This window comes from Caloenas nicobarica, chromosome 34 (assembly GCF_036013445.1).
Source record: "Caloenas nicobarica isolate bCalNic1 chromosome 34, bCalNic1.hap1, whole genome shotgun sequence".
Classification (NCBI taxonomy): domain Eukaryota; kingdom Metazoa; phylum Chordata; class Aves; order Columbiformes; family Columbidae; genus Caloenas; species Caloenas nicobarica.
In genome coordinates this window covers 1009701-1151652 of record NC_088278.1, presented here as the reverse complement: position 1 = coordinate 1151652, position 141952 = coordinate 1009701, and the positions used below count along the sequence as shown (strand labels likewise).

The 141952-nt window shown below is 52.0% G+C and overlaps 4 protein-coding genes across 4 annotated transcripts; 1 reads left to right on the top strand and 3 right to left on the bottom strand.

The window, feature by feature from the left end:
• Positions 1-2116: 2116 nt before the first annotated feature.
• Positions 2117-3013, bottom strand: LOC136000715 (olfactory receptor 14A16-like; the record flags this gene model as incomplete). The annotated part of the gene is made up of 1 exon (XM_065654659.1): positions 2117-3013. A coding segment is annotated over one exon (897 nt), but the record flags the coding sequence as incomplete, so codon positions are not given.
• A 20856-nt stretch (positions 3014-23869) lies between these two features.
• Positions 23870-67793, bottom strand: LOC136000668 (olfactory receptor 14A16-like; the record flags this gene model as incomplete). Its single annotated transcript, XM_065654599.1, has 2 exons — positions 23870-24259; positions 67152-67793. Coding segments are annotated over 2 exons (1032 nt in total), but the record flags the coding sequence as incomplete, so codon positions are not given.
• A 14060-nt stretch (positions 67794-81853) lies between these two features.
• LOC136000667 (olfactory receptor 14J1-like) lies at positions 81854-84440 on the top strand. Its single transcript, XM_065654598.1, has 2 exons — positions 81854-82354; positions 84318-84440. Exons 1-2 carry the CDS (start codon positions 81854-81856, stop codon positions 84438-84440), a joined length of 624 nt encoding a protein of 207 aa, XP_065510670.1.
• Positions 84441-120860: 36420 nt separating this feature from the next.
• Positions 120861-121793, bottom strand: LOC136000666 (olfactory receptor 14J1-like). Its single transcript, XM_065654597.1, has one exon. The coding sequence runs from the start codon at positions 121791-121793 to the stop codon at positions 120861-120863; it is 933 nt and encodes a 310-aa protein (XP_065510669.1).
• Between the last annotated feature and the right edge of the window lie 20159 nt (positions 121794-141952).

Here is a 141952-nt window from a genome sequence, read left to right as displayed (position 1 = left end):
TAAGGAAACATGAACTAATTCCTGCAAACAAGCTGTAACAATCAGGTGCAAACTTCCGTGCAGAATCTGATGTAAAGAAATGTGATGTAAATCCCAGGGGGCCAATGAGCAAAACAGGAAGTTTGGGGAGCTGATTAGAGATTTCCTGCTAACAATTTGAGTAGAGAAACAGTCTTCACAGGAACTGCTTTGTTTCTGTTGACACCTTTTAGGTCTCCTCCTCTGCCTCTTTTTTCCTTTTTTTTTGTCTTGTTCCTCCACCTATTCTGTCTTCCAAAACCTTTCCAAGGGGAAGATTCCCTGAATCACAGAGTAACTCAGGTTTGAACATCCTCTTGTCTCACTCTCCTGCTCAGGGCAGGGTGAACCAGGTGAGGTTGTCCAAGGCCTCTGCCCAGCTTTGCACCATCCACAAAGGAGCTGAAGGTTCACTCCGTCACCTCATTCAGGGGGAGAATAAAGACATTCACCAGTGCTGGCCCAAGTGCTGGTCCCTGAGGGATTCCACTGGTAACTGACTGCAGGGGGGGCTTTGTACCACTGGTGACATTTGGGCTTCATCATCCAGCCAGCTTCCCACCCAGCATTCACTTCTTGAGCCCAGAGAGCACCAATCCCACTTTAAGGACACCATGGGAAACCATGTCTGACACCCTGTGAAATTCCATGTATAGAACATGCCTTTCTTTCCCTGCCCATTTGGGTTCAGCAATCCCTTTCTTGTTTTCCAAGTGCCTGGACATGGCTGCAGGAGGACTTGTCCCATTCCCTTCCCATGGAAGGACACAGGCTGACCAGCCGGTAATTCTCACAGTTCTCATTCCTGCCCTTCTTGAAGACAGGTTTGACAACTGCCTTTTCCAAGGACCTCAGAACCCCTCTGATTGCTCTGGCAGGTTTCAGACCACAATTCAGACTCACAGGTAAGGATGACATAGCAGACAGGAGCACGTGAGATTGATCTGCCTGGGCCAGTGGGGTTTGTTCCTGGAGTCACACACAGAAATGTCAGGTTCTGTCAGGTGTCCACATCTGAGGCGGCCTCGTGGGCTCCTTATGCACCCAGGGATGTTCAGAGACAGAGTCTGTCCCTTTTACACACAGAGGCAGGAGTCACAGTGGCTCTCAGGCCTCCTGTTGCCACTCCCGAGGGACGGGAGACACCTCAGCCCTGTGGTGTGTCACCCTGCTCTGCACTCATCTGAGATGTCCCACGTCATGAGGAATGGACACAGGGACCTCAGTCCAAGGAAGGAGATCCCAGTGGGTGGTTTCCCATGGGGTGTTCCTCCCAACATGAAGTGACCTCGAGACCTTGTCTGTGCCACAGGCCTTCATGGAACCCCCAGGAATAGCTTTTTGTGCTCACTCGGGTTCCTCTCAACTCATGTATGATGATGTGCGTGCTCACATCTCATCTGTACAATACAAACTCGGACTGCTGACCTACTCATTCAGTGTCCATCCATGGAGGGAAGAACAACCTCTGTGAGCTGGGGAGGGAGGCCTGGGCTGGAAATGGTGCTTTTAAGGGGCCAGTCCATGACGATGCCCTGGGGCAGCTTCCATGGGGTGTCCAGTGCACAGGGGCACAGCCCAGCCCCTGCTCTGCTGGTCCTGCAGGTCTCTGGCAGGAGGCCTGGCTGTGAGAGGACACTGCTGTGTGCCCAGCCCTGCACACACACACTGTGCAGCTGTACAGTGGTGCTTGCATCTGTGGCCATTTTCTTGGGCATGTTCTTGAGAGAAGGTTTGTAAAAAGACCTTAACCTTCAGGCCCTGCCCATAGGAGATGACCTTTCTTTCTGGAAAGGCTGTTGTGAGGCCAGCTCTGTCACAGCAGTGCCCATGGCCTGTCCCTGCCTGCGCTCACAGGACTGACACACAGCAGGACAGTGACCAAGCTGCCAGAGGACACAGATCATGGCTCCTCATTTACACAGACACTGGTTATAAAAGAAAAGCAGACAGTGATTTAGAAAGGGAATTAAAACATTATCACAATTAAAAAAAAGCCAGCAACCACAGAAAGTACAGATGAGAGACTGGACCTGCAACTAGTTACATTAAAATGGCTATGTAGAAGCAGATGGGGAGTTTATTGCTTCAGAAAACACTAATATATGAGTTTCGACAGGGCATCCTTGAGCTCCTGGTTCCTCATGCTGTAGATGAGGGGGTTCACTGCTGGAGGCACCACTGAGTACAGAACAGACACCACCAGGTCCAGGGATGGGGAGGAGATGGAGGGGGGCTTCAGGTAGGCAAACATGCCAGTGCTGACAAACAGGGAGACCACGGCCAGGTGAGGGAGGCACGTGGAAAAGGCTTTGTGCCGTCCCTGCTCAGAGGGGATCCTCAGCACGGCCCTCAAGATCTGCACATAGGACACCACAATGAACACAAAACACCCAAATCCTAAACAGACACTAACCACAAGGAGCCCAGCTTCCCTGAAGTAGGTGCCTGAGCAGGAGAGCTTGAGGATCTGGGGGATTTCACAGAAGAACTGGTCCAGGGCATTGCCCTTGCACAGTGGCAGTGAAAATGTATTGGCCGTGTGCAGCAGAGCATTGAGAAACCCAGTGGCCCAGGCAGCTGCTGCCATGTGGACACAAGCTCTGCTGCCCAGGAGGGTCCCGTAGTGCAGGGGTTTGCAGATGGCAACGTAGCGGTCGTAGGACATGACGGTGAGAAGAGAATGCTCTGCACCTAAGAAGAAATCTAAAAAGAAGACCTGGGCAGCACAACCTGCAAAGGAAATGACCCTGGTATCCCACAGAGAGTTGGCCATGGATTTGGGGACAGTGATAGAGATGGAGCCCAGGTCAAGGAGGGCGAGGTTGAGCAGGAAGAAGTACATGGGGGTGTGGAGGTGCTGGTCACAGGCTATGGTGGTGATGATGAGGCCGTTGCCCAGGAGGGCAGCCAGGTAGATGCCCAGGAAGAGCCAGAAGTGCAAGAGCTGCAGCTCCCGTGTGTCTGTGAATGCCAGGAGGAGGAACTGGGTGATGGAGCTGCTGTTGGACATTTGCTCTGCCTGTGGGCATGAGGACCTGTGCAAGGAGGAAAAGACAGTGACGGTTTAGATGAGACTTCTCTGAGCAAAACCAAAGTCATTTCCCACAGCCCCTCCCACAAAGAGACCCTTTTCTTTTTCCAGGAGAACGTTCTGGCTGGAGCCCTCGCCGGTGCTTGATGAGTGTGCAATGAAGAGCAGGGTCTCTGCCCAGGGGCTCTTGAGGAGTCAGCCTGAGCCTGTGTGATGGGGTGGGGCAGGGGCCAGTCCTGGGGTTCAGCTTTGTCAGATGGAACCGCTCCTGCTGCAGAAGGGACTCTCAGCATCTGTACCCGCAGGGCTGAGAAACTGTGTTTGAGAGGTTTGGCGTTTCTACAGCTCCTTCTCCCCTCACAGCCTGGGGAGTGTTCTTGGGTGTCAGAAACCCTCAGCATTTCTGCTGCACTCAGGGAGAACAGAGCGAGTCCTGCGAGACCAGAGGATGCCTGTGGGTCAGTGCAGAGTGAGGGTAGCTGGTCTGTCCCTCCGTCTTCCTCCATCTGCCCTGGGCTGGCACCTTTCTGAAATGGTGATCACACTGCCGTGTTACCCTGAAAAGCCACCAAGCACTGCTGAGAGCAGAGGGATCCACCTCAGACCATGACATGTTTAGCCCAGGACACACACGGATCATTTCACAAGCCCAACAGCATTTTCTTGGTCACAGCATCTCTATGCTTCTCCATGGAGCTTTCAGCTAACACACATATGCTGGGGGTCATAGGGAGTTTTCTCTGTTCTCCCTCCCGCAGCATTTCTGGTTTTGATTTCCTCTCTTTCCCAGATCACATCCCTGCTACCTGAAGATTTTCCTCCTGGGAGGTGTTTCCCTGTTCATGTCTTTTCTCTGTCATTGCTCACAGACCCCATCCCACCCTCTGTGCCCTCACCCTGGCCCTGCAGATCCTGCCTGTTTGCCTGGGATCATCTCTCTGTTTGCAGGCTGGAAAACAGGACAGGTCAGGTTAAGGCTGACGGGTTCAGCAAAGGTGATGCAGGTGCTGTCCACAGGAAGAGAGGTGGTGAAGGGATGTTATGAGGCTTCTGGCAGATGTACTGATCATTCAAACTTGCAGCTCAGGAGTCTCAGTGACTTGCTTAAGCATGAGAGCTCATTTTCCTTGTATCCTTTCCTGCACTCTCCAACCGTTGGGATAGGAAACAAAAAAGGCAGGCTCAGGAAAGCTCCTTATCTGTCTAGACAATCCTTGCATTAATCTTCTGCTTGAGGCATCCCCTTGGAAAAATCCTGGGGGTGATCTGGAGGTGTGAGCAGCCCTGACCCACACAGCATCCTCTCCACAGCAGAAGCACCTTTCCTGTCCTGATAGGGGTCGCTCCTTCCCCCCACAGCTTCCTCTCTCAATGTTGTTGGGATCTCCCCGGGCAGGCTGAGCGCTGACCCTGGCAGGCGGCAGAGTCCCTGCCCCGGCACAGCCCTGGGGTGCAGGGACCCTGCTCTGCAGGACAGCCCTGGGCACCCCTGGGTGCTCACCCAGCTTCACAGCTGTTCAAAATTGCCTGACAAGAGCCCCCTCCTTACAGATCCCACAAGCTGTGCCTGTGCTAACTTGAGGAGATGCCTCCAGGAACTGCAGCTGCATTGCCCTGCACCCAGAGACTTACCATGGCAAAGGCTGCAAAGATTTCTCCTCCAGTGAGCTCTCAGTCATCCTCCCCATCCTGACCACCTTTAATCTCTCTCTGCCTTGCTTGTCTCCCTGAGATCCCCAGGCAGAGCCCTCAGCCCTGCTGCGCTTTGCAGAGGAGCTGCTCCTGGGCAGAGCTGTCTCTCTGCAGCGCTGCCGCTTGCCATGAGCTCCCTCTGTCCCAGGAGCCCAGCCCAGCTCAGCAGCACAGGAGCAGCCCAAGGCACTTTAATGACCCCTCTGGTGGGTTTGGTGCTGAGGCTATGAACTTCAGAGCCTGGAGGAAGCTGAAGAAACCTCTCAAGAAGTCCAAGTCAGATTCAAACTGCAAAGTTTCTTGTAATGTTAATGGGTCCCACTGACGAACACTACTGAGGAACTGACCCCAGGGTCTGGTTAGAGAAGAAAACTGGAGGCAGAGATGGCAGGTCAGGACAAGCAATGTGAAGGTCTCTCTGATGATCAGTACACCTGGATGTGTTTCATTAACCAAAGGGCCAAGCCCTGACCCCCAGCCCTGGGAAGGCAGATCCTGTCCCTCCCACGTTGCCCAGGGCCCTTCCTGGGACAGTGTGATGTGGGGCTGTGCAAGGCCAAGGGCAGGACTATGGTCCCACACCTCCCAGGTTCCTGGCTGGGGACAAGGAGGCCATGAGGCCCCTGTGCTGTAAGGACAAGGTGTCTCCTCACAGGCATCAGAGCTGGAGACAACAGCCACAGCTAAGGCGAGAAGGAGCTCATATCTGTTGGGGGCTTTAAACCTCTTTACATCCCTTGATCCTCTCCACGACAGCCTGTCCTATGCTGTGGCATCCCCTGCACCTCTTGCCCTGCAGGCTGGACACATCCCCCCTGCTGCCCACCTTGCTCTTGTCTGAGCATCTTCCTTCCTTTGCTGATCTCTCTCCATCCTCCCCAGCTGTTCCTTGAAGCACAAAGCCTTGGGCTGCTGCAGACTCCCTCTGGGTGACCTGCTCCACCACAGCACTGCCCTTCCACTCACATTCCTTCCTGCTCATGTCCGGCCTGGACCTCCCCAGCTGCACTTTGTGCCATTATTTCTTTCTCATGCTCTTTCTCACTATGAAGAAAACCTCCACCATCTCTGAAACCACCCTTCCAGCACTCTCAGGCTACTCCTACACTGCTGCAGCCTCCCCAGCGCTGCTGGGCCAGAGCAGCCCAGGTCCCTCAGCATCCCACACCATGTGCACAAGGTCCTGAACCCTGCCTTGGCACAGCCCTACGCTCTCCAGTTCCTCCCTGCTTCTCTAAACTGGGAGCCGCACACTGGCACACACCCGTGTGTGTGGGGTCACACCAGTGCTGAACCGAATGGGATGAGAACTCCAGGTGTCTGGGTCCCCACGCTCCTCCTCATGCAGCCCCGTGTGCAGCTGCCTTGTTCATGGTGAGCGTGCAGCACGGGCTTGTGTGGCGGCCCTTGTAGTGCCCAGGCCCTTCCCCTCAGGGTCACTGCTCAGCGTGTCAGGTCCTTTTCTCTCCTGATGGATGGGGTTATTCTCCTGCCCCGGTACAGGACTGGCCGCTTCTCCTTTTGAAACTTAGGAGATTCCTGGTGGTGGAACCCCAAAGTTTCTCAAGTTCTGGACTCTCCCTGGACTGCTCCAGCCACGGTCCCTCCAATTCCAGCCAGGGCAGGGACCACTCGCCCGGGGAGCCCCCGGTGCCCCCTAAAGAAAAGGGGCCCTGCCCTCCAGGACTCTCCTGAGCCCAGGCAGAGGCCACTAAAATGGCAGCAGTAGCAGGGTTCCATCCAGAGTTTATTCAAGAAAAAGGAAATAATTTCCAATTTCCCTTGCACAGTCTTTTAGTGCTGCTCTTCTCCTCCTTATCCTGGTGCCTCTCCCTGACTGCTGTGCCCCATTTTCGGTGGCACCAGATTGTTGGGGGCATGGCCATGTGCCCCCACAGCCCCAGGGCTTTGTCATTGGTGCCCTCACTCACAAGGGAAAACCCATCTTGTCACTCCCCACATAAAGGAGCTCCATACATCCCAGCAACTTCTTCACTCTGAGGGAATCCCACTGCTGACCCTTCCAGCCCGTCTCTCCTGAAAAGCCTGTACCCAGCCATTGCAGCACCCCAAGCTGTGTGACTTGTCCCACCACGCCTGGCGGTGACTCCATGGGTGTCAAACAGCACAGGCTGCAGCTTGTCCTGGCTGTGCCCTTGGCTGAGGGCATCAGTGCACAGTTGGGCTGTGGCACCTCAGCTGTAGCACCCAGCCAAGCTCTGATAGTTCTCGGGAAATCTGGTTGGTCTCAAGAATCCAGGTCCCCATGTGTGCAAAGGTTTGACTTCAGAGCAGAGCAATGTCACAGGGAATGGCAGATGGAAAGTTAGGGCTGAAATTGGGCAACAGGAGAGTGAGCAAGCCCTGCTGTCCCCAAGGCCAGAGAGAAACAGGGCTGGCAATGACAGACCTGGAAGGAAACGTGTGTTTTGTCAGTGGCGTCTCTGCTGCCCCTGAGGTACTTGGGCAGACGTGTCACTGATCTCTAGGAATGACAAGGTGCTGCTGACAGGCCCAATGTGACAATGTTTGTCTGTTCCTCGTTTATGTTATCAAGGAGTTGAGAACAGGTTTGGTGAAAAGAAAAAAAGGAGATTTGGAAGTGTTGCTATACGCATGGACACCGCGGTGTGAAGCGCTTCCTATTCATGGGCTGCCCTACATCTCCTGGATAGAGAAGGGACAGATCTTGCGATGCTTCAGAGGTGGGAATGAGTTTCTTGCACAAAGGCACCGAATCTGTCTGCAGTGCTGTCTGGGGTGTCTGTCCCACACTCACTGTGGATGGGGATGGCTGCCCTGCACAGGACCATCGCTGTCCCTGCCCAATACATGTAGGGGTGTGCGAGAGCCTTGGCACCTCACGTAACACTGCAGGCCTGTAACTGGCACTATAAGGGAATAACTGCCCTGAATTTGATTTGTCAATTGATTTATAGAATAATTTCAGCTGGAAGAGACCCTCAGGATCATCGAGTCCAACCATAACCCAACTCTAGCACTAAACCATGTCCCTAAGAAACCCAATTAAATGTCTTCTAAACACCTCCAGGAATGGTGACTTCACCACTTCCCTGGGCAGCCTGTTCCACTGCTTCACAACTTTTTCCATGAAGAAATGCCTCCTAATATCCAATCTGAACTTTCCCTGGCACAACGTGAGAACCTTTCCTCTCCTCCTATCAGTTGCTGCTTGGGAGAAGAGACCAACACCCACCATGCTAAAACCTCCTGTCAGGTAGTTGTAGAGACCGATAAGGTCTCCCCTCAGTCTCTTTTTTTCCAGGCTAAATGGCCTCATGTCCCTCAGCTGCTCCTCATAAGACTTGTGATCCAGGCCTGTCACCATCCATTCGGTGATGGACTCGTGATGCTTCATTTACCTTGATCTTGAAGTGAAAAATTAAGGCAATCAAAAAGCCAAGAGGTTGTAATTCAATCATCAATATTTCTTTATTTATTTTGCCCCTAAAGCGGCACGTGATAGAGAGACTGGAGAAAAAGGAAAGAAAAGAAAGGGGGAAAAAAAGGGTTGGCTACCACTACGAGATCCAAAGGCATCCCTATGGCCTCGGGTGTCGTGAGAAGAGTCCTGCTGGTTCTCCGTTGTGATCCGTGACCCTTTGGTGGGGAGAGCTCAAAGATGTCCCGTCGGGAATCGTCTTTCATGCTTCTTCACCCCGCTTTGCTCCCATGGATTGAGGCCAATCTCTGCCTTTGTTTCGCAATTCAGGCTGAACTGCGCAGGCCCGAAGAGTCCCCGCTTCGCTTGCCAGAACCCGTCTGTGCCTGCATCACCTCGGTTCAGGGGTCTCTTACTGGTCCATTGGGTGACCTCAAGACCTTTGGAGAGCCTCTGCGCATGCTCTTCTTCATTGGCCTTAGTAGCAGGGAGGAGGTGGGGGCAAGTTTGGCTGAGGCAGCAGGTGAAAATCCATCTTCTGCACAGCAGCTATTGTCCCCAGGTCGGAGAGACCTGTAGAACACAATTCCTTTTAGGAGGTGGGGGCAAGTCTGGCTGCGGCAGCAGGTGGAATCCGTACAGCAGCTATAGTTACCTGTAGCCCCTGGGTCAGAGAGACCTGTATAACACAACTTTTTTCGTCAGGCCTCTCTCCAAGTCATTTTCCAATTCTTTCTATCAGGACTTCTGTTCTCCAAGTCCCTGATGGTGATGTTCAGGCAAATACTGTTCTTTGGACCGACTCCTACACCTTCCAATCCCTGATTTCTGTGATTCTGTGAGATGGAGGGGCCAGGAGAGGGAGATGTGAGGAGATGGATGGGTGAGGAGATAGAGACACCAAGAGAGGGAGAGTCGCGTGGGTAGTGGGTGAGGAGCTCGGGATGGACAGATGGACAGAGACACGAGGAGATGGAGACACCAGGAGATGGAGATGGAGGGACCAGGAGGTGGGTGAGAAGATGAGGATGGACAGATGGACAGATGAGGGTGGAGACACCCGGAGATGGAGAATGAGGGTCAGGTGGGTGGTGGGATGAGGAGATGGAGGGATGGCCATGTGGAGGGACAGATGGATGGACAGATGGATGATGGACAAGTAGACACCGTCCAACTAGATGCCCCCTGCTGGGCCCTCCGCTCACTCACACGTCTTGTTGGGTGACACCAACTTCCTGGTGGCCCCAAAATGGATCCAGATGAACTTCCCTGGGAGAGCAGCAGTGGCCACTGCCCCTGGCAGGCCCCACCCACAGACCCCACCCCACCCCACCCCCTCCACTCACCAATCAGGAGGAGTTGACGGGAGATGTTAGGGTCTTGTGTTTTCCATCCTCCAGATGAGGTTGGATGAAGTTGCGAAGATGTTTGGGGGTCTCAGTTGAGGTTCAACATCTTCCAGGTGGGTCAAAGTTGGGGAGATCTTGGAGTCTTGGAGTTCAACGTTGTCAGCGTGAGGTGGGACAACATTGGGGGAGATGGTTCATGTCTTGGGTTCTCCATCCTCCCGGGGGAAGAGGGATGAAGTTGGGGAGATGTTTGGGGGTCTCAGTTGGGGTTCAACATCCTCCGGGTGGGACAACACTGAGGGAGATGTTGGGGGTCTTGGAGTTCTCCACTGGCTAGATGAGGAGAGGTGAAGTTGGGGGAGATGGTTGGGTCTTGGGTACTCCATCCCTCAGGTGGGACAACACTGCGGGAGATGTTTTGGAGTCCTGGGTTCTCCACATTCCAGATGAGGTAGGACAAAATTAGCAAAGATGTTTGGGGTCTTGGTTGGGGTTCAACATCCTCCAGGTGAAGAAGGCATGAAGTTGGGGAGATGTTTGGGGTCTTGGGCTTCAATATCCTCCAGATGGGACAAAATTGAGTGAGATGTTGGGGTTCAACATCCTCTGGATGACGTGGGACAACACTGCGGGAGATGTTTGGTGTCTTGGGGTTCTCCACCCTCTAGATGAGGTGGGACAATGTTGGAGAGATGTTTGGAGTCTTGGTTGGGGTTCAACATCCTCCATATGAGGTGGGGTGAATTTGGGGAGATGGTTGGGGTCCTGGGATTCTCCACCCTCTCGATGAGGTGGGACGAAGTGTCCAGGAATAGGACATCCTGAGTCTTGATGGCTTCACAGGGTCCAGGGATGTGACATCTTGGCCTGGGTGGCCCAAAGTGTCCGGGGATGGGACATTCTAGGTCTCGTTGGCCTAAGGGGTCCAGGGATGGGACATCCTGCTCTGCGTAGCCCAGAGGGTACAGGGATGGGAAATTTTGGCTCTTGATGGCCCAAGGGGGCTGGAGATGGGACAATTTGAGTCCAGGGATGAGATATTCTGGGTCTGGGTGGTCCAGGTGGTCCAAGGATGGGACATCCTGATCTTGGTAGTCGAAGGGGTCCAGAGATGGGACGTCCTGGGTCTTGTGGCCTCACAGTGTCCAGGGATGGGACATCCTGGCCTGGGTGGTCCGTGGGTTGGTGCATTTAACATCTTGATGGCTCAAAATGGCTGCAAATGGGACATCTTGAGTCCAGAGAAGGGATGTCCTTGGTCTTATTGTCCCCAAAGTGTCCAAGGATGGGACACCCTGGGTATTGGTGGTCTAAGGGGTCCCGGTTCAGAACATTTTCAGTATTGATGGCCCAAAGTGTCCAGATATGGGACATTTTATGTCCTGGTGGCCTAAGGGTTTCAGGGATGGCACATCTTGCGCTGAGTGGCCCAAGGTATCCAGGGATGGGAAATTTTGGCTCTTGATGGCCCAAGGGCGCTGGAGGTGGGACATTTTGGGTCCAGAGATGGCACAACCTTGGTCTTGGTGGAGCAAGGGGGCTGGAGATTGGACATTCTGCATCTTGGTGGCCCAGAGTGTCCAGCGATGGGAGATCTTCGGTGCAAGGATAGGACATCTTGGCCCGGGAGCTCCAGGGGTCCAAGGGTTTGGACATCCTGGGTCTTGGTGGCCCAAAGAGTCCAGGAATGGGACATCTTCGCTCCAGGAATGGGACATCTTGGTCTCGGTGGCCCAAGGGGTCCAGTGATGTGACATCTTGGTCTTGGTGGACCAAGATGCCTGGAGATGGGACATTTTGGGTCTTGGTGGCTTAAAAGTTCCAGACGTGGGACATCCTGCATCTTGGTGGCCTAAAGTGTCCAGGGATGGGACATTTTGGGTCCAGAGATGGGACACCTTGGATCTAGGGATGGGACATCTTGGTCTCAGTGGCGCAAGGTTTCCAGTGATGGGGCATTGGAGCTCTGAGATGGGTGATTTTGGTTCACAGTGGTCCAAGGAGTCCAAAGATGGGACATCTTGGTCTTGGTTTCCCAAGATGGCTGGACATGGGACATTCTGGTCTTGGTAGCCGAAGGGGTCTGGAGATATGACATCCTGGGTCCTGGTGGCCTCACAGTGTCCAGGGATGGGACATCTAGGCCTGGGTGTCCCAAAGTGTCCAGGGATGGGACGTTTTAGGTCTTGGTGGCCAAATGTGTCCAGGGGTCTGGGATTGGACATTTTATATCTTGGTGGCCTAAGGGATCCAGAAAAGGGACATCCTGGGTCTTGGTGGTTCAAAGTGTCCAGGGAATTGGCATCTTGGCCTGGGTGGTCCATGGATTGGGGCATTTAGGTATTGGTGGCTCAAGGGGGCTGGAGATGGGACATATTGTGTCCAGAGATGGGACATCCTGGGTCTTGTTGGCCCAAAGTGTCCAGGGATGAGACATCTTGGTCTCTTTGGCCTAAGGGGTCCAGGGATGGGACCTCTTTGCTCTGGTTGGCCCAAATGTCCAGGGATGGGACATCCGGGGTCTGGGATGAGACACCCTTGCTCTCTGTGGCCCAAGGGGTCCAGGGATGGGACATTTTAGGTCTTGATCACCCAAAGTCTCCAGGGATGGTACATTCGGGGTCTACGATTGGACATTTTATGTCTTTGTGGCCAAAGTTGTCCAGAGATGGGAAATCTTGGCCTGGGTGGTCCAACGGGGGCTGGAGATGGGACATCTTAGGACTTGGTGTCCCCAAAGGGTCTAGGGATGAGACATCCTGGGTCTTGGTGTCCTCACAGTGTTCAGGGATGGAACACCTTGGCCTGGGTGCTCCAAGGGGTGCAAAGGTTGGGACATTTAAGGTCTTGGTGGCCCAAGATGGCTGCAGATGAGACATCTTGGGTCCTGAGATGGGACAACCTGGGTCTTGGTGGCCCAAAGTGTCCAGGGATGGGACATCTTGGCCTGGGTGTTCCAAGGATGGGACATTTTGGGTCTGATTGGCCCAAAGTGTCCAGAGATGGGACATCTGGAGCCTGGGATGGCACATCCTGGGTTTTGGTGGCTCAGTGGGTCCAGGAAAGGAACATTTTAGGTCTTTTGGTGGCCTAAGGGGTCCCGAGATGGGACATCTTGGCCTGGCTGGCTCAAGGGGGCTGGAGATGGGACATCTTAGGACTTGGTGTCCCCAAAGGGTGCAGGGATGAGACTTCTTGGGTCTTCATGGCCTCACAGTGTCCAGGGATGGGACATCTTGGCCTGGGTGGTCCAAGGGGTGCAAGGGTTGGGACATTTTAGGTCTTGGTGGCCCAAGATGGCAGCAAATGGGACATTTTTAGTCCAGGGATGAGATATCCTGGGTCTTGGTGGCCCAAAGTGTCCAGGGATGAGACATTTTAGGTCTTGCTAGCCCAAGGGGCCCAAGCATAGGATATTTTAGGTCTTGGTCACCAAATGTGTCCAGGCATGGGACATCCTCTGTCTTGGTGACCTCACAGTTTTCAGGGATGAGACATCTTGGTCTTGGTCACCTAAAGGATCCAAGGATGGGGCATTTTGGCACCTGATGGCCTCACAGAGTCCAGGCATGGGACATCTTGTTGGCCTAAGGGGTCCAGGGATTGGACATCAGGGGTCTGGTTGGCCCAAGAGGGCTGGAGATGGGACATCTTGGGTCCAGAGATGGGACATCTTGGGTCCAGAGATGGGACATCTTGGTCTTCGTGTTCCAAAGTGTCCAGAGATGAGGCATCTTCATCTTGGTGGCCCAAAGTGTCCAGGGATGGGACATTTTAGTTCTTCGTGGCCTAAGGGATCCAGAGATGGGACATCCTGGGTCTTGGTGGCCCAAAGTTTCCAGGGATGGGACATCTTGGCCTGGGTAGCCCAAGGGGGCTGGAGATGGGACATCTTGGGTCCCAGGATGGGACATCCTGCGTCTTGGTGGCCCAAAGTCTCCAGCCATGAGACATCTTGGATCCAGGGATGCGATATTTTAGGTCTTGGTGGCCCAAAGTGTCCAGGAATGGGACATCTTGATCTTGGTGGCCTAAGGTGGCTGGAGATGGGACATCTTAGGACTTGGTGTCCCCAGAGTTTCCAAGGATGGGTCATCCTGGGTCTTGGTGGCTTCATGGGGTCCAGAGATGGGATATCTGGGCCTGGGTGGCCTAAAGTGTCTAGAGACGGGACATCTTGGATCCAGGGATGGGACATTTTAGGTCTTGGTCCCAGAGTCTCCAGGGATGGGATATCCGGGTTCTGGCATGGGACATTCTGGCTCTCGGTGACCCAAGCGGTCCAGGGATGTGACATTTTAGGTCTTGGTGACCTAATGGGTCCAGGGACAGGAAATTTTACCCTGAGTGGCTCAAGGTGTGCAGGGATGGGAAATTTTGGCTCTTAGGGGCCTCACAGTTTCAGGGATGGGACACAGCGGCAGCGAGAGTGGCTCTGGTAGTGGCGCCAGCCACGACAGCATTTCCAGCTGCGGCGACATCTCCTCTTTCACCAGGATCGGGCCATGGTGGAGTGGCCACCTCCCTGCCCTGCCAGAGGATGCAGCTCTGCACCCCCAGCCCTGCTTTTAGAGGGGTGCCTGGGCAGGGCCCTTTGTGACATCACCAGTGACATCACAATGCCCCACTGTGGCAGTTGCACATCCCCCTGAGATCCAGAGCCTTCAATAGGGCAGTCGATGGCTCCTTCGCACCTTTTGTGCCCCACTGTGCCTGTCCCCACGTACACACCAGGGTGGTACCAAGGTGCTGACAGTCACATCCTCCCCTGCCCCGGGCAGGGTGACTTCACCTGCACCAGCTGGGGGGCAGGAGGGGTGGGACCCTCAGTCAGTTGACAGGGTCCTCAACAAAGGAGGTGCCCAGAGAAGCTGAGAAGCTTCTGGACTATGTTGTAATATCCACAGCCTGTCACGTCCCACCCTCAGGTATGAGTGCAGAATGGAGGGAATGGAGGTTCTAGTTTTCCTGTTCCTGGGAGAGTTTCATCCTCGGCGGAGGAAGGAGCTGAAGGTGTAACAGGTAGGACTTCTTTCATGCTCTGTGAATGTTCTTTTGGATTATGCCACCTTGATACCAGTTTACTCAGTTTATCAAGGGGTAAGTAAGCCTTCCATTATATTATTATATATTATATACTCCCTTTTTAATTCCCAAACCCCACCATTGTTGTCGGATCTTAGGTTGTTCCCCCTTTCCTCTTCTAATATGCGGATGCTGCTTTCTTGGAGCACTAGTAGCAGCAGCAGTACTGGTAGAAAGGGGCACATTCTTGACTTCAACATGACAGATTCCTCTCGACCTTTCTTCTAGGATTTTTACAGGGCCATATTTCCTATTATAATGTATCAATTCTTGTGCTGTTTCCCCCCACGTCCACACCTTTTTAGTATTTGGTTGGTTGGGGAAAGTCAGGGCAGGGGTGAACAGTGAATCAATGGCAGTGTCAGCTCCATCCCTCTAGCTCCTGCTTCTGGTACCCTGGCTCCTGATCAAACCTTCCAATCTTTCTACTGGGCTCATCAATGCGATTGTCCTTTGAAGGTTTAAGTGACTCTGGAAGTCCCCTTATCAAGGGAGTCATCATGTCAGGACTCACTGGCAGCATCATTGAGGATTCACATTTGGGAATCAAGTTTCTTTCATGTATCATTTGCAAGCAGGCTGCTTTGTGTGCACTTTCTAGCAATTGATCAGGTGTGCCAGTGATTGCCGGGGGCTCTCCTCTATCTAAAGGGTTTAGCCCTCCAGCCCAATAAGCAGCTCGCTGGGTTAGGGACCATGAGGCACGTCTGTCACCAGTTGTTAAGAAAACTCCATGCCCCCAGTAACCATTAGCTTCCTGTTCACTTAACTGAATTTGGTCTCCCCCAGTTAGGGATACGCGCCACACGTGCTCCGTTTCAGATTCTTTAGGGAGGCACCCATACTCTTTCTTTAGTTTGCCAGCTTGGTGGCAGTGTAAGGTGTTTGCTTAGTTGTAATGTGAGGGTCAGTATCCTCTTCATTTGCATAAAAATATTCTGTTTTCACTAAGGGTCTCATGTGTGGGTATTCCTCATCACGTTTTCTCATCTCCTCCAATTCTTTCTGAGGGTAAATTTGATTTATTTCTCAGATACTTTTCTCCTCTAGCTGCCGCTCCCTCAGCACTCTTGTGCTTTTTAAACATTCCTCCTTTAGAGTAGCTTTTAATGAGCGGTTTTCTTCCCTCTCTTTTTCGAATCGTTGTGAAGAATTTTCTAATTGTTCTAAATTGGAGATCATTTTTTGCGAAATCTGCACCAGATTTTCAAGGGATTCTATAATTTTTCTTTCATTACTACGTTGCCTGAGGTGATCTTCAATCGCTGCTACTAGGCTGGCCTAGGACAGCACAGACCATAGCTTTGTTCTTATCTGATCTAAACTTAGACTTAGTCTGTAGAGAAATCACTCGGTCCACTACATGTCGGAGTGGATCCTTAGGACGAGCCTCGTTGGACGGAAAGAGTCGGCCAGAATAACGACAGCATCCCAATGTGGGTTAAATCGTTCTCCTTTATTCAACATAACAACAAAGACTATATAGAACTTTTTCCCTGAGCACGCGCTAAAGAAACGGTAATGATTGGCTACAATGCGCTGATCACGCGTCCCATCCCCATTTGCTATTGGTGATCAGCCACTGTCCACGCGCCGTGACGTTCCATGTCTCTGCTGGCAGAGGATGGCAAGCGGCAGCCTAAACCTAAACCGCGGCCATGTGGAGCCCTGGATTGCTTACCACACATACATGTTGTGTCTCCTAACAAGTTATCCACAACTACACTCTGTAAATTAGCCCAATTATCACAAGCCCAGTCCTCTCTGGGTATGGAGGGTTGAGCCCCGTACTTTGCTAAAAGTGTGTAGAACGAGCCTCGATCTTTCCCTAACCAAAAATCTTGATTATCAACCTTTTCAGTCATTCTTACTATGAAGGGACCAAACCCACGTCGGGAAGGCACAAGTTAGTTATACAAACCCACAGCAACTGCTGTGTCACCCTTCTCTTTCCCGAGTGGTTGGAGGGGCCAAAAATCTGCTACGAGCAGGCTCAACTTAGTTACGCAAACACACAGGATTGCCCCTTCACTCTCTCTAGCAGACAATTCTCATCAACATGAGAACAACACCCATTTTTGCACTTTGAGATCCCAGAGACAGAGCCCTCAACTCAAGTTTGGAGCGCTCAACACCGAGGTGCGTGTGGTGTGTGGGAAATCTGAATCGCCCCCCTTGGTTTCTGGACACCTCTCACCTTATTAGTTAGGGCCAGGTGTGGCTGGAGCGAAACTTTCTTCTCCTATTACAGACCACACAGTACCTGCACTGCTCTGTTTTCTCAGAATCCTGTCCATGACACCGGTTTAATGTCACGGTCCATTCGATGATGTACTCGTGATGGTTCGTTTTCCTTGATCTTGAAGCGACCAAAATGCCAAGGGGTTATAATTCAATCAAACAGTGTTAACTTTATTATTTTGCCCATAAAGCGGCACGCGATAGAGAAAGTGGAGAAAAGGGGAAGAGAAAAAAAGGGGGAAAGGCGATTAGCTACCACCACGAGTTCCAAAGGTGTCCCTATGGTCTCAGGTCCCGTACGGGGACCGTCCTGCCGGTCCTCCGTCGTGATCCGCGATCCTTTGGTGGGGACATCTCAATGATGTTCAGTCACAAGCCACCTTTTATGCTTCTTCACCCCTCCTCTCTCCCACTGATTGAGGCCAATCTCTGCCTTCGTTTCGCGATCCAGGCTGAACTGTGCAGGCCCAAATAGTCCCTGCTTTGTTTGCCAGAACTTGTCTGTGCCTGCATCACCTCGGTTCAGGGGTCTCTTACTGATCCGCTGGGTGACCTCAAGACCCTCTGCAAGCCTCTGCGCATGCTCTTCATTGTTGGTCTTAGTAGCAGCTAAGAGGTGGGGGCAATTTTGGCTGAGGCAGCAGGTGAAAATCCATCTTCTGGACAGCAGCTATTGTTACCTGTAGCCCCAGGTCAGAGAGACCTGTACAACACAATTCTTTTCCTCAGGCCTCTCTCCAAGTCCTTGTACAGTTCTTTCTATCAGGGCATCTATTCTCCAAGTCCCTGATGGCAATGTTGAGGCAAATACTGTTGTTCGAACCGACTCTTACAGGAGGTCATGGAGAACACACAGCCAGGCTCTTCACCATGGTGTGTGGTAGAAGCACAGAAGAGAATGGGTGGAAGGTGAGAGAGCTTCAACCAGGACATAAGGAAAAGCTTTTTCCCCAGGAGCTCAGCCAAGTGCTGTCTCAGGTCACCCAGAGAGGCTGCACAGGCTCTGTCTTTGCAGGTTTTCAATCTCTGATTGAATCAAGGTTGAACACCTTGGTCTGACCCAGTTTGTGACAGGTTGGACTGCAGACTCCTGAGGTCCCTTCAACCTCAGTTCTCTGACGATCCCATTGTGATGATGGGCTCTTTCTAACTGGAGCAGAGCAGACGATTATGGGCCATGAATCCAGCTGTGCTGTAGGTGACCATCTAAACCATCATCTCAACCAGTGAACCAGTCAACACCTCAGTGTGACACTCTGGGCAAAGTGTGAGGAGTCCTGGGCAGGGAAGATTTAGAGGGCATGGGGTGCTATGCAAGACACAAAATAATCTTGGCTTAATACCTGTAGGCCCATCAGATGTCAGTTAATGTCAATGAAAATTAAAATAAGAAGAACTGAAGACAAAGATCCAAAGCAAAGGAAGGTGTCAACATACTTGTCTTTATTTTTCCTTTTTTCTTTGGGAGGGTTTCTTTTCTTTGAAAAGCAGAGAGTTTTCCAGAACTGGGAATGGATTTAGGACACAAATGTCTTCAGCTCCAGGGACACAAACACCTGGTGCCAGTGTAGATGCCCCGGGAACCCCTGCCCAGGCTCCACTGCATTGCAAGGTGCTCTGGTCTCCCCCAGGTCCTCTGTGATAGAGGCCAATCCCAGGCCAGCACCTCAGGTGCACTGGGGCCCCGAAAATGACACTGACTGTTTATGGTGAGACAACTGATGACTGATGTCTGCCTGGAAAGCTGCACTTCGTTGTTGTTGTTGTTGGTTTGGTTTGGTTAGGTTTGGTTTTTTTGGGGTTTTTTGGGTTTTGCTTGTTTGTTTTGTTTGTTTGTTTGTTTCTGGGGGTTTTTGTTTGGTTGGTTTTTAACATATTAAAACAAAAATTCCACAACAAACAAAAAAACACCCACCAGAAACACAAAAAAATGCTAAACAGTGAATTACCAGGAAGTGTACTAAGGGTACGAAAACAAATATTGGTCTTCTCCTGTACCTTTATTTCCAGCACTGTATTATTTCAACTCCCTCGTCATTCAGGAGTTTCCACCTCTCCTGATTAAATGTCCATGTCAAAGGACAACTTTCCAGCAGACTATCTGGACGTTTGCCCTTCCCAGTGCTCTCAGGTTTCCTCCTCCACTTGCTCTTTGGTCATTCAGTTGCCTCTCAACTGTCTGGTTTCTGATTTGAGTTTCAGGGAGTTACAAACTTGCCCCATTCTTCAGAAGTCTAATTAACATGGTAGTTAACGTGTTAATTGTGTTTATATATATCCTTTCCTATCTCTCTGTCTAAAACAGTTCTTGTGTGGATGTCCCGTGTGGATGGTGGACCTCATTAGATCCAGCTTACACACACAGTTGAGGAAACTGTTTTAGTGTTTATGAAACTGTGTAGTGTTTACACAGGAGAGCAGGTGGGAGCTGGTGTGCAGGAGCTGCAGCATCCACCTGCAGAGCTCAGTGCAGAAGTCTGATGTGAGGAAAAGTGATGCCAGTCCCAGGTGGCCAATGAGGGAACGGGCAGACTGGGGGTGGGCGGTGAGGAGCAAGGGTGTCCATACAGTGTCCAGCCTCAAGAGACCGTTCTCCTGCCTGTCCAGATGTCTTCAGGAGACCCTCTGGATCAATGTCCATTGCAGAATGCTGCTGTCACTTCTTCTACACACTGAAAAATGACAGAAAATACCCTTGAAAGAAAAACCCCTCCTTTATGAAATCTTCTTTGAAATCTTCATCAGTAAGTGTCCCATTGAAACCTCTCCAGTTACTTCTACAAGTCTTGAAGATTGGAAGAAAATTAGGAAAGAAACATTGCTCGTTAGGGCTTTCTGTGTTTTAATGAGCCCCATGGCGTATTTGGTGCTGAGTCCATGAACCTCAGATACCAAGGACAGACTGAAGAATCTCCTCAAGAAGTCCAAGTCAGAAGCAAAGCCCAAAGTACCTTGAAGCATTAATGGGCCCCACTGAGGGCTGTTACTGACAAAGCCTCCCCAGGGACTTGTTAGAGCAGATAATTGGAGGCAGTGATTGCATCAGGCAAAGGCAAAGTGCAGCAGCTCTGATGCTGAGAAAACCCTTGGTTTGTTTGATGAAGGATAATGGCCAAGCCTTGAGCCCCTGCCCCTAGGAAGGGAGATCCTGTCCCTCACGTGTGTCTCAGGGCTCTTCCCGGGGATGTGGGGATGATGCCCAGTGCAGGACAATGGTGTGACACTCCCTGGGGGGTGCAAGGAGGCAATGGGGTGCCATGGTCACGACAACCATGTGTCTCCTCTTACGCCTCGCTGTCAGGGACATCAGCCATTGCCAAGAGGACAAAGACATTTGTGACTTCCAGGGACATGCAGCCTTGCCAGCACCCTTGGCCATCTCCACCACGGTCCATCCTACACTGTCCCAGGCCTGTGGCTGTTTCCCCACAGGCTGCAGACACCCCATGCGCTTCCCCAGCTTGTTCTCACCCCGGTGTGTCCCCACCTGTGCTGCTGAACAGCTGATCCCAGCAAGAGAGAGCAAAAGGGCAACAGGCAGAAAGACCCAAAGGCCAACTGCAAAATGGCAGAACGGCAAAAGGCCGAACTAACATTGAACTCCTGACAGAATGAAACTTCTGAATGGAACTAGCCAAGCCAGCTGGAAAACCCAAAGTAACGGATGTAACAAGCCCTAAAAGCCAGCTCCAGCTTTAGACTGAACATGACGCTAATCATAGGGAATATTTCATTGATCAGCCTGCATGTCAACCCAGGTGCTGTCCTGTCTGTGTCCCCTCCTGCCGAGTTGCATCTGCAGCTGGATGGCCAAAGAAGCCCTTGGTTTCCCTGACAACAGCCAAGATATCAGTGAGTTCTGACATTCCTTTCATACCAAATGGCAAACACTGTAAAGCTGCTAAAAGAAAAAATTAAATCTATCCCAGGGAAGAAACAGTGTTATTATTCTCATAGCAAATCTAAACAAAAGACTGTATTAGCTATGAAGGAGAGAGATTCAAAATGCATGAAGAAAATTAACTCAATCTCAGTAAAAACAGCATGTTTCCTCGGTTTCCACTTCACCAGGCTAAAGAAGTTTGGGTCTCTCAGCATCTCCACACATGACCCAGACTTTCTCTGGCCACACGACAGCTCCTGCCCGTTCCTCCAGAATGGGGAACCTCCCACTGGGACACCCCGCTCCAGATGTGACCACACCAGTGCGGAGTCAAGATGGACAATAACTGCCCTTGGCTGGGTGGCCACGCTCCTCCCAGTGCAGCCCAATGTGCTCATGGGCATATTCCTGCTTAGCACCACTGAGAACTGACTGAACAGCCAGGCTCAGAGGGTTGTGACCAGCGGCACAAAGCCCAGCAGGAGGTACCATGAGGAGCACTGAAGGACACCTTGTCCCTACCCAACATCTCCTCCCCACAGGTGTCTCTTGGGTCCCTGGAACCACCTCAGTGACAAGGGGGAGAGCACTGCCTGTATGGGGTGGAGGAGATGGGGTCTGGAATGAGGGTCCTGGGGCAGTTTCTCCTGGTTGTTCATGCGGCAACAAGCTGTGCTGGATATCTGGAGAGAGGAACTCTTCCTAAGGGCCTCCAATGGGCTTGGGGATGGTCTACAGTTTCCTGCATGCTGCCTTTTCTGGTGGAGATCACAGAGGCTGCCGGCCCTTTAGAGGACCTAGGACAGGCCTTGTCCTTCCTCTGGTCACAGCTGGACCCCAGTTCTCCAGCTCGGCCCCAGCTCAGGAGCCTTGTCTAGGGGTGACTTTTGGGGTAAGGTTGACAAGAGGGGTGCATAAGTTTGTCTTAAGGACATGTGATGAGCACCAGGACTGAAGTTACCAGAGCAAAATGATGTGGCTTCTGGGTGAATACTTTCTTCAGTGCAAATCCTGAAACAGAGTCCCAGACTTGCTTTCCATGCCACCCTTCACGAGGGATGATGCACTAAGAGATGGCAAGTGAGGGACACCAATCCTTCTCCAGCTACTTCCAGGGCCTGGTGAAGCACCAGGACAGCAAGGACTTCTGGCCCTGCACCCTGAACTCTGGGTATTATCTTGGGGCAGCTGAACACCAGCATTTTTCTCTCCAAGGCAATTTCCAGCCCCGGTCAGCTCCTGTCTGATCTCCCCCCATCCCTCCTCTGATCTGGTCTGGTGCTCCTGGCCCCTTCCCTGTGCTCCCCACAGGGCACCAACCTGGCACTGATGCTCTACAGAGCAGGTTGGCTGCAGGACCATGGGGTGACTCAACACTGGTTGTGCTGCTCGGTGAGGGACACAGATGCAACTGGATGGGCTGCACGGTCACTGAGCTCTTTCCCGGGGGTCTAAAGCTCTGGAATGGGTTCAGAGCATTTCTTGGGACTCATTGGGTTTTCTGCTCATTTTGGTTCAGCAATCCCTTCCTTGTCCTTCAGGTGCCTGGAGATTGGTGCAGGAAGATGTGGCCTATCCTGTTCCCAGGGACGGAGGTTGGTTGACCAGCCTGTAATTATTCAAATTCTCCTTCTTGTCCTTCTTGAGGATGGGTTTGACGTCTTCCTTTCCCAAGGACCTCAGAACTCCTCTGTTTCTGCTGTCACTTTTGAAAGCACAATCCAGAATCATGGGCAAGGGTGATGTAGCAGACAGGAGCACTTGCAATGAGCCTGTCCAAGGGAGGTGAGATGAATCTCACTCGGCCACTGAGGTTTTATCCTGGAGTCACACACAGAAATGCCAGGGTTCCATCAGGCATCCACGTCTGAGCTGGTCTCAGGACTGCTTATGCACCCAGGGAGGCTCAGAGACAGAGTCTGTCCCTTTTACACACAGAGGTAGGAATCACAGTGGGTCTCTGGCCTCCTGCTGCCACTCCAGAGTGACGGGAGGCAACTCAGCCCTGTGGTGTGTCACCCTGCTCTGCACTCATCTGAGAAGTGCCATGTCATGAGGAATGGACACGGGGACCTCAGTCCAAGGAAGAAGATCGCAGTGCTGCATTCAGGTGATTTCCCATGGCGTGTTCCTCCCAACATCAAGTGACCTCAAGACCTTGTCTGTGCCACAGACCTTAATGGAAAAACAAGGAATAATTGATGGTGTTTGTGATCACTCGCGTGCGTGTCACCTCACGTACATGATGTGTGTGCCTACATCTCATCTGTACAAAGCCAACATGGACTGCTGAACAACTCATTCAGTGTCCCACCAAGGAGGGAAGAGCAACCTCTGTGAGCTGGGGTGAGAGGCCAGGGCTGGAAAGGAAGGTTGTGAGGGGCCAGTCCATGATGATTGTCCTGAGACTTCTTCTCAAGGGGTGTCCAGTGCACAGGGGCACAGCCCAGCCCCTGCTCTGCTGGTCCTGCAGGTCTCTGGCAGGAGGCCTGGCTGTGAGAGGACACTGCTGTGTGCCCAGCCCTGCACACACACACTGTGCAGCTGTACCCTGGTGTTTGCATCTGCATGTCGCTTCAGCATGTTCTACAGAGAAGCTTGGAAGAAGAGCTAAACCTTCAGGCCCTGACCGTAGGAGATCACCTTTCTTTCTGGAAAGGCTGCTCTGAGGCCAGCTCTGTCACAGCAGTGCCCATTGCCTGTCCCTGCCTGCGCTCACAGGACTGACACACAGCAGGACGGTGACCAGGCTGCCAGAGCACTCAGGCCTTGCACCAACACAAGGGATGAGAAGGAGAGTGTGGGAGTGGAACGAGAACAGCTCTGGAAGGCCAAGCGCTGGTGCTCCCTGGCAGTGCTGCCAGGCTGGACTCTTTTCCCCTCCTCCCATGCACACAGGAACTGTCCCTGCAGCTCCAAACAGGCCTTGCAGGAAGGATATAATGAAAAACAAGTCACTACAGAGCCATTTATTTTGTTTAAGGGCAAAGAGAGCATGGCTCCTGATTTACACTAGTGGTTATGAAAGAAAAGCAGACAGAGAATTAGAAAGGGGATGACAACATTATCACAATAAAAAACCAATCAATAACATATAATACAGATGACAGGTTGGATCTCTAATTAGTTACATTACAATTCCTATTCAGAAGCAGACGGGCAGTTTATTGTTTCAGAAAACAGTAAAATATGAGTTTCCACAGGGCATCCTTGAGCTCCTGGTTCCTCATTCTGTAGAGGAGGGGGTTCACTGCTGGAGGTACCAATGTGTATAGAACAGACACCACCAGGTCCAGGGATGGGGAGGAGATGGAGTGGGGTTTCAGGTAGGCAAACACGGCAGTGCTGACGAACAGGGAGACCACAGTCAGGTGAGGGAGGCACGTGGCAAAGGCTTTGTGCCATCCCTGCTCAGAGGGGATCCTCAGCACGGTCCTCAAGATCTGCACATAGGACACCACGATGAACACAAAACATACAAATGCTAAACAGACATTAAGCATGAGGAGCCCAGCTTCCCTGAAGTAGGTGACTGAGCAGGAGAGCTTGAGGATCTGGGGGATTTCACAGAAGAACTGGTCCAGGGCATTGCCCTTGCACAGTGGCAGTGAAAATGTATTGGCCGTGTGCAGCAGAGCACTGAGAAACCCAGTGGCCCAGGCAGCTGCTGCCATGTGGACACAAGCTCTGCTGCCCAGGAGGGTCCCGTAGTGCAGGGGTTTGCAGATGGCAACGTAGCGGTCGTAGGACATGATGGTGAGAAGAGAATACTCTGCACCAAACAAGAAACCTAAAAAGAAGACTTGGGCAGCACATCCTGCAAAGGAAATGACCCTGGTATCCCACAGACAGTTGGCCATGGATTTGGGGACAGTGATGGAGATGGAGCCCAGGTCGAGGAGGGAGAGGTTGAGCAGGAAGAAGTACATGGGGGTGTGGAGGTGCTGGTCACAGGCTATGGTGGTGATGATGAGGCCGTTGCCCAGGAGGGCAGCCAGGTAGATGCCCAGGAAGAGCCAGAAGTGCAAGAGCTGCAGCTCCCGTGTGTCTGTGAACGCCAGGAGGAGGAACTGGGTGATGGAGCTGCTGTTGGACATTTGCTGATGAGCATGGGGCACTGTCACAGGAGCAAAAGACAGTGACAAGTCAGGGGACACTTCTCTGAGCAAAATCAAAGCCATTTCTCACACACCCTCCCCTGCTCCACACCCCTTGTCCTTTTGCAGACCTTCCTTCGGGTCCGTGGCTGAGCCCTGGGTGGTGCTGGCTGGAGGTGCCGTGAGGAGCAGGGCCTGTGCCCGCTGGCTGCCCAGGAGTCAGCCCTGCTCTGCAGCAGGGGTCATGGGAACGAGGGGCAGGGGCCAGTCCTGGGGTTCAGCTTTGTCAGATGGAACCATGGCATGTCTCATCCTTTCCTAATGTCTCAGCACCCCATGTTTGCCCAGGATACACACGGCTCATTTCAAAAACCCAACAGCATTTTCTCTGTCACAGCATCTCTGAGCTTCTCCATGGGGCTTTCAGAGAACACAAAGAAGTTGTAGGACAGGTTTACATCCTGGAGGGAAGATCACAGATCGGAAGGACACCTGAAGGATATGTCCAAGTGCCCTAATGATGGCATCTGATTCAGGGAGACTCAGCTCTTTCCCCAGCCCCACACACTGCATTGCCCACAGCCCCAGAGGTCAGAGCAAAGCTGGGACACGTGTTCCCATGGACACAGCTGCAGGAAAGGACCCACAAGATCAGGCTGTGACTCTGCAGCTGAAACTCCCATCCCCAGAGAGCCTGACAGCAAGAACCAGATCACACCAGCAGTGACCCAGAGCAGTGGAGCAAGAAGGAAACTGCGGTGAGGGTGGGTGTGAGAGAGGCCAGGGCAGAGGCAGCCGGGCACTCAGACAGCGTCACCCTTCCCCAGCTGTGCAGCCACCTCCCACACACCAGCATTGCCGGGCAGCTGCTCTCAGCCCCTGTGCTCTGCAGAGGGAACTGGAGCTCTGGCTGCACAGGAGCTGCTTCATGCCTTGGAGCCCCCGGCCCTGAGGGCAGAGGCTTTGCTGGGTGGGAGAGGAGGCGAGGGGGCTGCTCACAGGAGGGATCTGCACTGCGGGGATCATACAAAGATTTCTGAATTTTCCCTCCCACAACATTTCTGGTTTTGGTTTCTTCTTCCCTTATCACATCTCTGCTGTCTGGAGATTTTCCTCCTGGGAGGTGTTTCCCTGTCCATGTCTCTTCCCTGTCAGTGCTCACAGATCATCCCATGCTCTGTGCCCTCAGGCTGGCCCTACAGATCCTGCCTGTTCACAGGGCACTGCCTGGGGGCATCTTCCTGTTTGCAGGTTGGGAAATAGGACAAGTCAGATAAAGGCTGAGGGGTGCAGCAAAGGTGATGCAAGTGCTGTCCATAGGGATGGTGAAGGGATGTTATCAGCCTTCTGGCAGACGTACTCATCACTCAAATTTGCAGTTCAGGAGTCTCAATGACTTTTTTAAGCATGAGGGCTCATTTTCATTTTATCCTTTACTGCACACCCCACCCCTTGGGATAAGAAACTGAAAGGCAGGCTCAGGAAAGCTCCTTATCTGTCTGCTAATCCTTGCATTGATCTTGTCCTTGGGGCATCCCCTTGGAAAACTCCTGTGGGTGATCTGGAGCTGTGAGGAGCCCTGAACCACACAGCAGCCTCTCCACAGCAGAAGCACCTTTCCTGCCCTGATAGGGGTCACAACTTCCCCCCACAGCTTCTCCCCACAGCACCGTGGGGATCTCCCCGGGCAGGCTGAGCGCTGACCCTGGCAGGCGGCAGAGTCTCTGCCCCGGCACAGCCCTGGGGTGCAGGGACCCTGCTCTGCAGATGCACATCTCTACAACCATCCCTGGGAGAAAGAAGCCATCATGTCCTTTCCCTCCGATGGTGCAGCAGGGAAGCCCTGCTCTGGGGAACATCCTCCTCAATGTTAGAGACACTGAGAGAGCCCTCCTGAAAAGTCTCATAAACTGTAAGAGGTACCAGCTTTAGATCTTTCCAGGAACTGCAACTGCATTGCCCTGGAGCCAGAAACTTACCATGCTAAGGGCTGTGAGGATTATTCTCCAAGTGAGCTCTCATCTGTCCTCCCACCCCAGACTGCGTTTCCCCTGTCACCCTGGCTCCTCTGCCCTCGGTGCTGCAGGCAGAGCCCTCAGCCCTGCTGCGCTTTGCAGAGGAGCTGCTCCTGGGCAGAGCTGTCTCTCTGCAGCGCTGCCGCTTGCCATGAGCTCCCTCTGTCCCAGGAGCCCAGCCCAGCTCAGCAGCACAGGAGCAGCCCATGATGTCCCTTCCTCTGTCCCCTCTGGGCTCCCTCCATGTGTCCCTGGGGCTCCAGGGGCACATCCTTTGAAACAACCTCAAGTAATCAGTGATGTCGATTCTCTCTCTTCAGCAGTGACACTTCTTGCCAGCATTGTGTTCTTTGTATTAAAAAATAAATTGTTATGGGAATCACCTTTTTTTGTCCCATTATTAGGCAGGACACCAGGAATGTTACAGCAAAGGATCTAATTTTTCCAAACTGGGGGAGGAATATGTTCCCCGGAATGAATTTAGGCATTATATTCTGGGTTTATACTCCTAGGTCTAGAGAGATATCCAGCAATCTTTTGGCCATGTCATGTCAGTGCTCTGAAGCAAAGCATTTGCACACATGGGCTCTTGGACACTTGGTACCAGGTTTCCATGGGGCGACTCAGAGGTTTCCTGGTGCCACAGCTGGGGTGGTTCAGCCCAGATGTGAGGCAATGGCCTCAGCCAGGGACCTGACTGGCTGAGCTGGAGCTGTCAGTGTTGCAGACAGAGCTGTGACACGGATGGAATAAAGTGCCAAGGCAGGGTGGCAGAAGTTAGTTCATCTGGTCTGCAAGGACAGCAGCCTCCAAGCACAGCAACAGTCCAGAGCAAAACTCAGTCTAGACCTGTAAGGCAATTCAAGGGCCTCATAATGAGCTGTTCCTAGTTCAGGAAAGGAGAAACAAAGACACCTTCTGGCCACTCATTGATTTAATAAGGGAAAGAAGTGTTATTCTCTGTGTCTCTGGTCCTCCATCTTCACCAGCAAGGTCTCCCAGGCCTCTATCACTGGAGGCAGAACAACCAGCAGTGGATGGGGATCGAGTCAGGGGTCACTGGAACTAACACAATCCTTTCCAGTCTATGGGACAGGAGGGGCAGCATCCCAGGAGCTGAGACAGCAGGACCATGTCACAGTGAGGCCACTCTCCACCTTCTTGGAAAGCTCATGGAGACTGGGGGGACTCCCTGACCACTGGCAGCTCTCACACATCGTGTGCACTTTTCAAAATGGCCAATGGTTGAGTGCTGTGGTTTGCTTGCGGGGTGAAAATAAAACCGTGGCAGATGTATTGTTAACTCCCTCTTCCACCCCTTCCCCCTTCAGCCCCTCCCTCTCCCCTCATCCCACTAAGGACAGGCAATTGGGAGGAGGAAGAAGGACAGAGACAAGAGGGTTGGAAAAATTAAAAATGTTTTACTAATGCTACTAATATGAAATAGAGAAAATAATACAAAATATACAAAACCAATCTTGAAAGTCCCGGCAACTGCTCCGGCAGATGTGGGGCCGGCACCCGAAGTCCTGGGCTGGACACTGCAGCCAACCGGAGCTGGATTCAGTCTGTCACTAGCCCTCAGTTTGCAGGGACAACTCGCAAGGTCCTCTCCCAATGCTGGCCATAAGGAAAACAGAGACGAGATCCTCGTGATCCCCCACTTTTATATGAAGTATGACGTTAATGGGATCAAATACTTTAGTTGGTCAATTTTCAGTTCACCTCCTGCTTGCACATCTCGCGAGATGCATCATTATCAATGACCTTGCATTCCATTGCTATGTCTACCAAAACATGTATCTAACTTTCAGGAAACCTGCAGTTAGTAAGAAGACTTTAGATGACAGGGAAATTCACTAAAAGAGTAACTTGTTTCTGATAAAACCAGGACAGTGAGCAGGGTAACTAAAGGCTGTGTCCCAGAGCATGTCCACCCTGACCCCATTTCTGGGTGTCTGAAAGAGAAGGTGACAGGGTTTACCCAGGGCAGGTTGTCCCTGTCCATTCTCTTTGCTTTCTGTGAGGAAAGGACCGTGTTGCTGGATGCGGGGAGAACATCGATGGTCTGTTACCTGAAGTCAGCAAGGCATTCAGCATCATCCCGTGCAGTATTCTTCTGTATAAGGTAGGATAAAACCCTGAGTAATCTGGTCTGACCCTGCTTTGAGCAGGAGGTTGGTCAAGACACCTCCTGAGCTCCCTTTGAGCCTGAATGATGCTGTCCTTCCTTCCTCCTCATATTTTCAATTTAGAGAAATCTCTCAGGTTCCGTCTGATCACAGAAATACATCACATGAGGTGCAGGGCTGCTTTAAAAGTACCCAAACAGGCCTGACAACAACTTCTGCACCCTTTTCATTTGCCCAAACCCAAGTTCTTCTTTTTTGCTATACTCATGCCCAACTTGTTAACCCTTTCAGAGCAGGTTTCTCAAGAGGTGTCAGCATCCATGTACAGAGCCTGTACATCAGACAGATATCAAAGCCACCATTACAGAAATGATGACGAAGCACTTGACAAGCTCCTTGAACCCAGGAATCAGCACGTCTTGTCTCCTGAGATGCCATTGAACACCTGAACTTTAAGTGAAGAGTATGTGAGGGTTTTTTTGTGCATCCTGGCTTGTCTCATGACCCATGTGGTGCTTCAGGCTGTGAAGAGAATCAAAACCAGCCATTTGACTGGGGTAGTTCCATTTTACATGGTGTCACGCAGGGCAGATGAAGGAGCTCAGAAGTCCAGAGTCTGCTGCACAGTTGGGACTTTTGAGAATGGAAATGCAGGTAAGTGTTGTGTCAGTGCACGCTACATAAAGATTCTGGCTTCCTTTGTGCCTTCTTGCTGACCTGGGATCTGTTCCTTGGCCTTCTTTGTCTCAAAAAGAAACTATTCTCCTATGCCACCTCCACCTCACACCAGGGAAAAAAAAAGGAGAAATGTTATGAAAGAAGCGTGATTTGGGGGTAATTCTGTCCAAGAGGTGTACTCTTTATACAATAGAAAAAAAAAAGAGAGAAAAAGCATTGTTTTAAGAACTTCTCTCAAGACAACTACTGAGGTGTAGTAGATGTTTTGAAAAGCAAGAATGACTGTTAGGAATGAAACTAAAGACTTTTAGTTAATCATCATCATCAGTGAGAATAAGGAGTTCCCTGTTACTGTTATTAGTGGTAGTACCACTGTTCTAAAACATCCTTCAGAGCATCTCGATTTTTCCTGGGCTCCAAAGCTCAGCCTGCTCAGATTTTGGAAGGATTGCTTCAAACCCCTGTGACCCAAATCTCTACAACAGTCTTTCCTCAACAGTCTTTTACCCCAGGAAGGGTAAAACTTCCAATGTAGGCACCAAACCAGTGCCCAACCTGCCTGGATAGCCAGGAGAGCTGTGCAAAGCAACAGCTGCACTCAAGGGGAGTTGGAGGTGATGGGAATTGAAATGGTTTCACCCCAAATCATAGAATCATGGCATCATAGAATCATTTAGGCTGGAAAAGACCCTTAAGAACATGGAGTCCAACCATAAATCAAACACTGCCAAGGCCACCACTAAACCATATCCCTAAGTGCCACATCTCCACATCTTTTAAATAATTCCAGGGACGGAAGCTCAAATCTTTAGCTGGCGGGACACCATTGGCTGCAGTTAGACATAAGATACTTGTCATGCTTGTGAGTTCAGACCTCGCTGGCAGAATGTCTCACAGCCCTCACTGAGGAGAGCAGGGTGCTGGGGGGATGGGAGCACGTTTCAGTTTCCCAGGTCCCAGGACAGAGCCCAAACCATCCTTCCCTTCAACTCTCCCATCCAGTTTCTTGAGATGCAAAGTTGGTGGGCCTTCTGCGGATAGTCATGTGTAAAAGGCGTGAATAATCCTTCAAGTGTTTGTGTACTTTGTCTAGGAATGTCAGTTTTTAAAGAAAAAAAAAAGTTTAACATGCTTACATTTAAATATCTGTAATATAGTACTCTGTGTCTGTGGTAGCCCCTCCAATGACAATTAAATAGGTATTTGCACTATAAGACCATACCTCATCCACAAGTACACATCTAAGTGGTTCAGATGAAGGCTGGTTTGGCAAAAGTCACCCTTTGTGTCCCCAGGTGCACGGACACTGCTCATGTGCCTCTGCAGAGAGTGGCAGAAGCTGGATCCCCTTCTCGGGACAGACTCCTTCCAGGAGAGACACAGGCGTAACTCATCAGGTCTTCATGGCAGTTCACTCAGCATCAGTTTTGACATATTGGGTGCTTCCTGTGACTACCCTTTCTGCACAAATGATCATAAAAAGACACCCATTTAGTAAGCCATGGTCATAAAGGGGCTCTTATGGACAAGAGAGCTCACCATGAACTCTGGGGAGAGCGAGGAAGTTTATAATAAGCACCAGGAAGAACCAAAGAGCTCAAGGCCTCTTCTGAAGAGCGGGAGGCCCTGAGCAGCAGAAACTGGCCATGTGTAGGTGTGGGAGAGGGACAGGGCATGTCAGGGAGAAGCAATGAGATGGCTGATGGTTTAGTGAACCCTTACAGCCATGGCTGAGCCCAGGAATGGAAAGCAGTTGTTGTCTGCAGGTGGAGGAGGAATAGGAGTAAGACTTTCCTGGGAATATGGAAGGAAGGAAGAAAGGCCTCTCTTGGGCTAATCATATATGGCAGTGACATTTCCATCTTGTGGGCATGGCTGTGCCTGGGAGATGGGGAATGGCTGCTGCTGGGGGGGCTGTGCTCAGGCATGGCCCATGAGCTGACCTTGCTCTGCTCCTCTCTTACACTGCCCAGTCCTGGATGGACCTCAGGAAATATCCATGAACCTGGTGGATGCATGAACATCCTGGAGTGATGGGATATGGATCCAAATAGAGGATTCAAGCAAGTTTGAGACTGGGACATTGAGGTGATTGGTGACCATTGCCAGGGGTATAAAAGAAGATTGATGAGTTGTGAAGAACTCACAGGCATTTCCAACTCCACAGAAAACGAGAGCCTTGCAGCTAAAGCAACAGCACTTGACATAAAACCCACCCCCAAAACACCAAACACTCACACTGACCACACGAAAAGCCTTGAAAAACATTTGAGAAAAATCTACCAGGTCCCAGGGGTCAAGTCTCAGCCATTCTGGTGATAAACAAGCATCAAGGGCTGACAGGGCATCAGAGCCACCTCCACATTGCCCTCACCACCTGTAACCAGTGTCTCCAAGTCTTTCCTTCACCAGCCTCCAGGGACAGGGACCTCGACTGGTTGTTTCCTTCACAGCTGTGTCAGTGCTGGCCCTTCATGGGGTCCCAAGCACCCTCAGAAACTTGAGTTCCACTTCTGCCTTTCACTTCATCAGAGGTTTGTTCATTCTTTCAGCAGCTGCAGTTCAGGATCACGGCAGCAGAGGGCTCATTAACATCCAAAATGCCCTTACAAGCCAAGGCTCTGTGCATCATTTTCCTAAAGGCTTCAAGTCTGGTCTTGATGATTAGGGAGATTTCAGGAATAGCCAAATAGAGAGCATTTCCATAATAAAGAAGAATAAATCAGTATTTCTTCTATTGTCTTTGCCCCTCTCCCTCCTCCCCGTTTCCCAAAGAGGTGGTATCTTATTGATCTGGAGCATTTTCTGATGAAGACAAAAAAATATGTGTAGGAAAGTGGGTGGCTGATGCACCACTTGAGTGAGGAGACATGCCAGGACAGCTCAAGAGGAATGACACTCCTCTGGAGCACAAGGCTGTCCTGCAAGGCTTCTCAGATTTCCTGAGCTCCTTCACCCTTCAGACAGACTTCCATGTCACCACCTGTATTGGCTGCTGTCCCTCAGTATGTCAAAGTCTTCTCCTCTGGAGCCCACCAGCCTGTGCTCTGCTGCTGGCCTTCCTCCCTCCCCTCTGATGCCTGGAATGCCACTGTTGCCTGGTCACCACAGTCAAGGTGGACACTGATGTGCACATCCCTCACCAGCTCTTCTTTGTTTCCCAGTTCCACATCCAGGTGAGCATCACCCTTGTTGTCCCACCAGGCAGCCACATTAAGCAGTCGGCCCAAGATCCTCTGGACTGTTGATACCCACTGCTTTGCCTGGCCAGTGAATGCCAGGGCAATTACAGTTCCCTATAGGAACCTGCTCATTGACTGGTGACTTCCTCAGGTTGCTGACAGAAGATCTTTTCCATTTCTTCTCCATGATCAAGTAGTTTGTAACATCCAAGACATTATTACGCTGTGTTGGGTTTACATGGCAAAGTCTTGGAACTGGGGGTGAGTGTGGGCGTGCTACAGTTGTCACCTCTCTGAGAAGACAACAGGAGTTTGATGTCAGACAGAGCTGATATGAGCTGGCTCCAAGATGGACCCACTCCTTGCCAAATCTGAGCCACTCAGGGATGCTGGCAGCACCTCTGTGATATTGTATTTGAGAAAGGGTAAAAAATGCTGCACAACAGCAGGTGGGAGAGAGCAGGGAGGAAATGTGAGAGAAAAATTGCTGCAGACACCAAGGTCATATCCCATAGGACCCAAGCAGGTCCCTCAGCTGGCCAAAGCCTGCTCTCCTGAAATCCTGCTCTTTGCCTTGTTATCATCTTCCAGGAGCCTCAACTCCACTTCCCCATCCCTGACTGTTCCATCCCTGACCAACCCTTTCTGGTTTGTAAGTGTGAAGTCCCACAGGGCACCTCACCTCACTGACTCCTCAGTCACCCGTGTCAGGAAGATGTTGTCCATGAGCTCCAAAACCCTCCTGGATGGCTGGTACCTTGCAGCTATTGGGATATCTTAGGTCTGCCATGAGGACACTGCCTGGAAACATGAGGCTTCTTTCATTTGTCTGAAGGAGGCCTCATCTAATTCCTCTTCCTCATCAGTGAATCAGTAGCTGATGTCCTCCCACCACAACATTGTCCATGTTGTTCTGCCCTCTCATGCTGACTCCTCAACTTTCAGCTGATATTCTCTGTCCCCAGGCAGAGCTCCACGCATTCCTGATGTTCTCCCACATGAAGGGAAACTTCCCCTCTAAGTCCAGACCTCTGGCATTACGAGCACTAGCCCCCCAAGACCGCAAAGTTTCTCCTGCAGGTGATATTCGTAGTGTCCTGTAACTGCTCATGATGTTATCTTGGGATAGACGCTCTCATCAGGATAAACCGTCTGCATGTAAACACTAACAGCTGGAGCTCCTTCTCCCCTTGGCTGTGGCTGTTGTCCCCAGCTCTGATGCCTGTGAGGAGACACCTTGTCCTTACAGCACAGGGGCCTCATGGCCTCCTTGTCCCCAGCCAGGAACCTGGGAGGTGTGGGACCATAGTCCTGCCCTTGGCCTTGCACAGCCCCACATCACACTGTCCCAGGAAGGGCCCTGGGCAACGTGGGAGGGACAGGATCTGCCTTCCCAGGGCTGGGGGTCAGGGCTTGGCCCTTTGGTTAATGAAACACATCCAGGTGTACTGATCATCAGAGAGACCTTCACATTGCTTGTCCTGACTTGTCATCTCTGCCTCCAGTTTTCTTCTCTAACCAGACCCTGGGGTCAGTTCCTCAGTAGTGTTCCTCAGGGGGACCCATTAACATTCCAAGAAACTTTGGAGTTTGAACCTGACTTTTGACTTCTTGAGAGGTTTCTTCAACTTCCTCCAGGGTCTGAGGTTCACGGACTCAGCACCAAACCCACCAGAGGGATCATTAAAGCGCCTTGGGCTGCTCCTGTGCTGCTGAGCTGGGCTGGGCTCCTGGGACAGAGGGAGCTCATGGCAAGCGGCAGCGCTGCAGAGAGACAGCTCTGCCCAGGAGCAGCTCCTCTGCAAAGCGCAGCAGGGCTGAGGGCTCTGCCTGGGGATCTCAGGGAGACAAGCAAGGCAGAGAGAGATGAAAGGTGGTCAGGATGGGGAGGATGGCTGAGAGCTCACTGGAGGAGAAATCTTTGCAGCCCTTGCCATGGTAAGTCTCTGGGTGCAGGGCAACGCAGCTCTAGCTCCTGGAGGCATCTCCTCAAGTTAGCACAGGCACAGCTTGAGAGATCTATAAGGAGGAGGCTCTTGTCAGACAATTTTGAACAGCTGTGAAGCTGGGTGAGCACCCAGGGGTGCCCAGGGCTGTCCTGCAGAGCAGGGTCCCTGCACCCCAGGGCTGTGCCGGGGCAGGGACTCTGCCGCCTGCCAGGGTCAGCGCTCAGCCTGCCCGGGGAGATCCCCACGGGGCTGTGGGGAGAAGCTGTGGGGGGAAGGAGCGACCCCTATCAAGGCAGGAAAGGTGCTTCTGCTGTTAAGGGGGTGCTGTGTGGATCAGAGCTGATCACAGCTCCAGATCACCCCCAGGATTTTTCCAAGTGGATGCCTCAAGCAGAAGATCAATGCAAGGATTACCAGACAGATAGGGAGCTTTCCTGAGCCTGCCTTTTCAGTTTCCTATCCGAAGCTGTGAGGGGTACAGGAAAAGAGAGAAGGAAAATGAGCCCTCCTGCTTAAAAAAGTCACTGAGACTCCTGAACTGCAACTTTAAGTGATCGGTATGTCTGCCAGAAGCCTCAGAACATCCCTTCAGCCGCTGCTCTGCCTGTGCACAGCACCAGCATCACATCTGCTGAACCCGTCAGCCTTAGTCTGACCTGTCCTGTTTTCCAACCTGCAAACAGGAAGATGCCCCCAGGCAGTGCCCTGTGAACAGGCAGGATCTGTAGGGCCAGGGTGAGGGCACAAAGGGTGGGATGGGGTCTGTGAGTGCTGACAGGGAAGAGACATGGACAGGGAAACACCTACCAGGGGGAGAATGTCCAGGCAGCAGGGAAATGATCAGAAATGACAGGAAACTAAACTCAGAATTGTTATGGAGGGAGAACAGAGAAAACTCCGTATGATCCCCTGCAGTGCAGATCCCTCCTGTGAGCAGCCCCCTCGCCTCCTCTCCCACCCAGCAAAGCCTCTGCCCTCAGGGCCGGGGGCTCCAAGGCATGAAGCAGCTCCTGTGCAGCCAGAGCTCCAGTTCCCTCTGCAGAGCACAGGGGCTGAGAGCAGCTGCCCGGCAATGCTGGTGTGTGGGAGGTGGCTGCACAGCTGGGGAAGGGTGACGCTGTCGGAGTGCCCGGCTGCCTCTGCCCTGGCCTCTCTCACACCCACCCTCACCGCAGTTTCCTTCTTGCTCCACTGCTCTGGGTCACTGCTGTTGTGATCTGGTTCTTGCTGTCAGGCTCTCTGGGGATGGGAGTTTCAGCTGCAGAGTCACAGCCTGATCTTGTGGGTCCTTTCCTGCAGCTGTGTCCATGGGAACACGTGTCCCAGCTTTGCTCTGCCCTGTGGGGCTGTGGGCAATGCAGTGTGTGGGGCTGGGGAATGAGCTGAGTCTCCCTGAATCAAATGCCATCATTAGGAGTCTTGGCTGTCTCCTTGAGTGTTTTTTTTCCAAGCTGTGAGCTTCCCTCCAGGATGCAAACCTGTCCTAGAGCACGTTAGCATTATCTGAATTACTCATGCAGAAGTGCAGAGATGCTATGATGGAAGAAATGCAGTTCGGTTTGTGAAATGAGCCGTGTGTGTCCTGGGATAGAAGTGGGGTGCCGAGACCTGACGAAAGCGTGAGACATGTCATGGTCTGAGGTGGATCCCTCTGCTCTCAGCAGTGCCTGTTGGCTTTTCATGGTAACATGGCAGTGTGATCACCCTCCATCTCAGCAAGGTGTCAGTCCAGGGCAGCTGAAGCAAGACAGAGGGACAGAGCAGCTGCCCTCACTCTGCACTGACCCACAGGCATCCTCTGGTCTCGCAGGACTCGCTCTGTTCTCCCTGAGTGCAGCAGAAATGCTGAGGGTTTCTGACACCCGAGAACACTCTCCAGGCTGTAAGAGGAGAAGGAGCTGTAGAAACGCCAAACCTCTCAAACTCAGTTTCTCAGCCCTGCGGGTACAGATGCTGACAGTCCCCTGTGCACCAGGAGCGGTTCCATCTGACAAAGCTGAACCCCAGGACTGGCCCCGGCCCCACCCCATCACACAGGCTCAGGCTGACTCCTCAAGAGCCCCTGGGCAGAGACCCTGCTCTTCATTGCACACTCATCAAGCACTGACAAGGGCTGCAGCCGGGACGTTCTCCTGGAAAAAGAAGAGTCTCTTTGTGGGAGGGTCTGTGGGAAATGGCTTTGGTTTTGCTCAGAGGAGTCTCATCTAAACCGTCACTGTCTTTTCCTCCTTGCACAGGTCCTCATGCCCACAGGCAGCAAATGTCCAACAGCAGCTCCATCACCCAGTTCTTCCTCCTGGCGTTCCCAGACACAAGGGAGCTGCAGCTCTTGCACTTCTGGCTCTTCCTGGGCATCTACCTGGCTGCCCTCCTGGGCAACGGCCTCATCATCACCACCATAGCCTGTGACCAGCACCTCCACACCCCCATGTACTTCTTCCTGCTCAACCTCTCCCTCCTCGACCTGGGCTCCATCTCCATCACTGTCCCCAAATCCATGGCAAACTCTCTGTGGGACACCAGGGTCATTTCCTTTGCAGGATGTGCTGCCCAGGTCTTCTTTGTATGTTTCTTGTTTGGTGCAGAGTATTTTCTTCTCACTGTCATGTCCTACGACCGCTTCGTTGCCATCTGCAAAACCCTGCGTTACGGGACCCTCCTGGGCAGCAGAGCTTGTGTCCACATGGCAGCAGCTGCCTGGGCCACTGGGTTTCTCAGTGCTCTGCTGCACACGGCCAATACATTTTCACTGCCACTGTGCAAGGGCAATGCCCTGGACCAGTTCTTCTGTGAAATCCCCCAGATCCTCAAGCTCTCCTGCTCAGATGCCTACCTCAGGGAAGTTTGGCTTTCTGTGGTTACTGTCTTAGTAGTATTTGGGTGTTTTGTGTTCATTGTGGTGTCCTATGTGCAGATCTTGAGGGCTGTGCTGAGGATCCCCTCTGAGCAGGGACGGCACAAAGCCTTTGCCACGTGCCTCCCTCACCTGGCCGTGGTCTTCCTGTTCCTCAGCACTGCCATATTTTCCTACCTGAAGCCCCCCTCCATCTCCTCTCCTACCCTGGACCTGGTGGTGTCTGTTCTGTACTCGGTGGTGCCTCCAGCAGTGAACCCCCTCATCTACAGCGTGAGGAACCAGCAGCTCAAGGATGCCCTGTGGAAACTCATATCTCTGTGTTTTCTGAAGCAATAAACTGCTTCTCTCCTTCTACATAGTAGTTTTAATGTAACTAGTTACAGGTCCAGCCTCTCACTTGTAATTTCTGTTTTTACTGAAGTTGGTTTTTATTGTGATAACATTGTCATTCCCTTTCTAAATCTCTGTCTGCTTTTCTTTTTTAAGCACTGGCTGTGTAAATGAGGAGCCGTGCTCTCCTTTTCTCTTAAACAAAATAAACATTCCTGTAGTAACTTGTTTTTCACTATGTCTTTCCTCCAAGGCCTTTTTGGAGGTTCAGGGAAAATTCCTGTGTGGGTGGGAGAAGGGGAAAAGAGTCCAGCCTGGCAGCACTGCCAGGGAGCACCAGCGCTTGGCCTTCCAGAGCTGTTCTCGTTCCACTCCCACACTCTCCTTCTCATCCCTTGTGTTGGTGCAAGGCCTGAGTGCTCTGGCAGCCTGGTCACCGTCCTGCTCTATGTGAGTCCTGTGAGCGCAGGCAGGGACAGGCCATGGGCACTGCTGTGACAGAGCTGGCCTCCGTAACACTACTTCTATAAAGGAGAGTGATGTTCATAGGGCAGTGCCTGAGGGCTTAGGTCTTCTTCAAGTTCGTCTTCAGGACATGCACAAGAAAGCAGCCTGCAGGTTGAAACAGCAGTGTAGAGATAAACAGTGTGTGCATGCAGGGCTGGGCACACAGCAGTGTCCTCTCACAGCCAGGCCTCCTGCCAGAGACCTGCAGGACCAGCAGAGCAGGGGCTGGGCTGTGCCCCTGTGCACAGGACACCCCGTGGAAGCTGCCCCGGGGCATCGTCATGGACTGGCCCCTCACAACCTCCCTTTCCAGCACTGGGCTGTCACACCAGATTGAGAATTTTTTCCTGAATGAGTAGGTCAGAAGTCCATGTTTGCATTGTTCAGATGAGATATGGGCATGCACGTCATGTACATGAGGTGAGATGAACACGAGTGAGCAGAAATGCCATCAGCTATTCCTGGGAGTGCCAGGAAGGCCTGTGGGACAAACATCGAGGTCACTCACATTGGGAGTAACAGCCCATGGGAAACAACCCACTGGGATCTTCTTCCTTGAACTGAGGTCCCCGTGTCCATTCCTCATGACGTGGGACATCTCAGATGAGTGCAGAGCAGGGTGACACACCACAGGGCTGAGGTGCCTCCTGTCCTTTGGGAGTGGCAACAGGAGGCCTGAGAGCCACTGTGACTACTGCCTCTGTGTATAAAAGGGACAGACTCTGTCTCTGAACATCCCTGGGTGCAGAGGGAGTTCAGAAGGCTGGCTCAGATGACAGAACCTGACAGAACCTGACATTTCTGTGTGTGACTCCAGGAACATACCCCACTGGATCAGTGAGATTCATCTCAGCTGCCTTGGACAGGCTCATTGCAAGTGCTCCAGTCTGCTATGTCACCCTTGGCCGTGATTCCATATTGTGCTCTCAAAAGTGCTGTAGAAACCAGAATGGATCTGGGGTCCTTAGAAAATGCAGATCTCAAACCCATCTTCAAGAAGAGCACAAACAGGAACTGAGAGAATAACAGGCTGGCCACCCTACCTCCCTCCCTGGGAAGGGGATGGGACATGTCCTCCTGCAGTCATTTCCAGGAACGTGAAGGACAAGGAAGGGATTGCTGAACCCCAATGGAGAGGGGCAAGAAAGGCATGTTGTGTGCAGGGCGTTCGCAAGGCCTCAGACATGGTCTCCTCTGGGCAGAGTGGTGCTGATGGGGCTCAAGAAGTGGATGCTGGGTGGGAAGTTGGCTGAACCATCAAGCCCAAATATCATCAGTGGTACAAAGTCCTCCGAGCAGACAGTTACCAGCGTCATCTCTCAGTGACCAGCACTTGGGCCAACACTGTTGAACATCTTTATTCTCCCCTTCTATGATGTAACAGAGTGCACTTTCAGTGCCTTTGTGGATGGTGCAAACTTGGGAGGAGGCCTTGAGCAACCTCCCCTGGTTCACCCTGCCCTGAGCAGGAGAGTGAGACAAGATGAGTGAGACAAGGGCTCTCTTCAAACCTTAGTTATTCTGTGATTTGAAATAATTTTTGACTTGGAGATGTTTCTGGAAAGAGAATAGGTAGAAGAATAGTAAAAAAAAAAAAGAAGTCAAAAGAGGAGATATAGAAGTGTTAACATAAATATAGCAGTTCCACTGAGGAGTGCTTTTCACTCACATTGTTAGTAGGAAATATATTTGACAAATTTGAAAAAATGTGAGGAAGCGAGATGGGTGTCTAGGGCCTGTGGGAAAGAAGGGCAGGTGTAGGACCATGTAGAACACACTTCAGTCTTGGTTGGGTCCTGGGTGCTAAGGAGGGGGATGGATGGGTGTGGTATTATGAGGTCAGTTGTGTCTCAGTAACTCCTAATCCAGTAAGCAGCGTGTGGCTGTGAAGGGGACTGTGGGGTCAGTTCTGTCTCTGGAGGTGACAGCCCAGCAGAACGAACGTGGCTGGGAAAGAACCCCTGCCAAAGTACCCACAGCCCCTACCCAGGAAGAGCAGGAACAGGGCTGGGAAAGGGACTGTGCGGTCACACATACGAGACGAGCAATCGGGCCCAATCAGCATGGCTTTATGAAAGGCAGGTCCTGCCTGACCAACCTGATCTCCTCCTATGACAAGGTGACCGGCTTAGCAGATGAGGGAAAGTCTGTCGTGGGGGAATTAATCTGCCACACAAGCTGTGGATGTTGTGTACTTAGACTTCAGTAAAGCCTTTGACACCGTATCCCACAGCATCTCCTGGAGAAGCTGCAGCTCATGGCCTGGATGGTGTATCTGCGATGGATAAAGAACCGGCTGGAGGGCCGGGCCCAAAGAGTTGTGGTGAACGGAAACAAACCCAGTTGGCGGCCGGTCATGAGTGGTGTTCCCAGGGCTCAGTATTGGGGCCAGTTCTGTTTAATCTCTTTATCAATGATCTGGACGAGGGGATCGAGTGCACCCTCAGTAAGCTTGCAGGTGACACCAAATTGGGTGGGAGTGTTGATCTGCTGGAGGGTGGGAAGGCCACACAGAGGGATCTGGACCGGAGGAAATGATGGACTGAGAACAATTGTATGAGGTTGCTGACCATGCTGCCATATGGTGTGGAATATCTCTTTGGTCAGTTGGGGTCAGCTGTCCTGGCTTGGTCCCCTCCCAGCCTTTAGCCACATCCAGCCCTCTTGTTTTTGGGGCAGACTGAGAAACACAGAAGGCCTTGAGGCTGTGCCAGCACTGCTCAGCAACAACAAAAATGTCAGCGTGTTCTCAAAGCTATTTTGGCCACCAAGTAAAGCACAGTACAGCAGGGAAGGAGTGTTGATCTGCTGGAGGATAGGAAGGTCATATAGAGCGATCTGGATGAGCTGGATTGATGGGCTGAGGCCAGTTGTCAGAGGTTCAACAAGGGCAAGTCCCGGGTCCTGCACTTCGGTCACAACAACCCCATGAAGGCTCCAGGCTCAGGGAAGAGCGGCTGGAAAGCTGCTCGGCAGAAAGGGATCTGCGGGTGTTGACTGACAGCAGCTGAACAGGAGCCAGCGTGTGCCCAGGTGGCCAAAAAGGCCACCAGCGTCCTGACGTCCACCAAGAATAGCACAGCCAGCAGCACCAGGGTAGTGACCTTCCCCTGTACTGGGCACTGGTGAGGCCCCACCTCGAATCCTCTGTTCAGCTCTGGCCCCCTCACAAAGGGAAAGACCATGAGGTGCCGGAGCAAGTTCAGAGAACGGCAAAAGAGCTGGTGAGGGTCTGAAGCACAAGTTTTATGAGGAGCGGCTGAAAGACGTGAGGCTGTTTAGCCTGGAAAAAAAGAGACAACCCTGTTCTCAACCCCTTGATAACACAATCAAGGAACAGACAAACTATTGTCACATTGGGCCTGTCAGCAGCACCTTGTCATTCCTAGAGATCAGTGACACGTCTGCCCAAGTACCTCAGGGGCAGCAGAGACGCCACTGACAAAACACACGTTTCTTTCCAGGTCTGTCATTCCCAGCCCTGTTTCTCTCTGGCCTTGGGGACAGCAGGGCTTGCTCACTCTCCTGTTGCCCAATTTCAGCCCTAACTTTCCATCTGCCCACCACTGTGACATTGCTCTGCTCTGAAGTCAAACCTTTGCACACATGGGGACCTGGATTCTTGATACCAACCAGATTTCCCTAAGACTCTCAGAGCTTGGCCGGGTGCTACAGCTGAGGTGCCACAGCCCAACTGTGCACTGATGCCCTGAGCCAAGGGCACAGCCAGGACAAGCTGCAGCCTGTGCTGTTTGACACCCATGGAGTCACCGCCAGGCGTGGTGGGACAAGTCACACAGCTTGGGGTGCTGCAATGGCTGGGTACAGGCTTTTCAGGAGAGACGGGCTGGAAGGGTCAGCAGTGGGATTCCCTCAGAGTGAAGAAGTTGCTTGGATGTATGGAGCTCCTTTATGTGGGGAGTGACAAGATGGGTTTTCCCTTGTGAGTGAGGGCACCAATGACAAAGCCCTGGGGCTGTGGGGGCACATGGCCATGGCCCCCAACAATCTGGTGCCACCGAAAGTGGGGCACAGCAGTCAGGGAGAGGCACCAGCATAAGGAGGAGAAAGCAGCACTGAAAGACTGTGCTAGGGAAATTGGAAATTATTTCTTTTTTCTTGAATAAACTCTGGATGGAACCCTGCTACTGCTGCCATTTTAGTGGCCACTTTCTGGGCTCAGGAGAGTCCTGGAGGCTGAGGCCCCTTTTCTTTAGGGGGCACCGGGGGCTCCCCGGGCGAGTGGTCCCTGCCCTGGCTGGAATTGGAGGGACCATGGCTGGAGCAGTCCAGGGAGAGTCCAGACCTGGAGAAACTTTGGGGTTCTACCATCACGAATCTCCTAAGTTTCAAAAGGAGAAGCGGCCAGTCCTGTATCGGGGCAGGAGAATAACTCCATCCATCAGGAGAGAAAAGGACCTGACACGCTGAGCAGGGACCCTGAGGAGAAGGGCCTGGGCACTACAAGGGCCGCCACACAAGCCCGTGCTGCACGCTCACCATGAACAAGGCAGCTGCACACGAGGCTGCATGAGGAGGAGCGTGGGGACCCAGACACCTGGAGTTCTCATCCCATTCGGTTCAGCACTGGTGTGACCCCACACACACGGGTGTGTGCCAGTGTGCGGCTCCCAGTTTGGAGAAGCAGGGAGGAACTGGAGAGTGCAGGGCTGTGCCAAGGCAGGGTTCAGGACCTTGTGCACATGGTGTGGGATGCTGAGGGACCTGGGCTGCTCTGGCCCAGCAGCGCTGGGGAGGCTGCAGCAGTGTAGGAGTAGCCTGAGAGTGCTGGAAGGGTGGTTTCAGAGATGGTGGAGGTTTTCTTCATAGTGGGAAAGAGCATGAGAAAGAAATAATGGCACGAAGTGCAGCTGGGGAGGTCCAGCCTGGACATGAGCAGCAAGGAATGTGAGTGGAAGGGCAGTGCTGTGGTGGAGCAGGTCACCCAGAGGCAGTCTGCATCAGCCCAAGGCTTTGTGCTTCAAGGAACAGCTGGGGAGGATGGAGAGAGAGCAGCAAAGGAAGGAAGATGCTCAGACAAGAGCAAGGTGGGGCAGCAGGGGGGATGTCTCCAGCCTGCAGGGAAAGAGGTGCAGGGGATGCCACAGCATAGGACAGGCTGTCGTGGAGAGGATCAAGGGATGTAAAGAGGTTTAAAGCCCCCAACAGACATGAGCCCCTTCTCCCCTTGGCTATGGCTGTTGTCTCCACCTCTGATACCTATGAGGAGACACCTTGTCCTTACAGCGCAGGGGCCTCATGGCCTCCTTGTCCCCAGCCAGGAACCTGGGAGGTGTGGGACCATAGTCCTGCCCTTGGCCTTGCACAGCCCCACATCACACTGTCCCAGGAAGGGCCCTGGGCAACGTGGGAGGGACAGGATCTGCCTTCCCAGGGCTGGGGGTCAGGGCTTGGCCCTTTGGTTAATGAAACACATCCAGGTGTACTGATCATCAGAGAGAACTTCACCTTGCTTGTCCTGACCTGCCATCTCTGCCTCCAGTTTTCTTCTCTAACCAGACCCTGGGGTCAGTTCCTCAGTAGTGTTCCTCAGTGGGACCCATTAACATTACAAGAAACTTTGGTGTTTGAATCTGACTTGGACTTCTTGAGAGGTTTCTTCAACTTCCTCCAGGGTCTGAAGTTCATAGCCTCAGCACCAAACCCACCAGAGGGGTCATTAAAGTGCCTTGGGCTGCTCCTGTGCTGCTGAGCTGGGCTGGGCTCCTGGGACAGAGGGAGCTCATGGCAAGCGGCAGCGCTGCAGAGAGACAGCTCTGCCCAGGAGCAGCTCCTCTGCAAAGCGCAGCAGGGCTGAGGGCTCGGCCTGGGGATCTCAGGGAGACGAGCAAGGCAGAGAGAGATGAAAGGTGGTCAGGATGGGGAGGATGACTGAGAGCTCACTGGAGGAGAAATCTTTGCAGCCCTTGCCATGGTAAGTCTCTGGGTGCAGGGCAATGCGGCTGCAGCTCCTGGAGGCATCTCCTCAAGTTAGCACAGGCACAGCTTGAGGGATCTGTAAGGAGGGGGCTCTTGTCAGGGAATTTTGAATAGCTGTGAAGCTGGGTGAGCACCCAGGGGTGCCCAGGGCTGTCCTGCAGAGCAGGGTCCCTGCACCCCAGGGCTGTGCCGGGGCAGGGACTCTGCCGCCTGCCAGGGTCAGCGCTCAGCCTGCCCGGGGAGATCCCAACAACACTGAGAGAGGAAACTGTGGGGGGAAGGAGCGACCCCTATCAGGGCAGGAGAGGTTCTTCTGCTGTGGAGAGGATGCTGTGTGGGTCAGTTCTGCTCACAGCTCCAGATCACTCCCAGGATTTTTCCAAGTGGATGCCTCAAGCAGAAGATCAATGCAAGGATTACCAGAGAGATAGGGAGCTTTCCTGAGGCTGTCTTTTCAGTTTCCTATCCCAAGGGTTGGGGGGTGCAGGAAAGGAGAAAAGGAAAATGAGCTCTCCTGCTTGAACAAGTCACTGAGACTCCTGAACTGCAACTTTAGGTGATCAGTATGTCTGCCAGAAGCCTTATACCATCCCTTCAGCCGCTGCTCTGCCTTTGCACAGCACCAGCATCACATCTGCTGAACCCGACAGCCTTAGTCTGACCTGTCCTGTTTTCCAACCTGCAAACAGGAAAATGCCCCCAGGCAGTGCCCTGTGAAAAGGCAGAGTCTGTAGGGCCAGGGTGAGTGCACAGAGGGTGGGATGGGGTCTGTGAGTGCTGACAGGGAAAAGACATGGACAGGAAAACACCTCCCAGGAGGAGAATCTCCACACAGCAGGGAAATAGTCCGAAATGAGGGGAAACTAAACCTGGAATTCTTATGGGAGAGAGAAGAGAGAACAGAGGACAGTGCAGATCCCTCCTGTGAGCAGCCCCCTCGCCTCCTCTCCCACCCAGCAAAGCCTCTGCCCTCAGGGCCGGGGGCTCCAAGGCATGAAGCAGCTCCTGTGCCGCCAGAGCTCCAGTTCCCTCTGCAGAGCACAGGGGCTGAGAGCAGCTGCCCGGCAATGCTGGTGTGTGGGAGGTGGCTGCACAGCTGGGGAAGGGTGACGCTGTCGGAGTGCCCGGCTGCCTCTGCCCTGGCCTCTCTCACACCCACCCTCACCGCAGTTTCCTTCTTGCTCCACTGCTCTGGGTCACTGTTGGTGTGATCTGGTTCTTGCTGTCAGGCTCTCTGGGGATGGGAGTTTCAGCTGCAGAGTCACAGCCTGATCTTGTGGGTCCTTTCCTGCAGGTGCGTCCATGGGAACACGTGTCCCAGCTTTGCTCTGAGCTGTGGGGCTGTGGGCAATGCAGTCTGTGGGGCAGGGGAATGAGCATTATCTGAATTCCCCACAGAGAAGTGCAGAGATGCTATGATGGAGGAAGTGCTACTGGGTTTGTGAAATGAGCCGTGTGTGTCTTGGGACAGAAGTGGGGTGCTGAGACCTTAGGAAAGGGTGGGACATGTCATGGTCTGAGATGGATCCCTCTGCTCTCAGCAGTGCCTGGTGGCTTTTCAGGGTAACATGGCAGTGTGATCACCATCTCAGAAAGGTGCCAGCCCAGGGCAGCTGGAGCAAGACAGAGGGACAGAGCAGCTGCCCTCACTCTGCACTGACCCACAGGCAGCCTGTGGTCTCGCAGGACTCGCTTTGTTCTCCCTGAGTGCAGCAGAAATGCTGAGGGATTCTGAAACCCAAGAACACTCCCCGGAGTGGGAGGGGAGAAGGACCTTTAGAAATGCCAAACCTCTCAAACTCAGTTTCTCAGCCCTGCGGGTACAGATGCTGACAGTCCCTTCTGCAGCAGGAGCGGTTCCATCTGACAAAGCTGAAACCCAGGACTGGCCCCGGCCCCACCCCATCACACAGGCTCAGGCTGACTCCTCATGAGCCCCTGGGCAGAGACCCTGCTCTTCATTGCACACTCATCAAGCACCGACAAGGGCTCCAGCCAGGATGTTCTCCTGGAAAAAGAAGAGAGTCTCTTTTTGTGATGGGGTGGAGGGTCTGTGGGAAATGACTTTGGTTTTTCCCAGACAAGTCTCATCTGAACCGTCACTGTCTTTTCCTCCTTGCACAGGTCCTCATGCCCACAGGCAGCAAATGTCCAACAGCAGCTCCATCAGCCAGTTCCTCCTCCTGGCGTTCACAGACACACGGGAGCTGCAGCTCTTGCACTTCTGGCTCTTCCTGGGCATCTACCTGGCTGCCCTCCTGGGCAACGGCCTCATCATCACCACCATAGCCTGGGACCAGCACCTCCACACCCCCATGTACTTCTTCCTGCTCAACCTCGCCCTCCTCGACATGGGCTGTATCTCCATCACTGTCCCCAAATCCATGGCCAGTTCCCTCTGGGACACCAGGGCTATCTCATATATAGGATGTGCTGCACAGATGCTTTTGTTTCTCTTTTTCATTTCAGCAGAATATTTTCTTCTCACCATCATGTCCTACGACCGCTACGTTGCCATCTGCAAACCCCTGCACTACGGGACCCTCCTGGGCAGCAGAGCTTGTGTCCACATGGCAGCAGCTGCCTGGGCCACTGGGTTTCTCAATGCTCTGCTGCACACGGCCAATACATTTTCACTGCCACTGTGCAAGGGCAATGCCCTGGACCAGTTCTTCTGTGATATCCCCCACATCCTCAAGCTCTCCTGCTCAAACTCCTACCTCAGGGAACTTGGGCTTCTTGTGATTAATCTCTTAGCAGTATTTGGGTGTTTTATTTTCATTCTTTTCTCCTACGTGCAGATCTTCAGGGCCGTGCTGAGGATCCCCTCTGAGCAGGGACGGCACAAAGCCTTTGCCACGTGCCTCCCTCACCTGGCCGTGGTCTCCCTGTTTGTCAGCACTGCCATGTTTGCCTATGTGAAACCCCCCTCCATCTTGTCCCCATCCATGGACCTGGTGGTGTCTGTTCTGTACTCAGTGGTGCCTCCAGCAGTGAACCCCCTCATCTACAGCATGAGGAACCAGGAGCTCAAGGATGCCCTGTGGAAACTGATGACTGGATTTCTTCCGAAGCTATAAACTGTCTCTGTCTTCTTCTACATACAAGTTATAGTCTAACACATTGCAAGTTCATCCTGTGTGCAGTATTTTTTGTCTCTAGTTGTGTTTTTCTCTTATGATAATACTGTAATTCCATTTTTAGTTCACTGCCTGCTTTTGTTTTCTCACTGAGTGTCTGTGTCCATGAGGAATCATGCTCCCTGTGTTTAAGCAAAATAAAGGGCTCTCCGGCAAACTGTTTTCTGCTGACATCCAAACTCCAAGACCTTTTTCAAGCTGCAGGGACAGTTCCTGTGTGCATGGGTGGAAGGGGAAAGAGCTCTCGCTTGGCAGCACTGCCAGGGAGCACCAGCGCTTGGCCTTCCAGAGCTGTTCTCGTTCCACTCCCACACTCTCCTTCTCATCCCTTGTGTTGGTGCAAGTCCTGAGTGCTCTGGCAGCCTGGTCACCGTCCTGCTGTGTGTCAGTCCTGTGAGCGCAGGCAGGGACAGGCCATGGGCACTGCTGTGACAGAGCTGGCCTCTGTAACAGTACTTCTATAAAGAAGAGTGATCTCCTCAGGGCAGTGCCGGAAGGCTTAGGTCTTCTTACAAACCTTCTCTCAAAAACTTGCCCACAAAAGTGGCCACAGATGCAAACACCAGGGTACAGCTGCACAGTGTGTGTGTGCAGGGCTGGGCACACAGCAGTGTCCTCTCACAGCCAGGCCTCCTGCCAGAGACCTGCAGGACCAGCAGAGCAGGGGCTGGGCTGTGCCCCTGTGCACTGGACACCCCACGGAAGCTGCCCCGGGGCATCGTCATGGACTGGCCCCTCACAACCTCCATTTCCAGCCCTGGCCTCCCTCCCCAGCTCACAGAGGTTGTTCTTCCCTCCATGGAGGGACACTGAATGAGTAGGTCAGCAGTCCAAGTTTGTATTGTACAGATGAGATGTGAGCACGCACATCGTGTATGTGAGGTGACATGAACGCGAGTGAGCATAAACACCATCAACTATTCCTTGGGGTTCCCTGAAGGCCTGTGGCACAGACAAGGTCTTGAGGTCACTTCATGTTGGGAGGAACATCCTGTGGGAAACCACCTGAATGCAGCACTGGGTTGTGCTTCCTTGAACTGAGGTCCCGTGTCCATTCCTCATGACGTGGGACATCTCAGATGAGTGCAGAGCAGGGTGACACACCACAGGGCTGAGGTGCCTCCTGTCCTTTGGGAGTGGCAACAGGAGGCCTGAGAGACACTGTGACTCCCGCCTCTGTGTGTAAAATGGAGAGACTCTGTCTCTGAACATCCCTGGGTGCAGAAGGAGCCCATGAGGCCAGCTCACATGTCAATGCTTGACGGAACCCTGGTATTTCTGTGTGTGACTCCAAGAACAAACCCCAGTGAGATTGATCTCAGCTGCCTTGGACAGGCTCATTGCAAGTGCTCCAGTCTGCTATGTCGCCCTTGCCCGTGATTCCAGATTGTGCTCTCAAAAGTGACATAGACACCAGAATGGTTCTGGGGTCCTTAGGAAACGCAGACCTCAAAGCCATCTTCAAGAAGAGCTGGACTAAGAACTGGGAGAATAACAGGCTGGCCACCCTACCTCCCTCCCTGGGAAGGGGATGGGACATGTCCTCCTGCAGCCATTTCCAGGAACGTGAAGGACAAGGAAGGGATTTCTGAACCCCAATGGAGAGTGGCAAGAAAGGCATGTTGTGTACAGGGCGTTTGCAAGGCCTCAGACATGGTGTGCTTCTGGGCAGAGTGGTGCTGATGGGGCTCCAGAAGTGGATGCCGGGTGGGAAGTTGGCTGAACCATCAAACCCAAATATCATGAGTGGTACAAAGTCCTCCGAGCAGACAGTTACCAGCGTCATCTCTCAGTGACCAGCATTTCGGCCAACACTGTTGAACATCTTTATTCTCCCCTTCTATGATGTAACAGAGTGTACTTTCAGCTCCTTTGTGGATGATGCAAACTTGGGTGGGCGCCGTGAGCAATCTCCCCTGGTTCACCCTGCCCTGAGCAGGAGAGTGAGACAAGATGAGTGAGACAAGATGAGCGAGACAAGATGAGCGAGACAAGGGCTCTCTTCAAACCTGAGTTATTCTGTGATTTGAAATAATAATTGCTTTGGAGAGGTTTCTGGAGAGAGAATAGGTAGAGGAATCATAAAAAAAAATAAAAAGGCAGAAGAGGAGATATAGAAGGTGTTAACATAAATACAGCAGTTCCAGTGAGGAGTGCTTTTCACTTCACATTGTTACTAAAAAAGATATTTGACAAATTTGAACAAGGAGAGGAAGCGAGATGCGTGTCTGCAGCCTGCAGGGGAAGAGGGGCCGGTGTAGGACCGTGTAGAACAGCCTGTGATGGGGATGGCAAAGGGCACTGGTGAGACTGGAAGGGACCAACAGAACCCAGGTCTCTGTCCCCTTGGCCATGGCAGTTGTCTCTGCCACTGAGGCCCAGGAGAAGACATGTTGTCCTCATGGCACTGGGGCCTTGTTGCCTCCTTGCAGCCCCATGGGGAAGCTGGAAGGTGCTGTACCAGTGTTGTCCTTCCCTCGGCCTTGCACACCCACATCCCACGGTCCCAGGAAGAGCCTTGAGCCATGTGTGAGGGACAGGATCCCCCTTCCCACTACCTGGGGCTCATGGCTTCTCCTTTCTGCTTCAGAGAGCAAACCAAGGGGTTTCTCAGCATCAGAGCTGAGGAAAACACTAAAAGGAGACCTCACGGTGGCTACAGCTTCCTCACAAGGGGAGAAGGAAGGGTAGGTACTGAGCTCTTCTCTGTGGTGACCAGTGACAGAACCCAAGGGAATGTAAGAAAGATGTGCCAGGGGAGGGTCAGTTGGACATGACGAAAAGGTTCTTCACCCAGAGGTGCTGGACACTGAACAGGTTGCCCAGGGAGGTGTCACGGTCCCAACCTGACAGTGTTCAAGAAGAGACTGGACAAAGCCCTCAGACACACGGTGTGAACTGTGTGGTTGTCCTGTGCAGAGACAGGAATTGGACTCCATGATTCTGGTGGGTCCCTTCCAACTCAGGACATTCTATGATTCCATGTTTTCATTGTACAGATGAGTTGTAAGCATACACATCATGTGCCTGTCCACTGTGTGCATGTGGTAAGATGAACCCAAGGGAGCACAAATGCTATCAGCTTTTCCTTGGAGTGCCATAAAGGTCAGTGAGACAGAGATGGTGTTCAGGGGTCTCTTCCAACCCGCCTTATTGTAGGATTCCATGAATCTTTTCCTTGGAGAGCTCTTTCATGTCAAATAGACAGAGGAAGAAGAAAGAAAAAGAGGCAGAAGCAGAGACATAAAATGCCCCAGTGTAAATACAGCAGCTCCTCTGAGGAACGTTTCTCCACTCAAACCCTTGATAGGAAATCTATTAGATACATTTGATGAAACCAGCTTAGTTTTACCTGCTCACACACTGGAGCACAAGGAGGGCGATGGCTGGGTACGATGTCATGTGCTCAGCTGTGTCTCAGGAACTCACAGTCCAGTAGGAAGCCAATGGCTGTGGAGGGGACTGTGAGTCACTTGTGCCCCTGCAGGGGACAGGCCAACAGCAGGAACAGGGCTGGGAAAGGACTGGGAGGTCACACATACGAGACAAGCAGTCGGGCCCAATCAGCATGGCTTTATGAAAGGCAGGTCCTGCTTGACCAACCTGATCTCCTTCTGTGACAAGGTGACTGGCTTAGCAGATGAGGGAAAGTCTGTCGTGGGGGAGTGAATCCACCACAGAGACTGTGGATGTTGTGCACTTAGACGTCAGTAAAGCCTTTGACACTGTATCCCACAGCATCTCCTGGAGCAGCTGCAGCTCATGGCCTGGATGGGTGTATCTGTGATGGATAAAGAATTGGCTGGAGGGCCGGGCCCAAAGAGTTGTGGTGAATGGAGCCAACCCCAGTTGGCGGTCGGTCACTAGTGGTGTTCCCAGGGCTCAGTATTGGGGCCAGTTCTGTTTAATCTCTTTGTCAATGATCTGGATGAGGGGATCGAGTGCACCCTTAGTAAGTTTGCAGATGACACGAAATTGGGTGGGAGTGTTGATCTGCTGGAGGGTGGGAAGGCCATACAGAGGGATCTTGCCTGACTGAGGTTGTTGTATTGTATGAGGTTCAACAAGGCCAAGTGCCCGGTCCTGCACTTGGGTCATAACAATCCCCTGCAACAATACAGGCTTGGGGAAGAGTGGCTGGAAAGCTGCCTGGCGGAAAAAGACCTGGAGGTGTTGATTGACAGGTGCTGAACATGAGCCAGCGTGTGCCCAGGTGGCCAAAAGGCCAATGGCCTCCTGGTGTGCATCAAGAATAGTGTAGTGGGCAGAACCGGGGCAGCGATCATCCCCTTGTACTTGGTGCTGGTGAGGACACAACTCGAATCCTCAGTTCGGTTTTGGGTTCCTCACTGTAGGAAAGACCTTGAGGTGCTGGAGTGAGTGCAGAGGAGGGGACAAGGCTGTTGAGGGTCTGGAGCACAAGTCTTCTGAGGAGCAGCTGAGGGACCCCGGGGTGTTTATCCTGGAGAAAAGGAGACGGAGGGGAGACCTTTTTGCTCTCTACAACTACCTGAAAGGAGGTTGCAGCATGGAGGGTGTTGGTCTTCTCCTGGGTAGCAAGTGATAGGATGAGAGGAAATGGCCTCAGCTTGTGCCAGAGAAGGTTCAGAATTGATATTGGGAAACATTTCTTCATGGAAAAGGTTGCGAAGCAGTGGAACAGGCTGTCCGGGGAACTGGTTGAGTCACCATTGCTGGAGGTGTCTAAAAGATGTATAGATGCGGTTCTTAGGGTTTAGTGAAAGAGTTGGGTTATGGTTGGACTCGATGATCTCCATGGACTCTTCCACCTGAAATGATTCTATGATCCTTTCTGGAATATTAATAGCTGATAGTTCAGCTCATGACTTGTTTCTGGGATGTGTGCTTTTAAGCTCACAACTTCCAGTGTCTCTGACAGGGCAGCGGAAGGCACCTAACTGGAACCCTAACTGTGAGATTCCCTCTGCTGAAGGACCTTTTTGGGTTTTGATTTCGCCACCTGGAAGCCCCTGGGAGCCCTTGCGAGAGTGGCTGACATGGCGTGGGCGTTACCACAGTGATGGCGATCACACTCCCACCCCTCACCTTGAAAAAGCCTCAGGGACAGCAGTTCCTGTGTGAAGAAAGGCTGAGGGAGCTGGGGCTCTTGAGCTTGGAGAAGAGGAGACTGAGGGGTGACCTCCTTCATGGGGATCAATATGTGAAGGGTGAGTGTCATGAAGATGGAGCCAGGCTCTTCTGGGTGACAACCAGTGATAGGACAAGGGGCAATGGGTGCAAACTGGAACACAGGAGGTTCCACTTAAAGATGAGAAGAAACTTCTTCTCAGTGATGGTAACAGAGCCTGGACCAGGCCGCCCAGGGAGGTTGTGGAGTCTCCTTCTCTGCAGACATTCCAACCCACCTGGACACTTTCCTGTGTAACCTCACCTGGGTGTTCCTGCTCTGGCGGGAGGATTGGACTGGATGAGCTTTCAAGGTCCCATCTGTCACAGTCCATCCGGTGATACGCTCGTGATGGTTCATTTACCCTGATCTCGAAGCGCAAAATTAAGGCAACCAAAATGCCAAGCGGTTATAATTCAATCAAACAGCGTTACTTTATTATTTTGATTGTAAAGCGGCACACGATAGAGAGAGTGGAGAAAAAGGAAAGGAAAGAAAGGGGGAAAAAAGGGTTGGCTACCACCACCAGTTCCAAAGGCGTCCCTATGGTCTCAGGTCCCGTACAGTGTCCTGCCGGTCCTCCGTTGTGATCCGTGATCCTTTGGTGGGGAGAGCTCAGCGATGTCCCGTTGGGAATCGTCTTTCATGCTTCTTCATCCCGCTTTGCTCCCATGGATTGAGGCCAATCTCTGCCTTTGTTTCGCAATCCAGGCTGAACTGCGCAGGCCCGAAGAGTCCCCGCTTCGCTTGCCAGAACCCGTCTGTGCCTGCATCGCCTCAGTTCAGGGGTCTCTTACTGGTCCATTGGGTGACCTCAAGACCTTTGGAGAGCCTCTGAGCATGCTCTTCTTTGTTGGCCTTAGTAGCAGGGAGGAGGTGGGGGCAAGTTTGGCTGAGGCAGCAGGTGAAAATCCATCTTCTGCACAGCAGCTATAGTCCCCAGGTGGGAGAGACCTGTAGAACACAATTCCTTTTAGGAGGTGGGGGCAAGTCTGGCTGCGGCAGCAGGTGGAATCCGTACAGCAGCCATTGTTACCTGTAGCCCCCGGGTTGGAGAGACCTGTACAACACAACTTTTTTCGTCAGGCCTCTCTCCAAGTCGTTGTCCAATTCTTTCTATCAGGACATCTGTTCTCCAAGTCCCTGATGGTGATGTTCAGGCAAGTACTGTTCTTCGGACCGACTCTTACACCTTCCAATCCCTGATTTCTGTGATTCTGTGAGATGGAGGGGCCAGGAAAGGGAGATGTGAGGAGATGGATGGGTGAGGAGATAGAGACACCAAGAGAGGGAGGGTCGGGTGGGTGGTGGGTGAGGAGCTCGGGATGGACAGATGGATGGAGACACGTGGAGATGGAGACACCAGGAGATGGAGATGGAGGGACCAGGAGGTGGGTGAGAAGATGAGGATGGACAGATGGACAGATGAGGGTGGAGACACCAGGAGATGGAGAATGAGGGTCAGGTGGGTGGTGGGATGAGGAGATGGAGGGATGGACAGATGGATGATGGACAAGTAGACACCGTCCAACTAGATGCCCCCTACTGGGCCCTCCGCTCACTCACACGTCTTGTTGGGTGACACCAACTTCCTGGTGGCCCCAAAATGGATCCAGATGAACTTCCCTGGGAGAGCAGCAGTGGCCACTGCCCCTGGCAGGCCCCGCCCACAGACCCCACCCACAGGCCCCACCCCCTCCACTCACCAATCAGGAGGAGTTGACGGGAGATGTTAGGGTCTTGTGTTTTCCATCCTCCAGATGAGGTTGGATGAAGTTGGGGAGATGTTTGGGGGTCTCAGTTGAGGTTCAACATCCTCCAGGTGGGACAAAGTTGGGGAGATCTTGGAGTCTTGGAGTTCAACGTTGTCAGCGTGAGGTGGGACAACATTGGGGGAGATGGTTCATGTCTTGGGTTCTCCATCCTCCCAGGGGAAGAGGGATGAAGTTGGGGAGATGTTTGCGGGTCTTGGTTGGGGTTCAACATCCTCCGGGTGGGACAACACTGAGGGAGATGTTGGGGGTCTTGGAGTTCTCCACCGGCTAGATGAGGAGAGGTGAAGTTGGGGGAGATGGTTGGGTCTTGGGTACTCCATCCCTCAGGTGGGACAACACTGCGGGAGATGTTTTGGAGTCCTGGGTTCTCCACATTCCAGATGAGGTAGGACAAAGTTGGCAAAGATGTTTGGAGTCTTGGTTGGGGTTCAACATCCTCCAGGTGAAGAAGGCATGAAGTTGGGGAGGTGTTTGGGGTCTTGGGGTTCAATATCCTCCAAATGGGACAAAATTGAGTGAGATGTTGGGGTTCAACATCCTCTGGATGACGTGGGACAACACTGCAGGAGATGTTTGGTGTCTTGGGGTTCTCCACCCTCTAGATGAGGTGGGACAATGTTGGAGAGATGTTTGGGGTCTTGGCTGGGGTTCAACATCCTCCATATGAGGTGGGGTGAATTTTGGGAGATGGTTGGGGTCTTGGGATTCTCCACCGGCTAGATGAGGTGGGACAAAGTTGGAGAGGTGTTTGGGGTCTTGGGTTCACTATTCCCCAGATGGGACAACATTGGAGGAGATGTTTGGTCTCAGCTGGAGTTCAACCTCCTCCATGTGAGGTGGGGTGAAGTTGGGGGAGATGTTTGGTCTGGCGGTCCAACATCCTCTCTCTAGATGAGGTGCGGTGAAGTTAGGGAGACGGTTGGGGTTGAACATCCCCAGGTGAGGAGGGGGTAAGTTTGGGGAGAAGTTTTGAGGTCTTGGAGTTCAACACTCTCCACATAAGGTGGGATGAAGCTGGGGGATATGTTGAAGTCTTGGTTCTGGTTGGCCCAAGGGGTCCAGGCATGGGACATCTGGGCCTGGGTGGCCCAGTGGAGCTGGAGATGGGACATCGTAGGACTTGGTGTCCCCAAAGTGTCCAGGGATGGGACATTTTAGGTCTTGGTCGCCCAAACTTTCCAGGGATGGGACATCCTGGCCTGGGTGGTCCATGGGTTGGGGCATTTTAGGTCTTGGTGGCTCAAGGGAGGTGGAGATGAGACATCTTGAGTCCAGAGAAGGGACATCCTTGGTCTTGGTGTCCCCAAACTGTCCAGGGATGGGACATCTTCGGTCTTGGTGGTCTAAGGGGTCCCAGGATAGAACATTTTAGGTATTGGTGGCCCAAAGTGTCCAGAGATAGAACATTTTATGTCCTGGTGGCCTAAGGGTTTCAAGGATGGGACATCTTGCGCTGAGTGGCCCAAGGTATCCAGGGATGAGAAATTTTGGCTCTTGATGGCCCAAGGGCACTGGAGATGCAACATTTTGGGTCCAGAGATGGCACAACCTTGGTCTTGGTGGACCAGGGGGCTGGAGATTGGACATTCTGCATCTTGGTGGCCCAACATGTCCAGCGATGGGAGATCTTCGGTGCAAGGATAGGACATCTTGGCCTGGGAGCTCCAGGGGTCCAAGGGTTGGGACATCCTCGGTCTTGGTGGCCCAAAGAGTCCAGGGCTGGGACATTTTGGGTCCAGAGATGGGACATCTTCGCTCCAGGAATGGGACATCTTGGTCTCGGTGGCCCAAAGTGTCCAGGGATGGGACATTCTGGGTCTTAGTGGCCCAAGGGGTCCAGTGATGGGACATCTTGGTCTTGGTGGCCCAAAATCTTCAGGAATGGGACATCTTGGCCTGGGTGGTCCAATGGGCCCAAGGGTTGGGACACTGTAGGTCTTGGTGGCCTAAGATGCCTGGAGATGGGACATTTTGGGTATTGGCTTAAAAGTTCCAGAGATGGGACATCTTGCATCTTGGTGGCCCAAAGTGTCCAGGGATGGGACATGTTGTGTCCAGAGATGGGACATCTTGGATCTAGAGATGGGACATTTTGGTCTCAGTGGCCCAGAGTTGCCAGTGATGGGGCATTGGAGGTCTGAGATGAGTCATTCTGGCTCACAGTGGTCCAAGGGATCCAAAGATGGGACATTATAGGTCTTGGTGGCCTATGGGGTCCAGGAATGGCACATCTTGGCCTGGGTGGTTCAATGGGTCCAAGGGTTGGGACATTTAATGTCTTGGTGGCCCAAGATGGCTGCAAATGGGACATCTTGGGTCTAGAGGAGGGACATTCTGGGTCTTGGTGTCCCCAGAGTGTCCAGGGATGGGACATTTTAGGTCTTGGTGGCCTAAGGGGTCCAGGGATGGGACACCTTGCCCTGAGTAGCCCAGGAAATACAGGGATGGGAAAGTCTGGCTCTTGATGGCCCAAGTGGGTGGTAGATGGGACATTTTGGGTCCAAGGATGAGATATCCTGGGTCTTGGTGGCCTCACGATGTCCAGAGATTAAACATCCTGGCTCTCAGTGGCCCAAGTGGTCCAGGAATAGGACATCTACGTTTTGGTGGCCCAAGGGGTCCAGAGATGGGACATCTTGGTCTTGGTGTCCCAAGATGGCTGGACATGGGACATCCTGGTCTTGGTAGGTGAAGGGGTCCAGAGATACAACATCCTGGGTCTTGGTGGCCTCACAGTGTCCAGGGACAGGACATCTTGTCCTGTGTGTCCCAAAGTGTCCAGGGATGGGACATTTTAGGTCTTGGTGGCCCAAAGTCTCCAGGGATGGGACGTCTTGGCCTGGGTGTCCCAAAGTCTCCAGGGATGGGACATTTTAGGTCTTGGTGGCCCAAAGTGTCCAGGGATGGGACAGCTGGAGTCTGGGATGGGACATCCAGGGTTTTGGTGGCTCAATGGGTCCAGGAAAGGGACATTTTAGGACTTTTGGTGGCCTAAGGAGTCCAAAGATGGGACATCTTGGCCTGGCTGGCTCAAGGGGGCTGGAGATGGGACATCTTAGGACTTGGTGTCCCCAAAGGGTGCAGGGATGGGACATCCCAGGTCTTCGTGACCTCACAGTGTCCAGGGATGGGACATTTTGGCCTGGCTGGTCCAAGGGGTACAAGGGTTGGGACATTTTAGGTCTTGGTGCCCCAAGAAGGCTGCAAATGAGACATTTTTAGTCCAGAGAGGAGATATCCTGAGTCTTGGTGGCCAAAAGTGTCCAGGGATGAGACATTTTAGGTCTCGGTAGCCCAAGGGGCCCAAGGATAGGATATTTTAGGTCTTGGTCACTAAATGTGTCCAGGCATGGGACATCCTCTGTCTTGGTGACCTCATAGTTTCCAGGGATGAGACATCTTGGTCTTGGTCGCCTAAAGGATCCAAGGATAGGGCATTTTGGCACCTGATGGCCTCACAGAGTCCAGGCATGGGACATCTTGTTGGCCTAAGGGGTCTAGGGATGGGATATCAGGGGTCTGGTTGGCCCAAGAGGGCTGGAGACGGGACATCTTGGGTCCAGAGATGGGACATCTTGGTCTTCGTGTTCCAAAGTGTCCAGAGATAAGGCATCTTCGTCTTGGTAGCCAAAAGTGTCCAGGGATGAGACATTCTAGTTCTTTGTGGCCTAAGGATCCAAAGACAAGACAGCCTGGCTCTTGGTGGCCCAGAGTTTCCAGGGATGGGACATCTTGGCCTGGGTAGCCCAAGGGGGCTGGAGATGGGACATCTTGGGTCCCAGGATGGGACATCCTGCGTCTTGGTGGCCCAAAGTCTCCAGGCATGAGACATCTTGGATCCAGGGATGGGACATTTTAGGTCTTGGTGGCCTAAAGTGTCCAGGGATGAGACATCTTGATCTTGGTGGCCCAAGGTGGCTGGAGATGGGACATCTTAGGACTTGGTGTCCCCAAAGTTTCCAAGGATGGGTCATCCTGGGTCTTGGTGGCTTCATGGGGTCCAGAGATGGGATATCTGGGCCTGGGTGGCCTAAAGTGTCTAGGGATGGGACATCTTGGATCCAGGGATGGGACATTTTAGGTCTTGGTCCAAAGTCTCTAGGCATGGGATATCCGGGGTCTGCATGGGACATTCTGGCTCTCGGTGGCCCAAGGGGTCCAGGGATGCAATGTTTTAAGTTTTTGGGCCCTAATGGGTCCAGGGACAGGAAATTTAACCCTGAGCAGCCGAAGGTGTCCAGGGATGGGAGATTTTGGCCCTTAGGGGCCTCACAGTTTCCAGGGATGGGACATAGCGGCAGCGAGAGCGACTCCGGTAGCAGTGCGGGCCATGGCAGCGTGTCTGGCTGCCACCACGTCTCCTCTTTCACCAGGACCAGGCCACAGTGGGGTGGCCACGTCCCTGTCCTGCCAGAGGATGCAGCTCTGCAATCCCAGCCCCGCTTTTAAAGGGGTGCCTGGGTGGGGCCCTTTGTGACATCACCAGTGACATCACAATGCCCCACTGTGGCAGTTGCACATCCCCCTGAGATCCAGAGCCTTCAATGGGGCAGCCGATGGCTCCTTCGCACCTTTTGTGCCCCACTGTGCCTGTCCCCACGTACGCACCAGGGTGGTACCAAGGTGCTGACAGTCACATCCTCCCCTGCCCCGGGCAGGGTGACTTCACCTGCACCAGCTGGGGGGCAGGAGGGGTGGGACCCTCAGTCAATTGACAGGGTCCTCAACAAAGGAGGTGCCCAGAGAGACCGAGAAGCTTCTGGACTATGTTGTAATGCCCACAGCCTGTCACGTCCTGCCCTCAGGTATGAGTGCGGAATGGAGGGAATGGAGGTTCTAGTTTTCCTGTTTCTGGGAGAGTTTCATCCTCGGTGGAGGAGGGAGCCGAAGGTATAATGGGTAGGACTTCTTTCATGCTCTGTGAATGTTCTTTTGGATTATGCCACCTTGATACCAGTTTACTCAGTTTATCAAGGGGTAAGTAAGCCTTCCATTATATCTCCGGGAACTCCCTTTTAAATTCCCAAAACCCACCATTGTTGTCGGATCTTAGGTTGTTCCCCCTTTCCTCTTCTAATATGCGGATGCTTCTTTCTTGGAGCACTGGTAGCAGCAGCAGTACTGGTAGAAAAAGGCACATACTTGACTTCAACATGACAGATTCCTCTCGACCTTTCTTCTAGGATTTTTACAGGGCCATATTTCCTATTATAATGTATAAATTCTTGTGCTACTTCCCCCCACGTCCACACCTTTTTAGTATCTGGTTGGTTGGGGAAAGTCAGGGCAGGGGTGAACAGTGAATCAATGGCAGTGTCAGGTCCATCCCTCTGGCTCCCGCTTCTGGTACCCTGGCTTCTCATCAAACCTTCCAATCTTTCTACTGGGCTCATCAATGCGATTGTCCTTTGAAGGTTTAAGTGACTCTGGAAGTCCCCTTATCAAGGGAGTCATCATGTCTGGATTCACTGGCAGCATCACTGAGGATTCACATTTGGGAATCAAGTTTCTTTCATGTATCATTTGCAAGCAGGCTGCTTTGTGTGCACTTTCTAGCAATTGATCAGGTGTGCCAGTGATTGCCAGGGGCTCTCCTCTATCTAAAGGGTTTAGCCCTCCAGCCCAATAAGCAGCTCGCTGGGTTAGGGACCACGGGGCACGTCTGTCACCAGTTGTTAAGAAAACTCCATGTCCCCAGTAACCATTAGCTTCCTGTTCACTTAACTGAATTTGGTCTCCCCCAGTTAGGGATATGTGCCACACGTGCTCCGTTTCAGATTCTTTAGGGAGGTGCCCATACTCTCTCTTTAGCTTGGCCAGCTCGGTGGCAGTGTAAGGTGTTTGCTTAGTTGTAATGTGAGGGTCAGTATCCTCCTCATTTGCATGAAAATATTCTGTTTTCACTAAGGGTGTCACGTGTGGGTTTTCCTCATCACGTTTTCTCATCTCCTCCAATTCTTTCTGAGGGTAAATCTGATTTATTTGTCTGATACCTCTCTCCTCTAGCTCCCGCTCCCTCAGCACTCCTGTGTTTTATAAACATTCCTCCTTTAGAGTAGCTTGTAATGAGCGGTTTTCTTCCATCGCTCTTTCTAGTTGTGGTGAACAATTTTCTAATTTTTGTTCTAAATTGGATGTTTTTTGCAAAATCTGCACCAGATTTTCAAGGGATTCTATAATTTTGTTTTCATTACTACATCGCCTGAGACGATGTTCAATCGCTGCAACTAGGATGGCTCCTACGACAGCACAGAACATAGCTTTGTTCTTATCTGATCTAAACTTAGTCTGTAGAGAAATTACTTGGTCCACTACACTCTGCAAATTAGTCCAGTTATTATGAGCCCAGTCTTCTCCGGATACAGAGGGTCGAGCCCCATACTTTGCTAAAAGTGTGTAGAACGAGCCTCGATCTTTCACTAGCCAAAACTCTTGACTATCAGCCTTTTCAGTCATTCTTATTATGAAGGGACCAAACCCACTTTGGGAAGGCACAACTTAGTTACACAAATCCACAGCAACTGCTGTGTCACCTTTCTCTTTCCCGAGTGGTTAGAGGGGCCAAATATCTGCTACAGGAAGGCTCAACTTAGTTACACAAACACTCAAAGTTGCCCCTTCACTCTCTCTAGCAGACAATTCTCATCAACATGAGAACAACACCCATTTTTGCACTTTGAGATCCCGGAGACAGAGCCCTCAACTCAAGTTTGGAGTGCTCAACACCAAGGTGTGTGTAGTGTGTGGGAAATCTGAATTGCCTCCCTCGCTTTCTGGACACCTCTCACCTTATTGGTTAGGGCAAGTTGAGGCTGGAGTGAAACGTTCTTCCCCTAATACTGACCACACAATACCTGCACTCCTCTGTTTTCTCAGAATCCTGTCCGTGACACCAATTTAATGTCACGGTCCATTTGATGATGGACTCGTGGTGGTTCGTTTTCCTTGATCTTGAAGCACAAAATTAAGGCAACCAAAATGCCAAGGGGTTATAATTCAATCAAACAGTGTTAACTCTCTAATTTTGCCTGTAAAGCGGCATGTGATAAAGTGGAGAAAAGGGGAAGAGGAAAAAAAGGGGGAAAGAGGATTAGCTACCAGTTTTCCAGAACTGGGAATGGATTTAGGACACAAATATCTTCAGCTCCAGGGACACAAACACCTGATGCCAGTGTAGATGCCCCGGGAACCCCTGCCCAGGCTCCCCCTGCATCGCAAGGTGCTCTGGTCTCCCCCAGGTCCCCTGTGATAGATGCCAATCCCAGGCCAGCACCTCAGGTGAACTGGGGCCCCTCAAATGGCCCTGGCTGTTTATGGTGAGACAACTGATGACTGATGCCTGCCTGGAAAGGTGCACTTATTCGTTGTCATTTTTTGGTTGGTTTTTTTTCTTGTTGTTGTTGTTGGTTGGTTGGGTTGGGTTTTTTTCTTTGGTGTTGTGGGGTTTTTTTGTTACTTTCGTTTGTTTGTTTGTTTGATGGGAGTTTTTTTGTTTGGTTGGTTTTTTAACATATAAAAATGAAAAAAAAAAAAAGCCAAAAAGTGAATTAGTGGGAAGTGTACTAAGGATAGGAAGAAAAATACTAGTCTTCCCCTGTACTTCCATTACCAACACTCTATTATTTCATCTCCCTTGTCATTCAGGAGTTTCCACCTCTCCTGATTAAATGTCCATGTCAAAGGACAACTTTCCAGCAGACTGTCTGGACGTTTGCCCTTCCCAGTGCTCTCAGGTTTCCTCCTCCACTTGCTCTTTGGTCATTCAGTTGCCTCTCAACTCTCTGGTTTCTGATTTGAGCGTCGGGGAGTTACAAACTTGCTCCATTCTTCAGAGGTCTAATTAACATGGTAGTTAATGTGTTGTGTTTATATATATCCTTTCCTATCTCTCTGTCTAAAACAGTTCTTGTGTGGATGTCCCTTGTGGATGGTGGACCTCATTAGATCCAGCTTACACACACAGTTGAGGAAAGTGTTTTAGTGTTTATGAAATTGTGTAGTGTTTACACAGGAGACCAGGTGGGAGCTGGTGTGCAGGAGCTGCAACATCCACCTGCAGAGCTCAGTGCAGAAGTCTGATGTGAGGAAAAGTGATGCAAGTCCCAGGTGGCCAATGAGGGAACGGGCAGACTGGGGGTGGGCGGTGAGGAGCAAGGGTGTCCATACAGTGTCCAGCCTCAAGAGACCGTTCTCCTGCCTGTCCAGGAGACCCTCTGGATCAATGTCCATTGCAGAATGCTGCTGTCACTTCTTCTACACACTGAAAAATGACAGAAAATACCCTTGAAAGAAAAACCCCTCCTTTATGAAATCTTCTTTGAAATCTTCATCAGTAAGTGTCCCATTGAAACCTCTCCAGTTACTTCTACAAGTCTTGAAGACTGGAAGAAAATTAGGAAAGAAACATCGCTCGTTAGGGCTTTCTGTGTTTTAATGAGCCCCATGGCGTATTTGGTGCTGAGTCCATGAACCTCAGATACCAAGGACAAACTGAAGAATCTCCTCAAGAAGTCCAAGTCAGAAGCAAAGCCCAAAGTACCTTGAAGCATTAATGGGCCCCACTGAGGGCTGTTACTGACAAAGCCTCCCCAGGGACTCGTTAGAGCAGATAATTGGAGGCAGTGATTGCATCAGGCAAAGGCAAAGTGCAGCAGCTCTGATGCTGAGAAAACCCTTGGTTTGTTTGATGAAGGACAATGGCCAAGCCTTGAGCCCCTGCCCCTAGGAAGGGAGATCCTGTCCCTCACGTGTGTCTCAGGGCTCTTCCCGGGGATGTGGGGATGATGCCCAGTGCAGGACAATGGTGTGACACTCCCTGGGGGGTGCAAGGAGGCAATGGGGCGCCATGGTCACGACAACCATGTGTCTCCTCTTCGGTCTCGCTGTCAGGGACATCAGCCATTGCCAAGAGGACAAAGACATTTGTGACTTCCAGGGACATGCAGCCTTGCCAGCACCCTTGGCCATCTCCACCACGGTCCATCCTACACTGTCCCAGGCCTGTGGCTGTTTCCCCACAGGCTGCAGACACCCCATGCGCTTCCCCAGCTTGTTCTCACCCCGGTGTGTCCCCACCTGTGCTGCTGAACAGCTGATCCCAGCAAGAGAGAGCAAAAGGGCAACAGGCAGAAAGACCCAAAGGCCAACTGCAAAATGGCAGAACGGCAAAAGGCCGAACTAACATTGAACTCCTGACAGAATGAAACTTCTGAATGGAACTAGCCAAGCCAGCTGGAAAACCCAAAGTAACGGATGTAACAAGCCCTAAAAGCCAGCTCCAGCTTCAGACTGAGCATGACGCTAATCATAGGGAATATTTCATTGATCAGCCTACATGTCAACCCAGGTGCTGTCCTGTCTGTGTCCCCTCCTGCCGAGTTGCATCTGCAGCTGGATGGCCAAAGAAGCCCTTGGTTTCCCTGACAACAGCCAAGATATCAGTGAGTTCTGACATTCCTTTCATACCAAATGGCAAACACTGTAAAGCTGCTAAAAGAAAAAATTAAATCTATCCCAGGGAAGAAACAGTGTTATTATTCTCATAGCAAATCTAAACAAAAGACTGTAGTAGCTATGAAGGAGAGAGATTCAAAATGCATGAAGAAAATTAACTCAATCTCAGTAAAAACAGCACGTTTCCTCAGTTTCCACTTCACCAGGCTAAAGAAGTTTGGGTCTCTCTACATCTCCACACATGACCCAGACTTTCTCTGGCCACACGACAGCTCCTGCCCGTTCCTCCAGAATGGGGAACCTCCCACTGGGACACCCCGCTCCAGATGTGACCACACCAGTGCGGAGTCAAGATGGACAATAACTGCCCTTGGCTGGGTGGCCACGCTCCTCCCAGTGCAGCCCAATGTGCTCATGGGCATATTCCTGTTTAGCACCACTGAGAACTGACTGAACAGCCAGGCTCAGAGGGTTGTGACCAGCGGCACAAAGCCCAGCAGGAGGTACCATGAGGAGCACTGAAGGACACCGTACTACCCAACATCTCCTCCTCACAGGTGTCTCTTGGGTCCCTGGAACCACCTCAGTGACAAGGAGGAGAGCACTGCCTGTATGGGTGGAGGAGATGGGGTCTGGAATGAGGGTCCTGGGGCAGTTTCTCCTGGTTGTTCATGAAGCAACAAGCTGGGCTGGATATTTGGAGAGAGGAACTCTTCCTAAGGGCCTCCAATGGGCTTGGGGATGGTCTACAGTTTCCTGCATGCTGCCTTTTCTGGTGGAGATCACAGAGGCTGCCGGCCCTTTAGAGGACCCAGGACAGGCCTTGTCCTTCCTCTGGTCACAGCTGGACCCCAGTTCTCCAGCTCGGCCCCAGCTCAGGAGCCTTGTCTAGGGGTGACTTTTGGGGTAAGGTTGACAAGAGGGGTGCATAAGTTTGTCTTAAGGACATGTGATGAGCACCAGGACTGAAGTACCAGAGCAAAATGATGTGGCTTCTGGGCGAATACTTTCTTCGGTGCAAGTCATGACACAGGGTCCCAGACTTGCTTTCCATGCCACCCTTCACGAGGGATGATGCACTAAGAGATGGCAAGTGGGGGACACCAATCCTTCTCCAGCTACTTCCAGGGCCTGGTGAAGCACCAGGACAGCAAGGACTCCTGGCCCTGCACCCTGAACTCTGGGTATAATCTTGGGGCAGCTGAACACCAGTATTTTTCTCTCCAAGGCAATTTCCAGCCCCGGTCAGCTCCTGTCTGATCTCCCCCCATCCCTCCTCTGATCTGGTCTGGTGCTCCTGGCCCCTTCCCTGTGCTCCCCACAGGGCCCCAACCTGGCACTGATGCTCTACAGAGCAGATTGGCTGCAGGACCATGGGGTGACTCCACACCGGTTTTGCTGCTCAGTGAGGGACACAGATGCAACTGCATGGGCTGCACGGTCACTGAGCTCTTTCCCGGGGGTCTAAAGCTCTGGAATGGGTTCAGAGCATTTCTTGGGACTCATTGGGTTTTCTGCTCATTTTGGTTCAGCAATCCCTTCCTTGTCCTTCAGGTGCCTGCAGATTGGTGCAGGAAGATGCGGCCTATTCCCTTCCCAGGGACGGAATTACAGCCTGTAATTCTTCAAATTCTCCTTCTTGTCCTTCCTGAAGATGGGTTTGACATCTTCCGTTCCCCAGGACCTCAGAACTCCCGTGTTTCTGCTGTCACTTTTGAAAGCACAATCCAGAATCATGGGCAAGGGTGATGTAGCAGACAGGAGCACTTGCAATGAGCCTGTCCAAGGGAGCTGAGATGAATCTCACTGGGCCAGTGGTGTTTGTTCCCGGAGTCACACACAGAAATGCCAGGGTTCTGTGAGGCATCCATGTCTGAGCTGGTCTCAGGACTCCTTATGCACCCAGAGATGTTCAGAGACAGAGTCTGTCCCTTTTACTCACAGAGGCAGGAGTCACAGTGTCTCTCTGGCCTCCTGTTGCCACTCAAAGGGATGTGAGACACCTCAGCGCTGTGATGTGTCACCCTGCTCTGCACTCATCTGAGATGTCTGACGTCATGAGGAATGAACACGGGGATCACAGTTCAAGGAAGAAGATCCCAGTGGGTGGTTTCCCATGAGCTGTTACTCCCAGTGTGAAGTGATCTTGGGACACTGTCTGTCCCACAGGCGTTCATGGAACTCCGAGGAATAGCTGATGGTGTTTGTGCTCACTCGGTTTCATCTCACCTCATGTACATGATGTGCATGCTCACATCTCATCTGTACAATGCAAACATGGACTTCTGACCTACCCATTCAGGAACAAATTCTCCAAGCTGGTGTGACAGCCCAGTACTGGAAATGTTGGTTGTGAGGGGCCAGTCCATGACGATGCCCTGGGGCAGCTGCCACGGGGTGTCCAGTGCACAGGGGCACAGCCCAGCCCCTGCTCTGCTGGTCCTGCAGGTCTCTGGCAGGAGGCCTGGCTGTGAGAGGACACTGCTGTGTGCCCAGCCCTGCACACACACACTGTGCAGCTGTACCCTGCTGTTTGCATCTGTGGCCACTTTTTTGGGCATGTTCTTGAGAGAATCTTTGTAAGAAGAGCTAAACCTTCAGGCCCTGCCCATAGGAGATCACCTTTCTTTCTGGAAAGGCCGTTCTGAGGCCAGCTCTGTCACAGCAGTGCCCATGGCCTGTCCCTGCCTGCGCTCACAGGACTCACACACAGCAGGACGGTGACCAGGCTGCCAGAGCACTCAGGCCTTGCACCAACACAAGGGATGAGAAGGAGAGTGTGGGAGTGGAACGAGAACAGCTCTGGAAGGCCAAGCGCTGCTGCTCCCTGGCAGGGCTGCCAGGCTGGACTCTTTTCCCCTCCTCCCATGCACACAGGAACTGTCCCTGCAGCTCCAAACAGGCCTTGCAGGAAGGATATATATTGAAAAACAAGTCACTACAGGACCCTTTATTTTGTTTAAATACACACAGATCATGGCTCCTCATTTACACAGCCAGTGGTTAAAAAAGAAAAGGAGACAGTGAATTAAAAAGGGGATGAAAATGTTATCACAATTTAAAAAAAGGCTAATAACAACAGAAAATACAGATGAGAGACTGGACCTGTAACTAGTTACATTAAAACTGCTATGTAGAAGCAGATGGACAGTTTATTGCTTCAGAAAACACTAAGATATGAATTTCCACAGGGCATCCTTGAGCTCCTGGTTCCTCATGCTGTAGATGAGGGGGTTCACTGCTGGAGGCACCACTGAGTACAGAACAGACACCACCAGGTCCAGGGATGGGGAGGAGATGGAGGGGGGCTTCAGGTGGGCAAACATGGCAGTGCTGACAAACAGGGAGACCACGGCCAGGTGAGGGAGGCACGTGGAAAAGGCTTTGTGCCGTCCCTGCTCAGAGGGGATCCTCAGCACAGCCCTCAAGATCTGCACATAGGATACCACAATGAACACAAAACACCCAAATCCTAAACAGACACTAACCACAAGGAGCCCAGCTTCCCTGGAGTAGGACTGTGAGCAGGAGAGCTTGAGGAACTGTGGGATTTCACAGAAGAACTGGTCCAGGGCATTGCCCTTGCACAGCGGCAGTGAAAATGTATTGGCCGTGTGCAGCAGAGCATTGAGAAACCCAGTGGCCCAGGCAGCTGCTGCCATGTGGACACAAGCTCTGCTGCCCAGGAGGGTCCCGTAGTGCAGGGGTTTGCAGATGGCAACGTAGCGGTCGTAGGACATGACGGTGAGAAGAAAATATTCTGCTGTAGCACAGAAAAAGAAAAAAAAGAGTTGGGCAGCACATCCCGAGTATGAGATGGCCCTGGTGTCCCAGAGGGAATTGGCCATGGATTTGGGGACAGTTGTGGAGATGGAGCCCAGGTCGAGGAGGGCGAGGTTGAGCAGGAAGAAGTACATGGGGGTGTGGAGGTGCTGGTCACAGGCTATGGTGGTGATGATGAGGCCGTTGCCCAGGAGGGCAGCCAGGTAGATGCCCAGGAAGAGCCAGAAGTGCAAGAGCTGCAGCTCCCGTGTGTCTGTGAATGCCAGGAGGAGGAACTGGGTGATGGAGCTGCTGTTGCACATTTGCTGATGAGCATGGGGCACTGTCACAGGAGCAAAAGATAGTGATAAGTTAGGGGAGACTTCTCTGAGGAAAATCAAAGCCATTTCTCACACACCCTCCCCTGCTCCACACCCCTTGTCCTTTTCCAGACCTTCCTTCAGGTCCGTGGCTTAGCCCTGGGTGCTGCTGGCTGGAGGTGCCGTGAGGAGCAGGGCCTGTGCCCGCTGGCTGCCCAGGAGTCAGCCCTGCTCTGCAGCAGGGGTCATGGAACGGGGGGCAGGGGACGGACCTGGGGTTCAAAGTTGTCATCTGAAACTGCTGCTGGTGCAGAAGGGCCTGTCAGAATCTGCACTGTCACAGAGAATGGAACAGGATGGTAAAATGAAGTTTGAAATGATTGGGGTTTTGACAGCTTTGCAGAATCACAGAATATTAGGGATTGGACCTCGAAAGATCATGTAGTCCAATCATTCAACTCCCCTGGAGAGTGTTGTTGGGTGTCAGAAACCCTCAGCATTTCTGCTGCACTCAGAGAGAACAGAGCGAGTCCTGCGAGACCAGAGGATGCCTGTGGGTCAGTGCAGAGTGAGGGCAGCTGCTCTGTCCCTCTGTCTTGCTCCAGCTGCCCTGGGCTGGCACCTTTCTGAGATGGTGATCACACTCACATGTTACCCTGAAAAGCCACCAGGCACTGCTGAGAACAGAGGGATCCACCGCGGACCATGACATGTCTCACCCTTTCGTCAGGTCTCAGCACCCCACTTCTGTCCCAGGACACACACGGCTCATTTCACAAACCAAACAGCATTTCTTCCATCATAGCATCTCTGCACTTCTGCATGAGTAATTCAGATAATGCTAACGTGCTATAGGACAGGTTTGCATCCTGGAGGGAAGCTCGCAGCTTGGAAGAAAAACATTCAATGAGACAGCCAAGGGTCCTAATGATGCCATTTGATTCAGGGAGACTCAGCTCATTCCCCAGCCCCACACATTGCATTGCCCACAGCCCCACAGCTCAGAGCAAAGCTGGGACACGTGTTCCCATGGACGCACCTGCAGGAAAGGACCCACAAGATCAGGCTGTGACTCTGCAGCTGAAACTCCCATCCCCAGAGAGCCTGACAGCAAGAACCAGATCACACCAACAGTGACCCAGAGCAGTGGAGCAAGAAGGAAACTGCGGTGAGGGTGGGTGTGAGAGAGGCCAGGGCAGAGGCAGCCGGGCACTCAGACAGCGTCACCCTTCCCCAGCTGTGCAGCCACCTCCCACACACCAGCATTGCCGGGCAGCTGCTCTCAGCCCCTGTGCTCTGCAGAGGGAACTGGAGCTCTGGCTGCACAGGAGCTGCTTCATGCCTTGGAGCCCCCGGCCCTGAGGGCAGAGGCTTTGCTGGGTGGGAGAGGAGGCGAGGCGGCTGCTCGCAGGAGGGATCTGCACTGCAGAGGATCAAAGGGAGTTTTCTGTGTTCCCCCTCCCATAACAATGCCAGTTTTATTTTCCTGTCATTTCTGATCATTTCCCTGCTGCCTGGAGATTCTCCCCCTGGGAGGTGTTTCCCTGTCCATGTATCTTCCCTGTCAGCACTCACAGACCCCATCCCACCCTCTATGCCCTCACCCTGGCCCTACAGATCCTGCCTGTTCACAGGGCACTGCCTGGGGGCATCTTCCTGTTTGCAGACTGGGGAAAAGGACAGGTCAGAGTAAGACTGACGGGTATAGCCAATGTGATGCTGGTGCTGTGCACAGGCAGAGCAGCAGCTGGAGGGATGTTATGAGGCTTCTGGCAGATGTGATGATTAATCGGAGTTGCAGTTCAGGAGTCACAGTGACTTGTTTCAGCATGAGAGCTCACTTTCATTTTATACTTTCCTGCACCCCCCACCCCTTGGAATAAGCAACTGAAAAGACAGGCTCAGGAAAGCTCTTTATCTGTCTGGTAATCCTTGCATTGGTCTTCTCCTTGAGGCATCCACTTGCAAAAAATCCTGGGGGTGATCTGGAGCTGTGAGCAGCCCTGACCCACACAGCAGCCTCTCCACAGCACAAGCACCTTTCCTGCCCTGATAGGGGTCACTCCTTCCCCCTACAGCTTCTCCCCACAGCACCGTGGGGATCTCCCTGGGCGGTGCTGACCCTGGCAGGCGGCAGAGTCCCTGCCCCAGCACAGCCCTGGGGTGCAGGGACCCTGCTCTGCAGGACAGCCCTGGGCACCCCTGGGTGCTCACCCAGCTTCACAGCTGTTCAACATTGCCTGCCAAGAGCCTCCTCCTCACACATCCCTCAAGCTGTGCCTGTGCTAACTTGAGGAGATGCCTCCAGGAGCTACAGCTGCATTGCCCTGCACCCAGAGACTTACCGTGTCAAGGGCTGCAAAGATTTCTCCTCCAGTGAGCTCTCAGTCATCCTCCCCATCCTGACCACCTTTCATCTCTCTCTGCCTTGCTTGTCTCCCTGAGATCCCGAGGCAGAGCCCTCAGCCCTGCTGCGCTTTGCAGAGGAGCTGCTCCTGGGCAGAGCTGTCTCTCTGCAGCGCTGCCGCTTGCCATGAGCTCCCTCTGTCCCAGGAGCCCAGCCCAGCTCAGCAGCACAGGAGCAGCCCATGATGTCCCTTCCTCTGTCCCCTCTGGTCTCCCTCCCTCTGTCCCTGGGGCTCCAGGGGCACATCCTTTGAAACAACCTGAAGTAATCAGTGATGTTGATTCTCTCTCCTCTGCACAGACACTTCTTACCAGCATTGTATTCTTTCTATTAGAAAATAAATTGGTATGAGAATCATCTTTTCTTGTCCCATCATTAGACAGGACACCAGGAATATTATAGCAAAGGATCTAAATTCTCCAAGCTAGGGGAGGAATCTCTTCATCTGAATGAATTTAGGCATTATATTCTGCTTTTATACACTCAGGTCTAGAGAGATGTTCATCAATCTTTTGACCATGTCATGTCTGTGCTCTGAAGCAAAGCCTTTGCACCCATGGGCTCTTGGACACTTGGTACCAGGTTTCCATGGGGCGACTCAGAGGTTTCCTGGTGCCACAGCTGGGGTGGTTCAGCCCAGATGTGAGGCAATGTCCTCAGCCAGGGACCTGACTGGGTGAGCTGGAGCTGTCAGTGTTGCAGACAGAGCTGTGACACGGATGGAATAAACTGCCAAGGCAGGGTGGCAGAAGTTAGTTCATCTGGTCTGCAAGGACAGCAGCCTCCAAGCACAGCAACGGTCCAGAGCAAAACTCAGTCTAGACCTGTAAGGCAATTCAAGGGCCCCATAATGAGCTGTTCCTACTGCAGGAACAGTTAAAGGAGAAACAAAGACACCTTGTGGCCACTCATTGATTTAATAATGGAAAGAAGTGATATTCTCGGTGTCTCTGGTCCTCCATCTTCACCAGCAAGCTCTCCCAGGCCTCTGTGACTGAAGGCAGAACAACCAGCAGTGGATGGGGATCAAGTCAGGGGTCCCTGGAACCAACACAATCCTTTCCAGTCTATGGGACAGGAGGGGCAGCATCCCAGGAGCTGAGACAGCAGGACCATGTCACAGTGAGGCCACTCTCCAGCACCTTGGAAAGCTCATGGAGACTGGGGGGGACTCCCTGACTACTGGCAACTCTCACACATTGTGTGCACTTTTCAAAAATGGCCAATGGGTGAGCAGGGGAACTAAGGGCTGTGCCCCAGAACATGTCCACTGGGACCCCATTTCTGGGTGTCTGAAAGAGAAGGTGACGGAGTTTACCCAGGGCAGGTTGTGCCTGTCCATCCTCTTTGCTTTCTGTGAGGAAAGGACAGGGTTGCTGGACGTGGGGAGAGCAGTGGTGGACTGTTACCTGGAAGTCAGCAAGGCATTCAGCATCATCCCCCACAATATTCTTGTGTCCAAGGTAGGATATTATGGTTTGTGTCAGTGTGTAAGTAGATGGGTAAAAACCAATCTGGATGGTCAGGCCTGGAAAGCTGCTATAGAAAGGGAGAAACTTTCCAATCCTGAGGACAGTCAAGCACTGGAAGCTGTTTCCCAGGGGTGCTCATCCACTCTGTCCCAGAAAGTGACCAAGATGTGTTTGGATAGAGCCCTGAGTAATCTGGTCTGACCCTGCTTTGAGCAGGAGGTTGGTCAAGACACGTCCCGAGGTCCCATCCAGCCTGAATGATGCTGTCCATTCATTCCCTTCATGTTTTCAATTTAGGGACAGCTTTCAAGTTCTCCCTGTCCACAGGAATAATTCACATGAGGTGCAGGGCTGCTTTACAAGTGCCCCCAAACAGCCCTGACGACATCTTGTGCATCCTTTTTCATTTGCCCCCATCCAAGTTCTTCTTTTTTGCTGTCCTCATGCCCACCTTGTTGATCCTTTCAGAGCAGGTTGCTCAACAGGTGTCAGCAAGGGCAGATGAAGGGAGCTCAGAACTCCAGTCTCTGCTGCACCATTGGAACTTCAGAGACTGGAAATGCAGGTGACGGTGTGTGTCAGGGCACACCACATAAACATTCTGGCTTCCTTTCTGCCTTTGCACTGACCTGAGATCTGTTCCTTGGCCTTCTTTGGCTAAAAAAGAAATAAAACTGCCCTATGTCACCTCCCCTCACACCAGAAAAAAGGGGGAAAAATTATGGAAGAGGGGTGATTTAAGAGCAATTCTGTCCTAGGAAGTACTTTTAAAATTATAAATCTGGTAGAAGTGAGAGAAAAAGCTCTTAAAAAGAACTCCATGCAAGAGGTTAGCTACTGAGATGTAGCAGCTCTTTTGAGAAGCAAGAATGACTGATAGGAATGAAATTAAAAAACTTTAGTTCATCATCATCATCATCAAGAATAAGGAACTCCCTGTTATTCTTATTAGTGATTGTACCACTTTTCAAAAACATCCTTGAGATTGTCTCTATTTTTCGCTGGCTCCAAAACTGAGCCTGCTCAGATTTTGAAAGGACTGCTTGAAATCTCTGCAACCCAAATCTCTACAACTGTCTCTCATCGAAGATCTTTTACCCCAGAAAGGGGAAAACTCCCAATGCAGGCACCAAACCAGTGCCCAACCTGCCTGGAGAGCCAGGTGAGTGGTGCCACACAACAGCCGACCTTGGGGGAAGCTGGAGGTGATGGGAATTGAAATGGTTTTGACTCAAATCATAATTTAGGTTGGAAAAGACCCTTAAGGTCATAAAGTCCAATCGTAAATACGACACTGCCAAGTCCACCCATTACACCATATCCCTAAGCGCCATGTCTACACATCTTTTCAATACCTTCAGGGATGGAAGCTCCAATCCTGAGCTGGCAGGACAACACTGTCTGCAGTTACACATAAGATACCTGTCATGGCTGTGACTTCAGAGTTTCTCACACCCTTCACTGAGCAGGGCAGGTGTTGGGAGATGGGCACACACTTCAGTTTCCAGATGCCAGGACAGAGCCCAAGCCATCCTGCCCTTGCCCTCTGGCATCCCATTTCTTGAGATGCAAAGCTGCTGGGCCTTCTGTGGATAATCATGTTAAAATGCATCAATAATCATTCAAGTCTTTGTGTAATTTCTCTAAGAGTGTCAGTATTAAAAATAATAATAATTAAAAAAATAGAAAAGGATTCATCTGCCTACATATAAACACCTGCAACACAGCAGTCTACATCCGTGGTAGCCCCACTGGCAGTGCCAATCCAATAGGTATTTGCAGTATAAGGCATGACACCCCATCCATAAGTACACATCTAAGTGGTTCAGATGAAGGGTGTTCTGGCAAAAATCACCCTGTTCCTCCCCAGGTGCACGGACACTGCTCATGTGCCTCTCCAGGGAGTGGCAGAAGCTGGATGCCCTTCTTGGGACAGACTCCTTCCAGGAAAGACACAGCAATGGGAGTAACTCCTCAGGTCTACATGGCATTTAACTTGGCATCAGTTTTTATATATTTGTTTTTTTCCTGAGACTACTCTTTCTGCACAAATGCTCACAAAAAGACACCCACTTAGTAAAACGTGGTCATAAAGGTGCTGTGATGGACAAGAAACCTCACCATGAGGTCTGGAGGGAGGGAGGCAGATGATAATAAGCACCAGGAAGAAGCAAGGAGCTCAAGACCTCTTCTGAAGAGTGAGAGGCCCTGAGCAGCAGTGAGCGGCCATGTGTGGTGTGGGAGGGTCAGGGGATGTGAGGTAGAGAAGGGTGGTGGCTGATGAATTCAGCAAATCCTTACGATCATGTTTAACCCCGCAAGTGGGATGTGGTTGATGTTTGTGGGTGGAGGAGGAATAGGAGGAAGTTTTTTGGGAGTTTATGGAAAGAAGGCAGCCTTCTCTTGGGCTAATCATACATGGCAGTGACATTTGCATGCTGTGGGCATGGCTGTGCCTGGGAGATGGGGAATGGCTGCTGCTGGGGGGGCTGTGCTCAGGCATGGCCCATGAGCTGACCTTGCTCTGCTCCTCTCTTACACTCTCCATGCTTGGATGGTCCTCAGGAATCATCCATGAGCTTGAAGGAAGCACCAACCTCCTGGAGTGTTGCCCCATTACTGGAGGACAAGAGTGAAAGGTCTGAGAGTCACATGGGAGTGCAGGAAGAGACGGGTCTATGCATAGCAGTAAGTGTGTTAAAGGCAAGAGGAAGACCTGAAGAGCATGAGCTGGTCATGCTAATGTGGAATAGATTGATTTTTCTTTTTTATTTTAGGGCAGCAGAAGAAGGAACGTGTGCATTTCAGTGCTGGGACATGGATCCAAATTGAGGATTCAACCAAGTTTGGGACTAGGAGAGCTCAGGTGATTGGTGACCATTGCAGGTCTATGAAAGAAGCTGCATGGGTTTGGGAGACCTCACAGGCATTGCCAAACCCTCAGAAAACTAGAGCCTTGTGGATAAAGCAACAGCACTTGGCACCAAAGCCACACCCAAACCACAAATACCCTCCCAGTGACCACAGGCAGAGCCTTGAGAAACATTTGACTGAAAGGGTCTCCTTTGCCAGGCCCTGGGGGTCAGGGCTTGGCCATTCTGATGCTAAACAACCATGAAGGGCTGACAGGGCACCAGAGCCACCTCCACATCGCCTTTACCACCTCTGACCATTGTCTCCAGGCTTTTCCTTCAGCAGCCTCCAGGGACAGGGACTGCTTGTGTCAGCGATGGCCGCTCATGGGATCCCAAACAGCCTCAGAAACTGGGGTTTGCTTCTGCCTTTCACTTCATTAGAGGTTTGTTCATTCTTTCAGTAGCTGCAGTTCAGGACCATGGCAGCAGAGGGCTCATTAACAGCCAAAATGAGCTTATAAGCCGAGGCTCTCTGCAGCACTTGCCTAAAGGCGTCAAGTCTGGTGTGGATTAGAGACATTTCAGAAATGTAGCCAAACAGTGAGCATTTCCATAACAAATACTAATTAAGCCAAATTTCTTCTATTTCCGTCCCCCTCCCAATGCCCTCATTTCCAGAATAGCTGGTATCAACAATCTCCAATAAATATTGATCTAGAGAATTTCCTGATAAAGATTGAATGTGTCAGAAAGTTGGGTGCCTGACGCACCACTTGAGCGAGGAGACAGGACAGGACACCTCAAGAGGGGTCACACAACTCTGGACCAAGAGGTGGGTGTTCCTGGGAATCTCAGGTGCCACAGCACAGCGATACTTGTGTTCAGGGAGCTGGTCAAGTGACCCATCTCCTTTTCTGTAATGGTGTCTGAGTTTGCTCAGGTAACCCCTGACTTGAGCCGTATCCACTCCTGGCTGTTCTCCAAACTCCTGCCTTCAGGAACAAAGTCCCAGGAGACCTTGCTGGTGAAGATGGAGGCAAAGAAGCCATGAAGTACATTGGTCCTGTCTGATTCTACTCTTATGAAGTTCAGCAGCAGGCCCACGTTCGCCCTGTCTATTCTTCTACTGTAAGGAAGCAATGTCAGCTCATCTTGCTGCCCTCAGCCTCCCCTGCAGGTATCAAGTCCAGGGCAGCTTTGGCATCATCCCCACATCCATGGACAAGGATTCTAAATTCCTCCTTTACAGCTTGACCTGCTTCCACCTCCCATGTGCTGCCTTTTTGCCCTGGAGCTCTGTCAGTTCAGACAAGCAGCCTCATGACATAAAGTCTTCTTTTCATAGGTACTTGGAGAGATCATTCTTGTCCTTGGAGCAGGCTGTCCTGTAAGTCTTCTCGGATTTCCTGAGCTCCTTCACCCTTCAGACCTACTTCCATGTCACCACCTTTATTGGCCACCATCCCCCAGTATGTCCGTGTCTTCTCCTCTGGAGCCCACCAGCCTGTGCTCTGCTGCTGGCCTTCCTGCCTCCCCTCTGGTGCCTGGAATCCCACTGTTGCCTGGTCATGACAGCCAAGGTGGACACTGATGTTCACATCCCTCACCAGCTCTTCTTTGTTTCCCAGTTCCAGATCCAGGTGAGCATCACCCTTGTTGTCCCACCAGGCAGCCACGTTAAGAAGTTGGCCCAAGATCCTCTGGACTGTTGGCACCTGCTGCTCTGCTGGCCAGTGAATGTCAGGGCAATGACAGTTCCCCATAGGAACCTACTCTTTGACTTGTGACTTCCTCAGGTTACTAACAGAAGATCTTTTCCATTTCTTCCCCATGATCAAGTAGTTTGTAACACCCAACACATTATCACCCTGTGTTGGGTTTACATGGCAAAGTCTTGGAACTGGAGTGAGTGTGGCTGTGCTACAGTTGTCACCTCTCTGAGAAGACAACAGGAGTTTGATGTCAGACAGAGCCGATATGAGCTGGCTCCAAGATGGACCCACTCCTTGCCAAATCTGAGCCACTCAGGGATGTTGGCAGCAGCTCTGTGATATTGTATTTGAGAAAGGGTAAAAAATGCTGCACAACAGCAGGTGGGAGAGAGGAGGGAGGAAATGTGAGAGAAAAAACACTGCAAACACCAAGGTCATATCCCATAGGACCCAAGTAGGTCCCTCAGCAGGCCAAAGCCTGCTCTCCTGAAATCCTGCTCTTTGCCTTGTTATCATCTTCCAGGAGCCTCAACTCCACTTCCCCATCCCTGACTGTTCCATCCCTGACCAACCCTTTCTGGTTTGTAAGTGTGAAGTCCCACAGGGCACCTCACCTCACTGACTCCTCAGTCACCCGTGTCAGGAAGATGTTGTCAATGAGCTCCAAAACCCTCCTGCATGGCTGATACCTTGCAGATACTGGGACATCTTAGGTCTGCCATGAGGACACAGCCCTGGAAACATGAGGCTTCTTTCATTTGTCTGAAGGAGGCCTCATCTAATTCCTCTTCCTCATCAGTGAGTCAGTAGCTGATGTCCAGTCACCACAACATTGTCCATGTTGTTCTGCCCTCTCACGCTGAGTCCTCAACCTCCAGCTGACATTGTCTGTCCCCAGGCAGAGCTCCACACCTTCCTGATGTTCCCCCACATGAAGGGAAAATTCCCTCTAAGTCCAGACCTCGGGCATTATGAGAACCAGACCCCCAAGATCCCACAGTTTCTCCAGGAGGGGCTATTTGTAGAGCCCTGTAACTCCTCATGCTGTTTTCTTGGGAGAGACAACCTCATCAGGATAAGCCATCTGCATGCAAATATTAATAGCTGAGCAAATGGAGCTTCAGTCCAGGAGAGTCCAGACCTGGCGAAAAGCTTGGTTTTGCAATCAGGAATCTCTGAAGTTTTAAAAGGAGAAGCGGCCAGTCCTGTATCGGGGCAGGAGAATAACCCCATCCATCAGGACAGAGCAGGACCTGACACGCTGAGCAGGGACCCTGAGGAGAAGGGCCTGGGCACTACAAGGGCCGCCAAACAAGCCCGTGCTGCACGCTCACCATGAACAAGGCAGCTGCACACGGGGCTGCATGAGGAGGAGCGTGGGGACCCAGACACCCGGAGTTCTCATCCCATTCGGTTCAGCACTGGTGTGACCCCACACACACGGGTGTGTGCCAGTGTGCGGCTCCCAGTTTGGAGAAGCAGGGAGGAACTGGAGAGTGCAGGGCTCTGCCAAGGCAGGGTTCAGGACCCTGTGCACATGGTGTGGGATGCTGAGGGACCTGGGCTGCTCTGGCCCAGCAGCGCTGGGGAGGCTGCAGCAGTGTAGGAGTAGCCTGAGAGTGCTGGAAGGGTGGTTTCAGAGATGGTGGAGATTTTCTTCATAGTGGGAAAGAGCACGAGAAAGAAATAATGGCACACAGTGCAGCTGGGGAGGTCCAGGCTGGACATGAGCAGCAAGGAATGTGAGTGGAAGGGCAGTGCTGTGGTGGAGCAGGTCACCCAGAGGGAGTCTGCATCAGCCCAAGGCTTTGTGCTTCAAGGAACAGCTGGGGAGGATGGAGAGAGATCAGCAAAGGAAGGAAGATGCTCAGACAAGAGCAAGGTGGGGCAGCAGGGGGGATGTCTCCAGCCTGCAGGGAAAGAGGTGCAGGGGATGCCACAGCATAGGACAGGCTGTCGTGGAGAGGATCAAGGGATGTAAAGAGGTTTAAAGCCCCCAACAGACATGAGCCCCTTCTCCCCTTGGCTATGGCTGTTGTCTCCACCTCTGATACCTATGAGGAGACACCTTGTCCTTACAGCGCAGGGGCCTCATGGCCTCCTTGTCCCCAGCCAGGAACCTGGGAGGTGTGGGACCATAGTCCTGCCCTTGGCCTTGCACAGCCCCACATCACACTGTCCCAGGAAGGGCCCTGGGCAACGTGGGAGGGACAGGATCTGCCTTCCCAGGGCTGGGGGTCAGGGCTTGGCCCTTTGGTTAATGAAACACATCCAGGTTTACTCAGCATCAGAGAGACCTTCACCTTGCTTGTCCTGACCTGTCATCTCTGCCTCCAGTTTTCTTCTCTAACCAGACCCTGGGGTCATTTCCTCAGTAGTGTTCCTCAGGGGGACCCAGTAACATTACAAGAAACTTTGGAGTTTGAATATGACTTTGACTTCTTGAGAGGTTTCTTCAACTTCCTCCAGGGTCTGAGGTTCATGGACTCAGCACCAAACCCACCAGAGGGGTCATTAAAGCGCCTTGGGCTGCTCCTGTGCTGCTGAGCTGGGCTGGGCTCCTGGGACACAGGGAGCTCATGGCAAGCGGCAGCGCTGCAGAGAGACAGCTCTGCCCAGGAGCAGCTCCTCTGCAAAGCGCAGCAGGGCTGAGGGCTCTGCCTGGGGATCTCAGGGAGACGGGCAAGGCAGAGAGAGATGAAAGGTGGTCAGGATGGGGAGGATGACTGAGAGCTCACTAGAGGAGAAATCTTAGCAGCCCTTGCCATGGTAAGTCTCTGGGTGCAGGGCAATGCAGCTGTAGCTCCTGGAGGCATCTCCTCAAGTTAGCACAGGCACAGCTTGTGGGATCTGTAAGGAGGGGGCTCTTGTCAGGCAATGTTGAACAGCTGTGAAGCTGGGTGAGCACCCAGGGGTGCCCAGGGCTGTCCTGCAGAGCAGGGTCCCTGCACCCCAGGGCTGTGCTGGGGCAGGGACTCTGCTGCCTGCCAGGGTCAGCGCTCAGCCTGCCCGGGGAGATCCCCACGGTGCTGTGGGGGGAAGCTGTGCGGGGAAGGAGCGACCCTTATCAGGACAGGAAAGGTGCTTGTGCTGTTGAGGGGGTGCTGTGTGGGTCAGGGCTGCTCACAGCTCCAGATCACCCCCAGGATTTTTCCAAGTGGATGCCTCAGGCAGAAGATCAATGCAAGGATTACCAGACAGATAGGGAGCTTTCCTGAATCTGCCTTTTCAGTTGCTTATTCCAAGGGGTGGGGGGTGCAGGAAAGGAAAAAATGAAAATGAGCTCTCATGCTTAAACAAGTCACTGAGACTCCTGAACTGCAACTTTAAGTGATCAATATGTCTGCCAGAAGCCTCATAACATCCCTTCAGCTGCTGCTCTGCCTGTGCACGGCACCAGCATCACATCACATCTGCTGAACCCGTCAGCCTTAGTCTGACCTGTCCTGTTTTTCAACCTGTGAACAGGAAGATGCCCCCAGGCAGTGCCCTGTGAACAGGCAGGATCTGTAGGGCCAGGGTGAGGGCACAGAGGGTGGGATGGTCTGTGAGTGCTGACAGGGAAGAGACATGGACAGGGAAACACCTCCCAGGAGGAGACTGTCCAGGCAGCAGGGAAATGATCAGAAATGAGAGGAAACTAAACTCAGAATTGTTATGGGAGGGACAATACAGAAAAATCGATATGATCCCTTGCAGTGCAGATCCCTCCTGTGAGCAGCCCCCTCGCCTCCTCTTCCACCCAGCAAAGCCTCTGCCCTCAGGGCCGGGGGCTCCAAGGCATGAAGTAGCTCCTGTGCAGCCAGAGCTCCAGTTCCCTCTGCAGAGCACAGGGGCTGAGAGCAGCTGCCCGGCAATGCTGGTGTGTGGGAGGTGGCTGCACAGCTGGGGAAGGGTGACGCTGTCTGAGTGCCCGGCTGCCTCTGCCCTGGCCTCTCTCACACCTACCCTCACCGCAGTTTCCTTCTTGCTCCACTGCTCTGGGTCACTGTTGGTGTGATCTGGTTCTTGCTGTCAGGCTCTCTGGGGATGGGAGTTTCAGCTGCAGAGTCACAGCCTGATCTTGTGGGTCCTTTCCTGCAGCTGTGTCCATGGGAACACGTGTCCCAGCTTTGCTCTGCCCTGTGGGGCTGTGGGCAATGCAGTGTGTGGGGCTGGGGAATGAGCTGAGTCTCCCTGAATCAGATGCCATCATTAGGACTCTTGGCTGTCTCCTTGAGTGTTTTTTTTCCAAGCTTTGATCCTCCCTCCAGGATGCGAACCTGTCCTATAGCACGTTAGCATTATCTGAATTACTCATGCAGAAGTGCAGAGATGTTATGATGGAAGAAATGCTGTTTGGTTTATGAAATGAGCTGTGTGTGTTCTGGGATAGAAGTGGGGTGCTGAGACCTTAGAAAACGGTGAGACATGTCGTGGTCTGAGGTTGATCCCTCTGCTTTCAGCAGGGCCTGGTGGCTTTTCAGGGTAACATGGCAGTGTGATCAGCCTCCATCTCAGAAAGGTGCCAGCCCAGGGCAGCTGGAGCAAGACAGAGGGACAGAGCAGCTGCCCTCACTCTGCACTGACCCACAGGCATCCTCTGGTCTCGCAGGACTCGCTCTGTTCTCCTTGAGTGCAGCAGAAATGCTGAGGGTTTCTGACACCCAACAACACTCTCCAGGGGAGTTGCAGGAAGCTGCAAAAAAACAAGCCTCTCAAACTGCCTTGTTCCGTCCTGGTTCATTATCACTAGGAGAGCATATGCTGACAGTCCCTTCTGCACCAGGAACGGCTCCATCTGACACAGCTGAACCCCAGGTCTGTCCCCTGCCCCCCCGTTCCATGACCCCTGCTGCAGAGCAGGGCTGACTCCTGGGCAGCCAGAGGGCACAGGCCCTGCTCCTCACGGCACCTCCAGCCAGCACCACCCAGGGCTCAGCCACGGACCCGAAGGAAGGTCTGGAAAAGGACAAGGGGCTGTGGAGCAGGGGAGGGTGTATGAGACATGGCTTTGATTTTGCTAAGAGAAGTCTCCCCTAACTTATCACTGTCTTTTGCTCCTGTGACAGTGCCCCATGCTCATCAGCAAATGTCCAACAGCAGCTCCATCACCCAGTTCCTCCTCCTGGCGTTCACAGACACACGGGAGCTGCAGCTCTTGCACTTCTGGCTCTTCCTGGGCATCTACCTGGCTGCCCTCCTGGGCAACGGCCTCATCATCACCACCATAGCCTGTGACCAGCACCTCCACACCCCCATGTACTTCTTCCTGCTCAACCTCGCCCTCCTCGACCTGGGCTCCATCTCCATCACTGTCCCCAAATCCATGGCCAACTCTCTGTGGGATACCAGGGTCATTTCCTATGTGGGTTGTGCTGCCCAGGTCTTCTTTTTAGCTTTCTTATTTGGTGCGGAGTATTCTCTTCTCACCATCATGTCCTACGACCGCTACGTTGCCATCTGCAAACCCCTGCACTACGGGACCCTCCTGGGCAGCAGAGCTTGTGTCCACATGGCAGCAGCTGCCTGGGCCACTGGGTTTCTCAATGCTCTGCTGCACACGGCCAATACATTTTCACTGCCACTGTGCAAGGGCAATGCCCTGGACCAGTTCTTCTGTGAAATCCCCCACATCCTCAAGCTCTCCTGCTCAAACTCCTACCTCAGGGAACTTGGGCTTCTTGTGGTTAATCTCTTAGCAGTATTTGGGTGTTTTATTTTCATTATTTTCTCCTACGTGCAGATCTTGAGGGCCGTGCTGAGGATCCCCTCTGAGCAGGGACGGCACAAAGCCTTTTCCACGTGCCTCCCTCACCTGGCCGTGGTCTCCCTGTTTGTCAGCACTGCCATGTTTGCCTATGTGAAACCCCCTTCCATCTCGTCCCCATCCATGGACCTGGTGGTGTCTGTTCTGTACTCGGTGGTGCCTCCAGCAGTGAACCCCCTCATCTACAGCATGAGGAACCAGGAGCTCAAGGATGCCCTGATGACTGGATTTCTTCCGAAGCTATAAACTGTCTCTGTCTTCTTCTACATACGAGTTATAGTCTAACTCATTGCAGGTTCATCCTGTGTGCAGTATTTTTTGTCTCTAGTTGTGTTTTTCTCTTATGATAATACTGTAATTCCATTTTTAGTTCACTGCCTGCTTTTGTTTTCTCACTGAGTGTCTGTGTCCATGAGGAATCATGCTCCCTGTGTTTAAGCAAAATAAAGGGCTCTCCAGCAAACTGTTTTCTGCTGACATCCGAACTCCAAGACCTTTTTCAAGCTGCAGGGACAGTTCCTGTGTGCATGGGTGGAAGGGGAAAGAGCTCTCGCTTGGCAGCACTGCCAGGGAGCACCAGCACTTGGCCTTCCAGAGCTGTTCTCGTTCCACTCCCACACTCTCCTTCTCATCCCTTGTGTTGGTGCAAGGCCTGAGTGCTCTGGCAGCCTGGTCACCGTCCTGCTGTGTGTCAGTCCTGTGAGCGCAGGCAGGGACAGGCAATGGGCACTGCTGTGACAGAGCTGGCCTCAGAGCAGCTTTCCAGAAAGAAAGGTGAAAGGCGTAGGTCTTCATACAAACTTTTTCTCAAGAACCTTCTGAGAATGTGGCCTGAAGATCAAAACACCAGGGCACAGCTAAACAGTGTGTGTGTGCAGGGCTGGGCACACAGCAGTGTCCTCTCACAGCCAGGCCTCCTGCCAGAGACCTGCAGGACCAGCAGAGCAGGGGCTGGGCTGTGCCCCTGTGCACTGGACACCCTGTGGAAGATGCCCCAGGGCATCGTCATGGACTGGCCCCTCACAACCTTCATTTCCAGCCCTGGCCTCCCTCCCCAGCTCACAGAGGTTGTTCTTCCCTCCATGGAGGGACACTGAATGAGTAGGTCAGCAGTCCAAGTTTGTATTGTACAGATGAGATGTGAGCACGCACATCGTGTACGTGAGGTGACATGAACGCGAGTGAGCACAAACACCATCAACTATTCCTTGGGGTTCCCTGAAGGCCTGTGGCACAGACAAGGTCTTGAGGTCACTTCATGTTGGGAGGAACATCCCGTGGGAAACCACCTGAATGCAGCACTGGGTTGTGCTTCCTTGAACTGAGGTTCCTGTGTCCATTCCTCATGACGTGGGACATCTCAGATGAGTGCAGAGCAGGGTGACACACCACAGGGCTGAGGTGCCTCCTGTCCTTTGCGAGTGGCAACAGGAGGCCTGAGAGACACTGTGACTCCTGCCTCTGTGTGTAAAAGGGACAGGCTCTGTCTCTGAACATCCCTGGGTGCAGAAGGAGCCCATGAGGCCAGCTCACATGTCAATGCTTGACGGAACCCTGGTATTTCTGTGTGTGACTCCAGGAACAAATCCCAGTGGCCCAGTGAGATTGATCTCAGCTGCCTTGGACAGGCTCATTGCAAGTGCTCCAGTCTGCTATGTCGCCCTTGCCCATGATTCTGGATTGTGCTCTCAAAAGTGCCATAGAAACCAGAATGGATCTGGGGTCCTTAGGAAACGCAGACCTCAAAGCCATCTTCAAGAAGAACTGGACTAAGAACTGGGAGAATAACAGGCTGGCCAGCCTACCTCCCTCCCTGAGAAGGGGATGGGACATGTCCTCCTGCAGCCATTTCCAGGAACGTGAAGGACAAGGAAGGGATTTCTGAACCCCAATGGAGAGGGGCAAGAAAGGCATGTTGTGTACAGGGCGTTTGCAAGGCCTCAGACATGGTGTGCTTCTGGGCAGAGTGGTGCTGATGGGGCTCAAGAAGTGGATGCCGGGTGGGAAATTGGCTGAACCATCAAGCCCAAATATCGTCAGTGGTACAAAGCCCTCCGAGCAGACAGTTACCAGTGTCATCTCTCAGTGACCAGCACTTGGGCCAACACTGTTGAACATCTTTATTCTCCAGTTCTATGATGTAACAGAGTGCACTTTCAGCTCCTTTGTGGATGATGCAAACTTGGGTGGGCACCGTGAGCAATCTCCCCTGGTTCACCCTGCCCTGAGCAGGAGAGTGAGACAAGATGAGTGAGACAAGATGAGCGAGACAAGTGCTCTCTTCAAACCTGAGTTATTCTGTGATTTGAAATAATAATTGCTTTGGAGAGGTTTCTGGAGAGAGAATAGGTAGAGGAATCGTAAAAAAAAAAAAAAAGGCAGAAGAGGAGATATAGAAGGTGTTAACATAAATACAGCAGTTCCAGTGAGGAGTGCTTTTCACTTCACATTGTTACTAAAAAAGATATTTGACAAATTTGAACAAGGAGAGGAAGCGAGATGGGTGTCTGCAGCCTGCAGGGGAAGAGGGGCAGGTGTAGGACCGTGTAGAACAGCCTGTGATGGAGATGGCAAAGGCCATTGGTTAGGCTGGAAGGAACCAACAGAACCCAGGTCTCTGTCCCCTTGGCCATCACAGTTGTCTCTACCACTGAGGCCCAGGAGAAGACATGTTGTCCTCATGGCACTGGGGCCTTGTTGCCTCCTTGCAGCCCCATGGGGAAGCTGGAAGGTGGTGTACCAGTGTTGTCCTTCCCTCGGCCTTGCACACCCACATCCCACGGTCCCAGGAAGAGCCCTGAGCTGTGTGTGAGGGACAGGATCCCCCTTCCCACTGCCTGGGGCTCATGGCTTCTCCTTTCTGCTTCAGAAAGCGAACCAAGGGGTTTCTCAGCATCAGAGCTGAAGAAAACACTAAAAGGAGACCTCACGGTGGCTACAGCTTCCTCACAAGGGGAGAAGGAAGGGTAGGTACTGAGCTCTTCTCTGTGGTGACCAGTGACAGAACCCAAGGGAATGTAAGAAAGATGTGCCAGGGGAGGGTCAGTTGGACATGCGGAAAAGGTTCTTCACCCAGAGGTGCTGGACACTGAACAGGCTCCCCACGGAGGTGTCACGGCCCCAAGCCTGACAGTGTTCAAGAAGAGACTGGACAAAGCCCTCAGACACACGGCGTGAACTGTGTGGTTGTCCTGTGCAGAGACAGGAATTGGACTCCATGATTCTGGTGGGTCCCTTCCAACTCAGGACATTCTATGATTCCATGTTTTCATTGTACAGATGAGTTGTAAGCATACACATCATGTGCCTGTCCACTGTGTGCATGTGGTAAGATGAACCCAAGGGAGCACAAATGCTATCAGCTTTTCCTTGGAGTGCCATAAAGGTCAGTGAGACAGAGATGGTGTTCAGGGGTCTCTTCCAACCCGCCTTATTGTAGGATTCCATGAATCTTTTCCTTGGAGAGCTCTTTCATGTCAAATAGACAGAGGAAGAAGAAAGAAAAAGAGGCAGAAGCAGAGACATAAAATGCCCCAGTGTAAATACAGCAGCTCCTCTGAGGAACGTTTCTCCACTCAAACCCTTGATAGGAAGTCTATTAGATACATTTGATGAAACCAGCTTAGTTTTCTCTGCTTACACACTGGAGCACAAGGAGGGCGATGGCTGGGTACGATGTCATGTGCTCAGCTGTGTCTCAGGAACTCATAGTCCAGTAGGAAGCCAATGGCTGTGGAGGGGACTGTGAGTCACTTGTGCCCCTGCAGGGGACAGGCCAACAGCAGGAACAGGGCTGGGAAAGGGACTGGGAGGTCACACATACGAGACAAGCAGTCGGGCCCAATCAGCATGGCTTTATGAAAGGCAGGTCCTGCGTGACCAACCTGATCTCCTTCTGTGACAAGGTGACTGGCTTAGCAGATGAGGGAAAGTCTGTTGTGGGGGAGTGAATCCACCACAGAGACTGTGGATGTTGTGCACTTAGACGTCAGTAAAGCCTTTGACACCGTATCCCACAGCATCTCCTGGAGCAGCTGCAGCTCATGGCCTGGATGGGTGTATCTGTGATGGATAAAGAACTGGCTGGAGGGCTGGGCCCAAAGAGTTGTGGTGAACGGAGCCAACCTCAGTTGGCGGTCGGTCACTAGTGGTGTTCCCAGGGCTCAGTATTGGGGCCAGTTCTGTTTAATCTCTTTGTCAATGATCTGGATGAGGGGATTGAGTGCACCCTTAGTAAGTTTGCAGATGACACGAAATTGGGTGGGAGTGTTGATCTGCTGGAGGGTGGGAAGGCCATACAGAGGGATCTTTTCTGACTGAGTTTGTTGTATTGTATGAGGTTCAACAAGGCCAAGTGCCGGGTCCTGCACTTGGGTCATAACAATCCCCTGCAACAATACAGGCTTGGGGAAGAGTGGCTGGAAAGCTGCCTGGCGGAAAAAGACCTGGAGGTGTTGATTGACAGGTGCTGAACATGAGCCAGCGTGTGCCCAGTTGGCCAAAAGGCCAATGGCCTCCTGGTGTGCATCAAGAATAGTGTAGTGGGCAGAACCAGGGCAGCGATCATCCCCTTGTACTTGGTGCTGGTGAGGACACAACTCGAATCCTCAGTTCGGTTTTGGGTTCCTCACTGTAGGAAAGACCTTGAGGTGCTGGAGTGAGTGCAGAGGAGGGGACAAGGCTGTTGAGAGTCTGGAGCACAAGTCTTCTGAGGAGCAGCTGAGGGACCCCGGGGTGTTTAGCCTGGAGAAAAGGAGACGGAGGGGAGACCTTTTTGCTCTCTACAACTACCTGAAAGGAGGTTGCAGCATGGAGGGTGTTGGTCTTCTCCTGAGTAGCAAGTGATAGGATGAGAGGAAATGGCCTCAGCTTGTGCCAGAGAAGGTTCAGAATTGATATTGGGAAACATTTCTTCATGGAAAAGGTTGCGAAGCAGTGGAACAGGCTGTCCGGGGAACTGGTTGAGTCACCATTGCTGGAGGTGTCTAAAAGATGTATAGATGCGGTTCTTAGGGTTTAGTGCAAGAGTTGGGTTATGGTTGGACTCGATGATCTCAATGGATTCTTCCACCTGAAATGATTCTATGATCCTTTCTGGAATATTAATAGCTGATAGTTCAGCTCATGACTTGTTTCTGGGATGTGTGCTTTTAAGCTCACAACTTCCAGTGTCTCTGACAGGGCAGCGGAAGGCACCTAACTGGAACCCTAACTGTGAGATTCCCTCTGTTGAAGGACCTTTTTGGGTTTTGATTTCGCCACCTGGAAGCCCCTGGGAGCCCTTGCGAGAGTGGCTGATGTGGCGTGGGCGTTACCACAGTGATGGCGATCACACTCCCACCCCTCACCTTGAAAAAGCCTCAGGGACAGCAGTTCCTGTGTGAGGAAAGGCTGAGGGAGCTGGGGCTCTTGAGCTTGGAGAAGAGGAGACTGAGGGGTGACCTCATTCATGGGGATCAATATGTGAAGGGTGAGTGTCATGAAGATGGAGCCAGGCTCTTCTGGGTGACAACCAGTGATAGGACAAGGGGCAGTGGGTGCAAACTGGAACACAGGAGGTTCCACTTAAAGATGAGAAGAAACTTCTTCTCAGTGATGGTAACAGAGCCTGGACCAGGCCGCCCAGGGAGGTTGTAGAGTCTCCTTCTCTGCAGACATTCCAACCCACCTGGACACTTTCCTGTGTAACCTCACCTGGGTGCTCCTGCTCTGGCGGGAGGATTGGACTGGATGAACTTTCAAGGTCCCATCTGTCACAGTCCATCCGGTGATATGCTCGTGATGGTTCATTTACGCTGATCTCGAAGCGCAAAATTAAGGCAACCAAAATGCCAAGCGGTTATAATTCAATCAAACAGCGTTACTTTATTATTTTGATTGTAAAGCGGCACACGATAGAGAGAGTGGAGAAAAAGGAAAGGAAAGAAAGGGGGAAAAAAGGGTTGGCTACCACCACCAGTTCCAAAGGCGTCCCTATGGTCTCAGGTCTCGTACAGTGTCCTGCCGGTCCTCCGTTGTGATCCGTGATCCTTTGGTGGGGAGAGCTCAGTGATGTCCTGTCGGGAATCGTCTTTCATGCTTCTTCACCCCGCTTTGCTCCCATGGATTGAGGCCAATCTCTGCCTTTGTTTCGCAATCCAGGCTGAACTGCGCAGGCCTGAAGAGTCCCCGCTTTGCTTGCCAGAACCCGTCTGTGCCTGCATCGCCTCAGTTCAGGGGTCTCTTACTGGTCCGCTGGGTGACATCAAGACCTTTGTCAAGCCTCTGTCCATGCTCTTCTTTGTTGGCCTTAGTAGCAGGGAGGAGGTGGGGGCAAGTTTGGCTGAGGCAGCAGGTGAAAATCCATCTTCTGCACAGCAGCTATAGTCCCCAGGTGGGAGAGACCTGTAGAACACAATTCCTTTTAGGAGGTGGGGGCAAGTCTGGCTGCGGCAGCAGGTGGAATCCGTACAGCAGCCATTGTTACCTGTAGCCCCCGGGTTGGAGAGACCTGTACAACACAACTTTTTTTGTCAGGCCTCTCTCCAAGTCGTTGTCCAATTCTTTCTATCAGGACATCTGTTCTCCAAGTCCCTGATGGTGATGTTCAGGCAAGTACTGTTCTTCGGACCGACTCTTACACCTTCCAATCCCTGATTTCTGTGATTCTGTGAGATGGAGGGGCGAGGAGAGGGAGATGTGATGATTCTGTGAGATGGAGGGGCCAGGAGAGGGAGATGTGAGGAGATGGATGGGTAAGGAGATAGAGACACCAAGAGAGGGAGGGTCGGGTGGGTGGTGGGTGAGGAGCTCGGGATGGACAGATGGATGGAGACACGAGGAAATGGAGACACCAGGAGATGGAGATGGAGGGACCAGGAGGTGGGTGAGAAGATGGGGATGGACAGATGGACAGATGAGGGTGGAGACACCAGGAGATGGAGAATGAGGGTCAGGTGGGTGGTGGGATGAGGAGATGGAGGGATGGCCATGTGGAGAGATGGATGGATGGACAGATGGATGATGGACAAGTAGACACCGTCCAACTAGATGCCCCCTGCTGGGCCCTCCGCTCACTCACACGTCTTGTTGGGTGACACCAACTTCCTGGTGGCCCCAAAATGGATCCAGATGAACTTCCCTGGGAGAGCAGCAGTGGCCACTGCCACTGGCAGGCCCCGCCCACAGACCCCACCCACAGGCCCCACCCCCTCCACTCACCAATCAGGAGGAGTTGACGGGAGATGTTAGGGTCTTGTGTTTTCCATCCTCCAGATGAGGTTGGATGAAGTTGGGGAGATGTTTGGGGGTCTCAGTTGAGGTTCAACATCCTCCAGGTGGGTCAAAGTTGGGGAGATCTTGGAGTCTTGGAGTTCAACGTTGTCAGCGTGAGGTGGGACAACACTGGGGGAGGTGGTTCATGTCTTGGGTTCTCCATCCTCCCAGGGGAAGAGGGATGAATTTGGGGAGATGTTTGCGGGTCTTGGTTGGGGTTCAACATCCTCCGGGTGGGACAACACTGAGGGAGATGTTGGGAGTCTTGGAGTTCTCCACCGGCTAGATGAGGAGAGGTGAAGTTGGGGGAGATGGTTGGGTCTTGGGTACTCCATCCCTCAGGTGGGACAACACTGCGGGAGATGTTTTGGAGTCCTGGGTTCTCCACATTCCAGATGAGGTAGGACAAAGTTGGCAAAGATGTTTGGAGTCTTGGTTGGGGTTCAACATCCTTCAGGTGAAGAAGGCATGAAGTTGGGGAGGTGTTTGGGGTCTTGGGGTTCAATATCCTCCAGGTGGGACAAAATTGAGTGAGATGTTGGGGTTCAACATCCTCTGGATGACGTGGGACAACACTGCAGGAGCTGTTTGGTGTCTTGGGGTTCTCCACCCTCTAGATGAGGTGGGACAATGTTGGAGAGATGTTTGGGGTCTTGGCTGGGGTTCAACATCCTCCATATGAGGTGGGGTGAATTTGGGGAGATGGTTGGGGTCTTGGGATTCTCCACCGGCTAGATGAGGTGGGACAAAGTTGGAGAGGTGTTTGGGGTCTTGGGTTCACTATTCCCCAGATGGGACAACATTGGAGGAGATGTTTGGTCTCAGCTGGAGTTCAACCTCCTCCATGTGAGGTGGGGTGAAGTTGGGGGAGATGTTTGGTCTGGCGGTCCAACATCCTCTAGATGAGGTGCGGTGAAGTTAGGGAGACGGTTGGGGTTGAACATCCCCAGGTGAGGAGGGGGTAAGTTTGGGGAGAAGTTTTGAGGTCTTGGAGTTCAACACTCTCCACATAAGGTGGGATGAAGCTGGGGGATATGTTCAAGTCTTGGTTCTGGTTGGCCCAAGGGGTCCAGGCATGGGACATCTGGGCCTGGGTGGCCCAGTGGAGCTGGAGATGGGACATCGTAGGGCTTGGTGTCCCCAAAGTGTCCAGGGATGGGACAGTTTAGGTCTTGGTGGCCCAAAGTGTCTTAGCCTGTAGAGAAATCACTTGGTCCACTACACTCTGTAAATCAGCCCAATTATCACGAGCCCAGTCTTCTCCAGATACGGAGGGTCGAGCCCCATACTTTGCTAAAAGTGTGTAGAACGAGTCTCGATCTTTCCCTAACCAAAAATCTTGATTATCAGCCTTTTCAGTCATTCTTATTATGAAGGGACCAAACCCACTTCAGGAAGGGACAACTTAGTTACACAAAAGCACAGCAACTGCTGTGTCACCCTTCCCGAGTGGTTGGAGGGGCCAAAAATCTGCTATGGGAAGGCTCAACATAGTTACACGAAGACACAGGATTGCCCCTTCACTCTCCCTGGCAGGCAATTCTCATCAACATGAGAACAACACCTATATTTGCACTTTGAGATCCCAGAGACAGAGCCCTCAACTCAAGTTTGGAGCGCTCAACACCAAGGCGTGTGTGGTGTGTGGGAAATCTGAATCGCCCCCCCTTGCTTTCTCGACACCTCTCACCTTATCGGGTGTAGGGCCAGGTGTGGATGGAGTGAAACTTTCTTCCCCTATTACAGACCATACAGTACTCCTTTGTTTTCTCAGAATCCTGTCCATGACACAAATTTAATGTCACAGTCCATTCGTTGATGGACTCGTGATGGTTCATTTACTTTGATCTCGAAGCGACCAAAATGCCAAGGGGTCATAATCCAACCAAACAGTGTTAACTTTATTATTTTGTCTGTAAATCGGCACGCGATAGAGAAAGTGGAGAAAAGAGAAAGAGAAAAAAAAAGGGGGAAAGAGGATTAGCTACCACCACGAGTTCCAAAGGCGTCCCTATGGTCTCAGGTCCCGAAAGCAGCGTCCTGCTGGTCCTCCGTCATGACGCATGATCCTTTGGTGGTGTGAGCTCCATGATGTCCACTTGGGAAATGTCTTTTATGCTTCTTCGCCCCACCTCGCTCCCAGGGATTGAGGCCAATCACCGCCTTTGTTTCGCAATCCAGGCTTAACTGCGCAGGTCTGAACAGTCCCCGCTTCGCTTGCCAGAACCCGACTGCATCGCCTCGGTTCAGGGGTCTCTTACTGGTCCGCTGGGTGACATCAAGACCTTTGTCAAGCCTCTGTCCATGCTCTTCTTTGTTGGCCTTAGTAGCAGGGAGGAGGTGGGGGCAAGTTTGGCTGAGGCAGCAGGTGAAAATCCATCTTCTGGACAGCAGCTATTGTCCCCAGGTGGGAGAGACCTGTAGAACACAATTCCTTTTAGGAGGTGGGGGCAAGTCTGGCTGCGGCAGCAGGTGGAATCCGTACAGCAGCCATTGTTACCTGTAGCCCCCGGGTCGGAGAGACCTGTGCAACACAGTTCTTTTCCTCAGGCCTCTCTCCAAGCCATTGTCCAATTCTTTCTGTCAGGGTATCTGTTCTCCAAGTCCCTGATGGTGATGTTGAGGGAAATACTGTTCTTTGGACCGACTTTTACAGGAGGTCATGGAGAATCACAGAATCACAGAATCACAGAATGTTAGGGATTGGAAGGGACCTCGAAAGATCATCTAGTCCAATCCCCCTGCCAGAGCAGGAACACCTAGGTGAGGTTACACAGGAAGGCGTCCAGGCGGGTTTTGAATGTCTCCAGAGAAGGAGAATCCACAACCCCCCTGGGCAGCCTGTTCCAGTGTTCCGTCACCCTCACTGAGAAGAAGTTTCTTCTCACATTTAAGTGGAACCTCTTGTGTTCCAGCTTGAACCCATCACCCCTTGTCTTACTGTTGGTTGTCGCCGAGAAGAGCCTGGCTCCATCCTCGTGACACCCACCCTTTATATATTTATAAACATTGATGAGGTCACCCCTCAGTCTCCTCTTCTCCAAGCTAAAGAGACCCAGCTCCCTCAGCCTTTCCTCATAAGGGAGATGCTCCACTCCCTTCATCATCTTTGTGGCCCTGCGCTGGACTCTCTCCAGCAGTTCCCTGTCCTTCTTGAACTGAGGGGCCCAGAACTGGACACAATATTCCAGATGAGGTCTCACCAGGGCAGAGTAGAGGGGAAGGAGAACCTCTCTGGACCTACTAACCACCCCCCTTCTAATACACCCCAGGATGCCATTGGCCTTCTTGGCCACAAGGGCCAGTGCTGGCTCATGGTCATCCTGCTGTCCACCAGGACCCCCAGGTCCCTTTCCCCTACACTGCTCTCTAATAGGTCGTTCCCCAACCTATACTGGAACCTAGGGTTGTTCCTGCCCAGATGCAAGACTCTACATTTCCCCTTGTTATATTTCATTAAATTTTTCCCCGCCCAACTCTCTAGCCTGTCCAGATCTCGCTGGATGGCAGCACAGCCCTCTGGCGTGTCAGCCACTCCTCCCAGCTTGGTGTCATCAGCAAACTTGCTGATAGTACACTCAATTCCCTCATCCAAGTCATTGATGAATATATTGAACAGTATTGGTCCCAGAACTGACCCTTGAGGCACTCCACTAGATACAGGCCTCCAACCAGACTCTGCCCCATTGATCACAACTCTCTGGCTGCTCTCCTTCAGCCAGTTTGCAGTCCACCTCACTAAACACAGCCAGGCTCTTCACCATGGTGTGTGGTAGAAGCACAGAAGAGAATGGGTGGAAGGTGAGAGAGGTTCAGCCAGGACATAAGGAAAAGCTTTTTCCCCAGGAGCTCAGCCAAGTGCTGCCTCAGGTCACCCAGAGAGGCTGCACAGGCTCTGTCTTTGCAAGTTTTCAATCTCTGATTGAATTAAGGCTTGAACACCTTGGTCTGACCCAGTTTGTGACAGGTTGGACTGCAGACTCCTGAGGTCCCTTCAACCTCAGTTCTCCTAACGATCCCATTTTGATGCTGGGCTCTGTTTCTAATAGAAGCAGAGCAGACGATTTTGGGCCATGAATCCACCTGTGCTGGAGGTGACCATCTAAACCATCATCTCAACCAGTGAACCAGCCAACACCTCAGTGTGACTCGCTCTGGGCAAAGTGTGAGGAGTCCTGGGCAGGGAAGGTTTAGAGGGCATGGGGTGCTATGCAAGACACAAAATGATCTTGGCTTAATGCCTGCAGGCCCAACAGATGTCAGTTAATGTCAATGAAAATTAAAATAAGAAGAACTGAAGACAAAGATTCAAAGCAAAGGAAAATGTCAACATACTTGTCTTTATTTTTCTTTTTTTCTTTGGGAGGGTTTCTTTTCTTTGAAAAGCAAAGAGTTTTCCAGAACTGGGAATGGATTTAGGACACAAATGTCTTCAGCTCCAGGGACACAAACACCTGATGCCAGTGTAGATGCCCCGGGAACCCCTGCCCAGGCTCCCCCTGCATTGCAAGGTGCTCTGGTCTCCCCCAGGTCCTCTGTGATAGATGCCAATCCCAGGCCAGCACCTCCCGTGCACTGGGGCCCCGAAAATGGCACTGACTGTTTATGGTGAGACAACTGATGACTGATGTCTGCCTGGAAAGCTGCACTTTGTTGTTGTTGTTGTTGGTTTGGTTTGGTTAGGTTTGGTTTTTTGGGGGTTTTTTGGGTTTTGCTTGTTTGTTTTGTTTGTTTGTTTGTTTCTGGGGGTTTTTGTTTGGTTGGTTTTTAACATATTAAAACAAAAATTCAACAACAAACAAAAAAACACCCACCAGAAACACAAAAAAATGCTAAACAGTGAATTACCAGGAAGTGTACTAAGGGTACGAAAACAAATATTGGTCTTCTCCTGTACTTTTATTTCCAGCACTCTATTATTTCAACTCCCTCGTCATTCAGGAGTTTCCACCTCTCCTGATTAAATGTCCATGTCAAAGGACAACTTTCCAGCAGACTATCTGGATGTTTGCCCTTCCCAGTGCTCTCAGGTTTCCTCCTCCACTTGCTCTTTGGTCATTCAGTTGCCTCTCAACTCTCTGGTTTCTGCTTTGAGCTTCAGGGAGTTACAAACTTGCCCCATTCTTCAGAAGTCTAATTAACATGGTAGTTAATGTGTTAATTGTGTTTACGTATATCCTTTCCTATCTCTCTGTCTAAAACAGTTCTTGTGTGGATGTCCCTTGTGGATGGTGGACCTCATTAGATCCAGCTTACACACACAGTTGAGGAAAGTGTTTTAGTGTTTATGAAATTGTGTAGTGTTTACACAGGAGAGCAGGTGGGAGCTGGTGTGCAGGAGCTGCAGCATCCACCTGCAGAGCTCAGTGCAGAAGTCTGATGTGAGGAAAAGTGATGCCAGTCCCAGGTGGCCAATGAGGGAACGGGCAGACTGGGGGTGGGGGGTGAGCAGCAAGGGTGTCCATACAGTGTCCAGCCTCAAGAGACCGTTCTCCTGCCTGTCCAGATGGCTTCAGGAGACCCTCTGGATCAATGTCCATTGCAGAATGCTGCTGTCACTTCTTCTACACACTGAAAAATGACAGAAAATACCCTTGAAAGAAAAAACCCTCCTTTATGAAATCTTTGAAATCTTCATCAGTAAGTGTCCCATTGAAACCTCTCCAGTTAGTTCTACAAGTCTTGAAGATTGGAAGAAAATTACAGAAAGAAACATCGCTCGTTATGGCTTTCTGTGTTTTAATGAGCCCCATGGCGTATTTGGTGCTGAGTCCATGAACCTCAGATACCAAGGACAGACTGAAGAATCTCCTCAAGAAGCCCAAGTCAGAAGCAAAGCCCAAAGTACCTTGAAGCATTAATGGGCCCCACTGAGGGCTGTTACTGACAAAGCCTCCCCAGGGACTCGTTAGAGCAGATCATTGGAGGCAGTGATTGCATCAGGCAAAGGCAAAGTGCAGCAGCTCTGATGCTGAGAAAACCCTTGGTTTGTTTGATGAAGGACAATGGCCAAGCCTTGACCCCCTGCCCCTAGGAAGGGAGATCCTGTCCCTCACGTGTGTCTCAGGGCTCTTCCTGGGGATGTGGGGATGATGCCCAGTGCAGGACAATGGTGTGACACTCCCTGGGGGTGCAAGGAGGCAATGGGGTGCCATGGCCATGACAACCATGTGTCTCCTCTTCGGCCTCGCTGTCAGGGACATCAGCCATAGCCAAGGGGACAAAGACCTTGGGTCTTTCGGGGACATCCAGCCTTGCCAGCACCCTTGGCCATCTCCACCATGGTCCATCCTACACTGTCCCAGGCCTGTGGCTGTTTCCCCACAGGCTGCAGACACCCCATGCGCTTCCCCAGCTTGTTCTCACCCCGGTGTGTCCCCACCTGTGCTGCTGTCTCTCCATCCTCACCCGCTGTTCCTTGAAACACAAAGCCATGGCTGATCCAGAGTCCTTCTGAATGACCACAGCACTGTGCTCAGAATGACATTTCTTTACCCTGAGGTCCACTCTGGACCTCCAGAGCTGCAGTTTCTGATGGTTTTCCTTTCTCATGTTGTTTCCCTCTACCAAAGAAAAAAAAAACAAACCCAAAAAAGTGCCATCATCTTGGAAAGTGATTTCTGAAGCTACTAGTACTCTTTCTTGTCGTGGTTTTACCACAGCCACCAACTAAGACCATGAGAGCTGCTCATATCCTGCTCCCAGTCTCCAAGTGGGATAAGGGAGAGAACTGAAGGGGAAGGGAGAAACTTGTGGGTTTAGAAAAAAAAAAATCATAAGACAATAAAAATAATGCACTACTACTACTAATATACTAGAATATACATAAAGTAAAATATATGATACTCAGTGCAATCCCTCACATAACTCCAGTTGTGCCAAACAGACAGCCCAAGAGAAGGGAGCACCCTGGTCCTGAACAGCCGATCCCAGCAAGAGAAAGTAAAAGTGCAAAAGGCCCAAAGGCCAACTGCAAAATGGCAGAACGGCAAAAGGCCAGACTGACATCGAACACTCCAGTTGTGTGCCTCCTCCCAGTGCAGCCCAATGTGCTCATGGGCATATTCCTGTTTAGTACCACTGAGAACTGACTGAACAGCCAGGCTCAGAGGGTTGTGACCAGCGGCACAAAGCCCAGCAGGAGGTGCCATGAGGAGCACTGAAGGACACCATGTCCCTACCCAACATCTCCTCCCCACAGGTGTCCCTTGGGTCCCTGGAACCACCTCAGTGACAAGGGGAAGAGCACTGCCTGTATGGGGTGGAGGAGATGGGGTCTGGAATGAGGGTCCTGGGGCAGTTTCTCCTGGTTGTTCGTGCAGCAACAAGCTGGGTCAGATATTTGGAGAGAGGAACTCTTCCTAAGGGCCTCCAATGGGCTTGGGGATGGTCTACAGTTTCCTGCATGCAGCCTTTTCTGGTGGAGACCACAGAGGCTGCCGGCCTTTTAGAGGACCCAGGACAGGCCTTGTCCTTCCCCTGGTCACAGCTGGACCCCAGTTCTCCAGCTCGGCCCCAGCTCAGGAGCCTTGTCTAGGGGTGACTTTTGGGGTAAGGTTGACAAGTGGGGTGCATAAGTTTGTCTTAAGGACATGTGATGAGCACCAGGACTGAAGTACCAGAGCAAAATGATGTGGCTTCTGGGTGAATACTTTCTTCGGTGCAAATCCTGCCACAGGGTCCCAGACTTGCTTTCCATGCCACCCTTCACGAGGGATGATGCACTAAGAGATGGCAAGTGGGGGACACCAATCCTTCTCCAGCTACTTCCCGGGCCTGGTGAAGCACCAGGACAGCAAGGACTTCTGGCCCTGCACCCTGAACTCTGGGTATTATCTTGGGGCAGCTGAACACCAGCATTTTTCTCTCCAAGGCAATTTCCAGCCCCGGTCAGCTCCTGTCTAATCTCCCCCCATCCGTCCTCTGATCTGGTCTGGTGCTCCTGGCCCCTTCCCTGTGCTCCCCCACAGGGCCCCAACCTGGCACTGATGCTCTACAGAGCAGGTTGGCTGCAGGATCATGGGGAGACTCCACACCGGTTTTGCTGCTCAGTGAGGGACACAGATGCAACTGGATGGGCTGCACGGTCACTGAGCTCTTTCCCGGGGGTCTAAAGCTCTGGAATGGGTTCAGAGCATTTCTTGGGACTCATTGGGTTTTCTGCTCATTTTGGTTCAGCAATCCCTTCCTTGTCCTTCAGGTGCCTGCAGATTGGTGCAGGAAGATGCGGCCTATTCCCTTCTCAGGGACGGAGGTAGGCTGACCAGCCCGTAATTCTTCAAATTGTCCTTCCTGCCCTTCTTGAAGATGGATTTGACATCTTCCTTTCCCAAGGAACTCAGAACTTCTCTGATTCTGCTGTCACTTTTGAAAGCACAATCAAGAATCATGGGCAAGGGTGATGTAGCAGACAGGAGCACTTACAATGAGCCTGTCCCAGCAGCTGAGATGAATCTCACGGGGCCACTGAGGTTTGTTCCTGGAGTCACACACAGAAATGCCAGGGTTCCATCAGGCATCCGTGTCGGAGCTGGTCTCAGGACTCCTTATGCACCCAGGGATGTTCAGAGACAGAGTCTGTCCCTTTTACTCGCAGAGGCAGGAGTCACAGTGGGTCTCTGGCCTCCTGTAGCCAGTAGGGATGGGAGACACCTCAGCCCTGTGGTGTGTCACTCTGCTCTGCACTCATCTGAGATGTCCCACATCATGAGGAATGGACACGGGGATCTCAGTTCAAGGAAGAAGATCCCAGTGGATGGTTTCCCATGGGCTTTTACTCTCAATGTGAAGTGACCTCGAGACAATGTCTGTCCCACAGACATTCATGGAACCCCCAGGAACAGCTGATGGTGTTTGTGCTCACTCGGGTTCATCTCACCTCTCATACATGATGTGCATGCTCACATCTCATATGAACAATGCAAACATGGACTTCTGACCTCCTCATTCAGTGTCCATCCATGGAGGGAAGAACAACCTCTGTGGGTGAGGGACCAGTGCTGGAAATGCTGGTTGTGAGGGGCCAGTGCATGACGATGCCCTGGGGCCCCTTCCTCAGGGTGTCCAGTGCACATGGCACAGCCCAGCCCCTGCTCTGCTGGTCCTGCAGGTCTCTGGCAGGAGGCCTGGCTGTGAGAGGACACTGCTGTGTGCCCAGCCCTGCACACACACACTGTGCAGCTGTAACCTGCTGTTTGCATCTGTGGCCACTTTCGTGGGCAAGTTTTTGAGAGAAGCTTTGCAAAAAGACCTAAACCTTCAGACCCTGCCCATAGGAGATGACCTTTCTTTCTGGAAAGGCTGTTGTGAGGCCAGCTCTGTCACAGCAGTGCCCATTGCCTGTCCCTGCCTGCGCTCACAGGACTGACACACAGCAGGACGGTGACCAGGCTGCCAGAGCACTCAGGCCTTGCACCAACACAAGGGATGAGAAGGAGAGTGTGGGAGTGGAACGAGAACAGCTCTGGAAGGCCAAGTGCTGGTGCTCCCTGGCAGGGCTGCCAGGCTGGACTCTTTTCCCCTCCTCCCATGCACACAGGAACTGTCCCTGCAGCTCCAAACAGGCCTTGCAGGAAGGATATATATTGAAAAACAAGTCACTACAGGACCCTTTATTTTGTTTAAATACACACAGATCATGGCTCCTCATTTACACAACCAGTGGTTATAAAAGAAAAGCAGGAAGTAATTTAGAAAGGGGATGACAATGTTATCACAATTAAAAAAACCATCAATAACAACAGAAAATAGAGATGAGAGGCTGGGCCTCTAAGTAGTTACATTAAAACTGCTATGTAGAAGCAGATGTGCAGTTTATTGCTTCAGAAAGCACTTAGATATGAGTTTCCACAGGGCATCCTTGAGCTCCTGGTTCCTCATGCTGTAGATGAGGGGGTTCACTGCTGGAGGCACCACCGAGTACAGAACAGACACCACCAGGTCCATGGATGGGGAGGAGATGGAGGGGGGCTTCAGGTAGGCAAACATGGCAGTGCTGACAAACAGGGACACCACGGTCAGGTGAGGGAGGCACGTGGCAAAGGCTTTGTGCCGTCCCTGCTCAGAGGGGATACTCAGCACAGCCCTGAAGATCTGCACATAGGACAGCACAATGAACGCAAAACACCCAAATACTAGTAAGAGACTAACCACAAGAAGACCAAGTTCGCTGAGGTAGGAGTTTGAGCAGGAGAGCTTGAGGATCTGGGGGATTTCACAGAAGAACTGGTCCAGGGCATTGCCCTTGCACAGTGGCAGTGAAAATGTACTGGCCGCGTGCAGCAGAGCATTGAGAAACCCAGTGGCCCAGGCAGCTGCTGCCATGTGGACACAAGCTCTGCTGCCCAGGAGGGTCCCGTAGTGCAGGGGTTTGCAAATGGCAACGTAGCGGTCATAGGACATGATGGTGAGAAGAAAATACTCTGCACCAAACAAGAAAAATACAAAGAAGACCTGGGCAGCACATCCTGCAAAGGAAATGAGCCTGGTATCCCACAGAGAGTTTGCCATGGATTTGGGGACAGTGATGGAGATGGAGCCCAGGTCGAGGAGGGCAAGGTTGAGCAGGAAGAAGTACATGGGGGTGTGGAGGTGCTGGTCACAGGCTATGGTGGTGATGATGAGGCCGTTGCCCAGGAGGGCAGCCAGGTAGATGCCCAGGAAGAGCCAGAAGTGCAAGAGCTGCAGCTCCCGTGTGTCTGTGAACGCCAGGAGGAGGAACTGGGTGATGGAGCTGTTGTTGGACATTTGCTGCCTGTGGGCATGAGGACCTGTGCAAGGAGGAAAAGACAGTGACAAGTTAAGGGAGACTTCTCTGAGCAAAACTAAAGTCATTTCCCACAGACCCTCCCACAAAAAGACCCTTTTCTTTTTCCAGGAGAACGTCCTGGCTGGAGCCCTTGTCGGTGCTTGATGAGTGTGCAATGAAGAGCAGGGTCTCTGCCCAGGGGCTCTTGAGGAGTCCGCCTGACCCTGTGTGATGGGGTGGGGCCGGGGCCAGTCCTGGGGTTCAGCTTTGTCAGATGGAACTGCTCCTGCTGCAGAAGGAACTGTCAGCATCTGTACCCGCAGGGCTGAGAAACTGAGTTTGAGAGGTTTGGAGTTTCTACAGCTCTATGTCCCCTCCTACCCCGGGGAGTGTTCTTGGGTTTCAGAAACCCTCAGCATTTCTGCTGCACTCAGGGAGAACAGAGCGAGTCCTGCGAGACCAGAGGATGCCTGTGGGTCAGTGCGGAGTGAGGGCAGCTGCTCTGTCCCTCTGTCTTGCTCCAGCTGCCCTGGGCTGGCACCTTTCTGAGATGGAGGCCGATCACACTGCCATGTTACCCTGAAAAGCCACCGGGCACTGCTGAGAGCAGAGGGACCCACCTCAGACCTCGACATGTCTCACCCTTTCGTCAGGTCTCAGCACCCCACTTCTGTCCCAGGACACACACGGCTCATTTCACAAACCAAACAGCATTTCTTCCATCATAGCATCTCTGCACTTCTGCATGGGGAATTCAGATAATGCTAACGTGCTATAGGACAGGTTTGCATCCTGGAGGGATGCTCACAGCTTGGAAGAAAAACACTCAGGAAGACAGCCAAGAGTCCTAATGATGGCATTTGATTCAGGGAGACTCAGCTCATTCCCCAGCCCCACACACTGCATTGCCCACAGCCCCACAGGGCAGAGCAAAGCTGGGACACGTGTTCCCATGGACACAGTTGCAGGAAAGGACCCACAAGATCAGGCTGTGATTCTGCAGCTGAAACTCCCATCCCCAGAGAGCCTGACAGCAAGAACCAGATCACACCAACAGTGACCCAGAGCAGTGGAGCAAGAAGGAAACTGCGGTGAGGGTGGGTGTGAGAGAGGCCAGGGCAGAGGCAGCCGGGCACTCCGACAGCGTCACCCTTCCCCAGCTGTGCAGCCACCTCCCACACACCAGCATTGCCGGGCAGCTGCTCTCAGCCCCTGTGCTCTGCAGAGGGAACTGGAGCTCTGGCTGCACAGGAGCTGCTTCATGCCTTGGAGCCCCCGGCCCTGAGGGCAGAGGCTTTGCTGGGTGGGAGAGGAGGCGAGGGGGCTGCTCACAGGAGGGATCTGCACTGCGGAGGATCATACGGAGTTTTCTCTGTATGATCTCCCTCCCTCTGCATGATTTCTCCCTCCCATAACAATTCCAGGTTTAGTTACCTCTCATTTCTGATCATTTCCGTGCTGCCTGGTGATTCTCCTCCTGGGAGGTGTTTCCCTGTCCATGTCTTTTCCCTGTCAATGCTCACAGACCCCATCCCACCCTCTGTGCCCTCACCCTGGCCCTACAGATCCTGCCTGTTCACAGGGCACTGCCTGGGGGCATCTTCCTGTTTGCAGACTGGGGAAAAGGACAGGTCAGAGTAAGACTGACGGGTATAGCCAATGTGATGCTGGTGCTGTGCACAGGCAGAGCAGCAGCTGAAGGGATGTTATGAGGCTTCTGGCAGATGTGATGATTAATCGGAGTTGCAGTTTAGGAGTCACAGTGACTTGTTTAAGCATGAGAGGTCATTTTCATTTTTTCCTTTGCTGCACCCCCCAACCCTTGGGATAGGAAACTGAAAAGGCAGGCTCAGGAAAGCTCCCTTTCTCTTTGGTAATCCTTGCATTTATCTTCTGCTTGAGGCATCCACTTGGAAAAATCCTGGGGATGATCTGGAACTGTGAGCAGCCCTGACCCACACAGCACCCCCTTAACAGCAGAAGCACCTTTCCTGCCCTGATAGGGGTCGCTCCTTCCCCCCACAGCTTCTCCCCACAGCACCGTGGGGATCTCCCCGGGCAGGCTGAGTGCTGACCCTGGCAGGCGGCAGAGTCCCTGTCCCGGCACAGCCCTGGGGTGCAGGGACCCTGCTCTGCAGGACAGCCCTGGGCACCCCTGGCTGCTCATCAATATTCACAGCTGTTTAAAATTGCCTGACCAGAGCCCCCTCCTTACAGATCCCACAAGCTGTGCCTGTGCTAACTTGAGGAGATGCCTCCAGGAGCTACAGCTGCATTGCCCTGCACCCTGGGACTTACCGGGTCAGGGGCTGCAAAGATTTCTCCTCCAGTGAGCTCTCAGCCATCCTCCCCATCCTGACCACCTTTCATCTCTCTCTGCCGTGCTCGTCTCCCTGAGATCCCCAGGCAGAGCCCTCAGCCCTGCTGCGCTTTGCAGAGGAGCTGCTCCTGGGCAGAGCTGTCTCTCTGCAGCGCTGCCGCTTGCCATGAGCTCCCTCTGTCCCAGGAGCCCAGCCCAGCTCAGCAGCACAGGAGCAGCCCAAGGCGCGTTAATGACCCCCCTGGTGGGTTTGGTGCTGAGTCCATGAACATCAGACCCTGGAGGAAGCTGAAGAAACCTCTCAAGAAGTCCAAGTCAGATTCAAACTCCAAAGTTTCTTGTAATGTTACTGCGTCCCCCTGAGGAACACTACTGATGAACCGACCCCAGGGTCTGGTTAAAGAAGAAAAACGGAGACAGAGATGACAGGTCCGGACAAGCAAGGTGAAGGTCTCTCTGATGCTGAATAAACCTGGATGTGTTTCATTAACCAAAGGGCCAAGCCCTGACCCCCAGCCCTGGGAAGGCAGATCCTGTCCCTCCCACGTTGCCCAGGGCCCTTCCTGGGACAGTGTGATGTGGGGCTGTGCAAGGCCAAGGGCAGGACTATGGTCCCACACCTCCCAGGTTCCTGGCTGGGGACAAGGAGGCCATGAGGCCCCTGTGCTGTAAGGACAAGGTGTCTCCTCACAGGCATCAGAGCTGGAGACAATAGCCACAGCCAAGGGGAGAAGGAGCTCCAGCTGTTAGTGTTTACATGCAGACGGTTTATCCTGATGAGAGCGTCTATCCCAAGATAACATCATGAGGAGTTACAGGACACTACGAATATCACCTGCAGGAGAAACTTTGCGGTCTTGGGGGGCTAGTGCTCGTAATGCCAGAGGTCTGGACTTAGAGGGGAAGTTTCCCTTCGTGTGGGAGAACATCAGGAATGTGTGGAGCTCTGCCTGGGGACAGAGTATATCAGCTGAAAGTTGAGGAGTCAGCGTGAGAGGGCAGAACAACATGGGCAATGTTGTGGTGGGTGGACATCAGCTACTGACTCACTGATGAGGAAGAGGAATTAGATGAGGCCTCCTTCAGACAAAGGAAAGAAGCCTCCTGTTTCCAGGCAGTGTCCTCATGGCAGACCTAAGATATCCCAATATCTGCAAGGTACCAGCCATCCAGGAGGGTTTTGGAGCTCATTGACAACATCTTCCTGACACGGGTGGCTGAGGGGTCAGTGAGGTGAGGTGCCCTGTGGGACTTCACACTTACAAACCAGAAAGGGTTGGTCAGGGATGGAACAGTCAGGGATGGGAAAGTGGAGTTGAGGCTCCTGGAAGATGCTAACAAGGCAAAGAGCAGGATTTCAGGAGAGCAGGCTTTGGCCTGCTGAGGGACCTGCTTGGGTCCCATGGGATATGACCTTGGTGTCTGCAGTGTTTTTTCTCTCACATTTCCTCCCTCCTCTCTCCTACCTGCTGTTGTGCAGCATTTTTTACCCTTTCTCAAATACAATATCACAGAGGTGCTGCCAGCATCCCTGAGTGGCTCAGATTTGGCAAGGAGTGGGTCCATCTTGGAGCCAGCTCATATCGGCTCTGTCTGACATCAAACTCCTGTTGTCTTCTCAGAGAGGTGACAACTGTAGCACAGCCACACTCACTCCAGTTCCAAGACTTTGCCATGTAAACCCAACACAGGGTGATAATGTGTTGGGTGTTACAAACTATTTGATCATGGGGAAGAAATGGAAAAGATCTTCTGTTAGTAACCTGAGGAAGTCACAAGTCAATGAGTAGGTTCCTATGGAGAACTGTCATTGCCCTGACATTCACTGGCCAGCAGAGCAGCAGGTGCCAACACTCCAGAGGATCTTGGGACAACTTCTTAACGTGACTGCCTGCTGGGACAACAAGGGTGATGCTCACATGGATCTGGAACTGGGAGACAAAGAAGAGCTGGTGAGGGATGTGAACATCAGTGTCCACCTTGGCTGTCATGACCAGGCAACAGTGGGATTCCAGGCACCAGAGGGGAGGCAGGAAGGCCAGCAGCAGAGCACAGGCTGGTGGGCTCTACAGGAGAAGACACAGACATACTGGGGGATGGTGGCCAATAAAGGTGGTGACATGGAAGTAGGTCTGAAGGGTGAAGGAGCTCAGGAAATCTGGGAAGCCTCACAGGACAGCCTGCTCCAAGCACAAGAATGATCTCTCCAAGTACCTATGAAAAGAAGACTTTACATCATGAGGCTGCTTGTCTGAACAGACGGAGCTCCAGGGCAAAAAGGCAGCACATGGGAGGTGGAAGCAGGGGAATCTGTAAAGGAGGAATTTAGAAACCTTGTGCATGGATGTGGGGATGATGCCAAAGCTGCCCTGGACTTGATACCTGCAGGGGAGGCTGAGGGCAGCAAGATGAGCTGACACAGCTTCCTTACAGTAAAATTATAGACAGGGTGAACGTGGGCCTGCTGCTGAACTTCGTAATAGTAGAATCAGACAGGACCGATGTACTTCATGGCTTCTTTGCCTCCATCTTCACCAGCAAGGTCTCCTGGGACTTTGTTCCTGAAGGCAGGAGTCTGGAGAACACCCAGGAGTGGATGGGGCTCAAGTCAGGGGTTACCTGAGCAAACTCAGACACCATTAGAGAAAAGGAGATGGGTCACTTGACCAGCTCCCTGAACACAAGTATCGCTGTGCTGTGGCACCTGAGATTCCCAGGAACTCCCACCTCTGGGTCCAGAGTTGTGTGATTCCTCCTGAGGAGTCCTATCCTGTCTCCTCACTCAAGTGGTGCTTTAGGCACCCACTTTTCTGACACATCCAGTCTTTATCAGGAGATTCTCTAGATCAATATTTAGTGGACATTGATACCAGTTGTTCTGGCAATGAGGGCATTGGGAGGGGGACAGAAATATAAGAAATTTGGCTTTATGACTACTTATTAAGGAAATGCTCACTGTTTGGCTACAGTTCTGAAATCTCTCTAATCATCCACACCAGACCAGAAGCCTTTAGCAAAGTGCTGCAGAGAGCCTTGTAAGAGCATTTTGGCTGTTAATGAGCCCTCTGCTGCCATGATCCTGAACTGCAGCTACTGAAAGAATTAACAAACTCCTAATGAAGTGAAAGGCAGAAACAAACCCCAAGTTTCTGAGGGTGTTTGGGACCCCACGAGGGGCCATCGCTGACACAAGCAGTCCCTGTCCCTGGAGGCTGCTGAAGGAAAAGCCTGGAGACAATGGTCAGAGGTGGTAAAGGCGATGTGGAGGTGGCTCTGGTGCCCTGTCAGCCCTTCATGGTTGTTTAGCATCAGAATGGCCAAGCCCTGACCCCCAGGGCCTGGCAAAGGAGACCCTTTCAGTCAAATGTTTCTCAAGGCTCTGCCTGTGGTCACTGGGAGGGTATTTGTGGTTTGGGTGTGGGTTTGGTGCCAAGTGCTGTTGCTTTAACCACAGGGCTCTAGTTTTCTGAGGGTTTGGCAATGCCTATGAGGTTCCCCAAACCCATGCAGCTTCTTTCATAGACCTGGCAAGGGTCACCAATCACCTGAGCTGTCCCGGTCCCAAACTTGCTTGAATCCGCTCTTTAGATCCATGACCCAGCACTGAAAGCACATGTTCCTTCTTCTGCTGCCCTAAAATAAAAAAGAAAAATCAGTCTATTCCACATTAGCATGATCAGCCAATGGTCTTTAGGTCTTCTTCTTTAACACGTTTACTACTACGCATAGACCCGTCTCTTCCTGCACTCCCATGTGTCTTACGAACCTTTCACTCTTGTCCTCCAGTAATGGGCCAACACTCCAGGAGGCTGGTGCTTCCTCCAGGCTCATGGATGATTCCTGAGGACCATCCAAGCATGGGGAGTGCAAGAGGGGAGCAGAGCAAGGTCAGCTCATGGGCCATGCCTGAGCACAGCCCCCCCAGCAGCAGCCGTTCCCCATCTCCCAGGCACAGCCATGCCCACAGCATGCAAATGTCACTGCCATATATGACTAGTCCAAGAGAAGCCTGCCTTCTTTCCAGGGTCCCCCAAAGTCTTTCTCCTATTCCTCCTCCACCCGCAGATATCAACCACATCCCACTTGCAGGCTCAGACATGGTCGTAAGGATTTGCTGAAGTCATCAGCCATCACCCTTCTCTACCTCACATCCCCTGACCCTCCCACACCACACATGGCCGCTCACTGCTGCTCAGGGCGTCTCACTCTTCAGAAGAGGCCTTGGGCTTCTTGCTTCCTCCTGGTGCTTGTTATAATCTTCCTCCCTCCCTCCAGAGCTCATGGTGAGATTTCTTGTCCATAACAGCACCTTTATGACCACGTTTTACTAAATGGCTGTCTTTTTGTGAGAATTTGTGCAGAAAGAGTAGTTTCAGGAAAAAAACAAATACATAAAAACTGATGCCAAGTGAAATGCCATGAAGACCTGATGAGTTACCCCCATTGCTGTGTCTCTCCTGGAAGGAGTCTGTCCCAAGAAGGGGATCCAGCTTCTGCCACTCTCTGGAGAGGCACATGAGCAGTGTCCGTGCACCTGGGGAGGAACAGGGTGATTTTTGCCAGACCACCCTTCATCTGAACCACTTAGATATGTACTTATGGATGGGGTGTCATGCCTTATACTGCAAATACCTATTGGATTGGCCCTGCCAGTGGGGCTACCACAGATGCAGACTGCTGTGTTACAGATATTTACTATTTTTAATACTGACACTCTTAGAGAAATTACACAAAGACTTGAATGATTATTGATGCCTCTTAACATGATTATCCACAGAAGGCCCAGCAGCTTTGCATCTCAGGAAATGGGATGCCAGAGCACAAGGGCAGGATGGCTTGGGCTCTGTCCTGGCATCTGGAAACTGAAGTGTGCGCCCATCTCCCAACACCCGCCCTGCCCAGTGAAGGGTGTGAGAAACTCTGCCAATGAGCTCTGAAATCAGAGTCACAACAGGTATCTTATGTGTAACTGCAGACAGTGTTGTCCTGCCAGCTCAGGATTGGAGCTTCCATCCCTGAAGGTATTGAAAAGATGTGTAGACATGGTGCTTAGGGATATGGTGTAATGGGTGGACTTGGCAGTGTCGTATTTACGATTGGACTTTATGACCTTAAGGGTCTTTTCCAACCTAAATTATGATTTGAGTCAAAACCACTTCAATTCCCATCACCTCCAGCTTCCCCCGAGGTTGGCTGTTGTGTGGCATCACTCACCTGGCTCTCCAGGCAGGTTGGGCACTGGTTTGGTGCCTGCGTTGGGAGTTTTCCCCTTCCTGGGGTAAAAGATCTTCGATGAGAGACAGTTGTAGAGATCTGAGTTGCAGAGATTTCAAGCAGTCCTTTCAAAATCTGAGCAGGCTCAGTTTTGGAGCCAGCGAAAAATAGAGACAATCTCAAGGATGTTTTTGAAAAGTGGTACAATCACTAATAAGAATAACAGGGAATTCCTTATTCTTGATGATGATGATGATGATGAACTAAAGTTTTTTAACTTCATTCCCAACAGTCATTCTTGCTTCTCAAAAGAACTGCTATGTCTCAGTAGCTAACCTCTTGCATGGAGTTCTTTTTAAGAGCTTTTTCTCTCACTTCTACTATTTTTATTATTTAAAAAGTATTTATTTGGACAGAATTTCCCTGAAATCACCCCTTTCATACTTTTTCCCCTTTTTTTCTGGTGTGAGTGGAGGTGACACAGGGCAGATTACTTCTTTTTTTAGGCAAAGAAGGCCAAGGAACAGATCCCAGGTCAGTGCAAAGGCAGAAAGGAAGCCAGAATGTTTATGTGGTGTGCACTGACACACACCGTCACCTGCATTTCCAGTCTCTGAAGTTGCAATGGTGCAGCAGAGACTGGAGTTCTGAGCTCCCTTCATCTGCCCATTGTAACACATGTAAAAAGAAACTACCCCAGCCAAAAGTTGGTTTTGATTCTCTTCACAGCCTGAAGCACCACATGGGTCAGGAGACAAGCCAGGATACCCAACGAGGACTCGCATGCTCTGCACTTAATGTTCAGGTGTTCCCGAGAATCTCAGCAGACAAGTCGGGCCGATTCCTGGGTGCAATGAGCTGGGCAAGAGCCTCGTCTCCATTTCTGTAACGATGGCTTTGCCGCCTAGCTGATGTGCAGACTCTGTACATGGATGCTGACACCTGTTGAGCAACCTGCTCTGTAAGGATGAACAAGGTGGGCATGAGGACAAAAAAACAGAACAACCTGGGTGGGGGCAAATGAAAAGGGATGAACAAGATGTGGTCAGGGCTGTTTGGGGGCAGTTGTAAAACAGCCCTGCACCTCATGTGAATTATTCCTGTGGTCAGAGAGAACCTGAGAGCTGTCCCTAAATTGAAAACATGAAGGGGATGAAAGGACAGCATCATTCAGGCTGGATGGGACCTCGGGAGGTGTCTTGACCAACCTCCTCCTCAAAGCAGGGTCAGACCAGATTACTCAGTGCTTTATCCAAACACATCTTGGCCACTTTCTGGGACAGAGTGGATGCGCACCCCTGGGAAACAGCTTCCAGTGCTTGACTGTCCTCAGGATTGGAAAGTTTCTCCCTTTCTATAGCACCTTTCCAAGCCTGACCATCCAGATTGTTTTTTACCCATCTACTTACACACTGACACAGATCATAATAGCCTACCTTGGACACAAGAATATTGTGGGGGATGATGCTGAATGCCTTGCTGACTTCCAGGTAACAGACCACCACTGCTCTCCCCACGTCCAGCAACCCTGTCCTTTCCTCACAGAAAGCAAAGAGGATGGACAGGCACAACCTGCCCTGGGTAAACCCTGTCACCTTCAGACACCCAGAATTGGGGTCCCAGTGAACATGTTCTGGGGCACAGCCCTTAGTTCCCCCGCTCACCCATTGGCCATTTTGAAAAGTGCACACAATGTGTGAGAGCTGCCAGTGGTCAGGGATTCCCCCCAGTCTCCATGAGCTTTCCAAGAAGGTGGAGAGTGGCCTCACTGTGACATGGTCCTGCTGTCTCAGCTCCTGGGATGCTGCCCCTCCTGTCCCATAGACTGGAAAGGATTGTGTTAGTTCCAGGGACCCCTGACTTGATCCCCATCCACTGCTGGTTGTTCTGCCTCCTGTCTGAGTTGCCCCGTGGAAACCTGGTACCAAGTGTCCAAGATCCCATGTGTGCAAAGGCTTTGCTTCAGAGCACAGACGTGACGTGGCCAAAAGATTGCTGGATATCTCTCTAGACCTATGACTATAAAACCAAAATATAATGCCTAAATTCATTCAGGTGAACATATTCCTCCTCCAGTTTTTAGAAATTAGATCCTTTCCTGTAACGTTCTTTTTGTCCTGCCTAATGATGAGAGAAGAAAAGATGATCCTCATACCAATTTACTTTTTAATACAAAGAACACAATGCTGGCAAGAAGTGTCACTGCTGAAGAGAGAGAATCGACATCACTGATTACTTGAGGTTGTTTCAAAGGATGTGCCCCTGGAGCCCCAGGGACAGCTGGAGGGAGCCCAGAGGGGACAGAGGAAGGGACATCATGGGCTGCTCCTGTGCTGCTGAGCTGGGCTGGGCTCCTGGGACAGAGGGAGCTCATGGCAAGCGGCAGCGCTGCAGAGAGACAGCTCTGCCCAGGAGCAGCTCCTCTGCAAAGCGCAGCAGGGCTGAGGGCTCTGCCTGGGGATCTCAGGGAGACGAGCAAAGCAGAGAGAGATGAAAGGTGATCAGGATGGGGAGGATGACTGAGAGCTCACTGGAGGAGAAATCTTTGCAGCCCTTGCCATGGTAAGTCTCTGGGTGCAGGGCAATGCAGCTGTAGCTCCTGGAGGCATCTCCTCAAGTTAGCACAGGCACAGCTTGAGGGATCTGTGAGGAGGAGGCTCTTGTCAGGCAATGTTGAACAGCTGTGAAGGTGGGTGAGCACCCAGGGGTGCCCAGGGCTGTCCTGCAGAGCAGGGTCCCTGCACCCCAGGGCTGTGCCGGGGCAGGGACTCTGCCGCCTGCCAGGGTCAGCGCTCAGCCTGCCCAGGGAGATCCCCACGGGGCTGTGGGGGGAAGGAGGGACCCCTATCAGGGCAGGAAAGGTGCTTGTGCTGTGGAGAGGCTGCTGTGTGGGTCAGGGCTCCTCACAGCTCCAGATCACCCCCAGGATTTTTCCAAGTGGATGCCTCAAGCAGATGATCAATGCAAGGATTACCAGACAGATAGGGAGCTTTCCTGAGCCTGCCTTTTCAGTTTCCTATCCCAAGGGTTGGGGGGTGCAGGAAAGGAAAAAATGAAAATGAGCTCTCATGCTTAAACAAGTCACTGTGACTCCTGAACTGCAACTCCGATTAATCATCACATCTGCCAGAACCCTCATAACATCCCTTCAGCTGCTGCTCTGCCTCTGCACAGCACCAGCATCACATTGACTATACTCGTCAGTCTTACTCTGACCTGTCCTTATCCCCAGTCTGCAAACAGGAAGATGCCCCCAGGCAGTGCCCTGTGAACAGGCAGGATCTGTAGGGCCAGGGTGAGGGCACAGAGGGTGGGATGGGGTCTGTGAGCGCTGACAGGGAAGAGACATGGACAGGGAAACAGTTCCCAGGGGCAGAATTTCCAGGCAATAGGGAAATGATCAGAAATGAGAGGAAACTAAACCTGGAACTGTTATGGAGGGAGAACACAGAAAACTCCGTATGATCCCCACAGTGCAGATCCCTCCTGTGAGCAGCCCCCTCGCCTCCTCTCCCACCCAGCAAAGCCTCTGCCCTCAGGGCCGGGGGCTCCAAGGCATGAAGCAGCTCCTGTGCAGCCAGAGCTCCAGTTCCCTCTGCAGAGCACAGGGGCTGAGAGCAGCTGCCCGGCAATGCTGGTGTGTGGGAGGTGGCTGCACAGCTGGGGAAGGGTGACGCTGTCGGAGTGCCCGGCTGCCTCTGCCCTGGCCTCTCTCACACCCACCCTCACCGCAGTTTCCTTCTTGCTCCACTGCTCTGGGTCACTGCTGTGATCTGGTTCTTGCTGTCAGGCTCTCTGGGGATGGGAGTTTCAGCTGCAGAGTCACAGCCTGATCTTGTGGGTCCTTTCCTGCAGCTGTGTCCATGGGAACACGTGTCCCAGCTTTGCTCTGCCCTGTGGGGCTGTGGGCAATGCAGTGTGTGGGGCTGGGCAATGAGCTGAGTCTCCCTGAATCAAATGCCAGCATTAGGACCCTTGGCTGTCTCCTTGAGTGTTTTTCTTCCAAGCTGCGAGCTTCCCTCCAGGATGCAAACCTGTCCTATAGCACGTTAGCATTATCTGAATTCCCCATGCAGAAGTGCAGAGATGCTATGATGGAAGAAATGCTGTTTGGTTTGTGAAATGAGCCGTGTGTGTCCTGGGACAGAAGTGGGGTGCTGAGACCTGACGAAAGGGTGAGACATGTCATGGTCCGCGGTGGATCCCTCTGTTCTCAGCAGTGCCTGGTGGCTTTTCAGGGTAACATGTGAGTGTGATCACCATCTCAGAAAGGTGCCAGCCCAGGGCAGCTGGAGCAAGACAGAGGGACAGAGCAGCTGCCCTCACTCTGCACTGACCCACAGGCATCCTCTGGTCTCACAGGACTCGCTCTGTTCTCTCTGAGTGCAGCAGAAATGCTGAGGGTTTCTGACACCCAACAACACTCTCCAGGGGAGTTGAATGATTGGACTACATGATCTTTCGAGGTCCCTTCCAATCCCTAATATTCTGTAATTCTGCAAAGCTGTCAAAACCCCAATGATTTCAAACTTCATTTTACCATTCTGTTCCATTCTCTGTGACAGTGCAGATGCTGACAGGCCCTTCTGCACCAGCAGCAGTTTCAGATGACAACTTTGAACCCCAGGTGTGTCGCCTGCCCCCCGTTCCATGACCCCTGCTGCAGAGCAGGGCTGACTCCTGGGCAGCCAGCGGGCACAGGCCCTGCTCCTCACGGCACCTCCAGCCAGCAGCACCCAGGGCTCAGCCACGGACCTGAAGGAAGGTCTGGAAAAGGACAAGGGGTGTGGAGCAGGGGAGAGTGTGTGAGAAATGGCTTTGATTTTCCTCAGAGAAGTCTCCCCTAACTTATCACTGTCTTTTGCTCCTGTGACAGTGCCCCATGCTCATCAGCAAATGTGCAACAGCAGCTCCATCACCCAGTTCCTCCTCCTGGCGTTCACAGACACACGGGAGCTGCAGCTCTTGCACTTCTGGCTCTTCCTGGGCATCTACCTGGCTGCCCTCCTGGGCAACGGCCTCATCATCACCACCATAGCCTGTGACCAGCACCTCCACACCCCCATGTACTTCTTCCTGCTCAACCTCGCCCTCCTCGACCTGGGCTCCATCTCCACCACTGTCCCCAAATCCATGGCCAATTCCCTCTGGGACACCAGGGCCACCTCATACTCGGGATGTGCTGCCCAACTCTTTTTTTTCTTTTTCTGTGCTACAGCAGAATATTCACTTCTCACCATCATGTCCTATGACCGCTACGTTGCCATCTGCAAACCCCTGCACTACGGGACCCTCCTGGGCAGCAGAGCTTGTGTCCACATGGCAGCAGCTGCCTGGGCCACTGGGTTTCTCAATGCTCTGCTGCACACGGCCAATACATTTTCACTGCCGCTCTGCAAGGGCAATGCCCTGGACCAGTTCTTCTGTGAAATCCCCCAGATCCTCAAGCTCTCCTGCTCACAGTCCTACTCCAGGGAAGGTGGGCTCCTTGTGGTTAGTGTCTGTTTAGGATTTGGGTGTTTTGTGTTCATTGTGGTATCCTATGTGCAGATCTTGAGGGCTGTGCTGAGGATCCCCTCTGAGCAGGGACAGCACAAAGCCTTTGCCACGTGCCTCCCTCACCTGGCCATGGTCTCCCTGTTCCTCAGCACTGCCATGTTTGCCTACCTGACACCCCCCTCCATCTCCTCCCCATCCCTGGACCTGGTGGTGTCCATTCTGTACTCAGTGGTGCCTCCAGCAGTGAACCCCCACATCTACAGCATGAGGAACCAGGAGCTCAAGGATGCCCTGTGGAAACTCATATCTCTGTGTTTTCTGAAGCAATAAACTGCTTCTCTCTTTCTACATAGTAGTTTTAATGTAACTAGTTACAGGTCCAGCCTCTCACTTGTATTTTCTGTTTTTATTGAAGTTGTTTTTTATTGTGATAACATTGTCATTCCCTTTCTAAATCTCTGTCTGCTTTTCTTTTTTAACCACTGGCTGTGTAAATGAGGAGCCGTGCTCTCCTTTTCTCTTAAACAAAATAAAGCATCCTGTAGTGACTTGTTTTTCACTATATCCTTCCTGCAAGACCTGTTTGGAGCTGCAGGGACAGTTCCTGTGTGCATGGGAGGAGGGGAAAAGAGTCCAGCCTGGCAGCACTGCCAGGGAGCACCAGCGCTTGGCCTTCCAGAGCTGTTCTCGTTCCACTCCCACACTCTCCTTCTCATCCCTTGTGTTGGTGCAAGGCCTGAGCGCTCTGGCAGCCTGGTCACTGTCCTGCTGTGTGTGAGTCCTGTGAGCGCAGGCAGGGACAGGCAATGGGCACTGCTGTGACAGAGCTGGCCGCAGAACAGCCTTTCCAGAAAGAAAGGTGATCTCCTATGGGCAGGGCCTGAAGGTTTAGCTCTTCTTCCAAGCTTCTCTGTAGAACATGCTGAAGTGACATGCAGATGCAAACAGCAGGGTACAGCTGCACAGTGTGTGTGTGCAGGGCTGGGCACACAGCAGTGTCCTCTCACAGCCAGGCCTCCTGGCAGAGACCTGCAGGACCAGCAGAGCAGGGGCTGGGCTGTGCCCCTGTGCACTGGACACCCCACAGAAGCTGCCCCAGGGCATCGCCATGGACTGGCCCCTCACAACCTCCATTTCCAGTACTGGGCTGTCATATCAAATTGGAGAATTTGTTCCTGAAGTCAGAAGTCCGTGTTTGCATTGTACAGATGAGATGTGAGCATGTGCATCATGTAGGTGAGGTGAGTTGAACCCAAGTTAGCAGAAACACCATCAGCTATTCCTGGGAGTTCCATGAAGGCCTGTTGGACAGACATTGTCTCGAGGTCACTTCACATCAGGAGTAACAGCCCACAGTAAAACACCCACTGGGATCTTCTTCCTTGAACTGAAGTCCCTGTGTCCATTCCTCATGACATGGGACATCTCAGATGAGTGCAGAGCAGGGTGACACACCACAGGGCTGAGGTGTCTCCTCTCCTTTGGGAGTGGCAACAGGAGCCCATAGGGACACTGTGAATCCTGCCTCTGTGTTGAAAAGGAACAGGCTCTGAACATCCCTGGGTCCATGAGAAGCCGATGAGGCCAACTCAGATATGGATGCTTGATGGAACCCTGACATTTCTGTGTGTGACTCCAGGAACAAATCCCAGTGGCCCAGTGAGATTCATCTCAGCTGCCTTGAACAGGCTCATTGGAAGTCCTCCAGTCTGCTATGTCACCCTTGCCCGTGATTCCATATTGTGCTCTCAAAAGTGCCGTAGAAACCAGAATGGATCTGGGGTCCTTAGAAAATGCAGACCTCAAACCCATCTTCAAGAAGAGCACAAACAGGAACTGAGAGAATAACAGGCTGGCCACCCTACCTCCCTCCCTGGGAAGGGGATGGGACATGTCCTCCTGCAGCCATTTCCAGGAACGTGAAGGACAAGGAAGGGATTGCTGAACCCCAATGGAGAGGGGCAAGAAAGGCATGTTGTGTGCAGGGCGTTTGCAAGGCCTCAGCCATGGTGTGCTTCTGGGCAGAGTGGTGCTGATGGGGCTCAAGAAGTGGATGCTGGGTGGGAAGTTGGCTGAACCATCAAACCCAAATAGCATGAGTGGTACAAAGTCCTCCGTGCAGCCAGTTACTAGTGTCACCTCTCAGTGACCAGCACTTGGGCCAACACTGTTGAATGTCTTTATTCTCCCCTTCTATGATGTAACAGAGTGCACTTTCAGCTCCTTTGTGGATGATGCAAACTTGGGAGGAGGCCTCGAGCAACCTCCCCTGGTTCACCCTGCCCTGAGCAGGAGAGTGAGATGAGTGAGACAAGGGCTCTCTTCAAACCTGAGGTATTCTGTGATTTGAAATAATTTTTGACTTGGAGATGTTTCTGGAAAGAGAATAGGTAGAAGAATAGTAAAAAAAAAAAGTCAAAAGAGGAGATATAGAAGTGTTAACATAAATATAGCAGTTCCAGTGAGGAGTGCTTTTCACTCACATTGTTAGTAGGAAATATATTTGACAAATTTGAAAAAATGTGAGGAAGCGAGATGGGTGTCTAGGGCCTGTGGGAAAGAGGGGAGGTGTAGGACCATGTAGAACACACTTCAGTCTTGGTTGGGTCCTGGGTGCTACGGAGGAGGATGGATGGGTGTGGTATTATGAGGTCAGTTGTGTCTCAGTAACTCCTAATCCAGTAAGCAGCGTGTGGCTGTGAAGGGGACTGTGGGGTCAGTTCTGTCTCTGGAGGTGACAGCCCAGCAGAACGAACGTGGCTGGGAAAGAACCCCTGCCAAAGTACCCACAGCCCCTACCCAGGAAGAGCAGGAACAGGGCTGGAAAAGGGACTGTGCGGTCACACATATGAGATAAGCAATCGGGCCCAATCAGCATGGCTTTATGAAAGGCAGGTCCTGCTTGACCAACCTGATCTCCTCCTGTGACAAGGTGACCGGCTTAGCAGATGAGGGAAAGTCTGTCGTGGGGGAGTGAATCCGCCACACAGGCTGTGGATGTTGTGCACTTAGACTTCAGTAAAGCCTTTGACACCGTATCCCACAGCATCTCCTGGAGCAGCTGCAGCTCATGGCCTGGATGGTGTATCTGCGATGGAGAAAGAACTGGCTGGAGGGCCGGGCCCAAAGAGTTGTGGTGAACGGAAACAAACCCAGTTGGCGGCCGGTCACGAGTGGTGTTCCCAGGGCTCAGTATTGGGGCCAGTTCTGTTTAATCTCTTTATCAATGATCTGGACGAGGGGATCGAGTGCACCCTCAGTAAGCTTGCAGGTGACACCAAATTGGGTAGGAGTGTTGATCTGCTGGAGGGTGGGAAGGCCATACAGAGGGATCTGGACCGGATGAAATGATGGACTGAGAACAATTGTATGAGGTTACTGACCATGATGCCATATGGTGTGGAATATCTCTTTGGTCAATTGGGGTCAGCTGTCCTGGCTTGGTCCCCTCCCAGCCTTTAGCCACATCCAGCCCTCTGGTTTTTGGGGCAGACTGAGAAACACAGAAGGCCTTGAGGCTGTGCCAGCACTGCTCAGCAACAACAAAAATGTCAGTGTGTTCTCAAAGCTGTTTTGGCCACCAAGTAAAGCACAGCACAGCAGGGGAAGGAGTGTTGATATGCTGGAGGGTAGGAAGGCCATACAGAGGGATCTGGACGAGCTGGATTGATGGGCTGAGGCCAGTTGTCTGAGTCTCAACAAGGCCAAGTCCCAGGTCCTGCACTTGGGTCACAACAACCCCATGAAGGCTCCAGGCTCAGGGAAGAGTGGCTGGAAAGCTGACCGACAGAAAGGGATCTGCGGGTGTTGACTGACAGCAGCTGAACAGGAGCCAGCGTGTGCCCAGGTGGCCAAAAAGGCCACCAGCATCCTGACGTGCACCAAGAATAGCACAGCCAGCAGTACCAGCGCAGTGATCATCCCCTTGTCCTCAGTGCTGGTGAGGCCCCACCTGGAATCCTGTGTTCAGTTTTGGGCCCCTCACTATAGGAAAGACCTTTACGTTCTGGAGCAGGTTCAGAGAAGGGCAACGGAGCTGGTGAAGAAGCTGGAGAAGAAGTCTTAGGAGGAGCGGCTGAGAGAGCTGGGGCTGTTTAGCCTGGAGAAAAGGAGGCTGAGGGGAGACCTTGTCACTGTCTATAACGGCCTGATAGGAGGTTGGAGCAGGGAGGGTGTTTGTGTCTTCTCCTGAGTAGCAAGTGATAGGACAAGAGGAAATGGCCTCAAGTTGTGCCAGGGGAGGTTTAGACTGGATATTAGGAAAAAATTCTTCTTGGAAACGGTTGTCGGGCATTGGAACAGGCTGCCCAGGGAAGTCACGGGGTCACCATCCCTGTAGGTGTTTAAAAGGAGTTTAGATGAGGTTCTTAAGGGAGATGGTTTAGTGCTCGAGTCAGGTTATGGTTAGACTTGATGATCCTGAGGGTCTCTTTCCACTGAAACGATTCTATGATTCCGTGATATCAACTGGATAATTCTTCTATCACTTCTTCTCAGTGCTCTTCATGTACCTGCCTCTTTGCCTACAGTGCTGAAACTTTTCTAATTAAGCACAGAAGTCTTGAATACTAGATGTAAATGATGGAAGCGACATGTCTTTATCAGTCTTGTCTGATACCTGCCAGTCCAGGCAAACACCTCAGGTATACTGGGGCCTCTCGAGGTTTGCACTGGGTGCTTATAGTGAGACCATGCAGCTCAGCCCGAAAACCTGAGAACTCCCCTCAAAACCAAATCAAACCAAAAACAACAACAAGAACAAAAAACCCCACACTCTTTTTTTCTCAGATGAAATGATTCAATATTTCCAATAAAATGTCTGTGGAATTTCTATACTGCGAAAATATGAATTTTCAGAATGTGTATGTAGTGTGGGAGTTGAAACATTGACCTTTCCCTGTGCTTGCATTGCCACAATTCTGTCTATCATGCTGTGTATTTAATCCCCCTGAACATCCAGGAGTTTCTACCTGTCCTTATTCAGCTCACCATGTCTGAAGTCATCTCTTCAGAAGCCTGTCTGGACATTTGCACTTTCCATTGCTCCCCAGAGGTTCTTCCTCCTCTCACTCTTTGCTCGTTCAGAGCCTCTCAGCTCTCTCCCTGCTTTGAGCTTCAGGCAGGTAAAGTCTTTCAGCAGTTGCTGTCATACTCCCTATAGGCGACTCAATTATGGCAATGGACCTCACTGGAAACTACTTAATTAACCATAGAACTGAGAAACATCATTAAGTTCTATTGTGTTTTCTTTTTTTTCTCCTTTCTTTGTTTCCTCTAATTAAAAATTCCCCAGTGCCTGTTTAATCCGGTTCTCTAAGGAAACATGAAGTAATTCCTGCAAAGAACCTGTAACAATCAGGTGCAAACTTCCGTGCAGAATCTGATGTAAAGAAATGTGATGTAAATCCCAGGGGGCCAATGAGCAAAACAAGGAGTTTGGGGAGCTGATTAGAGATTTCCTGCTAACAATTTGAGTAGAGAAACATTCTTCACAGGAACTGCTCTGTTTCTGTTGACACCTTTTAGGTCTCCACCTCTGCCTCTTTTTTCCTTTTTTTTTGTTTTATTCCTCCAACTATTCTGTCTTCCAAAACCTTTCCAAGGGGAAGATTCCTTGAATCACAGAGTAACTCAGGTTTGAACATCCTCTTGTCTCACTCTCCTGCTCAGGGCAGGGTGAACCAGGTGAGGTTGTCCAAGGCCTCTGCCCAGCTTTGCACCATCCACAAAGGAGCTGAAGGTTCACTCCGTCACCTCATTCAGGGGGAGAATAAAGACATTCACCAGTGCTGGCCCAAGTGCTGGTCCCTGAGGGATTCCACTGGTAACTGACTGCAGGGGGGGCTTTGTACCACTGGTGACATTTGGGCTTCATCATCCAGCCAGCTTCCCACCCAGCATTCACTTCTTGAGCCCACAGAGAACCAATTGCATTATAAGGACACCATGGGAAACCATGTCTGACACCTTGTGAAATTCTATGTGCACAACATGCCTTTCTTTCCCTGCCCATTTGGGTTCAGCAATCCCTTTCTCGTTTTCCAAGTGCCTGGACATGGCTGCAGGAGGACTTGTCCCATTCCCTTCCCATGGAAGGACACAGGCTGACCAGCCTATAATCCTCTCAGTTCTCATTCCTGCCCTTCTTGAAGACAGGTTTGACAACTGCCTTTTCCAAGGACCTCAGAACCCCTCTGATTGCTCTGGCAGGTTTCAGACCACAATTCAGACTCACAGGTAAGGATGACATAGCAGACAGGAGCACGTGAGATTGATCTGCCTGGGCCAGTGGGGTATGTTCCTGGAGTCACACACAGAAATGTCAGGTTCTGTCAGGTGTCCACATCTGAGGCGGCCTCGTGGACTCCTTATGCACCCAGGGATGTTCAGAGACAGAGTCTGTCCCTTTTACACACAGAGGCAGGAGTCACAGTGTCCCTCTGGCCTCCTGTTGCCACTCCCGAGGGACGGGAGACACCTCAGCCCTGTGGTGTGTCACCCTGCTCTGCACTCATCTGAGATGTCCCACGTCATGAGGAATGGACACAGGGACATTGGTTAAAGGAAGCGCAACCGGTGCTGCATTTAGGCAGTTTCCATGGGATGTTACTCCCAACGAGAAACGACCTCAAGACCCTGTCTGTCCTACAGGCCAAAATGGAACGCACAGGAATAGCTCGTGGCGTTTCTGCTGACTCGGGTTCATCTCACCTCTCATGCATGATGTGCATGCTCACATCTCATCCGTATGATGCAACATGAACAGCTGAAATACTCATTCAGTGTCACTCCATGGAGGGACAAAGAACCTCTCTGAGCTGGGGAGAGAGGAAATGGTGGTTGTGAGGGGCCAGTCCATGACGATGCCCTGGGGCAGCTTCCACGGGGTGTCCAGTGCACAGGGGCACAGCCCAGCCCCTGCTCTGCTGGTCCTGCAGGTCTCTGGCAGGAGGCCTGGCTGTGAGAGGGCACTGCTGTGTGCCCAGCCCTGCACACACACACTGTGCAGCTGTACCCTGCTGTTTGCATCTGTGGCCACTTTTGTAGGCAAGTTTTTGAGAGAAGGTTTGTAAGAAGACCTAAGCCCTCAGACACTGCCCTATGAACATCACTTTCCTTTATAGAAGTAGTGTTACGGAGGCCAGCTCTGTCACAGCAGTGCCCATGGCCTGTCCCTGCCTGCGCTCACAGGACTGACACACAGCAGGACGGTGACCAGGCTGCTAGAGCACTCAGGCCTTGCACCAGCACAAAGGATGAGAAGGAGAGTGTGGGAGTGGAACGAGAACAGCTCTGGAAGGCCAAGCGCTGGTGCTCCCTGGCAGGGCTGCCAGGCTGGACTCTTTTCCCCTCCTCCCATGCACACAAGAGCTGTCCCTGCAGCTCCAAACAGGTCTTGCAGGAAGGATATAGTGAAAATCAATTTGCTACAGGATCCTGTACTTTGTTTAAATACACACAGATCATGGCTCCTCATTTACACAGCCAGTGGTTATAAAAGAAAAGCAGATAGTGAATAAGAAAGGGGATGACAACATTATCACAATAAAAAAAAATGCCAATAACAACATAAAAAACAGATGAGAGCTGGACCTGTAAGTAGTTACATTAAAACTGCTATGTAGAAGCAGATGTGCGGTTTATTGTTTCAGAAAACACTTAGATACGAGTTTCCACAGGGCATCCTTGAGCTCCTGGTTCCTCATGCTGTAGATGAGGGGGTTCACTGCTGGAGGCACCACCGAGTACAGAAAAGATACCACCAGGTCCAGGCTTGGGGAGGAGATGGAAGGGGACTTCAGATAGGCAATCATAACAGTGCTGACAAACAGGGAGACCACGGCCAGGTGAGGGAGACATGTGGAAAAGGCTTTGTGCCGTCCCTGCTCAGAGGGGATCCTCAGCACGGCCCTCAAGATCTGCACATAGGACAGCACAATGAACACAAAGCAGCCAAAAGTTAAACAGCCAGTACCTACAAGAAGCCCAAGTTCCCTGAGGGAGGCATCTGAGCAGGAGAGCTTGAGGATCTGGGAGATTTCACAGAAGAACTGGTCCAGGGCATTGCCCTTGCACAGTGGCAGTAAAAATGTATTGGCCGTGTGCAGCAGAGCATTGAGAAACCCAGTGGCCCAGGCAGCTGCTGCCATGTGGACACAAGCTCTGCTGCCCAGGAGGGTCCCGTAGTGCAGGGGTTTGCAGATGGCAACGTAGCGGTCGTACGACATGATGGTGAGAAGAGAATGCTCTGCACCTAACAAGAAACCTAAAAAGAAGACCTGGGCAGCACATCCTGCAAAAGAAATAACCCTGGTATCCCACAGGGAGTGGGCCATGGATTTGGGGACAGTGATGGAGATGCAGCCCAGGTCGAGGAGGGCGAGGTTGAGCAGGAAGAAGTACATGGGGCTGTGGAGGTGCTGGTCACAGGCTATGGTGGTGATGATGAGGCCGTTGCCCAGGAGGGCAGCCAGGTAGATGCCCAGGAAGAGCCAGAAGTGCAAGAGCTGCAGCTCCTGTGTGTCTGTGAACGCCAGGAGGAGGAACTGGGTGATGGAGCTGCTGTTGCACATATGCTGCTGATGAGCGTGGGGCACTGTTACAGGAGCAAAAGACAGTGACAGTTTAGATGAGACTCCTCTGAGCAAAATCAAAGCCATGTCTCATACACCCTCCCCTGCTCCACACCCCTTGTCCTTTTCCAGACCTTCCTTCGGGTCCGTGGCTGAGCCCTGGGTGGTGCTGGCTGGAGGTGCCGTGAAGAGCAGGGCCTGTGCCCGCTGGCTGCCCAGGAGTCAGCCCTGCTCTGCAGCAGGGGTCATGGGAACGGGGGGCAGGGGACGGACCTGGGGTTCAAAGTTGTCATCTGAAACTGCTGCTGGTGAAGAAGGACCTGTCAGCATCTGCGCAGTGACAGAGAATGAAACAGGATGGTAAAATGAAATTTGAAAGGTTTGGTTTTTTTACAGCTTCACAGAATCATAGAATGTTTGGGATTGGATGGGACTTCGAAAGATCATCTAGTCCAATCCTGCGAATCCCTTCGAGAGTGTTCTTGCATGTCAGAAAGTCTCATCATTTATGCTGCAGGGAGAAGAGAGCAAGCCCTGCGAGACCAGAGGATGCCTGTGGGTCAGTGCAGAGTGAGGGCAGCTGCTCTGTCCCTCTGTCTTGCTCCAGCTGCCCTGGGCTGGCACCTTTCTGAGATGGAGGCTGATCACACTGCCATGTTACCCTGAAAAGCCACCAGGCACTGCTGAGAGCAGAGGTTTGCAGGTTGGAAGAAAGGACAGGTGAACCTAAGGCTGATGGGTTCAGCAGATGTGATGCTGCTGCTGTCCATGGGCAGAGGGGTGGCTGAAGGGATGTTACAAGGCCTCTGGCAGATCAGCTGATCACTCAGACTTGCACTTCAGGAGTCTCAGTGACTTGTTAAAACTTGAGAGCTCCTTTTTCACTTATCCCGTCCTCCATCCCCCCACCCTCCAAGTCTTGGAATAGGAGACTGAAAGGACAGACTCGGGAAAGCTCCTGATCTTTATAGTAATACCTGTATAGATCTTCTCCTTGAAACCTCCAATGGGAAGCAGTCAGCAGTGATCTGGAGCTGTGAGCAGCCCTGACCCATGGAGAACCCAGCAGCGGAAGGACCCTGCCCTGCCAGGGGTCGCTCCTTCCCCCCACAGCTTCTCCCCTCAGTGTTGTTGGGATCTCCCCGGGCAGGCTGAGCGCTGACCCTGGCAGGCGGCAGAGTCCCTGCCCCGGCACAGCCCTGGGGTGCAGGGACCCTACTCTGCAGGACAGCCCTGGGCACCCCTGCCTGCACATTTACATTTACACCCCACAGCCATCCTTGGCAGAACACAGCATTCATGTCTTGTCTCTCTGACGGTGCAGAAGGCAATCCCTGCTCTGCAGCACATCCTCTTCCTTTGCATCAGAGAATCTCTGAGAGTTTTACTTATGTCTCTTGCAGGCTCTGCAATGTGACAGCTTTCTGAGATCCTACCATGATTTGCAGATGCAATGCCCTGCAGCCACAGGCATCATTTCTGCGAAGATTTCTCCCACAGTGATCTCTCAGCATCCTCCCACCCCAGACTGCGTTTCCCTGTCTCTGCCTGGCTCCTCTCCCTGAGATCCCCAGGCAGAGCCCTCAGCCCTGCTGCACTTTGCAGAGGAGCTGCTCCTGGGCAGAGCTGTCTCTCTGCAGCGCTGCCGCTTGCCATGAGCTCCCTGTGTCCCAGGAGCCCAGCCCAGCTCAGCAGCACAGCAGCAGCCCATGATGTCCCTTTCTCTGTCCCCTCTGGTCTCCCTCCAGCTGTTTCTGGGGCTCCAGGGGCACATCCTTTGAAACAACCTCAAGTAATCAGTGATGTTGATTCTCTCTCTTCAGCAGTGACACTTCTTGCCAGCATTGTGTTCTTTGAATTAAAAAATAAATTGGTATGAGAATCACCTTTTCTTGTCCCATCATTAGGCAGGACACCAGGAATGTTACAGCAAAGGATCTAATTTTTCCAAATTGGGGGAGGAATATGTTCCCCGGAATGAATTTAGGCATTATATTCTGGGTTTATACTCCTAGGTCTAGAGAGACATTCAGCAATCTTTTGACCAGCTCATGTCTGTGCTCTGAAGCAAAGCCTTTGCATGCATGGAGTCTTGGACACTTGGTACCAGGTTTCCATGGGGCAGCTCAGAGGTTTCGTGGTGCCACAGCTGGGGTGGTTCAGCCCAGATGTGAGGCAATGTCCTCAGCCAGGGACCTGACTGGGTGAGCTGGAGCTGTCAGTGTTGCAGACAGAGCTGTGACACGGATGGAATAAACTGCCAAGGCAGGGTGGCAGAAGTTAGTTCATCTGGTCTGCAAGGACAGCAGCCTCCAAGCACAGCAACAGGCCAGAGCAAAACTCAGTCTAGACCTGTAAGGCAATTCAAGGACACCCTAATGAGCTGTTACTACTTCCGGAACAGTTAAAGGAGAAACAAAGACACCGTGTGGGTACTGATTAATTTAATAAGGGAGAGAAGTGATATTCTCTGTGTCTCTGGTCCTCCATCTTCACCAGCAAGGTCTCCCAGGACTCTGTGACTGGGGGCAGAACAACCAGCAGTGGATGGGGATCAAGTCAGGGGTCCCTGGAACTAACACAATCCTTTCCAGTCTGTGGGACAGGAGGGGCAGCATCCCAGGAGCTGAGACAGCAGGACCATGTCACAGTGAGGCCACTCTCCAGCACCTTGGAAAGCTCATGGAGACTGGGGGGACTCCCTGACCACTGGCAGCTCTCACACATTGTGTGCACTTTTCAAAATGGCCAATGGTTGAGTGCTGTGGTTTGCTTGCGGGGTGAAAATAAAACCGTGGCAGATGTATTGTTAACTCCCTCTTCCACCCCTTCCCCCTTCAGCCCCTCCCTCTCCCCTCATCCCACTAAGGACAGGCAATTGGGAGGAGGAAGAAGGACAGAGACAAGAGAGTTGGAAAAATTAAAAATGTTTTACTAATGCTACTAATATGAAATAGAGAAAATAATACAAAATATACAAAACCAATCTTGAAAGTCCCGGCAACTGCTCCGGCAGATGTGGGGCCGGCACCCGAAGTCCTGGGCTGGACACTGCAGCCAACTGGAGCTGGATTCAGTCTGTCACTAGCCCTCAGTTTGCAGGGACAACTCGCAAGGTCCTCTCCCAATGCTGGCCATAAGGAAAACAGGGACGAAATCCTCGTGATCCCCCACTTTTATATGAAGTATGACGTTAATGGGATTGAATACTTTAGTTGGTCAATTTTCAGTTCACCTCCTGCTTGCACATCTCGCGAGATGCATCATTATCAATGACCTTGCATTCCATTGCTATGTCTACCAAAACATGTATCTAACTTTCAGGAAACCTGCAGTTAGTAAGAAGACTTTAGATGACAGGGAAATTCACTAAAAGAGAAACTTGTTTCTGATAAAACCAGGACAGTGAGCAGGGTAACTAAAGGCTGTGTCCCAGAGCATGTCCACCCTGACCCCATTTCTGGGTGTCTGAAAGAGAAGGTGACACGGTTTACCCAGGGCAGGTTGTCCCTGTCCATCCTCTTTGCTCTCTGTGAGGAAAGGACCGTGTTGCTGGATGCGGGGAGAAGATTGATGGTCCGTTACCTGAAGTCAGCAAGGCATTCAGCATCATCCCGTGCAGTATTCTTCTGTATAAGGTAGGATAAAACCCTGAGTAATCTGGTCTGACCCTGCTTTGAGCAGGAGGTTGGTCAAGACACCTCCTGAGATCCCATCCAGCCTGAATGATGCTGTCCTTCCTTCCTCCTCATATTTTCAATTTAGAGAAATCTCTCAGGTTCCGTCTGATCACAGAAATACATCACATGAGGTGCAGGGCTGCTTTAAAAGTACCCAAACAGGCCTGACAACAACTTCTGCACCCTTTTCATTTCCCAAACCCAAGTTCTTCTTTTTTGCTATACTCATGCCCAACTTGTTAACCCTTTCAGAGCAGGTTGCTCGAGAGGTGTCAGCATCCATGTACAGAGCCTGTACATCAGACAGATATCAAAGCCACCATTACAGACATGATGACGAAGCACTTGACAAGCTCCTTGAACCCAGGAATCAGCATGTCTTGTCTCCTGAGATGCCATTGAACACCTGAACTTTAAGTGAAGAGTATGTGAGGTTTTTTTTGTGCATCCTGGCTTGTCTCATGACCCATGTGGTGCTTCAGGCTGTGAAGAGAATCAAAACCAGCCATTTGACTGGGGTAGTTCCATTTTACATGGTGTCACGCAGGGCAGATGAAGGAGCTCAGAAGTCCAGAGTCTGCTGCACAGTTGGGACTTTTGAGAATGGAAATGCAGGTAACAGTGTTGTGTCAGTGCACACTACATAAAGATTCTGGCTTCCTTTCTGCCTTCTTGCTGACCTGGGATCTGTTCCTTGGCCTTCTTTGTCTCAAAAAGAAACTATTCTCCTATGCCACCTCCACCTCACACCAGGGAAAAAAAAGGAGAAAAGTTATGAAAGAAGCATGATTTGGGGGTAATTCTGTCCAAGAGGTGTACTCTTTATACAATAGAAAAAAAAAAAAGAGACAAAAAGCATTGTTTTAAGAACTTCTCTCAAGACAACTACTGAGGTGTAGTAGATGTTTTGAAAAGCAAGAATGACTGTTAGGAATGAAACTAAAAAGACTTTTAGTTAATCATCATCATCAGTGAGAATAAGGAGTTCCCTGTTACTGTTATTAGTGGTAGTACCACTGTTCTAAAACATCCTTCAGAGCATCTCGATTTTTCCTGGGCTCCAAAGCTCAGCCTGCTCAGATTTTGGAAGGATTGCTTCAAACCCCTGTGACCCAAATCTCTACAACAGTCTTTCCTCAACAGTCTTTTACCCCAGGAAGGGTAAAACTTCCAATGTAGGCACCAAACCAGTGCCCAACCTGCCTGGATAGCCAGGAGAGCTGTGCAAAGCAACAGCCGCACTCAAGGGGAGTTGGAGGTGATGGGAATTGAAATGGTTTCACCCCAAATCATAGAATCATGGCATCATAGAATCATTTAGGCTGGAAAAGACCCTTAAGAACATGGAGTCCAACCATAAATCAAACACTGCCAAGGCCACCACTAAACCATATCCCTAAGTGCCACATCTCCACATCTTTTAAATAATTCCAGGGACGGAAGCTCAAATCTTTAGCTGGCGGGACACCATTGGCTGCAGTTAGACATAAGATACTTGTCATGCCTGTGAGTTCAGACCTCGCTGGCAGAATGTCTCACACCCCTCACTGAGGAGAGCAGGGTGCTGGGGGGATGGGAGCACGTTTCAGTTTCCCAGGTCCCAGGACAGAGCCCAAACCATCCTTCCCTTCAACTCTCCCATCCAGTTTCTTGAGATGCAAAGTTGGTGGGCCTTCTGTGGATAGTCATGTGTAAAAGGCGTGAATAATCCTTCAAGTGTTTGTGTACTTTGTCTAGGAATGTCAGTTTTTAAAGAAAAAAAAAAAGTTTAACATGCTTACATTTAAATATCTGTAATATAGTACTCTGCGTCTGTGGTAGCCCCTCCAATGACAATTAAATAGGTATTTGCACTATAAGACCATACCTCATCCACAAGTACACATCTAAGTGGTTCAGATGAAGGCTGGTTTGGCAAAAGTCACCCTTTGTGTCCCCAGGTGCACGGACACTGCTCATGTGCCTCTCCAGGGAGTAGCAGAAGCTGGATGCCCTTCTCGGGACAGACTCCTTCCAGGAGAGACACAGGGGTAACTCATCAGGTCTTCATGGCAGTTCACTCAGCATCAGTTTTGACATATTGGGTGCTTCCTGTGACTACCCTTTCTGCACAAATGATCATAAAAAGACACCCATTTAGTAAGCCATGGTCATAAAGGGGCTCTTATGGACAAGAAAGCTCACCATGAACTCTGGGGAGAGTGAGGAAGTTTATAATAAGCACCAGGAAAAACCAAAGAGCTCAAGGCCTCTTCTGAAGAGCGGGAGGCCCTGAGCAGCAGAGATTGGCCATGTGTAGGTGTGGGAGAGGGACAGGGCATGTCAGGGAGAAGCAATGAGATGGCTGATGGTTTAGTGAACCCTTACAGCCATGGCTGAGCCCAGGAATGGAAAGCAGTTGTTGTCTGCAGGTGGAGGAGGAATAGGAGCAAGACTTTCCTGGGAATATGGAAGGAAGGAAGAAAGGCCTCTCTTGGGCTAATCATATATGGCAGTGACATTTCCATCTTGTGGGCATGGCTGTGCCTGGGAGATGGGGAATGGCTGCTGCTGGGGGGGCTGTGCTCAGGCATGGCCAGTGAGGTTTCCCTGCTCTGCTCCTCTCTTACACTGCCCAGTCCCGGATGGACCTCAGGAAATATCCATGAACCTGGTGGATGCATGAACATCCTGGAGTGATGGGATATGGATCCAAATAGAGGATTCAAGCAAGTTTGAGACTGGGACATTGAGGTGATTGGTGACCATTGCCAGGTGTATAAAAGAAGATTGATGCGTTGTGAAGAACTCACAGGCATTTCCAACTCCACAGAAAACCAGAGCCTTGCAGCTAAAGCAACACCACTTGACATAAAACCCACTCCCAAAACACAAAACACTCACACTGACCACACGAAAAGCCTTGAAAAACATTTGAGAAAAATCTACCAGGTCCCAGGGTTCAGGGCTCAGCCATTCTTGTGATAAACAAGCATCAAGGGCTGACAGGGCATCAGAGCCACCTCCACATTGCCCTCACCACCTGTAACCAGTGTCTCCAAGTCTTTCCTTCACCAGCCTCCAGGGACAGGGACCTCGACTGGTTGTTTCCTTCACAGCTGTGTCAGTGCTGGCCCTTCATGGGGTCCCAAGCACCCTCAGAAACTGGAGTTCCACTTCTGCCTTTCACTTCATCAGAGGTTTGTTCCTTCTTTCAGCAGCTGCAGTTCAGGATCACGGCAGCAGAGGGCCCATTAACATCCAAAATGCCCTTAGAAGCCAAGGCTCTGTGCATCATTTTCCTAAAGGCTTCAAGTCTGGTCTTGATGATTAGGGAGATTTCAGGAATAGCCAAATAGAGAGCATTTCCATAATAAAGAAGAATAAATCAGTATTTCTTCTATTGTCTTTGCCCCTCTCCCTCCTCCCCGTTTCCCAAAGAGGTGGTATCTTATTGATCTGGAGCATTTTCTGATGAAGACAAAACAATATGTGTAGGAAAGTGGGTGCCTGATGCACCACTTGAGTGAGGAGACATGCCAGGACAGCTCAAGAGGAATCACACTCCTCTGGAGCACAAGGCTGTCCTGCAAGGCTTCTCAGATTTCCTGAGCTCCTTCACCCTTCAGACAGACTTCCATGTCACCACCTGTATTGGCCGCCGTCTCCCAGTATGTCAAAGTCTTCTCCTCTGGAGCCCACCAGCCTGTGCTCTGCTGCTGGCCTTCCTCCCTCCCCTCTGGTGCCTGGAATCCCACTGTTGCCTGGTCACCAGAGCCAAGGTGGACACTGATGTTCACATCCCTCACCAGCTCTTCTTTGTTTCCCAGTTCCAGATCCAGGTGAGCATCACCCTTGTTGTCCCACCAGGCAGCCATGTTAAGCAGTTGGCCCAAGATCTTCTGGACTGTTGATACCCACTGCTTTGCCTGGCCAGTGAATGCCAGGGCAATTACAGTTCCCTATAGGAACCTGCTCATTTACTGGTGACTTCCTCAGGTTGCTGACTGAAGATCTTTTCCATTTCTTCTCCATGATCAAGTAGTTTGTAACACCCAACACATTGTCACCGTCTACTGGGTTTACATGGCAAAGTCTTGTAACTGGGGATGAGTGTGGGCGTGCTACAGTTGTCACCTCTCTGAGGAGACAACGGGAGTTTGACCGGCATCAGGCAGAGGCAATTTCAGCTGGCTCCAAGATGGACTCACTCCTTGCCCAGTCTGAGCCACTCAGGGATGCTAGCAGCAGCTCTGTGATATTGTATTTGAGAAAGGGTAAAAAACGCTGCACAACAGCAGGTGGGAGAGAGGAGGGAGGAAATGTGAGAGAAAAATTGCTGCAAACACCAAGGTCATATCCCATGGGACCCAAGCAGGTCCCTCAGCAGGCCAAAGCCTGCTCTCCTGAAATCCTGCTCTTTGCCTTGTTATCATCTTCCAGGAGCCTCAACGCCACTTTCCCATCCCTGACTGTTACATCGCTGACCAACCCTTTCTGGTTTGTAAGTGTGAAGTCCCGCAGGGCACCTCACCTCACTGACTCCTCAGCCACCCGTGTCAGGAAGATGTTGTCCATGAGCTCCAAAACCCTCCTGGATGGCTGGTACCTTGCAGATATTGGGATATCTTAGGTTTGCCACGAGGACACTGCCTGGAAACATGAGGCTTCTTTCATTTGTCTGAAGGAGGCCTCATCTAATTCCTCTTCCTCATCAGTGAGTCAGTAGCTGATGTCCACCCACCACAACATTGTCCATGTTGCTCTGCCCTCTCACGCTGACTCCTCAACTTTCAGCTGATATTCTCTGTCCCCAGGCAGAGCTCCACACATTCCTGCTGCCGTCCCACATGAAGGGAAACTTCCCCTCTAAGTCCAGACCTCTGGCATTACGAGCACTAGCCCCCCAAGACCGCAAAGTTTCTCCTGCAGGTGGTATTCGTAGTGTCCTGTAACTGCTCATGATGTTATCTTGGGATAGACGCTCTCATCAGGATAAACCGTCTGCATGTAAACACTAACAGCTGGAGCTCCTTCTCCCCTTGGCTGTGGCTGTTGTCTCCAGCTCTGATGCCTGTGAGGAGACACCTTGTCCTTACAGCACAGGGGCCTCATGGCCTCCTTGTCCCCAGCCAGGAACCTGGGAGGTGTGGGACCATAGTCCTGCCCTTGGCCTTGCACAGCCCCACATCACACTGTCCCAGGAAGGGCTCTGGGCAACGTGGGAGGGACAGGATCTGCCTTCCCAGGGCTGGGGGTCAGGGCTTGGCCCTTTGATTAATGAAACACATCCAGGTTTATTCAGCATCAGAGAGACCTTCACCTTGCTTGTCCTGACCTGTCATCTCTGCCTCCAGTTTTCTTCTCTAACCAGACCCTGGGGTCATTTCCTCAGTAGTGTTCCTCAGTGGGACCCATTAACATTACAAGAAACTTTGGAGTTTGAATATGACTTGGACTTCGTGAGAGGTTTCTTCAGCTTCCTCCAGGGTCTGAAGTTCATGGACTCAGCAGCAAACCCACCAGAGGGGTCATTAAAGCACCTTGGGCTGCTCCTGTGCTGCTGAGCTGGGCTGGGCTCCTGGGACAGAGGGAGCTCATGGCAAGCGGCAGCGCTGCAGAGAGACAGCTCTGCCCAGGAGCAGCTCCTCTGCAAAGCACAGCAGGGCTGAGGGCTCTGCCTGGGGATCTCAGGGAGACGAGCAAGGCAGAGAGAGATGAAAGGTGGTCAGGATGGGGAGGATGACTGAGAGCTCACTGGAGGAGAAATCTTTGCAGCCCTTGCCATGGTAAGTCTCTGGGTGCTGAAAATGCAGCTGCAGCTCCTGGTGGCATCTCCTCAAGTTAGCACAGGCACAGCTTGAGGGATCTGTGAGGAAGGGGCTCTTGTCAGGCAATGTTAAACAGCTGTGAATATTGCTGACCACCCAGGGGTGCCCAGGGCTGTCCTGCAGAGCAGGGTCCCTGCACCCCAGGGCTGTGCCGGGGCAGGGACTCTGCCGCCTGCCAGGGTCAGCGCTCAGCCTGCCCGGGGAGATCCCCACGGTGCTGTGGGGAGAAGCTGTTGGGGGAAGGAGCGACCCTTATCAGGGCAGGAAAGGTGCTTGTGCTGTGGAGAGGCTGCTGTGTGGGTCAGAGCTGCTCACAGCTCCAGATCACCCCCAGGATTTTTCCAAGTGGATGCCTCAAGCAGAAGATCAATGCAAGGATTACCAGAGAGATAGGGAGCTTTCCTGAGCCTGTCTTTTCAGTTTCCTATCCCGAGGGTTGGGGGGTGCAGGAAAGGAGAAAATGAAGATGAACTCTCATGCTTAAACAAGTCACTGAGACTCCTGAACTGCAACTCAGAGTCACCAGTACATCTGCCAGAAGCCTCATAACATCCCTTCAGCTGCTGTTCTGCCTCTGCACAGCACCAGCATCACATTGGCTATACCCGTCAGTCTTACTCTGACCTGTCCTTTTCCCCAGTCTGCAAACAGGAAGATGCCCCCAGGCAGTGCCCTGTGAACAGGCAGGATCTGTAGGGCCAGGGTGAGGGCACAGAGGGTGGGATGGGGTCTGTGAGCATTGACAGGGAAGAGACATGGACAGGGAAACAGTTCCCAGGGGGAAAATCTCGAGGAAGCAGGGAAATGATCAGAAATGAGAGGAAACTAAACCTGGAATTGTTATCAGAAGGAGAACACAGAAAACTCCGTATGATCCCCGCAGTGCAGATCCCTCCTGTGAGCAGCCCCCTCGCCTCCTCTCCCACCCAGCAAAGCCTCTGCCCTCAGGGCCGGGGGCTCCAAGGCATGAAGCAGCTCCTGTGCAGCCAGAGCTCCAGTTCCCTCTGCAGAGCACAGGGGCTGAGAGCAGCTGCCCGGCAATGCTGGTGTGTGGGAGGTGGCTGCACAGCTGGGGAAGGGTGACGCTGTCTGAGTGCCCGGCTGCCTCTGCCCTGGCCTCTCTCACACCCACCCTCACCGCAGTTTCCTTCTTGCTCCACTGCTCTGGGTCACTGTTGTGATCTGGTTCTTGCTGTCAGGCTCTCTGGGGATGGGAGTTTCAGCTGCAGAGTCACAGCCTGATCTTGTGGGTCCTTTCCTGCAGCTGTGTCCATGGGAACACGTGTCCCAGCTTTGCTCTGCCCTGTGGGGCTGTGGGCAATGCAGTGTGTGGGGCTGGGGAATGAGCTGAGTCTCCCTGAATCAAATACCATCATTAGGACCCTTGGCTGTCTCTTTGAGGTTTGCTTCCAAGCTGTGAGCTTCCCTCCAGGCGCCAAACCTGTCCTGTAGCACTTTAGCATATCTGAATTCCCCATGCAGAAGCGCAGAGATGCTATGATGGAAGAAATGCTGTTTGGTTTGTGAAATGAGCCGTGTGTGTCCTGGGATAGAAGTGGGGTGCTGAGACCTTAGAAAATGGTGAGACATGTCATGGTCTGAGGTTGATCCCTCTGCTCTCAGCAGTGCCTGGTGGCTTTTCAGGGTAACATGGCAGTGTGATCACCATCTCAGAAAGGTGCCACCCAGGGCAGCTGGAGCAAGACAGAGGGACAGAGCAGCTGCCCTCACTCTGCACTGACCCACAGGCATCCTCTGGTCTTGCAGGACTCGCTCTGTTCTCCCTGAGTGCAGCAGAAATGCTGAGGGTTTCTGACACCCAACAACACTTCCCAGGGTGGGAGGGGAGAAGGACCTTTAGAAACGCCAAACCTCTCAAACTCAGTTTCTCAGGTCTGGGGGTATAGATGCTGGCAGTCCCTTCTGCAGCAGGAGCGGTTCCATCTGATAAAGCTGAACCCCAGGACTGGCCCCTGCCCCACCCCATCACACAGGCTCAGGCTGACTCCTCAAGAGCCCCTGGGCAGAGACCCTGCTCTTCATTGCACACTCATCAAGCACCGACCAGGGCTCCAGCCAGGACGTTCTCCTGGAAAAAGAAAAGAGTCTCTTTGTGGCAGGGTCTGTGGGAAATGGCTTTGGTTTTGCTCAGAGGAGTCTCATCTAAACTGTCACTGTCTTTTCCTCCTTGCACAGGTCCTCATGCCCACAGGCAGCGAATGTCCAACAGCAGCTCCATCACCCAGTTCCTCCTCCTGGCGTTCACAGACACACGGGAGCTGCAGCTCTTGCACTTCTGGCTCTTCCTGGGCATCTACCTGGCTGCCCTCCTGGGCAACGGCCTCATCATCACCACCATAGCCTGTGACCAGCACCTCCACACCCCCATGTACTTCTTCCTGCTCAACCTCGCCCTCCTCGACATGGGCTGTATCTCCATCACTGTCCCCAAATCCATGGCCAATTCCCTCTGGGACACCAGGGCCATTTCTTATATTGGATGTGCTGCACAGATATTTTTGTTTCTCTTTTTCATTTCAGCAGAGTATTCTCTTCTCACCATCATGTCCTACGACCGCTACGTTGCCATCTGCAAACCCCTGCACTACGGGACCCTCCTGGGCAGCAGAGCTTGTGTCCACATGGCAGCAGCTGCCTGGGCCACTGGGTTTCTCCATGCTCTGCTGCACACGGCCAATACATTTTTACTGCCACTGTGCAAGGACAATGCCCTGGACCAGTTCTTCTGTGAAATCCCCCAGATCCTCAAGCTCTCCTGCTCAGACAGCTCCCTCAGGGAACTTGGACTTCTTGTGGTTAGTGTCTGTTTATCATTTGGGTGTTTTGTGTTCATTGTGGTATCCTACGTGCAGATCTTGAGGGCCGTGCTGAGGATCCCCTCTGAGCAGGGACGGCACAAAGCCTTTTCCACGTGCCTCCCTCACCTGGCCGTGGTCTCCTTGTTTGTCATCACTGCCATGTTTGCCTATTTGAAACCCCCCTCCATCTCGTCCCCATCCCTGGACCTGGTGGTGTCTGTTCCGTACTCGGTGGTTCCTCCAGCAGTGAACCCCCTCATCTACAGCATGAGGAACCAGGAGCTCAAGGATGCCCTGTGGAAACTGATGACTGGATTTCTTCCGAAGCTATAAACTGTCTCTGTCTTCTTCTACATACAAGTTATAGTCTAACTCATTGCAGGTTCATCCTGTGTGCAGTAGTTTTTGTCTCTAGTTGTGTTTTTCTCTTATGATAATACTGTAATTCCATTTTTAGTTCACTGCCTGCTTTTCTTTTCTCACTGAGTGTCTGTGTCCATGAGGAATCATGCTCCCTGTGTTTAAGCAAAATAAAGGGCTCTCCGGCAAACTGTTTTCTGCTGACATCCGAACTCCAAGACCTTTTTCAAGCTGCAGGGACAGTTCCTGTGTGCATGGGTGGAAGGGGAAAGAGCTCTCGCCTGGCAGCCCTGCCAGGGACACCAGCGCTTGGCCTTCCAGAGCTGTTCTCGTTCCACTCCCACACTCTCCTTCTCATCCCTTGTGTTGGTGCAAGGCCTGAGTGCTCTGGCAGCCTGGTCACCGTCCTGCTGTGTGTCAGTCCTGTGAGCGCAGGCAGGGACAGGCCATGGGCACTGCTGTGACAGAGCTGGCCTCCGTAACACTACTTCTATAAAGGAAAGTGATGTTCATAGGGCAGTGCCTGAGGGCTTAGGTCTTCTTCAAGTTCGTTTTCAGGACATGCACAAGAAAGCAGCCTGCAGGTGTAAACAGCAGTGTAGAGATAAACAGTGTGTGTGTGCAGGGCTGGGCACACAGCAGTGTCCTCTCACAGCCAGGCCTCCTGCCAGAGACCTGCAGGACCAGCAGAGCAGGGGCTGGGCTGTGCCATGTGCACTGGACACCCCATGGAAGCTGCCCCAGGGCATCGTCATGGACTGGCCCCTCACAACCAACATTTCCAGCCCTGGCCTCTCTCCCCATCTCACAGAGGTTGTTCTTCCCTCCATGGATGGACATTGAATGAGTTGTTCACCAGTCCGAGTTTGTATTGTAGAGATGAGATGTAAGCATGCACATCATGTACATGAGGTGACATGAACGCGAGTGAGCACAAACACCATCAACTATTCCTTTGGTTTCCATGAAGGCCTGTGGCACAAAAAAGGTCTTGAGGTCACTTCATATTGGGAGAAACATCCCGTGGGAAACCGCCTGAATGCAGCACTGGGATGTGCTTCCTTGAACTGAGGTCCCCGTGTCCATTCCTCATGACGTGGGACATCTCAGATGAGTGCAGAGCAGGGTGACACACCACAGGGCTGAGGTGTTTCCCATCCTTTGGGAGTGGAACAGGAGGCCAGATGGACACTGTGACTCCTGCCTCTGTTTTTAAAATGGACAGACCCTGTCTCTGAGCATCCTTGGGTGCAGAAGGAGTCCATGAGGCCAGCTCAGATGTGGACACCTGACAGAACCTGACATTTCTGTGTGTGACTCTAGGAACACACCCCATTGGCCCAGTGAGATTCATCTCAGCTTCCCTGGATAGGATCATTGCAAGTGCTGCATTCTGGCACATCAACCTTGCCCGTGATTCCAGATTGTGCTCTCAAAAGTGCTAGAGAAACCAGAATGCTTTTCACTCAGATTGTTAGTAGGAAATATGTTTGACAAATTTGAACAAGGTGAGGAAGTGAGATGGGTGCCTATAGCCTGTGAGAAAGAGAGGCAGGTGTAGGACTGTGTAGAGCACACTTCAGTCTTGGTCAGGTCCTGGGTGCTAAGGAGGGGGATGGATGGGTGTGGTATTATGACGTCAGTTGTGTCTCGGTAACTCATAATCCAGTAAGCAGCATGTGGCTGTGAAGGGGACAGTGGGGTCAGTTCTGTCTCTGGAGGTGACAGCCCAGCAGCAGGAACGTGGCTGGGAAAGAACCTCTGCCAAAGTACCCACAGCCCCTACCCAGGAAGAGGCCTTGGAGACAGGTTGTCATGTCCATCCCACCTGAGAGCATGATGGCACAGCAGCAGGGACATGGTCGTGTCTATCAGAGAAGCTGAAAGGTCAGCAGCACTCATGGGATTTAGAAGATCATGGTGAGGTTACTTCTTTCTGGTGAGGTGAAACACCACAAGAAGCCTAATGGGTTGGGTTCCCAGCTTGAAGGGCAGTTTCTGAGATGGTCGAGCTTTCCTTGATAGCGGGAAGAAGTAGAAGAGAGAAAAAAAAGTCAGAAAGTGCAACTTGGAAGATGGAGACTGGATATCAGGAGGAAGAAATGTCACTGGAAGGGCAGTGCTGTGGTGCAAGAGGTCACCCAGAGGGAGCTGGATCAGCCCATGGTTTGTGTTCCAAAGAGCAGCCACTGAGGGTGCAGACACATCAGTGAAGGTCCAGAAATGCTGGGGTGAGAGCAGGTGGGGAAGCAGATGGGTGTCTGCAGCCTGCAGGGAAAGAGGGGCCGGTGTAGGACCATGTAGAACAGCCTGTGATGGAGATGGCAAAAGGCGCTGGTGAGGCTGGAAGGGACCAACAGAACCCAGGTCTCTGACCCCTTGGCCATCACAGTTGTCTCTGCCACTGTGGCCTGGGAGAAGACATGTTGTCCTCATGGCACTGGGGCCTCGTTGCCTCCTTGCAGCCCCATGGGGAAGCTGGAAGGTGCTGTACCAGTGTTGTCCTTCCCTCGGCCTTGCACACCCACATCCCACGGTCCCAGGAAGAGCCCTGAGCCGTGTGTGAGGGACAGGATCCCCCTTCCCATTGCCTGGAGGTCATGGCTTCTCCTTTCTGCTTCAGAGAGCAAACCAAGGGGTTTCTCAGCATCAGAGCTGAGGAAAACACTAAAAGGAGACCTCATGGTGGCTACAGCTTCCTCACAAGGGGAGAAGGAAGGGTAGGTACTGAGCTCTTCTCTCTGGTGACCAGTGAGAGAACCCAAGGGAATGGCAGGAAGATGTGCCGGGGGAGGGTGAATTGGACATGAGGAAAAGGTTCTTCACCCAGAGGTGCTGGACACTGAACAGGCTCCCCAGGGAGGTGTCACGGCCCCAAGTCTGACAGTGATCAAGAAGAAACAGGACAACATCCTCAGACACATGGTGTGAACTGTAAGGTTGTCCTGTGGAAGGACAGGAGTTGGACTCAATGATCCTGGAACACAAGAGGTTCCACTTCAATATGAGAAGAAACTTTTTCAGAATGAGGGTGACAGGCCCTGGAACAGGCTGCCCAGCGAGGTTGTGGAGTCTCCTTCTCTGCAGACATTCAAAACCCGCCTGGTTCCTATGTAACCTCACGTGGGTGTTCCTGCTCCAGCACGGGGATTGGACTAGATGATCTTTTGAGGTCCCTTTAAATCCCGAGCATTCTGCAATTCTGTGATTCTGTGATCCTTGTGCGTCCCTTCCAACTCAGGACATTCTATCATTCTATGAAATACTAGGTCAAAAGCCCATGTTTTCATTGTACAGATGAGTTGTAAACATACACATCATGTGCATGTCCACTGTGTGCATGTGATAAGATGAACCCAAGGGAGCACAAATGCTATCAGCTCTTCCTTGGGGTGCCATAAAGGTCAGTGGGAGAGAGATGGTGTTCAGGGGTCTCTTCCAACCTGCGTTATTGTAGGATTCCATGAATCTTTTCTTGGAGAGCTCTTTCATGTCAGAATAGACAGAGGAAGAAGAAAGAAAAAGAGGCAGAAGCAGAGATATAAAATGCCCCAGTGTAAATACAGCAGCTCCTCTGAGGAACGTTTCTCCACTCAAACCCTTGATAGGAAATCTATTAGATAAATTTGATGAAACCAGCTTAGTTTTACCTGCTCACACACTGGAGCACAAGGAGGGTGATGGCTGGGTACGATGCCATGTGCTCAGCTGTGTCTCAGGAGCTCACAGTCCAGTAGGAAGCCAATGGCTGTGGAGGGGACTGTGAGTCACTTGTGCCCCTGCAGGGGACAGGCCAACAGCAGGAACAGGGCTGGGAAAGGGACTGGGAGGTCACACATACGAGACGAGCAATCGGGCCCAATCAGCATGGCTTTATGAAAGGCAGGTCCTGCCTGACCAGCCTGATCTCCTCCTGTGACAAGGTGACCGGCTTAGCAGATGAGGGAAAGTCTGTCGTGGGGGAGTGAATCCACCACACAGCCTGTGGATGTTGTGCACTTAGACTTCAGTAAAGCCTTTGACACCGTATCCCACAGCATCTCCTGGAGAAGCTGCAGCTCATGGCCTGGATGGTGTATCTGCGATGGATAAAGAACTGGCCGGAGGGCCGGGCCCAAAGAGTTGTGGTGAACGGAGCCAAATCCAGTTGGCGGCCGGTCACTAGTGGTGTTCCCAGGGCTCAGTATTGGGGCCAGTTCTGTTTAATCTCTTTGTCAATGATCTGGATGAGGGGATCGAGTGCACCCTTAGTAAGTTTGCAGATGACATGAAATTGGGTGGGAGTGTTGATCTGCTGGAGAGTGGGAAGGCCATACAGAGGGATCTTGCCTGACTGAGGTCAATTGTATGAGGTTCAACAAGGCCAAGCGCCGGGTCTTGCACTTGGGTCATAACAATCTGTTGGGGAATGGCTATGGAAAAAGGGGCATGGGTCCAGTGATCTGCTGTATCAGGAAAGCTTGTTCTAGTCAGCATGAGTAGGCCTCGGTAGGCCTCGGTGAGCAAGAGTCAGAAACTGCTGATGGAAAAGTACTGACCGAGGGTAATCTGGGTTATTTACAGGCAAAGAGGAGTTTCAGTAAACGACCTTGAGGGACTAGCTCTGGGAAGAAGAGGAGCTTGCATACCAGAGAAACCGCAAGGGGGGTTGGGCTACTTAGGTGTTCTCTCCAATTATTGAATGACTAGTAGGCATAATTATCTAAGGGACTATATAAGTGTGTGCAACTTATTAATAAACTGAAGTATGCTTTATCACTCATATTGAGTCGGCTGCATTTCTTCCTCCGCCTTCTCAGGTCTGAATCCCTGGTGGGGTTCTTCCCCGCATTTTGGCGCCCGAACAGGGACCTGAGTGGCGGATAGGGAAAGGAACGGCGCCGGGAGCAGCGACCGGCGGGCAAGAGCGATCGAACACTGTGCTGCGGTGTATCGTCTCCGACGCCTGAACCGAGTGAAGTTCGCCGTACTGGGCTACAGGAGGGCTGCAAGGAGGTCTTTAAAGTGCAGGAGGAGGTACCGTGCTCGGCTATAAATAACGGTAGCATGGATTTAGAAGTAGCCCTAGATTTATTGCAAAGCTTTTTAGAAAAGCGGGGGGTGGATCATAGTTGCGTTAAACAGCTAGCTGGTCTAGTAGCAACAGGGAAAGCTAAGGGGTGTTTTCAGGATTCGGAGTCATTATTTGAAGAAGCGGAGTGGAGAAAATTAGGAGATGTGTTATGGGATATGGTGATAGATGAGGACAAAACAGCGAAAAAGTTAATGAAACCGTGGCGTGAGGTTATAAATAATATTAAGAGGCATAAGGTCGAGAAAAATTTGGCAGCAGTTGCTTCTCAGAAGTTAGGTCGGATGGAGCCATCTGCTCCGCCACTAGATGCTGGAATATCGTCCTTTTCGGAGGGGTCTGCACCACCGCCGCAGACGAATGATTTGTTGTTTAGTAATTGTCGGGTTCCTAATCCACCTTGCTGGCAAACAGTTAAGGTTGCAGAAAAAGGGAGGTCAGAGCGACAAGCGGAAACAAGAGAGCAGGGAGATAGTCGTAGGGTGGACGAATCAAGGGAGCCAGAGAAAAAGGTAGAAACGGGTAAATCAAACCGGGGTAGTTGTCCTACGTTGCTTAATTGGAGAAGGATCATGGAAGATGCAGCAGAAGGTGGAGATTTTACTCCTCTAGCGTTTCCAGCGATGTTTCAAAGGGATCAGCATGGGGACATGCAAGCAGGGTACAGTCCAATTAGCTGGAAGTTGTTATCTCAGCTCAGGAGTACGGTATCGGAATCTGGTTTGCATGGAGAGCCAACTAAGCAGATGTTGAATTATGTGTTTGGAAGTACGGTATAAGTTCCGGAGGACCTTAAGGTGATCATGAGGATGATTATGACGCAGTCACAGCTGTTGTTGTGGCAGGCGCACTGGCAGCGGTTTTGCGAGGCATCGGTGCAGCAAAGAAGGGGGCCCAATGACCCGTTGAACGGCGTTACAGTAGAGCAATTGATGGGTACAGGACCGTTCCTGGAAGTACGGGCCCAATTACAGATGGGGCCAGATAGGTGTATTGAGGCAATGCGAACGGCGAGGCTAGCGGTGGAACAGGTTAAGACGGCACAGCCAGCGCCTTCCTATATGTCTATAAAGCAAGGTAGAGAGGAGCCTTTCGCACAATTTATAGCTAGAGTTACCGCGGCCATAGAGTAGGCGGATGTGCCTGAGTGGATGAGGGCAGCGTTGTTGAGGCAGTGTGCAGTTCAGAATGCGAATCAGGCGACTCGGTCTATTCTAATAACGTTGCCAGCAGACGCTACGATTGAGTTGATGTTAGATCGAATGAGCAGGGTTCCGGTAGGGCCTCAGGCTATGTTAGTGGAAGCTATGGATAGGTTAGGGAAAGACCTCCTGCAGGCCCAGCAACAAGCTCTAGCAGCCCAGTTGCAGTTTCAAGAACAAGCCTTTGCTGCGTTAGCTCCGCTCCGTGCCGGTGCTGTGGAAGCTGGAAGCCGGCCTCGCACTGCTGAGGGGAGAAGAAGTAATAAGTGCTTCACATACGGACGGGAGGGTCATATCCGTCGAGACTGCAGAGTGACTCGAGTGTGGTGCGAGAACTGCAGATCGACCAACCACAGCTCAGAAGCATGTTACTCGGGAAACGGGAGAATGAGCGCGTCGAGCCGCCGCGCCCCGATAAAAATGGCAGCTCCTGCAGTCGCGACATCGGAGCGACAAACAGCGAGTCAGGAGGAACCAGTACCAGCGCCACGCAACCTGCAGGTGTCCTCCAGCCAGCCATGAGAGGGAGCCTCGGATTGGACTTGGCAACCGCAGTAGAAATAACTTTAACGGACTCCAAACCGCGACGTGTAGCTACAACAGTAAGAGCGCCCTTAGTGATCAACGGTCAACCACAGGGTGCATTACTGATAGGGCGGTCTTCAAGCAGTATGAGAGGACTGACAATTATTCCTGGACTTATCGATGCAGACTATACGGGTGTCATACAGATCATGATTCAGACATTGTTTCCACCTATCCATATTCCTCGAGGCAGCAGAATTGCGCAATTGATACCGCTAATGCAGTTGACAAGAGACATGAAAACAGCGTCTCGGAAGGAGCGAGGTGATCAGGGTTTTGGATCTACAGGACCTGCAGCATTGCTGACAATGCCCATGAATCGATGACCGAATACAACCGTGCGACTGGAATGTCGGGGCCAATTTTTATTACTGTCTATGTTGTTGGACACTGGGGCAGATTTAACCATCGTGGATGCAAAAGCCTCTCCGGAGTGAGTCGCCCCTTGAGAAGGCCCAGACGGTGTTTACTGATGCAGGCAAGAAATCTAGAAGGGCTGCCATTACTTGGAACGTCAACGGTGAGTGGCACCACCACTTGCTGGAGGCAATTCCAGAGGATTCGCTGCAGACCCTTGAACTTGCTGCCGTGGTATGGGCTATGGGGACTTGAAAGGATGAGGCTGTTAATGT

Excerpts from the sequence above, each read along its gene's own strand:
- LOC136000667 (XM_065654598.1), top strand. The coding sequence starts at position 81,854 with ATGTCCTACGACCGCTACGTTGCCATCTGCAAACCCCTGCACTACGGG. Across the intron at positions 82,355-84,317 it reads ACTCGGTGGTGCCTCCAGCA|TTCTATGATGTAACAGAGTG; the intron begins GTGAACCCCCTC and ends TTTATTCTCCAG.
- LOC136000666 (XM_065654597.1), bottom strand. The coding sequence starts at position 121,793 with ATGTGCAACAGCAGCTCCATCACCCAGTTCCTCCTCCTGGCGTTCACA.